Source organism: Salmo salar, chromosome 10, assembly GCF_965601325.2.
Source record: "Salmo salar chromosome 10, fSalSal1, whole genome shotgun sequence".
Classification (NCBI taxonomy): domain Eukaryota; kingdom Metazoa; phylum Chordata; class Actinopteri; order Salmoniformes; family Salmonidae; genus Salmo; species Salmo salar.
The window spans coordinates 96343746-96487924 of record NC_138300.1 but is presented as its reverse complement, the minus strand read 5'-3'; the positions used below and the strand labels follow the sequence as shown (position 1 = coordinate 96487924).

Genomic DNA, 144179 nt, shown 5'->3' with positions numbered 1-144179 from the left:
CTGTTTAAAATGTAGGGGGAAAAGCATTTTCAGTGAGAGACTTATTTCTGGAGAGATTAATTTTAAAAATTAGAAGCTCGAACTGTTTGGGCATAGACCTGGAAAGTATGACAGAACTTTGCAGGCTATCTCTGCAGTAGATTGCAACTCCTCCCCCTTTGGCAGTTCTGTCTTGATGGAAAATGTTGTAGTTGGGGATGAAAATCTCAGAATTGTTGGTGGTCTTCCTAAGCCAGGATTCAAACATGGCAAGGACATCAGGGTTGGCAGAGTGTGCTAAAGCAGTGAGTAAAACAAACTTAAGGAGGAGGCTTCTGATGTTAACAAGCATGAAACCAAGGCTTTTACGGTTACTGAAGTCAACAAATGAGAGCGCCTGGGGACACACAGGGCCTGGGTTAACCTCCACATCACCCAAGGGACAGGAGGAGTAGGATGAGGGTACGGCTAAAGGCTATCAAAATGGTCGTCTAGTGCGTTGGGGACAGAATAAAAGGAGCAGATTTCTGGGTGTGGTAGAGGTAAACCCAGGCATTGAGTGACGATGAGAGAGGTTGCATCTCTGGAGGCACTAGTTATGCTAGGTGAGGTCAGCGCATGTGTGGGATGTGGGACAAAAGAGGTATCTAAGGCATGTTGAGTGGGGCTAGGGGCTCCGCAGGTAACTAAAACAATGATAACTATCCTAAACAACAGTATACAAGGCATATTGACATTAGAGAGAGGCATAAAGCAATCACAGGGGTTGATTGGGAGAGCTAGCTAAGACAACAACGGGTAAGACGACAGATAAAATGGCGATGAATGGGCAGAGAGGGTCAGTTAACTACACACAGGGCCTGAGTTCAAGGCTGGGGCTGACAGATAAACAAAATGGAGTACCGTGATTAAAGAAGAGTCCAGCAGGCATCAGCTATGTAGCCAGGTGATCATAGGCAGGGGCGGAAATCCCGGGGGGGACACGACCCCCCCATCCTGGGAAAAATATGATTTGTCCCCCCCAATATATCACTGAAACATAACTATGTAATTTAAATAATATTAATAATACGCAATGAAAGCAATTGTGCTGATTATAGACACTTAATAGCGCGTTAAGTTTCAAAAGATTGCGACCCCCCCCACCCTTTGCCTCACAATGGTTTGATCCACTGCCAGTTCCTTAGCTTGCTAGGTAACAGAGAGGTCGTATCTACTGTCTGAAAGGCACTCAATGCACGTAACTGACATGAGGTTAATCCAGTCAATCGCGCACATACACTAGCTGAATATGCAGAGCTAGCGCGCAAATATTAACTATTAAGCTAGCTAGTATCTATTCCATTTATGTGGCGTCGTCAAAGATGGAATCTTTGCTATCGTCAATTTATTCCAAGATCAGCATGCAGATGATGTAAGTTAGTGCTTCAAAGTCCCTGTGATAAGGTTAGCGATAAACTGAAATCCAAACTGAACAGAACTACACAGTCTTCTACCATTGTCTTAAATATATTTAATGGTCTCGTTGCAAAAGCTAAATTGTCGCAAGGGAACTTTTATTTATTTATTTATTTTATTTCACCTTTATTTAACCCGGGTAGCAAAGATTATAGCAAACACCACTGAAACTGTATTGGTGCTCGCTAGCTTTGCAAATTCAGCTATTGTTGGAAGCCAGCCAATATGAAACAAACTATTAAAATTACAAAAGGTTGCAGCATACGTTGTGTAAATGGTGAACTCATACAGCTGTCAACTCTTGTCATTTTAATCTGTTTCACATTTGCTAGCTACCTTTTAGATCGAAGCCCAAATAGAATGATTGAAGATGATAGAAGCCCATCTCCGACTGTAAATAACCTACACACTGTGTGTGTAGCCAGCCAGCCAGGTAGAAAAATGACAGAAAAATAAAAGACGGACATCAGAGTATTTTTCAATACACCAAAACGCATAGTAAGAACCCTAGTAGCCTAATATCTCAAAGACAAGTTGATAAAATGTTCATAAGAAAGAAATGAAATTCTAATGGAAATGTTTCACAATGATATCATTAGGCAGAGCAGGCAACAGATGGCACACAGACAGCAGAGTTGGGGACAGATATGCAGGGACAGACTGGCAGAGACAGGGAGTCGCAGGTAAGTTTGTTGAGTCTTTGTTTGGCAACATTATGAAAGGTTTTCAATTTTTTTGACTTGTAAAATAGGAACATAATTGGAAAATGCCATGGATACCCCCACTCTCAACTTAAACTGGTGACTGAACTAAGATTTGTTAAAGGCAATGGTATTGCTGTTGTGATTTAGTTGTGTAGTTTTGGGTACCGGTAGTTAGGAGTACGGCAAACACCTTATTTCTTTGGTTCCTCAATATACATTTACCATATTACAATGTAGGCTATGTGTTACAGCACTACTTTTGGTGTCCCCCTCAGGAATTGCTCTTGAGAAAATTTCATGTAATTGTCCCCTCCAAAGTTGATATCAGATTTTCACCCCTGATCATAGGGTCCAGTGAACAGCAATAGATGAAACTGGGAAGCCGTTAGGTAGTCGTTACTACACTAACAATGCCAGAGACACAGCGTACATAAAGATAGCAGGCCGGGGCTAGCAGAAGCGTCTTCATCGACGTCCGGCAAAGGCCGGTTGAGGGCACAACGGACGGAATTACATCGGCAGACCAGTCGTGATGGATCGGCGGGGCTCCGTGTCGACAAAGGGTCCAGGCCAATTGGCAAAAGAGGTATTGTAGCTGGAGTAATTTTGTTTGCTATCCGGGACATGCACCTGGCTCAAGGCTAACTGGTGCTAGCTTCGGGACAAGGGCATTAGCCACTCGGTAGCAGCTAGCTAGCTGCGATGATCCAATGCAAAGGTCCAGAGCTTACGGCAGGAATCCGGTGATGTAGTAGCTTCGAGTCGTGTTAGTGAAGAGTCCGGGAGGCATCAGCTGTGTATCTGAGTGATCATAGGGTCCACTGAGCAGACCGGGAGATGGGCCTGGCTTAAGGCTAGCTTCGGGCCTGGGCCACTCGGTAGCAGCTAGCTAGCTGCGATGATATGGAGTAATGGTCCAGAGCTTATGGCAGGAATCTGGTGATGTAGTGGAGAAGAGCAATCCGGTATGCTCAGGGTTGATATCATGCTGTGCAGACTGGCGGGTATTATCTAGGCTAAAAGCGGCTGGTGTCTGAGGTAAAGGCCACTAGCAGTGGCTAACAATGACTAAATAGCTAGTAGCTGGTTAGCATCTGATGGCTAGCTTCTGATAGAGGTTCTAGCTATAAGGTCTAAAAGTAGCAGATCCATATCACATTGGGTGAGGCGGGTTGCCGGTAGGTCAATTTAATTTAAAAATGGAAAAAGAGATTGAAATATATACAGTGAGGGAAAAAAGTATTTTATCCCCTGCTGATTTTGTACGTTTGCCCACTGACAAAGAAATGATCAGTCTATCATTTTAATGGTAGGTTTATTTGAACAGTGAGAGACAAAATAACAACAAAAAAATCCAGAAAAACGCATGTCAAAAATGTTCTAAAATGATTTGCATTTTCATGAGGGAAATAAGTATTTAAATTAGGTTCATGAAATCAATAACTTGCTAACATCAGATAACATTCATATATTAGCCATTTCTGAGGCTCACCTAGATAATTAATGTGATGATACAGCAGTAGCAATACAAGGATACAACATCTATAGAAGAGACAAAAATGCTTATGGGGGAGGTTTTGCTATATACTGTATATTCAGAGCCATATTCCTGCAATGTTTAGGGAAGATCTTATGTCAAGTGTTATTGAAGTATTGCGGTTGCAGGTTCACCTTGCACATCTAAAGCCTTTTCTTTTGGGGTGTTGCTATAGGCCGCCAAGTGCTAACAGTCAGTTTCTAAATAATATGTGTGAAATGCTTGATAGTGTATGTGACGTAAACAGGGAGGCCTACTTTCTTGGGGACCGGAATATTGACTGGTTTTCATCAAGCTGTCTGCTCAAGAGGAAGCTTCTCACTGTAACCAGTGCCTGTAATCTGTTTCAGGTTATTAATCAACCTATCAGGGTGTTTACAAACACTACAAGAACCTGAACATCCACATGTATTGATCACATTTTTAATAATACTGTAGAACTTTGTTCTAAAGCTGTATCCGTACCCATTGGATGCAGTGATCACAATATAGTGGCTATATCGAGGAAAGCCGACATTCCAAAAGATGGACCTAAAATTAGTGTATAAGCGATCAAACAAAATCTTTTGCTCTGATTAAAATATTTGTTGGTGTGATTAATAAAATCATCTAGACTCTGCACTTGATGAATTTATGAAATTGCTTATGAAAATGCACCTGTTAAGAAACTGATTGCTAGAACTTTTAAGGCTCAATGGATTGATGAGGAATTGAAAAACTGTATGGTTGAAAGAGATGGGGCAAAAGGAGTGGCTAATAAATCTGGCTGCACATCTGACTGGCTGATTTACTGCAAATTGAGAAATGATGTGACTAAACTCAGCAAAAAGAAGAAGAAACTATTATGAAGCCAAGATCAATTATATAAACAATGATGAAAAATAAAAACTTTGGAGTACTTTAAATTAAATTATGGGAAGAAAGACATTTTCAACTCCATCTTTCATTGAATCAATTGGCTTATTCATCACAAAACCATTTGATGTTGGCAATTATTTTTATGATTACTTCAATGACAAAGTGCGCAAACTTGGGCAGTAAATGCCAACAATGAACAGTGAGCCATTGTACTCATGCATAAAAAAAACGAATAATGAAAGAAATGCATTGTAATTTTGTAAAGTGTGGGAGAGGTGGAAAAATTGTTATTGATCAATAATGACAAACCTCCTGGCGTTGACAACTTAGATGGAAAGCTACTGAGGATGGTAGCTGAGTATATAACCACTCCTATCTGTCATATTTTTAATCTGTGTCTAAAGTCTTTGTCCTCAGGCCTGGAGGGAAGCCAAAGTCATTCCTCTAACCAAGAGCGGTAAAACAGCCTTGACTGTTTCTAACAGCAGACCTATCAGGTTGCTGCCAGCTCTTAGCAAACTGTTGGAAAAACTGGTGTTTGACCAAATACAATACTATTTCTCTGTAAACAAATTAACAACACTTTCAGCATGCTTATAGAGAAGGACACACAACACTGATACAAATAACTTATGATTGGTTGAAAGAAATGGATAATAAGAAGATTGTGGGAGCTGTACTGTTAGATGTCAGTGCAGCATTTGATATTATTGACCAAAACCTGTTGTTGAGAAAACGTACATGTTATGGCTTTTCAACCTCTGCCATATCATGGATTCAGAGCTATCTATCTAATAGAACTCAGAGGGTTTTCTTTAATGGAAGCTTCTCTATTCTCAAACATGTAAAGTGTGGTGTACCGCAGGGCAGCTCTCTAGGCCCTCTACGCTTTTCTATTTTTACCAATGACCTGTCACTGCCGTTAAACAAAGCATGTGTGTCCATGTATGCTGATGATTATTGACCATATCCTGTTGTTGAGAAAACATATATGTTATGGCTTTTCAACCTCTGCCATATATTATACAATGGCGCCGGATCAATTGTGCTATTGTGTTTTTTTTTTCATGTTATTTTTTACTTATTTTGCCACTGTCTCTTATGACCGAAAAGAGCTTCTGGATATCAGGACAGCGATTACTGACCTCGTACTGGACAAAGATTTTTTCTTTAACGAGTTGGACGCCAAGGATTTACTTCAGACACCGGACAAGGTCCAAATCCCCGTCATTCGCATGAAGAAGAGAGAGAGATATCGGGGATGTAAACTCAGCAAAAAAAGAAACGTACTCTCGCTGTCAACTGCGTTTATTTTCAGCAAACTTAACACGTGTAAATATTTGTATGAACATAAAATTCAACAACTGAGACATAAAGTGAACAAGTTCCACAGACATGTGACTAACAGAAATTGAATAATGTGTCCCTGAACAAAGGGTGGGTCAAAATCACAAGTAACAGTCAGTATCTGGTGTGGCCACCAGCTGCATTAACTACTGCAGTGCATCTCCTCCTCATGGATTGCACCATATTTGCCAGTTCTTGCTGTGAGATGTTACCCCACTCTTCCACCAAGGCACCTGCAAGTTCCCGGACATTTCAGCGGGGGAATGGCTCTAGTCCTCCCCCTCCGATCCAACAGGTCCCAGACGTGCTCAATGGGATTGAGATCCGGGCTCTTCGCTGGCCATGGCAGAACATTTACATTCCTGTCTTGCAGCAAATCACGCACAGAACGAGCAGTATGGCTGATGGCATTGTCATGCTGGAGGATCATGTCAGGATGAGCCTGCAGGAAGGGTACCACATGAGGGAGGAGGATGTCTTCCCTGTAACGCACAGCGTTGAGATTGCCTGCAATGGCAACAAGCTCAGTCCGATGATGCTGTGACACACCGCCCCAGACTATGACAGACCCTCCACCTCCAAATCGATCCCGCTTCAGAGTACAGGCCTCGGTGTAACGCTTATTCCTTCGACGACAAACAGTTGCCTCCGGTAAGACAAGGGGTAGCGGTCTGTGTCTATTTGTCAATAACAGCTGGTGCATGAAATGTAATATTAAGGAAGTCTCAAGCTTTTGCTCCCCTGAGGTAGAGTATCTCATGATAAGCTGTAGACCACACTATTTACCAAGACAGTTGTCATCGATATTTTTCATAGCTGTCTATTTTCCACCACAAACCGATGCTGGCACTAAGACCGCACTCAACGAGCTGTATAAGGCCATAAGAAAACAAGAAAATGCTCATCCAGAGGCGACACTCCTAGTGGCCAGAGACATTAATGTAGGGAAACTTAAATCCGTTTTACCACAATTCTACCAGCATGTTACATGTGCAACCAGAGGGGAAAAGACTCTAGACCACATTTACTCCACACACAGAGATGTGCAAAAAGCTCTCCCTCGCCCTCCATTTGGCAAATCTGACCATAACTCTATCCTCCTGATTCCCGATTACAAGCAAAAACTAAAGCAGGAAGTACCAGTGACTCACTCAATATGGAAGTGGTCAGATGACCCAGATGCTAAGATGCAGGACTGTTTTGCTAACACAGACTGGAATATGTTCCGGGATTCTTCCGATGGCATTGAGGAGTACACCACATCAGTCACTGGCTTCATCAATAAGTGCATCGATGACGTCGCCCCCACAGTGACCGTACGTACCCCAACCAGAAGCCATGGATTACAGGCAACATCCGCACTGAGCTAAAGGGTAGAGCTGCCGCTTTCATGGAGTGGGACTCTAACCCGGACACTTATTAGAAATCCCGTTATGCCCTCTGACGAACCATCAAACAGGCAAAGCGTCAATACAGGACTATAATCGGATCGTACTACACTGGATCCAATGGTCGTTGGATGTGGCAGGGCTTGCAAACTATTATGGACTACAAAGGGAAGCCGCGAGCTGCCAAGTGACACGAGCCTACCAGATGAGCTAAATTACTTCAATGTGAGCTTTGAGGCAAGCAACACTGAAGCGTGCATGAGAGCACCAGCTGTTCCGGACGACTGTGTGATCACGCGCTCCATATCCAATGTGAGTAAGACCATTAAACAGGTCAACATTCACAAGGCTGCAGGGCCAGATGGATTACCAGGACGTGTGCTCTGAGTATGCGCTGACCAACTGGCAAGTGTCTTCACTGACATTTTCAACCTGACCCTGACTGAGTCTGTAATACCAACATGTTCCAACATATCTGTCTACATGTGATTCATGTTCTTCTGACAGACGTTCACTATGGTGCATTATGTTTGTTGGAACCTTTCCAGCACGCTGGCAATAAACAGTGATTAATTTAAGATTGACTTCGAGTGTCCCTGTGTAAAAATTTCCACAACCGGGTGGTGAATTTTCACACCAAATGTGATATGTTTAATATATATACTATATACCATGTTATGATGATGTTCTTGTTGTTGTATGTTTATTGAAAATCTGTGGTCAAATTTCCCAAAGGTCATGTATACTGTAGGTCAGGCCTGGGCAACTTCAGTCCTCGGGGGCCTGATTGGTGTCACATGTTTGCCCCAGCTAACACACCTGACTTAAATAATCAGCTAAACATGATCTTTAGTTAAAATGCAATTAGTTTAAATCAGCTGTGTTTGCTAGGGATGGGGGAAAAGTGTGACACCAATCAGGCCCCCAAGGACTGGAATTGCCCAGGCCTGCTGTAGATTATCTATGTTCTCCATAAAGACTTTAGGTCGTTCCACGAGTAGAGTGCCTTTTGCATCCCTTAGACATTTTAAGTAGAAATTGTGCTCCAATATTGAATTTTTAAAGCCTGTTGTATTAAATGAAGTGCCCTTTAATATAGACCTCATGGGAAATTCAATACATCTTATTTTGAATAAATCATGTTATTTGTCACATGCACAGAGTACAACAGGCTGTGAAATGCTTACTTACAAGCCCTTAACCAACAACACAGTTAAAGAAAAAAAATACCTAGAAAATAAAAGATTAAAAAATAAAAGTAGCAAATAATTTGGTTAGAGCGTTGGGCCAGTAACCGAAAGGTTGCTGGATCAAATCCCTGAGCTGACAAGGTAAAAATCTGTTGTTCTGCCCCTGAACAAGACAGTTAACCCACTGTTCCCAGGTAGGCGTCATTGTAAATAAGAATTTGTTCTTAACTGACTTGCCTTGTTAAATAAAAGTTACATTTAAAAATCATGTACTTCATTGTGTGCATGCCATTCCAAACCCACCCACAGGATGGTGGCAGTTTCCTACTGTAGTACAAAGGCACCAATTCTATTGTAGCTATCGCACTAATCCAGTGTCAAATGTATACACCATTGCAGATCTATGCACCGAGTGAGTGAGTGTAAATGTATAAAGGGTTTAATGGATATGTTAGTTCTGTTCTTTCAGTGGAACTGCCACTGTTGATCTTATAAAAGTGAACTGCTACAGCCTTAGCCAGTCACAGCCTTGTTATAAACGTCTGATAAAAGTTTTACTGTTGTTCTTTGGTCGGTCCAGAAGCGTGTGTGCATGCTTGTGTGTGCATCTGAGCCAGACAGACAGACAGATGGACGGAGACCTCAGCCAGACAGAACACAAGCTCGGCCTGAGGTGGTAAATTAAGATACATTCTATCTGACTTCATTACTGAAATGCAACTCCTCCATGTTGTACTGAAATTTAGGAGATCAGAGAGATGGGAAAGATACACAGACTCAGACAATTACTTGCACGCACACACAGACCCACACACAGTAGTCTGTACTAAAAGCAGACTGAAGGTGTGCTAATGCACATATTGGACGGTGATGGGGCTCACTGAGTTAAGAGCAGAGCTAAGAAGGTATTACTGTAGACTGCTGAGTCACACACACACACACACACACACACACACACACCACACACACACACACACACACACACACACACACACACACACACACACACACACACACACACACACACACACACACACACACACACACACGAGACACACACACACACAGAGACAAAGCATTCTTTTAATCAGGGCCAGACACTGATCCTCTAATCTCTTCACACCGTATCACTCCATCTTTCCTCCAACCATATCTTATCCCAACATATCTCTCATATCTCTCCTCTCCATCTCTCAACTTCTCCTGACTTCATACCGGTCTAGTTTTTCTTTCGGTTCTTGAGTGAAAGCAGCCAACCTTTCTCTTTCATTCTGTCTCCACCCTCACTACAGAGAACCCGGCCCTGAGCTGTGTCCACATCCCTCCACCCTGACATGATGCCAAAGACAGCCTGGCCTACAAATCCAGGGCTACAATCTAGGCCAAGAGGTTGCCTTTTCTTCCTGGTAGTCTATTGATTGATTAATGTCATTGTTTGGCCAGACAGTCCAGTCACCTGCTGTCTCAGATCTGAATCCGTCTGAATAGAGGGAAAAATTGGAAACCAGCAGTACTGCAAACCTGCAGATCTGGATTCATGAACAGGGGATTTTAGGCTGTTGCATAATGTTGTGAGGCACTGTGATAAATCTCTGTGTGGGAAATCAGACCCAGTTGATGATGGTAAGGCCATTAACATACTGTACTGTAGTTTACATGTCAACTATTGTGGTTTGGTTATGGTTTACCGCCACTGTCTCTGTGGTCTGCTCAGCTCTTCTGGATCACCATCAGGATTTTCCCAGATCTTTTGTCCCATATGTTCCCAGTTTCGCTCGGACTGGATTGGGAATGCCCTGGCACTGGCCGACACTGTCAACTAACAGCTCCACACAGTTTATAGGGTGGATTGCACCAACATGGTTTAAATAATAATGATGAATACCAAAATGAGTTTTGAACAATACACAAACATTATTACATTACATTTATATTCAGTAAATTCATAATGTTTATACTTATATCATTAACACTTAGCTCTAAGTATAAGCAAAAGCAAGCAAACAACCTGCGACGAGGTAGGCCTATTCGTTCAGCATTTTCCAAATGGACAGACAGATGATAGTTCAGATAAATTCACCAAGATGAGGCCTTAACTTTACTCTTCTTCAAGTCACCAGACAGACAGACAGACAGACAGACTCGGTTAACCGACCATTTGAAGTATTTTATTAGGCCTATGTGGTCTAAAAAGGAAGGAGAATACAATCATGAGGATCCACTTTAAATCCAATTTACCGATGCACAGACAGCGCATGGCGCAAACAAAACCCTGGCAATATCAACTGGAATTACATGTCTCTATAGCTGAACTTTTTTTTGAAACAAATATTTTAATGTTTGACTGTCACTGGCAAACATGGTTAAAGACCCAACAACATTATATAGTATCTCATCCTCGTCAAGAAAAGCACATGAGCTAATTATAATACACAAAGTAAGCAAAACAATGAAATCATTCCAACATTACCAAAAATGATGAATAAGATACTAATGACAATTGAGATGTACAAACTATGGCATAAGGAAACGATCAGCGTATAAGAAGCAATCCGTAATTTCGATTAAAATGCTACAATAATGAGCGAGCTTAGGACGTTGTCAAAATAACTATTTGTTTAGTACTTTGAAATGTAATAAGGGTGAGGCACATGAGCTACTAACTTACTACACAACATACACTTAGTATTACTTTCTTAGCTTCAGTATACATATCCCTGGCATATTACATAATTTATGTAATATATAAGTCCGTGGGGATGTAGATGCGGTCCAGAGGGCAGGTGGCAGGAGCGGGTTTGCTCTCCAGAGCCTGCTGGATGTCCACATCTACATCCCAAAACACAGGGCCAACAATACAGGAGGACCGATTGATGGGCTGGTGGACACTCAAGGCCCTCCACCGATATGGAACCACAGGGTGTGGGAAAGCACATTTGGCCCCTACGTCCATGGGTTCAGGCTTTGACTCAGAACGGTCAACGAAGGAGGTACAGAGGCGATTGCGGTGCCTACGCTCCCGAAGAAGGATTGTCTTCTTGGCACGCCAACTCCGTCTGGACCTCTTAGCTTAATCCTCTTCTGAATAGGGCGCAGAGCGCGGCTCATTCCATCCGCTGGATGCTGCCACTGTCCAAAAGGTGAGCGCATACTCCGCCGTGGTCTGACACTCTTGCCGTAGTTGAAGTGGTCGTAGACGCCCCTGAACAGAGACATGAGCCCCTCATAGGAACCCAGCTCCTCCTCTCCTCTCTACCACACGGCCGTAGCCCACTCCAATGCCCGTCCGGTCAGAAGGGAAATAACCGTGGCAACCTTGGACCTCTCGGTGGTAGGGGCTCCCATCTGATGAGTGAAATAGAAGGTGCACTGGAGTAGGAAGCCACAGCATTTGGATAGAGACCTGTCACAACGGGCATCGCTGACCTGGGCAGATTGTTGGCAAGGCTGGGGTGCTGGTTTGCTGGGTCGACTTGTGGTAGAGAATCCTCCGCTTGTTGTAGGTGACACCCCTCGGGAAATTTTGAACGCAGAGGACCTCATCCATATGTTAAGATAATGGACATAATGTCAACCCAGAGATCGCGCTAGTGGGGCACCTATCGAGGATATATAAACAGGTGCATTATCAGTGTCTGATTAGGATGTTGTGACCTGTAACATGTTATACCTGAGTAAAGGACCATGTTTGAACTTTACCTAACTCTTCGACGTTATTTATTCGCATACAAATAAAAACACATTGCCGTCTCCAGTTGTTCTAGCTGGTCGCGGTGTTGGCGAAGTAGGTATCCCTGTTTGCTGACCATCTGGGAGATGTCCTGATTAACTGCTGCTTCCATTTGTTGAGGTAGTATTCTGTAATGTTGACGTGGGGAGTCAGGAAGTAGGTGCAGTTAGTGAGCTTAATAATAACGAACATAGAACGATACAGAACAAGAGAAACGTCTGACAAGGAAACTGAACTGATAACAAAAGAGTGCTATATAAAGGGTAAGTAATCAGGGAGTAATGAAGTCCAGGTGTGACTGATAATGAGACGCAGCTGTGCGTAAAGATGGGTTGCCAGGACCGGTGGTTAGTAGACCGGCAACATCGAGCACCGGAGAGGGGGAGCAGGAGTAGACGTAACAGCAGTGCCTGGATATTGTACCAGCCATGGCACCAGCAGCAAAAACACCAGAGAGGCCAAGCAAACACCTCAGAACTGACATGAACCAAGCTCATATTGGTGTTTTGGAGAGAGCTGGAGTGAGAGAAACATTTTAGGTCCTAAATTTACAAAAATAGCTACTGCAATTTCAGAAACAGAAACTTCTTCAGGGAAACAAATGCCCACTGTGTAAAGAATGCTGATCTTTTTAGTTATTTAAACAATTATTTATTAAAACTATGCTTTCCAAGCAATTTGGTGTCCTCCAGTCTTGTCCCCACTCTTGTGTTCTGGTGCTTCCAGTTCCACCCTGTATGGTATTGAGAATAACAATGTCGTAATAATACATTTTAATACAGACAGCCTAATTAGGAATTGTACTTGTCTATTAAAATATACACCTTAGGCTGCAAAATGGTTCTCAATCAAGGTTCTCCTTACAGAATTCCAGTTGCATTGGCAGCATGTTGCCATCTTCTCCATTCTCTTCAGGTAGGTCCTCCTCAGCCCACTCGGGTAACTCATCTCCTTGTCTCTTGCAAATGTTATACAAAACTGCCACTACAATAATGATTGTCAGTGTAGTGCCCATCTTCGTTGCGGAGCCCCTGCTGTAGGCACAGGAATCTTTTTTTCCACACTCCAAAAACTCTCTATGATACCTCTTTCCAAGAATGTGCAAAGCTGTCAACAAGGCAAAGGGTGGTTACTTTGAAGAATCTCAAATATAAAATATTAGAGAAAGGATTTAGAGAAAGGATTTACTTTAACTAGGATTCATTTAAAACTAGGTTTAAAGTTTGGTACAACAAATCCCTGTTTCCACTGACACTTAAAATTTTTGCCAAATTAGGGTCAAATTCAAGGTGGCTCGAATGTATTTCCAAATTCGAACCTGGGTTGACTTCAAAGTACTAATGGAAACAGGGCTTAAGATTAATAGATAAACCTTGATTTAACCCAGTTTAACAGTTAATCCATGTTGATGCTACCCATCCACAGTCTTTAGTCAGAGTGTGTGAATGGGGTATCTTATCATTATGTGATATCATACTGAAGTCATATATCACTGTAGGCTCTAAGACTAACAGGTGTGACTGCCTGGGTTTGAACTTGGGTCAACTGTGTGTTTCAGGCAAGGTTACTCATCACGTAAGTGTAGTTCACTAAATCAACGCCATCACAGAGGTTTTGTTACTAAAGCTTTAAATGGGCATGGTGACACTGGACTAGGAGCCACACTCCTTTATTTCTGTACCTCACAATAAACGTTTTTTAATAAATGTCACATTTTGCAGCTTGTTTTACTGAATGTCAGCAGGCCAGGTTCTGGTTTAAAAAGGCCAGAGAGGTGATTGGAGGAACAGAATGCACTGAGAGTCCCGCTGACCAATAGAGACAGCCCAGAGTGACCACTGAGACAGGCCTGTAAAACAAGACTTTTTACTGTCTGTGGGGTGACCCATCTCACATCCAGTATATCTCTAATCTCTCTAATATCAATCTCTATATCATCATAGAGAATTAACACATTAGACATTTCCAACACTTAAAAAATTATGCTGTACACTCTGGATCTCTAACCATTTATAGCAGCTCATAGCTCCTTTACAACGGCCTTTATACAGTGGGCATGAGTTAATACAGAATGTATGGGGGCCTATAAAAACATTTCGAGTGCTTTCCAGTTCCCACACAGCTAGAAGTCTGAAAAAAACAGTCCAGGGCTCTATTCTATCTGTATTGCTGAAGCGTTACAGATTGCGCGATAGAAATGTATAGGCAATTTCCTATTGACTCAGCTGACTTTGTCAGAGTTTAACGTGAACACAGTTTCCACTAACACAGGAACTTTGCTTTTAAAGCCCCCATGCAGTCTTTGTAATATTTTTTTTTATCATCACTATGTCTAATAAATCACTGTGTGTGTTTATTTAATCTTTTTTTTTTTTACTCAAAAATATATATTTTTTACCATTTATTTCCCTGAGCCTCCTTTGGTACTTGAAATGCTCAGAACTGAATTTGTGGGCATTAGGAAACACATTTGAAGATATTTACATACACAGCCCTGATTGGCTGATAAGATGGTCTAGAGCCCACCCCCTTACCCAGATGAACAGACATTGGTCTAGTATAATCAGATCACAGCTCACTGACCATTTTACTTACCCTATTGAAATGGATACTTGCATAGTGTATAGTCTTTTGTTAAGAGATGTAGCTAGCTAGCTAAACAATGAACCATAATCCCAACTCATGAAGTTACAACCCTGCATGAATCTGCAGGTAGCTAACAAATCAGGTTCAACGTTAGCTAGCTAACATTAGGCTATAACTAGCAAAGCAAATGGCTCTGAGATACATATAATATTACTACACAGATCACACACGTAACATTAGCTAGCAAGCCAGCCAGCTAACGTTAGCTAGCTAGCTAATAGTACACTTTAACTTGAAACGAAAACAACTTTCTGTCAAAATTAGAAATGTGTAATAACTGAAAATGTAGCTAGCTAGTCGATCTTACTCATATAGATGGAATGGATGCTTCTCCCTGTGACGGATGCCACGGTTGCCCTTACTTAGTTTGAAGATGTAATCCGGAGACAGGTTTTTTCTCCATCTCTTTAGCTATCATACTCTAATTCTACTGATTTCAAAACTTGGTCCTCCAGAAAGTGGAGAGCAACACTTATGCAGTTCAACTACACAATATATATACTGCTCAAAAAAATAAAGGGAACACTTAAACAACACAATGTAACTCCAAGTCAATCACACTTCTGTGAAATCAAACTGTCCACTTAGGAAGCAACACTGATTGACAATAAATTTCACATGCTGTTGTGCAAATGGAATAGACAACAGGTGGAAATTATAGGCAATTAGCAAGACACCCCCAATAAAGGAGTGGTTCTGCAGGTGGTGACCACAGACCACTTCTCAGTTCCTATGCTTCCTGGCTGATGTTTTGGTCACTTTTGAATGCTGGCGGTGCTTTCACTCTAGTGGTAGCATGAGACAGAGTTTACAACCCACACAAGTGGCTGAGGTAGTGCAGCTCATCCAGGATGGCACATCAATCCGAGCTGTGGCAAGAAGGTTTGCTGTGTCTGTCAGCGTAGTGTCCAGAGCATGGAGGCGCTACCAGGAGACAGGCCAGTACATCAGGAGATGTGGAGGAGGCCGTAGGAGGGCAACAACCCAGCAGCAGGACCGCTACCTCCACCTTTGTGCAAGGAGGAGCAGGAGAAGCACTGCCAGAGCCCTGCAAAATGACCTCCAGCAGGCCACAAATGTGCATGTGTCTGCTCAAACGGTCAGAAACAGACTCCATGAGGGTGGTATGGGCCCGACGTCCACAGGTGGGGGTTGTGCTTACAGCCCAACACCATGCAGGACGTTTGGCATTTGCCAGAGAACACCAAGATTGGCAAATTCGCCACTGGCGCCCTGTGCTCTTCACAGATGAAAGCAGGTTCACACTGAGCACGTGACAGACGTGACAGAGTTTGGAGACGCCGTGGAGAACATTCTGCTGCCTGCAACATCCTCCAGCATGACCGGTTTGGCGGTGGGTCAGTCATGGTGTGGGGTGGCATTTCTTTGGGGGGCCGCACAGCCCTCCATGTGCTCGCCAGAGGTAGCCTGACTGCCATTAGGTACCGAGATGAGATCCTCAGACCCCTTGTGAGACCATATGCTGGTGCGGTTGGCCCTGGGTTCCTCCTAATGCAAGACAATGCTAGACCTCATGTGGCTGGAGTGTGTCAGCAGTTCCTGCAAGAGGAAGGCATTGATGCTATGGACTGGCCCGCCCGTTCCCCAGACCTGAATCCAATTGAGCACATCTGGGACATCATGTCTCGCTCCATCCACCAACGCCACGTTGCACCACAGACTGTCCAGGAGTTGGCGGATGCTTTAGTCCAAGTCTGGGAGGAGATCCCTCAGGAGACCATCCGCCACCTCATCAGGAGCATGCCCAGGCGTTGTAGGGAGGTCATACAGGCACGTGGAGGCCACACACACTACTGAGCCTCATTTTGACTTGTTTTAAGGACATTACATCAAAGTTGGATCAGCCTGTAGTGTGGTTTTCCACTTTAATTTTGAGTGTGACTCCAAATACAGACCTCCATGGGTTGATAAATTGGATTTCCATTGATTATTTTTGTGTGATTTTGTTGTCAGCACATTCAACTATGTAAAGAAAAAAGTATTTAATAAGATTATTTCATTCATTCAGATCTAGGATGTCTTATTTTAGTGTTCCCTTTATTTTTTTGAGCAGTGTATTTAAGTATCAAAAGTAAATGTAGTTGCTAAAATATACTTAAGTATCAAAAGTAAAAGTACGAATAAAAAAAGAAATCCTTATATTAAGCAAACCAGATGGCACAATTTTCACACGCCAACACTCAGACATAATTTAAAAACAAAGCACTTATGTTTAGTGAGTCCGCCAGATCAGAGGCAGTAGGAATGACCAGGGATGTTGTCTTGATAAGTGTGCAAATTAGACCATTTTCTGTCCTGCTAAGTATTCAAAATGTAACGAGTACTTTTGGGTGTCAGGGAAAATGTATGGAGTAAAAAGTACATTATTTTCTTTAGGAATATAGTGAAGTAAAAGTAAAAGTTGTCAAAAATATAAATAGTGAACTACATATACCCCAAAAAACGACTTAAATAGTACTTTAAAGTATTTTTACTTAAGTAATTTACACAACTGGAAATAGCCTATAAAAAAATCAGGAAAATTATGTTTTATCTCCAATGCTCCTTTAAGGTCTAGCCTGGTGATAACTAACACCCTGATGTTTTGGCGATGTTGGAGGTGTAAATGCGTTGGAGCTGTCAAAAATGGGAGAAGCTGACCATGTGCTCATTGTCATGTAGTCACACCCATCCCACTCATTCTGAACTACGTCAAGTTCAGAACGAGAAAGTGTAGGCTATATAGAAATAATTGAAAATGTATGTTCGAACTTGTAAACAAGGCTGCATGTAATTTCTCTTAATGCAGCTCCGTGCAGCTAATGGCAATGTTGGCTTTAGGCAGTGGTGTAAAGTACTTAAGTAAAAATACTTTTAAGTAGCACTTAAGTGATTTTTTTTTGGGGGGGGGGGGTATCTGTACTTTACTACAGTGGCTTGTGAAAGTATTCACCCCCTTGGCATTTTTCCTATTTTGTTGCCCCGGAGGGGGTTTGTATCATTTGATTTACACAACATGCCTACCACTTTGAAGATGCGAAATATTTTTTTTGTTGTGAAACAAACAAGAAATAAGACAAAAAAACGGAAAACTTGAGCGTGCATAACTATTCTAACCCCCCGCCCTAATCTATGGATTTCATATGGCTGGGAACACAGATATGCCTCTGTTGGCCACAGATACCTTAAAAAAAAGTAGGAGTGTGGATCAGAAAACCAGTCAGTATCTGGTGTTACTGTCTGCCATCATGCAGTGCGACACATCTCCTTCGCATAGAGTTGATCAGGCTGTTGATTGTGGCCTGTGGAATGTTGACCCACTCCTCTTTAATGGTTTTGCGAAGTTGCTGGATATTTACATTTACATTTAAGTCATTTAGCAGAGGCTCTTATCCAGAGCGACTTACAAATTGGTGCATTCACCTTGATGGGAACTGGAATACCCTGTCACATACGTCGATTCCCGAGCGTTCCAAACATGGGTGGTGAGTATGCAGGCCATGGAAGAACTGAGACATTTTCAGCTTCCAGGAATTTTGTACAGATCCTTGCGACATGGGGCTGTGCATTATCGTGCTGAAACATGAGGTGATGACAGCGGATGAATGGCATGACAATGGGCCTCAGGATTTTGTCACAGTATCCATGTGCATTCAAATTGCCAATGTTAAAACGCAATTGAGTTCGTTGTTTGTAGCTTATGCATGCCCATACTATAACCCCACCACCACCGCGGGGCACTCTGTTTACAAAGTTGACATCAGCAAACCGTTCTCCCACACACGCCATACACGCTGTCTACCATCTGACATGTACAGTTGAAACTGGGATTCATCCATGAAGAGCACACTTCTCCAGCGTGCCAGAGGCCATTGAAGGTGCGCATTTGCACTGAAGTTGGTTATGACGGAGATCTTCAGTTAGGTCAAGACCCTGGTGAGGACAACGAGCACGCAGATGAGCTTCCCTGAGACGGTTTCTCTAAAATCACGTTGGAGGTGGCTAATCGTAGATAATTCAAGATTATATTCTCTGTTAACTTCTCTAGGGCCAGTGGGACGATTTCGTCCCACCTACTCAACAGCCAGTTGAATCCCGTGGCGCGTTATTCAAATACCTTAGAAATGCTATTACTTCAATTTCTCAAACATATAACTATTTTACACCATTTTAAAGACAAGACTCTCGTTAATCTAACCACACTGTCCGATTTCAAAAAGGCTTTACAACGAAAGCAAAACATTAGATTATGTCAGCAGAGTACCCAGCCAGAAATAATCAGACACCCATTTTTCAAGCTAGCATATAATGTCACAAAAACCCAGAAGACAGCTAAATGCAGCACTAACCTTTGATGATCTTCATCAGATGACACACCTAGGACATTATGTTATACAATACATGCATGTTTTGTTCAATCAAGTTCATATTTATATCAAAAACCAGCTTTTTACATTAGCATGTGACGTTCAGAACTAGCATACCCCCCGCAAACTTCCGGTGAATTTACAAAAAATTTACTAAATTACTCACGATAAACGTTCACAAAAAGCATAACAATTATTTTAAGAATTATAGATACAGAACTCCTCTATGCACTCGATATGTCCGATTTTAAAATAGCTTTTCGGTGAAAGCACATTTTGCAATATTCTCAGTAGATAGCCCGGCATCACAGGGCTAGCTATTTAGACACCCAGCAAGTTTAGCACTCACCAAAGTCAGATTTACTATAAGAAAAATGTTATTACCTTTGTTGTCTTCGTCAGAATGCACTCCCAGGACTTCTACTTCAATAACAAATGTTGGTTTGGTCCCAAATAATCCATTGTTATATCCAAATAGCGGCGTTTTGTTCGTGCGTTCAAGACACTATCCGAAAGGGTAAATAAGGGTGACGAGCATGGTGCATTTCGTGACAAAAAAATTCTAAATATTCCATTACCGTACTTCGAAGCATGTCAACCGCTGTTTAAAATCAATTTTTATGCCATTTTTCTCGTAAAAAAGCGATAATATTCCGACCGGGAATCTGCATTTAGGTAAACAGACGAAAGAAAATAAAGCATGGGGTCGACTCGGGCACGCGCCTAAGCCCATTGTCCTCTGATCGGCCACTTGCCAAAAGCGTAAATGTGTTTCAGCCTGGGGCTGCCTCGATATCATTCAGCTTTTTCCCGGGCTCTGAGAGCCTATGGGAGCCGTAGGAAGTGTCACGTTACAGCAAAGATCCTCAGTCTTCAATAAAAAGAGCCAAGATGAACAACAACTTGTCAGACAGGCCACTTCCTGTTCAGAATCCTCTCAGGTTTTTGCCTGCCATATGAGTTCTGTTATACTCACAGACACCATTCAAACAGTTTTAGAAACTTTAGGGTGTTTTCTATCCAAAGCCAATAATTATATGCATATTCTAGTTACTGTGCAGGAGTAGTAACCAGATTAAATCGGGTACGTTTTTTATCTGACCGTGTCAATACTGCCCCCTACCCCCAACAGGTTAACAGCTCTGGTGGACATTCCTGCAGTCAGCATGCCAATTTCACGCTCCCTCAAAACTTGAGACATTTGTGGCATTTTGTTGTGTGACAAAAATGCACATTTAAGAGTGGCCTTTTATTGTCCCCAATCAAAGCAGGGTCCCCCCACTTCCTCTCCTCCCACAGCTGATGATTAGCAGCAGCAGGCTATCTACACTCATTGAAAGCGGGCTCCTGTGGTTGGCGGTTGCAGTAAAACATTTTTTTTCAAAATGTTTCTCTACCTCAAGGGCCCCTTACGGGCTGGGGTGCCGGGGCTTCAGCCCTTTAAGCCCCTGCATTAATCAGGCCCTGCTCCCGAACTATAAAGGCGCGCCATGCCAGCGCACTATCTCCAGAGTTCTGTCTGAACCCGCAAGACGCAACCGAGACTACACTGATAATTATTAACACCAAACTAGGTTAGTAGCCTACTAGGACTGTTAATATAATCTTGTTTAGGTGATTTTCAATCAGGAAAGCGATATTCTAAATAATTTAAACAGTTGAAAAGTTGATTTAAATGTTTTTGTCATGAAATCTTGACGCATTGTTTTGCCATTGAATTTCGCAAAATTGCTGCTATTTTGTCACGCAATTAGTTTACAACTAAATACCTTAGTTATGATATACTGATAGTTACTTAATTTAAGGAATTCCAAGTATGTTTCTTCTAGACTTCAACAGGTGCGCTGACTAAACTCAGTGAGGGGAGATTCTGCCTTTGCCTGAGAACAGTGGAGTTTTTCTTCAGTTGAGCTTTTCTGTCCTGTTCTAACCTGTACCCGAGGGTTGTGACTCCCGCTTGCCGCCATGCCCTCACTGTTCCCGGCATGGCTCTGCTGCCTTAGCCTGCTAACCGTGGAGACACACACCCTGGCCCTGCCGCGGCCAGCCCGGACACAGCCACACAGGTAAGGCCACTTCACACTATCACTGTGACTGATATAACATCGTTTTGCTACAAACCTCTAGACTACTGTAGTAAATCAATCAAATTACAGTATGCTAGTCCTAGGTTTTAGGAGGTGAGGGTGCAAGGCAAAATAAGGTGTCTACATTATTATTATTTTGAAGGATGGAGATCAAGCAGTCCATAATGCAACATATTTAAGAAGAGACAGTATGAACTAATGATATTGATTCAGACAGAGCTGTGGGCCAACCTCTGTGTTCATTGTTTGGTTCATCATATCTGTCTTTGCGATGTGTGTGTCTGCTTCAGTGTATTAGGTGGAAGGGAGAGATGGAACATAAATTATACCCCCCCCCCCCCCCCCCCCCCCCCTCTTTATTTTACACACACACACACACCCTGCCCCTAACCTCTCTCTCTGTCTGGCCATTGCAGTGGCAGTAAGTTATGTGTGAAAAGGTTACAACAACAGAATGAGGTAATTCCTCTAAAAGCCCCCGGTAGAATGACCCTGTATAATGAATGAGGGAGGTGGAGGGCTGTGCGGGTGTGTGCGTGTGTGTTTGTTTCCGTTGTGATTTAATAAGGATTGGGAAAACGGATACACAATATTAACACCTCAGTTTGTGAGGGAAGGTTGAGGGGCAGTGTGTTGCTTACTGTTGTGTGGACAGTTGTGTTGGTGTGTGTTTATAGTAGGAAGTAAATTGCTTTATCAGAGACCAACTGTAGTGACCAGTATCTCTCTGGAAGCTGTGTTTTGAATGCTAACTAATGAAGCAGGTTCTAGTTATGGTATCTTACCACAGTGTTTCTCCAGTCCTCCACCCAACATTACACATGTTTATTATAACCTGTCACATGTGGATATGTGCGTGTGGTGGGTGTCTTACAGTGATAAAGGTCCTGTGTGGCTCAGTTGGTAGAGCATTACGCTTTCAACGCCAGCATGGTGGGTTTGATTCCCACGGGGAACCAATCACTCTAGATAAGAGTGTCTGCTAAATGACTAAAATGTAAAATAAATGAGACATGTAAAGAGTTGAAAAGGACAGGCGGAGGAGAGGAAGGAGAAGTAGGGAAGTAGTGTTTCTCTCATCTGAAGTGGTTGGTGTGTGAAAGATGGTTGGTGTGTGCTTCTCTTTGGTTCAGGGCTCATGCTGGGGTCTAACCTGGGAGGAATGCAAGAGTAGCTCTTTATTCACACAAATGGACGTACGCACACGCACACACACAGCCCCTCCGTATTCAGAGGTAGTGATCTGGTACAGTAGTCTGATGCTAGAATCAGTATTTCATCAGATCTCTGCAGACTTTATCATTTGATCAGACACAGTAGCTGTTTCTCATTCTCTCCACCCAACCTTTATCTTTATTTCCACACCAGTCAATCGTTGTTAGTCACATAGAGGGGGCCATCACCACCTCTCTCTTGTTCTCTCTCTCAATCACTCTCTCTCTCTTTCACCTAATAGATATGAGAGTTTATCAAAATTATATTTGTTTTCAAATTCTTTGTGGGTCTGTGTAATCTGAGGGAATCATATGTCACACACACACACAAGTAGCGGATGGTGGTTGGTCAGTGGCCTACATTTTGGTGCCAAGTGCCTTTTTCTTCCGGAGACGACCTTGTTCTGACACGATCCCCAGGTGGTCCTGGCGCTCCAAACCGGTAGAGAGGTGTGTGTGTCTGTGTGTCTTAATGGTGCATAGAGCATAAGAAAACACTATAACTGCCAGGAAGTCAGGTGTAGGGTGCACGTGTTTGTCCTACTAATGCACAGCTAACGTTTAACATTTCACTGATGTCCAGTGGGTCTGGAAACAGAGAGAATGTGTGTGTCTCTGTGACCTTTGACCTGTGTGGTTTAATATGGCAGCCATTTTCCACGGGGTCATGATGTCCCTTCAGAGAATAACACACTGGATTACTGGATATTAAAGATAGGCCTACATTACCTCACATACACTATAGTTTGGGCAGATGGTGTTGAAAATGGTTTGAGCTCATAACAAAAGCTTGTTTTTCTAGAGTGTGACAGTAAAAGTAAACAATAACAGTGAAATCTTCATTTTGTCAACTAATGCCATAAAATAACAGCTACAGTACACATGCAAATGGCATAGAGAGTAATGAGAACATGGACTGTTTGTAATCCCTCCATGAGTTGATATAGCTTATGCACACTCGTCACATTAGAATGACGGCATCTGGAGGAAGACAATTGAAGGATGGAAGGGTGCTAACTAGGTAGGGTTGGCTAGCCCATCATACAGTGGAGTCACCTGATCCGAGACCTGAATTAGTGTCACCCTCCTCTAACTAAGTCTTTCTAAAACCTACCATCGTTTCTGAGGAGACGCTGATTGGACCATTTATTTTCTGCAGTATTCAAAATGGCCTTCTATTAGTGGAACTGAATCAGTGAAGTGAAATAGTAGTGAAACAGAGAGACATTCAGGATTCCAGGCTAGGTCTCTTTTACATAGGACTAAACCATGGATTTTCATGTTACCAGTCAGAGTTGCTTTTACTTTTGTTTGGCGTGTGTGTGTGTGTAGGTTGTCAGATGAAAGAGATGAATGAGACTCTGAAGCAGACACTGTGTCTCCTGTTATCAACACGCACACTCGCAGGCCATTACCCATTCACGGACTAATATTTTTTTGTGTGTAAAAGGGTTCAGGTAACATAAACACTAATGTTGCAACGCGCTGTGTGATCCCCGCACGCACATACAAACATAGGCTGACAGAGGGATAGACACAGAAAAGGACTGTTTTAGCAGTACAGTCAAAGTGAATTATATCATGACATTTGGAGGGACCTCTGTTTTCTTCACGGGACCTCCTATGTGTGGACACATTTGCATGTGCACCCATTTTTTTATGGACCTAATAAAAACGGCAATTTAACTGTAAAAATGTAGTAACTTTTAATGTGGCATGAACGCAACCAGTCATGATGTTTTCATGTGATTGTCAAACAAATTCCTTCAAAAAGTAGGCTACTTGCGCACATTCGTCCACTGCAAAATAATTCCAGCATCCAAACAGTACACTGTGCACTCGCCGTTTGATGAATGGAAAGACACAGCTGTTACACAACACCATAAAGTGTAATGACATTCAACGATTGTAACCTGAATTAATTGATGCGTCTTTTTTGTAAAAAGGAAAGTCGGGAAACATGAAAAGTGGCTGAATTACAGTTTAAACCATGACAGAGAGAGGTGGGGGTTTTCGTTCAATTTAGAATACGTTTTTATTTTCATATTTACCACTGTAGCAGTACAAAATTGCATTTAAATCAAATGGTTAAATTAGCATTATTTAGAGACACCGACCCAAAGTTTAACTTTTGTTGCCTTTATGGGAGCTCATGGCTCATGCAGGGTAATTCGTACACCGAGTACAGCGTGTCTTTAGTGTGTGGGTGGGTAGGTGGCTGGCTGTGTGTCTGTGTGTTGCATAATCGCTCAGGCAGGTCACACAACTCATCAGACAGCCTCTTACTGCCACTCAGACTGCTGGATAAAGGAGGGAGGGAATGAAGACAGAGTGGGGTGAAAATGAGGGGAGAGGCCATTGTAGTAGAGTGAGAGACAAGAAAGGAGGGGAGGGAGGGAGGTGAAAAGCCTAAGTATAAAAGATGAAGCATTAAAATAGAGAAGAGGAGTAGAGGCTCTTGACTGAGTAGGTCTCAGGAAGTCTCTCCCCCTCTTTCTCACTCTCTCTCTGGTGTGTGTTGTTTAGACATTTCTTAAGACTTAAAAAATAAAGAGGTGTTGTTGATTAACTGTAAATACATTACTAATCATATGAGACTGCAATCATTGACTGAATACCTAGAAATGTCTCGTAAGGCTTTAACTTAAATATAGAAACATTAATAAGCATGGCACTCATTTCTGTATGAGTTGTATAACTGGACATTTTCTCCTATACAGTATATTAAAAAAGCCAAGTTAATTTGTGTCTGGAATATGAGGTTCTTGCACAGCATATTTCTGGAGCGAGGTCTCTCGCTCTCTGCCTCTCTCAGCTCTCCTCAGGACACCTGTTCCGAGTGTGTCTGAAACATTCCTCCTCGTCTCAATGCTCAAATTACACTCAGAAATCCAAGTAGTAATTGCTGTACCTGACTGCTGTACCTGACTGGTGTGTGTGTGCGTGTGTGTGTGTGTGTGTGTGTGTGTGTGTGTACGTGTTTTTGCGGCATGTATGTGACTGTCTCTCTCTTTCTCTCTTAGGTTTATATTATCCAGAACCTCCTGGACACCTGGGTCGTCTTCGTCTCTCACTATGGCGACGGTTGTCAGCCCGACTGTTGCCCTGGACGACAGCGTTGCCCTTAGAAACAGATGGGCCGTCTGGAGGGCCCTGCTCCCTAAAGGACCCCCGAGGCAGTCTAACCTAATGCCTGACCATGAAGGCCCACTGGCCAAGCCATCCAGTCCACTGCCTGACCAGAACTACCACCTCTCTAGAGAGGGGACGTCACGGGGTCGCCGTCATGCCAACGGTAGCGGTGGGCGTGGCCAGGGTCAGCTGATGAGGGTGGGGTGTGTCCTGGGAACCTGTCAAGTTCAGAACCTCAGTCACCGACTCTACCAGCTGATTGGACAGAGTGGGAGACAAGACTCCTCCCCCATCAACCCCCGTAGCCCGCACAGCTACGGCTGAATAACTTTATCGGCAACCAACAAACAAACAGACAGCTACAGCTGAATAACGTAATCAACAAGCAACACACAGGCAGAGCCACATCTGAATACATTTATCAACAAGACAACCTATACACAGCTAACAGCAGAATGTGGGTCAGATGCAAGGTAGTGGAAGAAACTTAAGAGTTTTAAGTGCTGACTGTGGGTAGGGTGGAAGGAGGTCTGTAATACCTTGTTGTTCTGAGTTAGAGTCATTACTCCTGTCCCCAATGAGCTGAGCTGATCTACAATCCCCTCTCCGTGATCATCCCTATATTCTTGTGTGTCTCTAAACTCTCAATTTCAATTATCTCTCTCGCTCTCACATTCACTCTTTCACTCTCTCTCTCGCTCAAAAGTTTAGGATGTATGTCCTGAGCAAGACACACCACACCACCTTTTCTACAGGCTCTAACCAGTCACAGCCCCCCATAGTCCCAAACAGCCTTAAGAAGCTTCACAGTCCCATATTGCCCTATAAAGCTTCCTAATCTCATGTTGTCCCATGAAGTCTGATATGTAGCTCCTATTTCCTATGTTAGATGTGTGTCTAGTGAGCTACTAGGTCAAGTATATTAGAAACCCGTAAAGCACTTTTAAAGTAAATACTGTTTTATGTTTGCTATGACTTGAACATTTAAATATGTTTAAATTTATTCAAGTTTATTTGTTGTAAATTTTTCACTGACTAAACCAGTGAAACGAATGTGGCCGAAACAAATGTACATTGTCTGTTTTATTCATCTTAGTCTATCTTTGTATAAGCTGTCATATTTAATAAAGAGTATGTGTTTAAATGTGTCTTGTGAGTGTGTTGTGTCTGTGTGACAGAGAACCAGCCACCACTTTCCATGTCCACAATAACACTTCCTGCACAAGCTAATCAATGACTACTGTAGATACAGAACACACACACTGCTGTCAAGGTCAAAGGTCAGTGTGACAGGAGGTGACCTCGCTCCTCTTGCGTGATCTAGTTCACCATGACTCATTATTGGGGTCATCACGGCTGCATCGCTGTAGGTCACTTTCTCAATCTCCAATCACCATTAGTGTATGAAGTGGTCCAGGGCTGCATGGAAACAAGCCTCACACACTGTGGCCTCTAGTCTGTGTGCGTGCGTACGTCCAGTATCCTTCTTTCTCAGTCTCTGATAAAATACTGCTGACAGATCAATACCACAGAGATAAAGATACTGTCTACACCATCAGCTTTCATTCCAGACCAGCACTACCACATGTCAACTGATGCCGCTATTAAATGAAGGTGTTGGAGCAGGACAGGAGCAGAAGCTTCTCTGGGGACAGAACTGAAGACCACAATCACAATTCGGCAAGAAATGACTTAAATATGATATCATCGACTTCTCATATGCTATTTTTATTATTCATGGAACCTACGGCCCAGACAATTTGTCAATCGAAGGAAATGACACCAATTTACCTCAAATCTAGTGATCACTTCATCTCATTATACGTGGACAGTGTTTTGCTAGACAATGTATCTCAATCGCTTCCAAACGCATTGAAGATGATAGAGAAATTAATCTTAATCTCAAATTATAAAATGAATCTAACCAAATCAGCCTACTGCCTCAAGACCCCAACGGAGGGCTCCATCTCTATTTATGGAATCCCAATCGTTTCCCCTTTAAAATATTTGGGAGTATATATACTTCCTTCCTTAGATAAAACCATTGGCAGAAACTTTTACAAAATACTCAAATCAACTCAATCCGACCTCAGTAGATGGACTAACATCCCAGGTGCTTTAACCGTCAGAATACCTATTGTCAAAATGAATATATTGGGCTCGTTTGAGTGGTAAGGGGTGGCAGGTAGCCTATTGGTTAGAGCGTTGGGCCAGTAACCGAAAGGTTGCTAGATCAAATCCCCGAGCTGACAAGGTAAAAATCTGTTGTTCTGCCCCTGAACAAGGCAGTTAACCCACTGTTCTTAGGCTGTCACTGTAAATAAGAATTTGTTCTTAACTGACTTGCCTAGCTAAATAAAAAAAATTATGCTGGTGAGTTACCACCACTCTGATATCCAAAAGCTATTTCTGGCTGTATGTAATGACACAGAAAATGTTCTGGGCTAATAATGTAAGAAATAACACACAAAAAAAACGAAATACTGCAAAGTTGCAAAAAGTGTTATCGTGTAAATGTTCTTAGCTGCACTTTGCGTGTTCTTGATCTGAATGCCATGTCTTTAGTCAGCTGTTACACAACATTCTAAATGTAGTTAGTTTTATCTCTGATCTAGGATGGTCAACTCCAATCAATCAAATGTATTTATAAAGGCCTTCTTACATCAGCTGATGTCACAAAGTGCTGTACAGAAACCCAGCCTAAAACCCCAAACAGCAAGCAATGCAGGTGTAGAAACACGGTGGCTCTGAAAAACTCCCTAGAAAGGCCGGAACCTAGGAAGAAACCTAGAGCGGAACCAGGCTACAAGGGGTGGCCCTTGTCCTCTTCTGGCTGTGCCGGGTGGAGATTACAACAGAACATGGCCAAGATGTTCAAATGTTCATACATGACCAGCAGGGTCAAATAATAATAACCACAGTGGTTGTAGAGGGTGCAACAGGTCGGTACCTCAGGAGTAAATGTCAGTTGGCTTTTCATAGCCGATCATTCAGAGTATCTCTACCGCTCCTGCTGTGTCTAGAGAGTTGAAAACAGCAGGTCTGGGACACGTTAGCACGTCCGGTGAACAGGTCAGGGTTCCATAGCCGCAGGCAGAACAGTTAAAACTGGAGCAGCAGCACGACCAGGTGGACTGGAGACAGCAAGGAGTCATCAGGCCAGATAGTCCTGAGGCATGGTCCTAGGGCTCAGGTCCTCCTCCTCCGAGAGAGAGAATTAGAGAGAGAGAGAGAGCGAGAAAAAGAGAGAGAAAAAAAGAGAGAATTACAGAGAGCATACTTAAATTCACACAGGACACTGGATAAGACAGGAGAAATACTCCAGATATAGCAGACTGACCCTAGCCCCCCAACACATAAACTATTGCAGCATAAATACTGGAGGCTGAGACAGGAGGGGTCGGGAGACACTTTGGCCCCGTCCGACGATACCCCCGGACAGGGCCAAACAGACAGGATATAACCCCACCCACTTTGCCAAAGCACAGGCCCCACACCATTACAGGGATATCTTCAACCACCAACTTACTAACCCGAGACAAGTCCGAGTATATAGCCCACAAACATCTCCCCCACGCAACGAACCCAAGGGGGGGCACCAACCAGGACAGGAAGATCACGTCAGTGACTCAACCCACTCAAGTGACGCACCCCTCCTAGGCACAGCATGGAAGAGCATCAGTAAGCCAGTGACTCAGTCCCCGTAATAGGGTTAGAGGCAGAGAATCCCAGTGGAGATTGGGGAACCGGCCAGGCAGAGACAGCAAGGGCGGTTCGTTGCTCCAGTGCCTTTCCGTTTACCTTCACACTCCTGTGCCAGACTACACTCAATCATAGGACCTACTGAAGAGATGAGTCTTCAATAAAAACTTAAAGGTCGAGACCGAGTCTACGTCTCTCACATGGATAGGCAGACCATTCCATAAAAATGGAGCTCTATAGGAGAAAGCCCTGCCTCCAGCCGTTTGCTTAGAAATTCTAGGGACAATTAGGAGGCCTGCGTCTTGTGACTGTAGCGTACGTGTAGGTATGTATGGCAGGACCAAATCGGAAAGATAGGTAGGAGCAAGCCCATGTAATGCTTTGTAGGTTAGCAATAAAACATTGAAATCAAAAGCAGCACTAAGGTCTAGGAGCACGAGGACAGATGCAGAGCCTTGGTCTGACGCCATTAAAAGGTAGTTTGCCACATTCACAAGTGCAGTCTTAGTGCTATGATGGGGTCTAAAACCAGACTGAAGCGTTTCGTATACATTGTCTCCAGGAAGGCAGTGAGTTGCTGCGTAACAGCTCTAACATTTTTGAGAGGAATGGGAGATTCGATATAGGCCAATAGTTTTTTATATTTTCTGGGTCAAGGTTTGGCTTTTTCAAGAGAGGCTTTATTATTGCCCCTTTTAGTGAGTTTGGTACACATCCGGGGGATAGAGAGACGTTTATTATGTTCAACATAGGAGGTCTAAGCACAGGATAAAGTTATTTTAGTAGTTTAGTTGGAATAGGGTCCGGTATGCAGCTTGAAGGTTTAGAGGCCATGATTATTTTCATCAATGTGTCAAGAGATATAGTACTAAAACACTTGAGTGTCTCCCTTGATCCTAGGTTCTGGCAGTGTTGTGCAGACTCAGGACAACTGAGCTTTGGAGGAATACGCAGATTTAAAGAGGAGTCCGTAATTTGCTTTCTAATGATCATGATCTTTCGTCAAAGAAGTTCATGAATTTATCACTGCTGAAGTGAAAGCCATCCTCTCTTGGGGAATGCTGCTTTTAGTTAACCTCTCTAGGGGAGGTGGAACGAAATCGTCCCACACTATTCAACAGCCAGTGACAAATCAGAGCGCCAAATTTAAAACCACAAAATATCATAATTCAAAGTTCTCAAACATAGGATTATTTTACATCATTTTATAGATACACTTCTCCTGAATCGAACCACATTGTCCGATTTCCAAAAAGCTTTACAGCGAAAGCAAAACATTAGATTATGTTAGGAGAGTACATAGACACAAAAACCCACATATTTTCAAGCAACTAGCATGCATCACAAATACCCAAAACACAGCTAAATGCAGCACTAACCTTTGATGATCTTCATCAGATGACACTCCTAGGACATTATGTTATACAATACATGCATGTTTTGTTCAATCATATTTATATCAAAAAACAGCTTTTTACATTAGCATGTGATGTTCAGAACTAGCATACCCACCGAAAACTTCCGGTGAATTTACTAAATTACTCACGATAAACGTTGACAAAATACATAACAATTATTTTAAGAATTATAGATACAGAACTCCTTTATGCAATCGCTATGTCCGATTTTAAAATAGCTTTTCGGCTAAAGCACATTTTGAAATATTCTCAGTACATAGCTCGGCCATCACGGCTAGCTAATTTGACACCCACCAAGTTTGGGACAACCTAAACTCAGAATTACTATTAGAAAAATTGGATTACCTTTGCTGTTGTTTGTCAGAATGCACTCCCAGGACTTCTACTTCAACAACAAATGTTGTTTTGGTTCCAAATAATCCATAGTTATATCCAAATACCGCCGTTTTGTTCGTGCATTCAGGTCACTATCCGAAGGGTAACGCGCGAGCGCATTTCGTGACAAAAAAATTCAAAATATTCCATTACCGTACTTAGAAGCATGTCAAACGCTGTTTAAAATCAATTTTTATGCTACTTTTCTAGTAAAATAGCGATAATATTCCAACCGGGCAATGTTGTATTCATTCAGAGAGAGAAAGAAAAACATGGAGAAGTCTCGTGAACACACATCTCAGTCTCACTGTCCCCAGGCTGACCACTCACAAACAGAGCTACTGTACTTTGCCCAGAGACAACAGACACCTCATTCCACTTTCCGGCGGCTTTAAAGAGCCAATGGAAGCCTTAGAAAGTGTCACGTTACAGCACAGATGCTGTATTTTCGATAGAGATGCAACAGAAGGACAACAAATTGTCAGACAGGGCACTTCCTGTATGGAATCTTCTCAGGTTTTAGCCTGCCATATGACTTCTGTTATACTCACAGACACCATTCAAACCGTTTTAGAAACTTTGGAGTGTTTTCTATCCAAATCTACTAAATATATGCATGTTCTAGTTTCTAGGCAGGAGTAGTAACCAGATTAAATCGGGTACGTTTTTGATCCGTCCAGGTTAACTATGCGACAGTATAAAAAATACATTTTTGATTGTTAATTTCCTCAATTAAGTTGGAAAAACAGGATGATCGAGCAGCAGTGAGGGCTCTTCGATACTGCAAGGTACTGTCTTTCCAAGCTAGTCGGAAGACTTCCAGTTTGGTGTAGCGCCATTTCCGTTCCAATTTTTTGGAAGCTTGCTTCAGAGCTGGGGTATTTTCTGTATTTCAGGGAGCTGTTTTTAGGGCTGCATCTAGGGTATTACGCAAGGTTAAATTGAGTTCCTCAGTTAGGTGGTTAACTGATTTTTGTACTCTAACGTCCTTGAGTAGGTGGAGGGAGTCTGGAAGGGCATCTTGGAATCTTTGGGTTGTCCAAGAATTTATAGCAGGCTTTTGATGATCCTTGGTTGGGGTGTGAGTAGATTATTTGTTGCGATTGCAAACGTAATAAAATGGTGGTCCAATAGTCCAGGATTATGAGGAAAAACATTATGATCCACAATATTTATTCCACAGAAAAAACTAGGTCCAGAGTATGACTGTGGCAGTGAGTAGGTCCGGAGACATGTTGGACAAAACCCACTGAGTCGACGATGGCTCCAAAAGCCTTTTGGAGTGGGTCTGTGACTTTTCCATGTGAATATTAAAGTCACCAAAAATGTGAATATTATCTGCCATGACTACAAGGGCTGAAAGGAATTCAGGGAAATCAGTGAGGAACGCCGTATATGGCCCAGGAGGCACATGTAAACAGTAGCTATAAAAAAGTGATTGAGTAGGCTGCATAGATTACATGACTAGAAGCTCAAAAGACAAAAATGCAGTCGTATTTTATTTTGTAAATGTTAATTTGCTGTCGTGAATGTTAGCAACACCTCCGCCTTTGCGGGATGCCTGGGGGATATGGTCACTAGTGTAACCAGGAGGTAAGGCCTCTGTCAGAAGCGTCGTAGTGAAGAGACCAAGGCACAGCGTGGATAGTGCTCATTCTTAATTTATTTTATGAGAACACTTAAACAGCAAAATAACACCGACCAACCGTTCCGTCAGGTAAAACAACTAAACGGAAAATAACCACCCACAAAACCTAAAGGAAAACAGGCTGCCTAAGTATGGCTTCCAATCAGAGACAACGAAAGACACCTGCCTCTGATTGGAAACCATACTTGGCCAAACCTGGAAAACGAAGCATAGAAAATGAAAACTAGAACAAATTCCCCTTGAACCAAAAAACCCCCAAACACACAAAACAACCCCCCTGCCACGCCCTGATCGATTCTACTATGGCAAATGACCCTTTTCACTGGTCAGGACGTGACAGCCTCATTTAACACAGTAAATTCATCAGGCTTAAGCCATGTTTCAGTCAGGCCAATCACATCAAGATTATGATCAGTGATTAGTTCATTGACTATAACTGCCTTGGAAGTGAGGGATCTAACATTAAGTAGCCCTATTTTGAGATGTGAGATATCAATATCTCTTTCAATAATGACATGAATGGAGGAGGTCTTTATTCCAGTGAGATTGCTCAGGCCAAACACCGCCATGTTTTGTTTTGCCCAACCAAGATCGAACCACAGACACTGTCCCAATGCTGATATCTGAGCTGACTACACTGACTGTGCTAGTGGCAGACTCCACTAAGCTGTAGACTGGCTAACAGCATGCTGCCTGGTGTGAACCCTATCTCATAGGGTAGTTAAAGCCCTGTGTATGTTCGTAGATAAGACGAGAACACCCCTCCAGCTAGGATGGAGTCCGTCACTCCTCAGCAGGCCAGTCTTGGTCCTGTTTGTGGGTGAGTCCCAGAAAGAGGGCCAATTATCTACAAATTCTATCTTTTGGGAGGGGCAGAAAACAGTTTTAAACCAGCGATTGAGTTGTGAGACTCTGCTGTAGAGCTCATCACTCCCCCTAACTGGGAGGGGGCCAGAGACTATTACTCGATGCCGACACATCTTTCTAGCTGATTTACACGCTGAAGCTATGTTGCGCTTGGTGACCTCTGACTGTTTCATGCTAACATCGTTGTTGCCGACGTGGATAACAGTATCCCTATACTCTCTACACTCACCAGTTTTAGCCTTCGCCAGCACCAGCTTCAGAATAGCCTTAACATCGGTAGCCCTGCACCCTGGTAAATAGTGTATGATCGCTGGATGATTCGTTTTAAGTCTAATATTGCGGGTAATGGAGTCATCAATGACTTGGGTTTTCAACTTGTCAGAGCTAATGGTGGGAGGCTTCAGCGTCTCAGACACCGTAACTGGAGGAGGAGAGACCAGAGAAGGCTCTGCCTCTGATCCGTTGCTTAAGGGGGAGAACCGGTTGAAAGTTTCTGTCGGCTTTCCTACAGCATTTCCTTCCAGAAGCCATGAGAAAATTGTCCGGCTGCGGGGACTGTGCGAGGGGATTTATACTAACGTTACTATCTGTACTTACTGGTGGCACAGACGCTGTTTCATCCTTTCCTACACTTAAATTACCCTTGCCTAACGATTGCGTCTGAAGCTGGGCTTGCAGCACAGCTATCCTCGCCATAAGGCGATCGTTCTCCTGTATTATGAGTACAGTGACTGCAATTAGAGGGCATAATATTAATGTTACTACTTAGCTTCGGGCTAGTGGAGGTCCTGACGAACCACGTCCAGATAAAGCGTCCGGGGTGAAAAAGTTGAATGAAAAAAGTTGAGCGAGGGAAAAAATGTAAATATAAATCCATAATTAAAATGTAAAAAACATAAAGTTGGCAGGTAGCAAAGTAAGGTTAGCAACAAATCGCACAGCAGCACGTAAACAAGTCTACAAGTTGTGACCAGTCCTCGGGGGCTTGATTGGTGACACACTTTTGCCCCAGCTAGCTTGACTCCAATAATCAACTTTTCATGGTCTTCGGTTTAGAATGCAATTAGTTTAATAAGGTGTGACAGTTATAGGGCTGGTGGAAAGTGTGATACCAATCAGGCCCCCGAGGACTGGAGTAGGCCTACCCTGATCTAGGTCTTCATCTGAGCTGGAGACATTCCAGAATAACATACTCATGTAGACAGTTTGCTTTACCTCCTCCAGTCTGAGGCTGGTACCCTACTGGCAGCACTTGACTACAGCCTTTGTAACCATCATCCAACCTTGGAGAACGCATAGGGCAACATGATGTAAGTGTTAGTTGTCCTCTAGATTGTGAAAAGTATTTGTATGATGTAAAACTAAAACAATTACATTTACTAGAACTCATTACAATATAATACATGTTATCGCTGTTATATTTTCATTAGGTGCAATGCACACTACATTTCTGCACTGATAGTAATACAATTCTATAGACAAAATAATCACCAAATATTGTTATATCTTTCAGCTAAAGAAGACTCTACAATAGCAAGCTTCGAAGGTGAAGTGTCTACGCATTGAAAACTACAAAGGACTACATTGACATCCCAGAGCTTCAGAGAGAAGTGTTGAGAAGACTGGGCTCTCAATTGGGGCTACCAAGGAGAATGATCCTGTGATCAGATGACCCAAGACTCCCTGAAGTGCCACACCAACAATGGCTGAGCTGCTACAACTTCGAGAAGTCACCACGCAACACAGGGTGCAGTAAGCTGGGAAGGACTGGAGATTTCCTTGCTGTCAGATTTGGTGGTTCCCGGGAGGTGTGAAAATATACAGAGTACTCAGAATTGTTGTTAAAAGTGGTGGGCCTACAACCAAACATATAAATCAAATAAATCAGGGAAGTTTGTGGTGGCAAGCTAAGCTATCCTGGATAAAAATTAACACATTTACAAAAAGGGAACTTCCTAGGTGGACTATCCGTACCAAACGATAAATTGTATTTCCAGGCACTAGCATTTTGCCCCATCCTAAATTGGTTTAGACATGATTCTTCCGTCCCCTTGGCTGAGTATAGAGAGACATATGGTATCTCCTTTTGCCCTGGAAGAGATGGCCTTCACTGATATATCCCTTTAACAATGTAAACTACACTTTGGTCCTAATATTGTTCACCAATAATAACACTATGTATTCAGGACAAAAGTTAATTGCTTTGCCACAATTTTTGCAGTATTACTTTAATGCCTTGTTGCAAACAGGATGCATGTTTTGGAATGTTTTTATTCTGTACAGGCTTCCTGTACAGAGTAACTACAGTGTTGTTGATCCATCTTCAGTTTTCTCCTATCACAGCCATTAAACTCTAACTGTTTTAAGGTCACCATCAGCCTTTTTTTTAACCAATTTACCAATAGGTGCCCTTCATTGCGAGGCATTGGAAAACCTCTCTGGTCTTTCTGGTTGAATCTGTGTTTGAAATTCACTACTACACTGAGGGACCATACAGTTCATTTTATGTGTGGGATACATGTTAATTAAACACCATTATTGCACACAAAGTCCATGCAAATTATTATGTGACTTGTTAAGCACATTTTTACTCCTGAACTTATTTAGGCTTGCCATAACAAAGGGGTTGAATACTTGACTTAAGACATTTCAGCTATCCATTTTTAACTAATTTGTAAAAATGTCTAAAAACACAATTCCACTTTGACATTATGGGGTATTGTGTGTAGACCAAAGACACAAAATCAATTTTAAATGTATGTGGAAAAAGTCAAGGGGTGTGAATACTTTCTGAAGGCACTGTATATCTACACACAATACCCCATGATGATGAAGGGAAAACAGGTTTTTAGAAATTTTTGCAAATGTATTACAAATAAAAAACAGAAATAACTTATTTACATAAGTATTCAGACCCTTTCCTATGAGACTTGAAATTGAGCTCAGGTGCATCCTGTTTCCATTGATCATCCTTGAGATGTTTCTACAACTTGATTGGAGTCCACCTGTGGAAAATTCAATTGAAAAGGCACAAGATTTGGAAAGGCACACACCTGTCTATATAAGGTCCCACAGTTGACAGTGCATGTCTGAGCAAAAACCAAGACATGAGGTCGAAGGAATTGTCCGTAGAGCTCCGAGACAGGATTGTTTTGAGGCACAGATCTGGGGAAGGGTACCAAAAAATGTCTGCAGCATTGAAGGTCCCCAAGAACACAGTGGCCTCCATCATTCTTAAATGGAAGAAGTTTGGAATCATCAAGACTCTTCCGAGAGCTGGCCGCCCGGCCAAACTGAGCAATCGGGGAGAAGGGCATTGGTCAGGGAGGTGACCAAGAACCTGAAGGTCACTCTGAGATAGCTCTAGAGTTCCTCTGTGGAGATGAGAGAACCTTCCAGAAGGACAACCATCTCTGCAGCACTCCACCAATCAGGCCTTTATGGTAGATTGGCCAGACGGAAGCCACTCCTCAGTAAAAGGCACATGACAGCCAGTTTGGAATTTACCAAAAGGCACCTAAAGACTCTCAGACCATGAGAAACAAGATTATCTGGTCTGATGAAACCAAGATTGAACTCTTTGGCCTGATTGCCAAGCGTCACGTCTGGAGGAAATCTGGCATCATCCCTATGTTGAAGCATGGTGGTGGCAGAATCATGCTGTGGGGATGTTTTTCAGTGGCAGGGACTGGGAGACTAGTCAGGATCGAGGCAAAGATGAACAGAGCAAAGTACAGAGCGATCCTTGATGAAAACCTGCAGAGCTCTCAGGACCTCAGACTGGGGCGAAGGTTCACATTCCAACAGGACAACGACCCCAAACACACAGCCAAGACTACGCAGAAGTGGCTTCGGGAGTTTCTGAATATCCTTGAGTAGCCCAGCCAGACTTAAACCTGATCAAACATCTATTTTTTTATTTAATCCAGGCTGTAACGTAACAAAATGTTGAAAAAATCCAGGGGTCTGAATTTTTTCCAAACACACGGTGCATACTTATTTTCATATATTTTTTAAACTTTCTTTGCTTTTAGGCCCACAGGGAAGGGGTGGTATGGTTAGGACTTTCTCTGGTTGCCGTGGAGGGGGGGTGGGAGGGTGTATGAAAAAGTATCCTCGGTTGACAAGGAACCTTTAATGTTTATGGGGGTGGGGGGGACTGACAGTCATCCTGTGTTAGGGACTTGTGTGGTCTACATTACACCTCCACAGTAAATCACACATCATAGTAACGGGTAACCCCCCCCCCCCCCCCACCCCCACACAAAAACACATAAAATCACTACCTACTGGTTCCTTAGTAAACACACAGCAGCCCTCACAAATCACAAGAGTTAATTTGTTGGCCGTTCTCACGCACTCTCGCACACACCATCACTTAAACATCTAAAAACGCCACCAGTATTTAAAGATTTCAAGGCCTCCTGGTCTTCACTTCGCCAGTCTCTCAGAGAGTAGGAAGTGTTATATCCCAGACGGACAGACAGACCAGGCATGCAGTCACACACACACACACAGCACAGGAGGTTGGTGGCACCTCAATTGGGGAGGACGGGCTCGTGGTAATGGCTGGAGCGGAATCCATCGAATGGTATCAAATACATCAAACATGTTTTCCATGTGTTTGATGCCATTCCATTCGCTCCGTTCCAGCCAATATTATGAGCTGTCCTCCCCTCAGCAACCTCCACTGACACACACCTCACCAGGGTCTCAAAAAGGAGGAAGTGTTATATCCAGTGGAGGCTGCTGTGGGGAGATAGCTGAAACAGAGCCGAAAACAACAGAATACAACCGTGAAATGCTTACTTACAAGCCCTTAACCAACAATGCAGTTTTAAGAAATAGAGTTAAGAAATAACCGAAAGTAGAAAATATATATTTTTTAAGAAGTAACACAATAAAATAACAATAATGAGGCTATATACAGGGGGTACCGGTAATTTGCCAGTAATTTGTATATGTAGGTAGAAGTAAAGTAACTATGCATAGATGATAAACAGCCAGTAGCAGCAGTGTAAAAACAAAGATGAGGGGGGGTTCAATGCAAAACATTTTTTTAAATTAATTGTTCAGCAGTCTTATGGCTTGGGCGTTGAAGCTGTTAAAGAGCCTTAAGGACCAAGACTTGGCACTCCGGTACCACTTGCCGTGCGCCAGCAGAAAGAACAGTCTATGACTTGGGTGACGAGTCTTTGACAATATTGTGGGCCTTCCTCTGACACGCCTAGTATATAGGTCCTGGAAGGCAGGAAGCTTGGCCCCAGCGATGTACTGGGCTGTACGCACTACCCTCTGTAGCACCTTGTGGTCGAATGCCTAACAGTTGCCATACCAGGCGGTGATGCAACCAGTCAAGATGCTGTCAATGGTGTAGCTGTAGAACTTTTTGAAGATCTGGGGACCCATGTGTTTGATATATTTGATGCCCTTCCATCCATTCTGCTCCAGCCATCACCACGAGCCCGTCCTCCCCAATTAAGGTGCCACCAACCTCCTTTGGTTATATCCCTGTTAAACAGACATGTTGATGAGCACTGGGTTTGACCACTGGGGATCAGGTTACTGTCAGGGTCAGAGGTCAACAACTGATTTATTATGGGCGCAACAAGGTCACCATCTGAGATGTTGGCTGTGTATGTGCATGTAGTGGGCCAGTCTCCACATAACCTCTACAAAAGTGATCTCATGTACCAATGCCCATACACAGGCTAAACCAAGTCTCACACTGGAAGACCAGAAGAACGAGGGGGCCCTCTGGGGGTCACTAGTCTGAAATGCATTAATGGTAATGGACTGGCCTATTGTTTTATAAGGATTGGATTGTTATTTTAAAATGACATTTTCTCCAACTCTAAAAGTGCTCTACATTATACAGAGGTAACCCATCCATCACCATATCCATACACATATGGCTACAACAGAGCAACAAGTTGCCCTGCCAGACTCAATCTCAATACCATACTTGATGATAGGGATATGTATTTAGCTAATTATAAGGACCCCCCCTATGGTGGGTGACCGTATAGATGTGTACAGTGATAGACTTATGTATGCTACTGAGCCACCTAGTTGCTTTTGACTGCTGTACAATAATGTCAAACTACTTCAACTGTAGTGACTCTCTAGCCTCATACAACCCTCCTGAAATCTTGTGAGGTTACATTCTGTTTCGCTACACGAGAGCACAGTGGTCAGGATGGTCTTGGATCAGGCTAGTTTAGCTATCATTCCCCTCATTTCCACTGCTGTCATGCTAAACGTCTCAGACTGAAAAATCAATGAATGTGAGCTTTGAAGTACAGATTGTTTGCTCAGTCTCCATCTGACACAGTAATACAGATATGGTACGTCACAAGCCCCTCCACACACACACAAACACACATTTACAAACAAGATTTGGGTGTAAAGAGGGGTCAGGGGGTTGGTGTGGACAAGGGCAGACAAACTGATACAGTATATACAGGCACTAGCCTTTTGGGGGCCCTAAGCGTGATTTCGTTGAGGACCCCTCCCACCTCGCAGCAAAACATTTTAGTGTCCCTCCTCTTTATGGCGAATAACATTCTTTAAATTAAAGTTCCTTTTCTTCAGTTTTATACATTTTGTCATGGTGCAGAGAGAAAATGTGGCAATTTGATAACAAAAGTAATGCAATTCGACTCACTTTGCCATTGAGCAGAGGAAAAATTTGTAGTTTTAAAGCTAATTTCCACAAATTCTACACATTTTGTAATGACTTATGTCATGTTACTGTATCTGAACGAGAATGACTAACGAAATCAATGAGGGCCCCCTGGAGGTCAGCTGGCTAGACTAAAAAACAATCAAAAAATGTGCCACAATCATGGCTAATTGTCAGCTAATTGATTGACTGGTATAAAAAGAGAAACAATTCTGATGCACAACCAAATTCGAAATTGCACCTGGAGTATTCTACTATTCTTACTTTCAACAGTAAGTTGAGACCCTGACTTGAGTTCCTTTTTGGGGTCCCTAAGCGACCTTATGTTGCTTATGCCCTGTGTATACAGATGTACAGTAAATGTAGACAGACTTAGGGGGTAATGAACTACATGTTGTTCAACTAGCAATTTAACTACGGTACCAGTCAAAAGTTGACACACCTACTCATTCAATGGGTTTTCTTTATTTGTACTATTTTCTACATTGTAGTATAATAGTGAAGACATCAAAACTATGAAATAACACATATGGAAACATGTAGTAACCAAAAAAGTGTTAAACAAATTAAAATATATTTTATATTTGAGATTCTTCAAAGTTGCCACCCTTTGCCTTGATCACAGCTGTACACACTCTTGGCATTCACTCAACCAGCTTCATGAGGAATGCTTTTCCAAACAGTCTTGAAGGAGTTCCCACATATGTGACTCACCACCTGGATTCAGTCGTATCCTTTTACGGCTGGGGGTTCCGCTAGCGGAACGTTTCCACAACATCCGGTGAAATTGCAGAGTGCGAAATTTAATATAAATTATTAGAAATATTTTACTTTCATACAATCAGAAGTGCAATACACAAAATACAGCTTAACTTCTTGTTAATCCAGCCACCATCTCGGATTTCACAAAGGCTTTACAGCGAAAGCAAACCATGCAATTATCTGAGGACAGCACCCTATCAAACAAACACATGACAATCATATTTCAACCCGCCAGGCGCGACACAAAACTCAGAAATAACGATATAATTCATGCCTTACCTTTGAAGATCTTCTTCTGTTGGCACTCCAATATGTCCCATAAACATCACAAATGGTCCTTTTGTTTGATTAATGCCGTCGTTATATCCCCAAAATGTCCATTTATTTGGCGCGTTTGATTCAGAAAAACACCGGTTCCAACTCGCCCAACATGACTACCATTTATTTAATAAATTACCTGTAATCTTGGTCCAAACATTTCAAACAACTTTCCTAATCCAACTTTAGGTATTTTAAAACGTAAATAATCGATACGATTTAAGACGGAATACACTGTGTTCAATTGCGGCTTAAATGCAAGTGGAGCGAGCTTCAGGTCGTGCGCCCCAAACAAGGGGTACACTAGGCTGGACCCTCGTTCTGAATAGCCGTACTTCTTCATTTCTCTAAAGAAAAACATCAACCAGTTTCTAAAGACAGTTGACATCTAGTGGAAGCAATAGGAGCTGCAACCAAGTGCCACAGAAATCTAAGTTCCCATAGAAAACCAATTGAAAACACAGTGAACTCAACAACAAAATAATTCCTGGATGGTTTGTCCTCGGGGTTTCGCCTGCCAAATAAGTTATGTTATTCTCACAGACATTATTTTAACAGTTTTAGAAACTTTGGAGTGTTTTCTATCCAAATCTACCAATTAAATGCATTTTCTAGCTTCTGGGCCGTTTACTTTGGGCACGCTTTTCATCCGGACGTGAAAATACTGCCCCCTGTCCCAAACAGGAGTTATGTGTAAAAATTTGAAATTGTGTTTTTCACATTGGATAAAAGTAGAGACTCAGAGCTACAAAATGGTATATCATACACTGCATTTGAGGAACAATGGGAATGTAATTCTGCTTCGAAAATCACCTTTGAATGTTTTGGTATCTAGTGAAGAGCTCTCTTTGTCTACACCCATTCAGCATCGTTCACATCCTCTTAAGCTTTAGCCCCACCCATCTCGTTTCGCTCTCGGACCGCACACTTGACACTCTGGCTGATGATTTGTTTACCTCTGGATAACATAAAAACAACCTAACCAGCTCTGCTGGCAACAATTTCATTACGCTTTTTTGCAGACGTTTACTGACATAGGCCATATTCAACGGGTGTTGTACACACGTCATGTACCGTTAGCTAACGAGCCAGCCAGCTAACATTAGCTAGTTAAACAACAATGAACAAAGTGCCAACAATGCCTAATATTAGGCTCTAACTAGAAAAGCAAACAGCTCTGGGAAACGAATAATAATGCCAGCTAGGGAGCCAGCCAGCTAATGTTTGCTAGCTAGTTAACAGTACACTTTTAGCTTGAAATGAAACCACTTTCTGTCAAAATTAGAAACGTGTAATATCTGAAATTGTAGCTAGCTAACGCTAGACTATCTTAAATGTATACATCCTCATGCATGATGGACGCGTCAACCTGTCAGGAATTCCATACCATGGTTGCCCTTAGTTTGAAGATGTAATCGGGAGAAAGGTTGTTTTCTCCATCTCTTTAGCTATCATACTCTAATTCCACTTAATTCAAAACTTCATCCTCCAGAAAGTGGAGAGCAACACTTATGCAGCTCCACTACACAATAAACGTTTTAAAAAGCTGCATTCTACAGGATTACCAACACAGACTGAAGAGCTCACATAGACAGCAGCCTTCAATATGGCAGACCAATCAGAACTCCTCTCTCGGCATATCCAGCCCACTCATTATCTCAGCCAATCATGGCTAGTGGGAAGGTTGCTAACTTTTTCTGTGGCTTAACCAGCAAGGCTCGTAATTTAACAATTTTATTCGTATTTACAGATTAAGGCATATGAAAGTTGACATGTTCGAGAAGGCATTTCTGGCAAAAAATGCATTTTTAAATTCAAACGGCTCTCCTGTTAAGTCATGACTTGCGACATATGCCTAGTTTCCTGAATTGGGCTACATATGCTGAGCACTTGTTGGCTGCTTTTCCTTCATCCTGCGGTCCAACTCATCCCAAACCATCTTAATTGGGTTGAGGTCAGGTGATTGTGGAGGCCAGGTCATCTGATGCAGCACTCCATCACTCTCCTTGGTCAAATAGCCTTTACACAGCCTGGAGGTGTCGTTTGGGTCATTGTCCTGTTGAAAAACAAATGATAGCCCCACTAAGTGCAAACCAGATGGGATGGCGTATCGCTGCAGAATGCTGTGGTAGCCATGCTGTTTAAGTGTGCCTTGAATTCTAAATAAATCACCGACAGTGTCACCAGCAAAGCACCCCCACACCACAACACCTCCTTCATGCTTCACGGTGGGAACCACACATGCGGCGATCATCTGTTCACCTACTCTGCGTCTCACAAATGCCCTGGAACCAAAAATCTCAAATTTGGATTCATCTGACCAAAGGACAGATTTCCACCAGTCTGCTGTCCATTGTTCGTGTTTCTTGGCCCAAGCAAGTCTCTTCTTCTTGTCGGTGCCCTTTAGTAGTGGTTTCTTTGCAGCAATTCGACCATGACGGCTTGATTCACACAGTCTCTTCTGAACAGTTGATGTTGAGATGTGTCTGTTACTTGAACTCTGTGAAGCATTTATTTGGGTTGCAATCTGAGGTGCAGTTAACTCTAATGAATTTGTCCTCTGCAGCTGAGGTAACTCTGGGTCTTCCTTTCCTGTGGCGGTCCTCATGAGAGCCAGTTTCATCATAGCACTTGATGGTTTTTGCCACTGCACTTGAAGAAACTTTAAAAGTTATTGAAATTGATGATGCAAAATACTGATGTGGCAACTGAAAATATGCTATTTGAAAGTCTTATATCTTGAAAACTTGATTGCTGACATACAGAACATTTTGGGACTGTATTAACAGTGGACTAATTAAATAAATACCAAAAGATAGCTTTTGAGTAGATTTTTCCTTTAACTTTTGACTCCAGAGTGAACTGTTCTTGCAATGTGTAGTCCATGACATTTCAGATTTAGATATGATCATTTTTCACTAAGTAGTGTCGTGACTTTACCTTCATTAATCAGATTACTGTTATTCATCTAATCCACAAACTATGTTTAATTGTTACCTGATTAAATTAGTAATGTAACAATTAACTCTTTAAAGAACCGCTCTTGTGGTTATTAAACTCAAATTAAACTCTAAAGGTCTTTACCTATTATATCCATAAACAGTCAACTCATTAATCATAACCTCGTATCATATTATCATTCTGAACAGGAGCAACCTCCTGCATCTGCAAAACCCCCACCCCTACTTATGATTCAGTACTACACAAATTGGTGAAATTATTTATTTACTAGCTAACTAAATGGTAACACAGGATAAACATACACTCTTAATATATTAGAAAAAGGTCCCTAGCGGACTGACAAAATATGTCAGCTTGTTACAAAAGAGATGGAGAGGGGGGAGAGAGACACAATACTTTGGTACATTTAGAAACGACTCTCACAGTAACCATCTACTTTGCACACAAACCGCTGTCCATTTGGAGTAAGAAATGATGAATGTATTTACATGTAAATGTCTTGTTTCGTCTTGTCCTGAACAGAACTAGAGTGGATTTTCTTCCATTTGCTCCTGAAGCTGCCGCTTTGAAGATAGGCTAGCCAGCCGTGTAGATGGTTCACATTTGGGTGATGAGAGTAGTAGAATATGATGGTTTGAAGAGAGTAGTAGAATGGTCCCACTTAAATGAGCTTTTCTAGATACTTTACTTAGGACTGCTAATCCGCCGTACCAGTGATTGTCCGGGAGTTGGCGTTATTGTCTCTACCTCGTGTTGAGATTTCAGTGTTCAAACCACTTTGGAGAAGAGCAGCAGCTAAACGTCTCTCTGGTCTAATATGTTCATTCTTAACCCTTCATTTGATACAGTTCTTCAAAAGGGGCAGTTCGTCAGGCTGACACGCTCTCTGACCTCACTCAAGAGGGCGGTGACTACTCACTTGTACAAAGTTATAGAAACAATTTCCACTTATAGTTTGTAAGATCACATCCCTCTCTTAACAAAATTATTTTCATAATCTTTCATATTTCATACACAATGTAGAGGATGGACACTTTACACATATAGTGTATAACTCTTCAAGTTAGTGTATTTCCTTTACAACATTTTTAATGACATCACAAAATATCAACCCAAATGACAGTGTTATTTTAGGTCACCTCTGCCCATTCCCAGATACCATGTTAGAAATGTTGTTCCATTATTCGCTTTAAAACGTGTTAGAGTTTCGGCTAGAAAACGTCTGTGAAACAAAGGCACATTCCTGTGTGAATTTGGAGAGGGAGATAGATGAAAGGTCTAATCCTTGATTTACAACAGGGTGTGAACTGTCAACCCCCACCAGCTCCCACCTCCCCCCTCTGTGGGTGAGAGAGGGTCTGGCCGAAGTCATCCACTGCAAAGCTGATCAGATGCACCTGGATCCTCACAGGACAGTCATGACAGTAGTGAACTACTTTTCAAAGTAACTTTAGTTAAATAAACTATCTTTAAAAAAAAAAAAAATTGTATTATTTTTTATGTCAGCCCAGAAAATCTTAAGTGTTATTACATACAGTTGGGAAGAACTATTGGATATAAGAGCAACGTCAGCTTACCAACATTACAACCAGGAATACGACTTTCCCGAAGTGGATCCTTTGTTCGGACCACCACCCAAGACATTGGGTCTAATCCCAGAGGCTGAGCCAAAACAACGTCGCCGCAGAAGTGGTAGACGGAGCGGCCTCCTGGTCAGACTTCGATGGCGTGTACACCACCCACCGCTTCTGAGTATATTACTTGCCAATGTCCAGTCTCTAGACAACAAGGTGGATGAAATTAGGGCAAGGGTTGCCTTCCAGAGAGACATCAGAGATTGTAACATTCTCTGTTTCACGGAAACTTGGCTCTCTCGGGATATGTTGTCGGAGTCGGTACACCCACCGGGTATCTTCATGAGTCGCGCCGACAGAAGAAGGGCGGGGGTGTATGGGAAGAAGAAGGGCGGGGGTGTATGCTTCATGATTAACGACTCATGGTGTAATCATAACAACATACAGGAACTCAAGTCCTTTTGTTCACCTGACCTAGAATTCCTTACAATCAAATGCCGACCATATTATCTCCCAAGAGAATTCTCGTGAGTTATCATCACAGCTGTGTATATCCACCCTCAAGCAGATACCACGACGGCCCTCAAGGAACTTCACTGGACTCTATGTAAACTGGAAACCATATATCCTGAGGCTGCATTTATTGTAGCTGGGGATTTTAACCAAGCAAATCTGAGAACAAGGCTACCTAAATTCTATCAACATATCTATTGCAGCACTCACGTGGGCAATACACTGAACCACTGCTACTCTAAATTCTGCGATGCATACAAGGCCCTCCCCCGCCCTCCCTTCGGCAAATCTGACCATGACTCCATTTTGCTCCTGCCGTCCTACAGGCAGAAACAAACAGGATGTACCCGTGACTAGAACCATTCAATGCTGGTCTGACCAATCGGGAATCCACCCTTCCAGATTGTTTTGATCACGCGGACTGGGAAATGTTCCGGGCAGCCTCAGAGAATAACATTGATTAATACGCTGACTCGGTGAGTGAGTTTATAAGGAAGTGCAGTGGAGATGTTGTACCCACTGTGACTAATAAAACCTACGCTAAGCAGAAACCGTGGAAGGATGGTGGCATTCGCACAAACTGAAAGCGCGAACCACCGCATTTAACCATGGAAAGATGACTGGGAATATGGCCGAATATAAACAGTGTAGTCATTCCCTCCTTAAGGCAATCAAACAAGCAAAATGTCGGTATAGGGACAAAGTGGAGTCGCAATTCAACGGCTCAGACATGAGACGTATGAGGCAGGGTCTACAGGCAATTACGGACTACAAAAAGAAACCCAGCCACATCACAGACACCGACATCTTGCTTCCAGACAAACTAAACACCTTTGCCTGCTTTGAGGATAATACAGCGCCACCGACGCGGCCCGCTACCAAGGGCTGCGGGCCCCCCCTCTCCTTCTCCGTAGCCGACGTGAGTAAGACATTTAAATGTGTTAACCCTCGCAAGGCTGCTGGCCCAGATGGCATCCCTAGCCACGTCCTCAGAGCATGTACAGACCAGCTGGCTGGTGTGTTTATGGATATATTCAATCGCTCCCTATCCCAGTCTGCTGTCCCCACATGCTTCAAGATGGCCACCCTTTTTCCTGTACCCAAGAAGGCAAAGATAACTGTACTAAATGACTATCGCCCCGTAGCACTCACTTCTGTCATCATGAAGTGCTTTGAGAGGCTAGTCAAGGATCATTACACCTCCACCTTACCTGCCACCCTAGACCCACTTCAGTTTGCATACCGCCCCAACAGGCCCATAGACGATGCAAACGCCATCACACTGCCCTATCCTATCTGGACAAGAGGAATACATTCAGTATGTAAGAATGCTGTTCATTGACTAAAGCTCAGCATTCAACACCATAGTACCTTCCAAGCTCATCATTAAGCTTGAGGCCCTGGGTCTCAACTCCGCCCTGTGCAATTGGGTCCTGGACTTTCTGACGGGCCGCCGTCAGGTGGTGAAGATAGGAAACAACATCTCCACTTCGCTGATCCTCAACACTGGAGCCACACAAGGGTGCGGGCTCAGCCACCTCTTGTACTCCCTGTTCACACATGACTGTGTGGCCATGCACGCCTCCAACTCAATCATCAAGTTTGCAGATGACAACAGTAGTGGGCTTGATTACCAACAACGACAAGACAGCCTACAGAGAGGAGGTGAGGGCACTCGGAGTGTGGTGTCAGGAAAACAACCTCTCACTCAACGTCAACAAAACAAAGGAGATGATCGTTGATGTCAGGAAACAGCAGAGGGAGCCCCCCCCCCCTATCCACAGGACAGTAGTGGATAAGGTGGAAAGTTTTAATTTCCTTGGCGTACACATCACAGACAAACTGAAATGGTCCACACAGACAGTATGGTGAAGAAGGCGCAACAGCGCCTCTTCAACCTCAGGAGACTGAAGAATGTTTTTTTTTTTTAAGGGGTGGATCAGCGTAATATTGCGGAAAGATTGTTGCTTCCATCAATGTAATTGTCTGCATCATATCCAATCCCCCTTTTTTTTTTTGGGTAAATATATACATCCATATACACATATGCATACATATACACATACATATATAGATATACATACTTTTTATTTTATTTTTAAATACATGTATTATTCCCCACAAACCCTACCACCCTTCCCCCAATTGGAGTAAAGTAATAAACAATAACACTTAGGCTTCTACATCTTCTACACAATTACAGACACAATCTATTTTACAATAGTTATATTTTGTTTGTTTTTAGTCCTTCCTCTAGTTCTGATGTTCTATTTGTAACTGCTATTTCACAACATTTCTGACCCTATATATACATTTTACAGACCCCGTATGTTTTACATTGGTTATTTTGTTATTAGTACCACCCTTTAGCTCCATTCAACCCCTCCCATCTCTCAACACCATCCATTTTGGATTTCTATTTGCCATATATTTTCAACTGTGCTGTGATGCTTCACAAAAGTACTGAACCTTTCTATTCTCATAGCTTCTACAGATTGTAAATTAAAAATGAAAAATGTTGCTAAAATAATTATTATATTATTGATTGATTGACTGCAGCTTTTCAAATCACCCAGTATTGCAATCTGCAGTGTTAGTTCTAGGCAAATGTTGCAATTCTTCAGCCATTCCTGGACCTGTGACCAAAAACGAGCTACATATGGACAATAGCAAAATAAATTATCTAATGACACTGCTTCCTCACAGAAAAATCTGCAGAACTGGGAAGATTGTATCCACCATATACATAACATTCTATTGGTTGCAAGAATTTTGTATAGAAATTTAAGTAGAAAAATTAGAATTTTGAATCCGGCGTTGTTTTGCATATCAATTCATAAACCATGTGCCATGGAATGGGTACATCGAAAATCTCTTCCCAACTATTTTGCAATTTATATGGCACAGCTGTCAGTTTTTTTGTCCTTAAATGAAATTGGTATACGTTTTTATTTATCACACTTTTCTTTAACCATTTATGTTCTTTAATACAGGGCCGACATACAAGTTCCCTGCCTTTTCCCCCCCATCTACTTGCCTCTTCCATTTTTGTGGTAATGCTGCAATTAGTTGGTTGTAATTTTGGGTAGAGCAAAAATTTTAAAAACTAAACAAATTACGCCCTCAACCGCAAGGCTCTCCAGAGGGTGGTGCGGTCTGTACAACGCATCACCGGGGGACAAACTACCTGCCCTCCAGGACACCTACAGCACCCGATGTAACAGGAAGGCCAAAAAGATCATCAAGGACAACAACCCGAGCCCCTGCCTGTTCACCCTGCTAACATCCAGAAGGTGAGGTCAGTACAGGTGCATCAAAGCTGCGACCGACTGAAAAACAGATTCTATCTCAAGGCCATCAGACTGTTAAACAGAAATCACTAACTCAGAGAGGCTGCTTCCTACATACAGACTCAAATCATTGGCCACTTTAATAAATGGATCACTTTAGTCACTTTAAATAATACCCCTTTAACAATGTTTACATATCTTACATTACTCATCTCATATATATATATATATATATAGTATCTTATACCATCTACTGCATTTTGCCTATGTCGATCGGCCATCAATCATCTATATATTTACATGTACATACATATTCTTATTCCATCCCTTTAGATTTTGTGTACTAGGTAGTTGTTGTGGAATTGTTAGATTACTTGTTAGATATTACGGCACTGTCAAAACTAGAAGCACAAGCATTGATTTGGCTTGATTTGGTAACCTCACGTTACCTGGGGTAATACAGTTCAAACAGGCATTCACTGTCTCCTCGCATGATGTTCACCTCTGGTGATCTCTCTCCGTTCTTCTTTTTCAAGCATCAACTATGGATGTTTTTATTCTATTTGTTTTGTTGTTTGTTATGTTGGAAAAAAGCCAGACATTCCACCACTCAACAGGGGCTCCCGAGTGGTGCAGCGGTCTAAGGCACTGCACCTCAGTGCTAGAGGCGTCACTACAGACCCTTGTTCGATTCCAGTCTGTATCACAACCGGCCATGATTGGCAGTCCCATAGGGCGTTTTGAATTTGTTCTTAACTGACGTGCCTAGTTAAATAAAGGTAAAGAAAATGATAATATATAACACAGAGACAAACACAAAACTCTCAAGACCAGCCCAAACCAGATACCTGCTGATCATGGTTAAAGACTCACTGTTCTCTCGAGGAAAACAAACACGCTCGCACACACGTACACACAGAGTAGTCCAGCCAGATGAACCCCGTTAGTCGTTGTTATCTCAGTGGGGGCTGAGTTAAACTATCACTACCTGTATGCTGTGAGGGTGTATGACATAAGTATTAAACCAGAGGGGTATATACAGGACAGGGTCTGGGGCTGCACTTTAGAGGAGCTAGCAGACCCATACTTACTCATACCCGGACGGACTGACGGACTGACCTCACCATGAGGGTCGTCAATATTGTACGTATGACTGTAGAAAAGTAGAACAAATATATTTAGCTATTACAGATGTAGGATCTTCACTTTGATCAGCCTGTTGCAGGAAAACTTTCCTGTAATGCAGGAAATGTAAAGGTTTAAAAAGGCTTCTGAAGTTTTTAATTTACACTGACACTTCAGACTTGATTTTCCCTTAAGAAAAATACATCAAGGCCTACAACATTAATATAATATAATTAATATAACCCACACATTGCCTGTTTCTGCAGGATTGTTGTAGCAAATGTGTCTGTCTAATGTGTCTGTCTGTATGTGTAAGTTTAACTTGGTGTTATCATGCATCTGATAATCAAATAAGATTTTGTGTGATCTACTGCTACAGGTTAAATCTTTGTAGATGTCTAATATTTCAATTTGAAACGTATGGTGTTTTCTATCACATTCGCCATGTTAAGATGTGTACTTTACCTTCTTTCTGTCCCTCTGTCTATCGGTTTCAGGGTCCAGACCCATCTCTGGCATACCGTCCCATCTTAGACCTGGAGCAGAAAGACAAGGACAAGACAGAATACAGGAATTTTGAGGTCAGTAAAGCAGTATGATTTTTTACCATGGTTGTAAGGCTGGTAATCACAATACATCTGTAATGTGTGTATGTGTGTGCGTAACAGAGCGGGAGTCTGATTGATCGTGTGTATAACACATACAAGCTGATGCACACCAACCAGACCCTGGACTTTGTAAAGCAGAAGGTGAGTCTGTCAAGACAGGTTCAGCGCAAATGCAAACAACTGTGTGTGTGTGTGTGTGTGTCAGGAGAGCAGGCTAAACCAACCTGTAATGTTTAACAAGGAGTGGAACTGTGACTGTTAACATGTAAGATGTTTTGTAATATCGTCTAATGTTGCAGATAACATGAACATACTACTCATTAACCTTCCCCACTCCTCCTCTCCTCTGCAGCACTCTGAGTGGTCAGGTTGTGGGCATGCCCAGATGGAGGTGATGGAAGCCGTCATATCTCTGGACCAGCTGGTTGATGAGTCCGACCCTGACGTCGACTTCCCCAACTCATACCACGCCTTCCAGACCGCTGAGGGCATCCGCAGGGAACACCCCCACAAAGGCAAACACACGCACACACACAAGTACGCATACACACATGGTTCACAACTCCTATCCTTATCTCTCCTCCCTCTCCAGACTGGTTCCAGTTGGTGGGGCTGATCCATGACATTGGGAAGATCATGGCTCTGTCAGGGGAACCCCAGGTGAATACCTCTCAATGTTACCCTGATACAGGTTGTGATGTTAGGCAACGCTAGGCTAACTGCACTGTGTCCCTGTCCTGCAGTGGGCTGTAGTGGGGGACACATTCCCAGTGGGGTGCAGGTTCCAGAATGGCATTGTGTTTCGAGGCAGTACCTTCGTGGACAACCCCGATGACAAAAACCCTGCTTACAAGTACTGTTACACTTCTCTTTTTACCAATCTAATCAAAAAGTCTAATCAAACCCCATCATTCACTGCACAACATGCCGGCTACAAGCCAGCCTGGAGAAGTGTTTACATTATGCCATTTATCAGACATGTATATACAAAAAGTGAATGTGCCATCTTACATACATCATTTAGATGGTAACCTCTTATTCACCTCATCACCTCTCTTCCTTCTCCCCCGCTCTAGTTCTGAGTGTGGGATCTATAAGCCAAACTGTGGGCTGGACAATGTGCTCATGTCCTGGGGCCATGATGGTGAGTAACACAGACATACACACAGTCACCACTGTAAGGCACATGGGCCTGCAGAGTAACACTACTGAACTGCTGTCTGTGTTGTTTGTTCCAGAGTATATCTACAGGGTCATGAAGTTCAACAAGTGTTATCTGTGTTTGTTCCAGAGTATCTCTACAGGGTCATGAAGTTCAACAAGTGTTATCTGTGTTTGTTCCAGAGTATCTCTACAGGGTCATGAAGTTCAACAAGTGTTATCTGTGTTTGTTCCAGAGTATCTCTACAGGGTCATGAAGTTCAACAAGTGCACCATCCCAGAAGAGGTGAGAATGGGGGTCTATGGTTCTACATTAGCAAAGAGAATACAGGTTTACAAAAACCCTGCTGCTCAGAGTGTTAACTCCTCTGCTGTCCCGCGCCAGGGTCTGTATATGATCCGGTTCCATTCCTTCTACCCCTGGCACTCCCATGGAGACTACATGCACCTCTGTGATGACAAGGACATGAGCATGATTCCCTGGGTTCGCGAGTTCAAGTACGTCTCACACACACACAAATAGATTTTCCTCTACCCTCTCCGCAGTCAGTTTGACCTCGAACATTTGACCCCTACAGTAAGTTTGATCTCTACACCAAGACCACTGAGCTGCCTGACATAAAGAAGTTGAAGCCATACTACCAGTCTCTCATCGACAAGTACTGTCCTGGGGTACTGAAGTGGTGACACACAGACAGATGGGGCAGCCACACACACCTACTCCCACCTCAAATGTTTCATAAACCAATTAAGTATCACAATCCATTTCTTTCCCGCCCTCTCTCACACCTTCATAGAGATCATATCCAGCAGCAACACCAGCCCATCTCCTCAGATATGGGGAACACTATTAGCTTTATCTTCAACAGACCTGGATAGCCTTTACCATGTTGTTGTCATCTGTAAGTCAACTACATTATATTCTAATGACAGAACATTCTAAAAGTGTTTGTTGCTTAGAATGCTGATTACAATTCATATGGTTTACAATTGTCAGATCACTTTGAATTTGTCTAATAATGAAGAACCAAATGGATACATTTCCTATCTTTATTATAAATGATACAAAAACATGAACATTTTCCATTCATGGATGTGATGTTTTTTTCAAATGTGGAAAGACACTTGGCGGGAAAGTGCAGCATTGGTGATTCAGTACATTATATCTGGCAGCAAAGCAAAGGACCACAGTGGCAAACCAAACACCCTTTAACACACACACACACACACACACACACACACACACACACAATTAAAAGGACACTGACAAAAAAGTTCTTTTCTCTCGATTGTAATAATACTATAGATAATTGAAAAACTGTCTATTCATTTCAAATAAAGTGATTGTCAAATGTAGAACAAAGCATCAACGAAATTCTTTGGTTAGAAGGTTATTGTTAGGGAAAGGCAGACAGGTAGTCAAGACAGGAAGCTTTCTCCTGAGCACTAGGACACCGAGACAGAGTGAGTGGAAGGGAGGGCTACCAAATCCCATGTTCAGGGGTCAGGAGGAAACTCTTTACTTCTTGAGACTGTCAGTCAACACTCCCCTCTTCTTCTTCTCCATCCTCTTCTTCTTCCACTTCATCTCTTACATCGTTCTCTTCAATTTCACTCTCCTCGTCTTCCCCTCTTCGCTCATCCTCTTCTGCATCAACCTCCTCCTCCTCCTCCTCCTCCTGCTGCTGCTCCTCCTCCTCCTCCCGCCCCTCCTCCTGTCTTTGTCCTAGACCATATTTGTCGTTGGAATTGGCCTCCTTAGCATCAGGGTGGTGGGGTGTAGCTGTGGGTTTTGGTTCAGCCTTGGCTGCAGTAGGTTTGGTCTTGAGTGTAATTTCCAGCTGCAGTCCCCGGAGCAGACAGAGGGCGACACTGCAGAAGAGGAGGCTCCAGAGCAGCAGGGGGGCAGACACACCCCTCACCTGAGAGCGCACCCACTTCACCACCTGGGGCACAGCTGCCTCAGACACATGCCGAGGGAGGGACTTATCCTACACACACACACACACCCCCCCGGACATACAGGACTCACACACTTAGTGCTTGCTGAGAACTATGGGTAGTTAGTTACAGTGCATTCGTAAAGTATTAACTTTTTGCAAATTTTGTTACGTTTATTCTAAAATTGATTAAATAAATAAAAATCCTTAATCTACACACAATACAACATAATAACAAAGCGAAAACAGGTTTTTAGAGAATAAAAACTGAAACACCTTATTTACATGAGTATTCAGACTCTTTGCTATGAGATTAAACAATGTGCTCAGGTGCCTCCTGTTTCCATTGATCACCCTTAAGATGTTTCTACAACTTGATTGAAGTCCACCGGTGGTAAATTCAATTGATTGGATAATTTGGAAAGGTACAGAACTGAAATTCTGGTTGAGACTGAACAAATGAACAAAACAGCACAGCAAGTAAGTGAAAGAAATAGGTTTTGATTTTTACTGGTAATGGGGACATACGTAAATGTCAACAAAATAACCTTTTGGTCAGTGTGTGTGTGTGTGTTTAAACTATTTAACTGTACTAAAATGCTTAAAAGGCCGCTAACATTTTTAATAATCGGTATAGTTTTTTGGGGGAAGGAAAATATCAGATATCGTTATCGGTCAAAAATGTCATATCGGTGCAACACTAGCTGTAACGTAACAAAATGTGGAAAAAGTAAAGGGGTCTGAGTACTTTCCAAATGCACTGTACCTTGAGTCCATGCTGGCTAAGCATGCTCTCCAGGAAAGTGTCGCCCAGATACACTGTGGGATAGAACTCCTCCATGTACACCCTCCTCCACCAGCGCTGAGGATACGACCTACAACACACATAAAATGTCAGCTGTGACACTGACTCGCACGTTAACTGATGATTTCTGCATTTCCTCAAAAGATGTCGACATTCAGATTATTGCTGCGCAACTTGAATCAACTACCTCATCACCCATCGGTTCTCTGTGTGTATGTGTGAGAGAGAGAATGTACTAACCCATCAGCTAGTGATTTAGTGAACCAGTATTTGTAGCGGTGAGCTCTGAGGTACATGGGAGGCTGCTGGTGGAACGGGTACTGAGACACATCTGACTGGATGAGCTCAATCACTGGAGAGAGAGAGAGGGGCAAACGTTAAGATATTTTAAAAATACAGTAAATACAATACAGTTTGTGTTAATGTGGCTGTATTGGCAGTAATGCACTGCCATTAACCTCAAAAAGAAGAAGTGTGTACACCCTACCGTCCGTCTTGCCCTGCAGCAGTCTGTACATTAGGCTGGTGAACCAGGGAGAGTGTGCATGTGTTCCCAGGGCTGCAAACCACATCTGCCAGTCCAGCCGTGGCTGATGAGGGGTGATGACCGAGGGAGGGGCACTGAGGTTCCCTGGCTTATACATAAATTCTATCTCCTAGAGGAGGGAGGAGGAGAGAGAGAGAGAGAGCGAGAGAGAGAGAGAGAGGGTAGGACAACGGAGACAATTAAAGTTGGATTTTTTTTTTTAAATGCCTTGGTTAACTTCAGCTTTTAAACAGATTACTACTGATAACAGAAATATTACAAACGGGCAAAAAAAACACCTCTCCATATACCTCTCCCACACAAACACACCCCTACCGTCCAGGTGACTTTATCCATGGATCCTTCGATGACCACCTCGGGCCGCCCCCCCACCCCAGTCATGCGTCTGAACAGGCCGTAGGAGTTGACTAGCTGGTAACGACTGACAGCATCATAACCCTGACGCACCCCCGGCCACACACTGGCATTACTGTCATACTCTATGAAGGTGAATGGGACCTGGACAAACACACACACTGCTGTTAGAATCATATTCTATACAGGTGAACAAGAACATGCTGGAACACACAAAGTATGACATGCCTTACCTGAGAGCAGGTACCATTATTCTAGATCAGTGGTTCCCAACCAGGGGTACTAGGAACCCTGGGGTACTTGGCCTATCAACCAGGGGTACTAGGAACCCTGGGGGTACTTGGCCTATCAACCAGGGGTACTAGGAACCCTGGGGGTACTTGGCCTATCAACCAGGGGTTCTAGGAACCATGGGGGTACTTGGCCTATCAACCAGGGGTTCTAGGAACCCTGGGGTACTTGGCCTATCAACCAGGGGTACTAGGAACCCTGGGGGTACTTGGCCTATCAACCAGGGGTACTAGGAACCCTGGGGGTACTTGGCCTATCAACCAGGGGTACTAGGAACCCTGGGGGTACTTGGCCTATTCATAGGGAGTACTTCAGAAGACTCATGAGATGAGTCACACATGAAGGGGTACTTCAGGGATACTCCAGGCAGAGCTAAATTCAGTTGGTACAGTAAATGAAAAGGGTTGGGAACCACTGTTCTAGAGTGTTCTACTCACCAGACTGATGGCAAACATAGAGACAGCAGCAGCACCAAACACTGTCCACTGGACTGTACCCAAAAACCTCTTGAAGAACCCTTCCACACACGCACACCTACAGAACACACACAGACACACATGTAAATACACACACAGCAGTATCCCAAAGCCTCCTGAAGAAACACTCGACACACACCAAGACAACACACAGAACAGACCACTTTCCCAGAGAGGTGTGTGTGTGTGCGCTACCTGAACATGGCAGAGACTAGTTCCCAGGTGAGAGACAGTACTCCCAGCCAGACCGAGGGGAAGGTGACAGTCTTCAGGAACTGGTTAAACTGGTGGAAGGTAAACACTGAGGAGATAACCAGCAATAACAGTCAAAACAATGATTATCTACTACAGCTGATAACTGACACGCACACACACACCTGTCCTGGAGGAGACAGTCCCCTCGTCCCAGTTGATCTGCAGGTCAAACCATGTGACCGTTCCCAAGCCAATTAGAGCCCAGACTGCGATCTCCACCACAAACCCTGCCCACCGCAACGAGGAACCTGATTGGAGCAGAGACAGAAACAGGGAGTACACGTCACATCCTGCCTACAGTAACTGACTGACTGTCCTCAATGCAAGTTACCTACACAGTGTGTATGTGTCAGAGTGTGTGTACCTTGGTTAGGGTTAGGAGTGTATTTCTTGCGTAGCCAGAAGTATATATGCTCGTCGTCCAGCAGAGACAGACACATTGTCAGAGTCAGGAGGTTGAAGAAGTTATAGTTTCCAGACAGGATGATCAGCACTTGCAGTAACACCTAAACACCACAGGGGTGACAGAAAACACTGCACTTCACCTACCTGCCAGAGGGGGGAGACAGACCAAGTCCCCAAACTGTTGATGACAAAATGCTACAACATACAGAGTTAATCTGACCTGCATGTAGAAGGCCCCGAGGCGAAGTCGTCGTAGAGGGCTGAGGAAGAGGAATGGAGCAGCGATCTCAATGGCGAAGGTGGCTACCACAGACAGCTTATGCCACCAGACAGGCAGCTGGTGGGCAAACCAGGCCAAGGGTGTAGGGATACACTGGGTCTCATAGTGATATGTCAGTGCTAGAGACACACACCACCACATGTTAGAGGCTCATATCAACAGGCTAGGGGTGTAGCTACACTGGGCCTCAATGATATGTGAGGGCTAGAGAGATATACACATTACACACACACAGGCCAGAGACGGTGCGATACACTGGGTCTCTGTGGTACATCAGGGGGAGAGGAAAACACTCAGAAACGCGTCGGGGCAGTAACATGTCTGATGAGTTAGGTGACCTGCCTGAGCAATTATGCAACACACACAGCTACCTGTGAGGCCCCACCAGGTAGGGCAGCGGGAGGTGAGTTTGACCACTCCGGAGGCGAACATCAGTCTGAACAGCAGCCAACGGACCAACCAGAAGGTCACAGGGTCGTGCTCCCTGCCCGCTCGCCACCCCCGCAAAGACGTCACCGGGGCGATGAGCACACAGAGGAACCCAGTCTCCAGGAGAAGAGAGTCCCTGGATGCCGTCGCAGAGAAAGGGAAAGGAGAAGGAGAATAAGCAAGGTGGAGAGAGTGTTAGAACCCAGAGACTGAGCATGCCCAGACAGGGCTGCTGTTGTAGTGTTTTCATCATGATGCTACTATGGTGATGTTGTTATCAATGTGTTATAGTGTTTATAATCTGGCACCTGACAGATGCAGTTGCACAGCAGTAGGAGCACCAATCACACATACACATCAGCTTACTGCCAAGACTACTCAGTCTCATACACACACTAACAGCAGTACTGGGGTGTTAATTAACATGCAACCTCAGGGTGGCATTCACTCTCTGGGCGTGGCACACACACAACTCACCACTGGAAGTAGAGGAAGACCTGTCCCACCTGGAACAACAGGCAGAGTCAGAGATCAGGCGTACTGTATACGGGCTCCCGCTACAGAAGTGTGTGTATGTGTGTGTGTGGTATAACTGACCTGGTACATTGACAGGTATATGATCCAGAGAAATAGAAACACCATGCTGTCTCTGAGTGATTCCAGTACTGTAGCAGCCAGGCTCAGTGCTGCCCCCAGCAGGCAGAGCAGCTCCATGGCAGTCTGGGTGTCAAGACCTAGAATACAGTTTAGAGTCTAAGAGTCTATTCGATTTATGATTCAAATGATTAGTTAGTCACAACACATTGCTAAAATGTTGATTAGGAACTCACCCAGACGTGGCGCGAGCCACAGTAAGGTGGGAGAGGAGAGGAGCTGCTCCCAGAGAGCCTTACCACTGTACCGCAGTTGCCACCGCGCTGGTAACAGGCCATCATTTCCATACAGGCCTGGAAAACACACAACTTGTCAACAGGGAGAAGAAGTAACATGTAATGGAGGTTTACTTTAGGATGTAGTTCCATAGGAGGAAAACCCCTACTAGCCTAAGGTGAACACCTAGATAAAATTTGTTTTATATAGGACATTTGGTTCTCTCTCCTCAATAGCTATTGAACCAAGTATGCCATGACTATGAAGATAGTACACTACATGGCCAAAAGTATGTGGACACCTGCTCGTCCCCCCTTTGCTGCTATAACAGCCCCCACTCTTCTGGGAAGGCTTTCCACTAGATATTGTAACATTGCTGCAGGGACTTGATTCAATTCAGCCACAATAGCATTAGTGAGGTCGGGCATTGCTGTTGGGCGATCAGGCCTGGCTTGCAGTCGGCGTTCCAATTCATCCCAAAGGTGTTCAATAGGGTTGATGTCAGGGCTTAAAACTTATTTTGGATCTGGGGGCAGTATTGAGTAGCATGGATGAATAAGGTGCCCAGAGTAAACTGCCTGCTACTCAGGCCCAAAAGCTAGAATATGCATATTATTAGTAGATTTGGATAGAAAACACTTAAGTTTCTAAAACTGTTTGAATGATGTCTGAGTATAACAGAACTCATATGGCAGGCAAAAACCTGAGACAAAATCCAACCAGGAAGTGGGAAATCTGAGGTTTGTGGTTTTTCAAGTGATTGCCTATCCAATATACAGTGTAAATGGGGTCAGATTGCACTTCCTAAGGCTTCCACTAGATTTACATTCGTCATTTTTACATTCGTCATTTATCAGACGCTCTTATCCAGCGCGACTTACAGTAGTGAATGCATACATTTCATACATTTTAATTTTTTTTAGTTATTTTTTTTTTTTTTTTTTCTTCCACTAGATGTCAACAGTCTTTAGAACGTTGCTTCAGGCTTCTACTGTGAAGGGGGAGAGAATAAGAGCTGTTGGAATCAGGGGTCTGGCAGAATGCAATGAGCTAAGTCACGAGTGCGGCCGTGAGCTGCGTTCCCTTTCCTTTCTAAATACAAAGGAATTGTCCGGTTGGAATATTATTGAAGATTTATGATAAAAACATCCTAAAGATTGATTCTATACATCATTTGACATGTTTCTACAAACTGTAATGCAACTTTTTCAACTTTTCGTCTGGACTTAGTGCATGCGCTTTGTGCATTTGGAATAGTGAACTGAACGCTCAAACAAAAAGGAGGTATTTGGACATAAATATGGACTTTATCGAACAAAAACATTTAATTGTGGAACTGGGATTCCTGGGAGTGCATTCCGATGAAGATCAAAGGTAAGTGAATATTTATAATGCTATTTCTGACTTTTGTTGACTCCACAACATGGCGGGTATCTGTATGGCTTGTTTTGGTGGCTGAGCGCTGTACTCAGATTATCGCATGGTGTGCACTTTTGACGTAAAGCTTTTTTGAAATCTGACACAGCGGTTGCATTAAGGAGAAGTGTCTCTTTAATTCTATGTAAAACACTTGTATCTTATATCAACGTTTATGATGAGTATTTCTGTAAACTGATGTGGCTCCCTGCAAAATTACTGGATGTTTTGGAGGCAAAACATTACTGAACATAACGCGCCAAAGTAAACTGATTTTTGGATATAAATATGAACTTTATCGAACAAAATATACATGTATTGTGTAACATGTCATATGAGTGCCATCTGATGAAGATCAAAGGTTAGTGATTCATTTTCTCTCTATTTCTGCTTTTTGTGACTCCTCTCTTTGGCTGGAAAATGGCTGTATGTTTTTTTGTGACTAGGCGCTGACCTAACATAATCGTATGGTGTGCTTTCACCATAAAGTCTTTTTGAAATCAGACACTGTGGCTAGATTAACAAGAAGTGTATCTTTAAAATGGTGTATAATACTTGTATGTTTGAGGAATTTTAATTACGAGATTTCTGTTGTTTTGAATTTGGCGCCCTGCAATTTCACTGGCTGTTGTCGAGGTGGGACCCATATATCCCAGAGAGGTTAACCCCATCGAACACACCAATCTTGACAAACCATTTTTGCATGGACCTCACTTTGTGCACAGAGGCATTGTCATGCTGAAAAAGAAAAGGACCTTCCCCAAACTGTTGTCACAAAGTTGGAAGCACAGAATTGTCTAGAATGTAATTTTATGCTGTAGCTAGGGTTGCAAAGGGTCGGAATTCTTCCGGAAATTTTCCATGGGAAGTTTGATGAATTTTGCTTAAATTCATCCAAAAAAAAGTTAGCTTATGACAGTGAAGCTTTTTTTGTGGGATACACAAGACAATTCTAAGTCTTGTGCAATATTTTGGTTAAACTATCCCCAATTCAATAGATTTGCAACCCTCTGCATGCACAGTGCATTCTTCCATCACATGTACAGCTGATTCTCATGATCTTGCACACTAATGAGATGCTATTGAGCCCACACTACTACTGTCTGAGCCAAGGACAACATGCTTTCTGGTAAGTTTTGATTACAATACTGGGAGGGGTGAATATATTTGATATGACATGATTTTTTGTTATCTAGTAAATAGTAGCCTACAGCAAAGTGTGTTTAAATCATTTCTAACTTAATAATTTCTGCTAGTTAGTTTTGGCTACCATGTGGGTTTTAGCTTGCTTGAGCCTGCTAACTGAGAAGTGTTCATTCACCTGTTTCCATACATGTTTCTTTTTCAAACTTCTTACAAAGGAGTTGTTTAATCTAACTGCTTAACTATTTATCTGTACATGGAATTGTATTTGGTTTTTTTTTACTCATTTTTTTCTAATCTTTACAGAAAAATGCCACGGGCACTATCTGGTGTGTGGAGACCTTTCACTGCAGCTAATTAGAAGGGAAAGCTGTGTACATTTGCAAATACTGTGCCAAATCATATGTGAAGAATGCAAATCTTTGCAGAATCATCTGGCCAAATGCATAAAGTTCCCTCAGCGCTCACAACAAGCAACCTCTGACAAAAGTCCCTCTACTTCTATTCATGGTGAAAATGATGAATCAGACACTTTATTGATAGCAACATCTCATGGTCCTCCTGGAATCTGAAGTGTTTTTGACTTAATGGAGGAACGTAGTCAGAGAAATGCTGATTAATGTCTTGCTCGAGCTGTGTATGGTTCACCTCTGATGCTCACAGGCAATGTGTATTGGAAGAGATTTCTGAATGTTCTTCTCCCTGCATACACCCCTCCAACCAGACATGCTTGATCTACTAATTTGCTGGATGCAGAGTTCAACAGAGTTCAAGTCAAGGTCAAGCAAATCATAGAGAAAGCAGACTGGATTGCAATCATCTCTGATGGGTGGTTGAATGTTCGTGGGCAAGGAATAATTAACTACTTCTCCACCCCTCAACCAGTATTCTACAAGAACACAGACACAAGGGACAACAGACACACCGGTCTCTACATTGCAGATGAGCTGAAGGCAGTCATCAATGACTTGGACCACAGAAGGTATTTGCACTGGTGACAAACAATGCTGCGACCATGAAAGCTGCTTGGTCTAAAGTGGAGGAGCCCTACCCTCACATCACACCCATTGGCTGTGCTGCTCATGCATTGAATCTGCTCCTCAAGGACATCATGGCACTGAAAACAATGGATACACTCTACAAGAGAGCCAAGGAAATGGTTAGGCATGTGAAGGGTCATCAAGTTATAGCAGCAATCTACCTCACCAAGCAAAGTGAGAAGAATAAGACCACCACATTGAAGCTGCCCAGCAACACCCGTTGGGGTGGTGTTGTCATCATGTTTGACAGTCTCCTGGAGGGGAAGGAGTCTCTCCAAGAAACGGCCATATCACAGTCTGCCGATATGGACAGCCCCATCAAGAGGATCCTCCTGGATGATGTATTTTGGGATAGAGAGGTAAGCAGCCTGAAACTCCTGAAACCTAAAGCAGTAGCCATTGCACGGATTGAGGGAGACAATGCCATCCTGTCTGATGTTCAGACTCTGCTTGCAGATATAAGAGAAGAAATCCGTACTGCCCTGCCCACTTCACTGCTGCTCCAAGCAGAGGAAACTGCAGTTCTGAAATACATCAAAATGCGTGAAGACTTCTGCCTGAAGCCCATACACGCCACAGCGTACATGTGGGACCCCAAGTACGCTGGCAAGAGCATCCTGTCTGGTGCAGAGATCAACAAGGCCTATGGTGTCATCACTACCATGTCTCTCCACCTTGGCCTGGATGAGGGCAAGGTTCTTGGCAGTCTGGCGAAGTACACTTCCAAGCAAGGGCTTTGGGATGGAGATGCAATATGGCAGTTGTGCCAACATATCTCATCAGCCACCTGGTGGAAGGGACTGAGGTTCTTTCCCCTGTTGCCTCCATCATCTTCCAAATCCTACCAACATCAGCCGCATCAGAGCGCAACTGGTCCTTGTTTGGGAACACACACACCTTAGGCACGCAATAGGCTGACCAATACAGGGGTTGAAAAATTGGTGTCCATCTGGGCAAATTTGAGGCTTTTTGAGCCTGACAACGAGCCATCCTCAACAAGGTTGGAAAGTGACAGTGAAGATGAGGTCTCAGTCTGATGTTCTAGAGGTGGACATTGAGGAGGTCCAGGGAGAAGACATGGAAGCCTGAGATGAAGACAACCAAAGCTTTAGTTTCTAGACTATCATTTTACAGATGTATGGTGAAAATGTTTTTGGTAGATGCGATGGATCATTGGGGATCATTCAATATTCCCTTTCTTTTGTTGTTCAGTGAAATCATCCCATGTGAAGCGTCAACTCATTTAATTGAAGTTCAATTCGTAACTAAATATATTTTTTTCTCTCTCTCTATTGGAAGGATTTAATCATTTGCAATTATGTCTCCATATGATATGGTAAATATATCCAATGCAAAAAAAAAAATCTACATTTAAATGATATTAATATGCATATATTTCCATTAATTCCCTTATATTCCCGTTAATTCCCATGGAAAGTTTCCACCTCCGAATATTCCCCAAAATGTGCAACCCTAGCTGTAGCATTAAGATTTCCCTTCACTGGAACTAAAGGCCAAGCCCGAACCATGAAAAACAGCCCCAGACCACTATTTGTCCTCCAAACTTTACAGTTGGCACAATACATTTAAGCAGGTAGCGTTCTCCTGGCATCAGCCAATTCCAGATTCGACTGCCAGATGGTGAAGCGTGATTCATCACTCCAGAGAACATGTTTCCACTGCTCCAGAGTCCAATGGCGGCGAGCTTTACGCCACTCTGGCCAACACTTGCCATTGAGCATGGTGATCTTAGACTTGTGTGCGGCTGCTCGGCCACAGAAACCCATTTCATGAAGCTCCCGACAAACCGTTCTCGTGCTGACGTTTCTTCCAGAGGCAGTTTGAAACTCGGTAGTGACTGTTGCAACAGTGATTTTTACACGCTACGTGCTTCAGCCTTCGGCGGTCTCGTTCTGTGAGCTTGTGTGGCCTACCACTTCGCGGCTGAGCAGTTGTTGCTCCTAGACGTTTCCACTCCACAATAACAGCACTTACAGTTGACCGGGGCAGCTCCTATGACGGTGCCACAGTCTACTGCCAATGTTCTATGGAGATTGCATGGCTGTGTGCTCGATTTTACACACCTGTCAGCAACTAATTTGAAGTGTTGTTGACATACTTTTGGTTTTTATAATAAGATTTGGAATTTAAATCTTCAATAGCTCTTACAGAAAGCGTGCCATGACTATGAAAATTATATATTCAGAATCAGGGGAGGATGGAGAAAATCCCCCGCTTATTTTTTTTTTAATTTCAGCATTTTTGTTTTCAATCTGCATACTTTCAAGAATGCTAATTACTACTGCAACTTTCAAGCTGGTAGAGCTACCTCACGAAATGTCTATGCCTCTCGTCGTAGGGTACATTCCTCTCATGTATTCGCCGGGGGATTCGCCGGTCCTGTGTGGCTCAGTTGGTAGAGCATGGTGTTTGCAACGCCAGGGTTGTGGGTTTGATTCCCACGGGGGGCCAGTACAGAGAAAAAAAATTATGAAATGTATGCATTCACTACTGTAAGTCGCTCTGGATAAGAGTGTCTGCTAAATGACTAAAATGTAAAATGGATACAGGCAAAATTGATTCTTCCTCTTCTGTGGATGATATACACTGCTCAAAAAAATTAAGGGAACACTTAAACAACACAATGTAACTCCAAGTCAATCACACTTCTGTGAAATCAAACGGTCCACTTAGGAAGCAACACTGATTGACAATAAATGTCACATGCTGTTGTGCAAATGGAATAGACAACAGGTGGAAATTATAGGCAATAAGCAAGACACCCCTAATAAAGGAGTGGTTCAGCAGGTGGTGACCACAGACCACTTCTCAGTTCCTAGGCTTCCTGGCTGATGTTTTGGTCACTTTTGAATGCTGGCGGTGCTTTCACTCTAGTGGTAGCATGAGACAGAGTCTACAACCCACACAAGTGGCTCAGGTAGTGCAGCTCATCCAGGATGGCACATCAATGCGAGCTGTGGCAAGAAGGTTTGCTGTGTCTGTCAGCGTAGTGTCCAGAGCATGTAGGCGCTACCAGGAGACAGGCCAGTACATCAGGAGACATGGAGGAGGCCGTAGGAGGGCAACAACCCAGCAGCAGGACCGCTACCTCCGCCTTTGTGCAAGGAGGAGCACTGCCAGAGCCCTGCAAAATGACCTCCAGCAGGCCACAAATGTGCATGTGTCTGCTCAAACGGTCAGAAACAGACTCCATGAGGGTGGTATGAGGGCCCGACGTCCACAGGTGGGGGTTGTGCTTACAGCCCAACACCGTGCAGGACGTTTGGCATTTGCCAGAGAACACCAAGATTGGCAAATTCGCCACTGGCGCCCTGTGCTCTTCACAGATGAAAGCAGGTTCACACTGAGCACGTGACAGACGTGACAGAGTCTGGAGACGCCGTGGAGAACATTCTGCTGCCTGCAACATCCTCCAGCATGACCGGTTTGGCGGTGGGTCAGTCATGGTGTGGGGTGGCATTTCTTTGGGGGGCCGCACAGCCCTCCATGTGCTCGCCAGAGGTAGCCTGACTGCCATTAGGTACCGAGATGAGATCCTCAGACCCCTTGTGAGACCATATGCTGGTGCGGTTGGCCCTGGGTTCCTCCTAATGCAAGACAATGCTAGACCTCATGTGGCTGGAGTGTGTCAGCAGTTCCTGCAAGAGGAAGGCATTGATGCTATGGACTGGTCCGCCCGTTCCCCAGACCTGAATCCAATTGAGCACATCATGTCTCGTTCCATCCACCAACGCCACGTTGCACCACAGACTGTCCAGGAGTTGGCGGATGCTTTAGTCCAGGTTTGGGAGGAGATCCCTCAGGAGACCATCCGCCACCTCATCAGGAGCATGCCCAGGCGTTGTAGGGAGGTCATACAGGCACGTGGAGGCCACACACACTACTGAGCCTCATTTTGACTTGTTTTAAGGACATTACATCAAAGTTGGATCAGCCTGTAGTGTGGTTTTCCACTTTAATTTTGAGTGTGACTCCAAATCCAGACCTCCATGGGTTGATAAATTGGATTTCCATTGATTATTTTTGTGTGATTTTGTTGTCAGCACATTCAACTGTGTAAAGAAAAAAGTATTTAATAAGATTATTTCTTTCATTCAGATCTAGGATGTGTTGTTTAAGTGTTCCCTTTATTTTTTTGAGCAGTATATTAAGGTTGGAAACAAACTTTAAGGTGGATTACCGCCACCAATTTGACTCAAGTGTGGACCAGAGACAGGGAAGGTGTAAATCCTACTAATTCTTAAAAAATAAATAATAAAAAATACTACATCCCCTTAAGATATCAGCAGTTAATTTAAGCGTTTTAACACCATTACTCCTTAAATCAAATAACAACCTCTCCCCTTCCTTCCCATATTGCTGTCACTGAAATAGAATGTGTTCCACTAAATGATTTAATTACACACAGTTTGAGAGATGTTTGTCCATCTGCCCCAGATTCAGAATATATCATTTCCATAGTCATCCAGAAAAAAACATGTGGATTTTTGTCCATCCACCCCCAATTCAGATTATATCATTTTAGTCATGGAACACTTTGTTAAGAGCTATTTAAGTTCATAATACGTTTTCGGATTTCACTTTTTTTTTTTATCCGCCTTATTCAGAGTATACCATCTTCATAGTCATGGCAAGCTTGGTTCAATAACTATTATGGAGAATATCGAATATCCAATATAAAACTACGTTTTCCTTGGTCAGTAAGGTTAAAAATTACTTGAAGATATGGGGCCCGTGTCTAGAGACAAAAAGAAGTCGGGCTAAGTATAATAAAATATAATGTGTCAACCGTTATCTGGCTAAAAATACTTAGCTAAACTAGCTAGCAACTGCAACAGAGTAACAAGTTGCTTAGTTAGCTAGCTAGCTCGATAACTAGCTACAGGGGAACACGTTCCCAATGCAAAGCTATGCAAAAAAGCAATGAAACTTGAAATATATTTGACTTCAAAGTCGAGTACAATGCTATAGGAGGCTAGCTAGCTGGCTAACAGCTGCTAGCATACCATAACACTCATAACTGTCAAGAAAGCTATCCTAGCTAGCTAAATGGGACAGCGAACTAGATATCTCACCTGGTATCTGCAGGTAGAGGGAAACAAAGGCGACCATGTAAATGAGAGCCATGCACCAAAGGAACAGGCGGCGTGGCAGAATAATGTAGCCCATGTCTGCTGTGTGGAGGCCCTTCCTGGGATCTCTTCTCTATCTGTTTCTGCAGGACGCGACAGTAGTCTACTGTAGTGGAACGGGAAGTCGGTGTGGGATTTTCACATAACCTGGAGACAAGTCCCTATCGGTGGATCAAAATGTTGATATTGGGGTAAAGGCGTGGGCATGGGTTCCCACCAATTATGTTTATATACACTAGACTTCCCGGGAGCGCCGTTTTGAAGCCACTGCACTTCCATCTGATCTTGGCACTTCCACCATTCCAAAAAATATTTTAGAAGCTATAGAAATGCATTTAATGTCTACATTTCTGCCACATGTTTTCTATTACAGACACCTTAGTATACTTACATGACATTATGTGAGCTAAACATAAAAACATTTTTCTCAAAGTATACATTTTTGAAAGCTCTGTTACTGTCCCCACTACACCAACAAATACGTGTAATTCTGTCTTGAAAGATTTAATTGAAATACTGTAGAATTCCATTAATTTCTATAAAGGACTGCTTCTACCGGGGAGTGCCAATATGGCTGATCCAGTGACTTCAAGGTCTCTCATTGCCAAAACATAGCAATTAGCGAACCAGGGTTTATATACATCGTTGTTCCCACTAAATGTGGCCGCAGCGTAGTCAACATTATCTATATCGTCAACATTTATGACAACAAACATTTTTTGGTTATAATTTAGGGTTAATCATTAGGTTCGCAGTGTGTTTAAGGTTAGGGCCAAGATTAAAATGTAATTAGAGAAATAGGCAGGGTTTATGACTTTGCCGGACCGGAGGGGTTGGGGAACCGTGTCAGCATGGCCACTTCAAGCTACACCCACCAAACGTACGTCAGTCTGTTCAATACGTTTTGGGGAAACGTGTCGTTCAGTACACACCGTACCTCAACTTAGCAAACGTTTAAGCGAACTGAACGCACTTCTGTGTAACTTTATCTTTCCTTGTCATGTACAAATTAATCAGTTTGAAAGCAATCTTATCGGCTTTGACATCAAAATGCTTTCGGTAAAAACCATTTATAATAGGAGATAATAGATAGGCACCGAGAGACAGGACCAGCCATTGGCAGGCTGTTTTTCACTGTAGTTCAGTTTATTGTGCAGTACTGTTTATCTCAGGCAACAAGCTGACAGTCATGGCAATAATAGATACATGCTGCTAGACACAAAGCAACACTCTCTATATGTATTTACATTCAAGTCTTACAGAGAAAGAGAAACAGGTTGTATTCATTAACAGTAGAACACATCACATACCCTTACTTCTTACACAATGAATCAAACTTCAAGGACTTCATTAGACATGCAAAATTAGATACCACTAATATACTTTTACTTTATAAAAATACTCAAATCAGATTTTAGAGTACATTAACACAAATAAAAGTTATTGTGGCACCTAGACTATGAACAAAAAGAGGTCATCGCAATAAGTTTATTTTCCAGCATTTACATGATTGTTAAAAACAGGAGAGTTCAGTAGTATGGACACCGTTGAGGCCGCAGTCAGGACAGCCAGGAGTGTGGCAGGAGGCTATCCACAGGGTGTGTGTATGTTTGTGTGCATGTTTGCCAAAAACATTGTCATACAGTGACAGACAATTAAACTCAATTTAGTTCTCTCTACCATGGCCATCTTCAGTAGTGGCTACCCTGTACTGCAGGGGCCCCCAATTACTAAGTCGTGGGCCTACTTTTCCTTGAGCAGATGGTTGGGGGTCCGGAAAATAGTTATAAATAATTAGTACCATGCAAATTGACCGCAAGAATCCCAAACAGATATAGTATTTCACAAAAACAATCATTTCACACCTTGATTAAATTGGGATACGATCACATATGCCTATAGCTATGCGTGAGAATACTTGGAAACAGATTTCCTAAATTAAAATCACTTTGAGCTAATTTCCTGGTGATTTTACAGTCTTATGTCAAAGAACAAAAATGATATAAAACCATGTTTTTTGCTCCGAAATCTTGGGTGGGCAAAATAAAACCACACACGGGTCGAATTTGGCCCACGGGCTGCCTATTGGGAAACCCTGCTGTACTGACTATGGTACTCTTTACCATGGCTGTCTACTAATGACTACCCTGTACGCTTTAGAATGGCCAGCTAGTGACTGCTGAGTCTGGATGGAGAGGAATCATTCTTTAAGCTGCCTAAAACTTCACCATGTATTGGAATGTCTATTATATCACCAACAGACAGATAGAGACAGACATGACATAATGCCTCTAAATGGCTTATGTAGAGTGCCTTAATGGACAATTTCTCCATCAACTAGTCTGTTTATGGCAGACATAAATCACAATTATTTGGATGGCTAGACTCAAGTGTGTGTGTGTGTGTGTGTGTGTGTGTGTGTGTGTGTGTGTGTGTGTGTGTGTGTGTGTGCGTGCATGAGTGTCATGTGGTCCCGTCAGCCCCGGTGGTGCTGGTCTGTCCGCTCGTAATCAGAGGGGGTATGGCCTCCTGGTCTGATTCTCTGACAAAGATGACAGCATCACCACTAACATTAATCAGACACTGAGCCTGGAGAGACAGAGAGGGAGAGAAATTGGAAAGAGAGAGAGAGAGAGAAGGGCGAGATAGAAAGAGAAGACAGACATGAGGGTCTGTAGCCCTTTCCACTCACAGGCCGTCATCCCGTACACGGGTTGAAAATGTCAGATTTTGTTATTGATAAGCACCTAAATTGGAACACAGTGGCTGTATAGTAACATGATATACATGACGTCAGTGCTACAGTTCTCCGCTTCACAGCACTGTATTGGTTTTGACTGACAGCCGTTATAAACTTGAGCATCACGTGCAACAACATGCTCCCCATCCCTCCTGCTAACTGGGCTACTTTTGCACATTTGTTCTCTGAGTGAGGGACATGCTGTAAATCGAGAGGAGTTGATGTGTTCTAAAAGATGAGATGTTGAGGAATATAATAAATACCACTGATGTCATGCAAACTAACCACACACCCATGCACCTCACATTTCCTTTTTGAAAACTCATTTAAATTTACAGAATCAACCTTTATGATCGCCATGTTTGATCCAATTACAAGGAAAACATGCGTTATACCCTGGGTTGTCCTGAACAGAATGAACCTATGTTTGTTATATTGTGGAGAAAATTTGCCGTGGAACACGCACTTAAATGCACTCATGACTCCATACTATGCTCACTAAAATTACAATCTGTTTGTCTGAAGAGACTTTTGAAAGCCTAACACTGTGAGATCGTATTTTATATCTTAGCTAGCCATGTTGGCAATAGAATAAGCTATCAAATGATGCCCACCTGACCCAGATTGCAATTTATAACGGAACATTTTTGGATTGCATAAACATCAAAAGTAATTGTGTGATGGTGAGGACGCAGTGCTGTGTTCCAAACAAAAAACTACAAGTGTGCTTGCTTCAGTTCCTCAACGTCAATGCTAGGAGAGCTAAAAAAAGCACCTTATAGTTGAACTCTTTCCTTGTGTCATAAAAGTGCATTGAAATTACTTAGGAACTGTGTACAGTTTGGAGAGGTGTGCGGCCACTTCAAGACAACCTCTCACTCAAACCCTTGAAATCTTGTTTTCTTATCTTGCACCTACTCCAACATTTCAATGAATATTCTTATTGTTACTGAATAAATCCAGAGTATTTTCAGATTTCGTTATTGAGAAATGCAATGAAAAGTACAGTAAATATAAAAAGCACATCAAAATCAACAGTGTAATGTTTGGAGTCTGATCATTTACCCATAACCTTTAATGTGTTCTCTTTCAATTGCTACCATGGTCATACCAATGCTTATTATAGTTAATTTAAATTTGGCCCTAACCACATAGGTCAAGTTCCACGAGTGTAAGGGGTTAACCTGGTGGTTCTTTGAGAAAATATTGTAGTTCAAACAGAACAATACTATAGGCCTCCAGTTCTTTAACTAACAGCAAATTAACAGCGTGTGTGTGTACCTGGTTCTTGTTGGGGTTTTCCATGAAGACACACTCCTTCATGCTGTATGACACTACGGCGTTGCCCCCCAGAGCTGCTACATGGGCACGGACCATTGCAAACACCTCCGCTATGAAGGAATGCAGGAACCCACTTACACCCCCCTCCTAACACACACACACAGGTAAATATGTTAACCTTTGCGAAACCACTGCAATGAGCTAGCAGAGGAACAGACTACGCACACCACAGAAAGACATGTAATCATTTCCTACTCATCTCTGATGACACCTGCAGAAATCTACTTCACAAACGTGTGTGTGCGTGTACCTCTCGTAGTGACGTGGTCTCTCTAATGAAGAACATGTTGATGATTCCCAAGTATTTGACGATGCGCGTCCTGGGGAGAAAGGACAGAGGAGTCATCTTCACCACGGTAACAGGGGCACCGCATGGCAACGACCTGGTGGAGCGTAGGGACCGGGACCGCACCTCTGGGAGAGGACTGCAGCGCTCTGAGGACGAGACTGGAGGAGGGGGAGAGAAAGGGAGCGAGCGAGAAAAAGAGGGAGAGATGGAGATAACAGACTCAGCCTTTAGATGGTGCTACAAAGAATAGCAGATATGATGAGCTATGAGCTGGAGGAAATGGATATAGAGTGTGTGTGTGAGTGTGTGTGGAGTTTGAATGCAAACTACAAACAGGTTAAATTTAGGCAGGATTCAAATGAGACGCGGTAACTTTGGAAATGCACATTTTGAATTAGGGATATCTAATGAATTTATTTTGTCCACATTTCTTTTTCCTCAGCCAACAACATGAGTAAGCAACAGCAAAATCAGACAACCCCATAGTAGAATAGTTTATTTATTAAATTGGTCAGCTTATCGCATTCTAGATGAGAAAATAATATTTCTCTCAAGAGTAAGGAGCACTCAAATTTCTGCACAGGGAGAGAAAAATGCATGCCCAGTCATTGTACAGCATTCTTAACGCAGTGGCGGGAAAACACACTTTTGAAAGCAGTTTTGAAAAGAGGAGGATCTTTTACTATGCTCATTTCCAACTCCTAAAAATGTGTGAACTGCACCATTTTAAGCGGCTAGGTTTATGCACATCTAGCACTAGCCAATAGTGTTGAATGCATGGGGAGACCAGGGCTAAATGTAGCACGTGTCAGTTGTAACTGGTAGGCCTACATTATATTCACTATACATGGTCCTTTGATGAGTGCCAGTGGTACATTTTTTGGGACTTTCAAGCCATCAATATGTTGCTAACTGGCAACAAGATCATTTTTAGAGTTTGGTTTAGCTAATGATCAAGCCAATGGGGTAAATACAGATGGGAAACCCTATGCTTCAGCCCATTTATTTATTGCCACTATACTGCATCATTTGGGCTACAGCCTGACGATATGGAGAAATATGTTATTGGGCTCATTTCTGGAGGGGGAAATTATATATTTGATTAATTTGAGTAAAGTGTCCATTTAAAAAGTCGCCATAACTTACCTTACAGTCATTCTACCAAAAAATGTGCAGGTCCCGCCGCGACCTGTAGTATTCTGTAATAGGTGTCTTAGTCAGTATATATTGTTAAGGCGCGCCCACAAACTAGGGACCCCACACCTCCCAAATCCCAATTGAACCACTAAGCTGTGAGTTTGTTTGTTTGTTTGTGTGTGTGTGTGAGAATGCGCAGCAGTGTAGCATGATGACAGTATAAGCGTGAGCTGCCATGCACCATTCAGTGACAGACAGGCAAACAACCATACAGCCTCTGCAAACAGACAGACAGACGTACATACAGACAGACTGGCCAGGCCTTTTGTGTGTGTGTCTGTGCGTGTGTATGTGTGCATGCATTTACCTGTTTATGTGTGTGTGTTAGAGTCCCTATGTGCGCTTGTTTAAATTAGCGTGTGTGTGTACGATCGATACAAAACAGAAACAAATTAGGCAGTCTGCTAAGCAGAATGATTGAATCAAGCCAGAGTGTGAAAGATGTTCCATCTCGTAACATAGTGAATGATGCTTCAATCCGACCTGGAACCTTCGAGCCAATTTGAATAACATTAAGTCTGCATCTCAAATCCCTCCCCACTCCCTAGTTAGAGCATTACACAGGGATCTGCCATATGGCTCTGGTCCAAAGTAGTGCATTAAAGGGAATAGGGTGTGATTTGAGATGTGTCCTGTCATTTAATCCCAGTTAATTATGCCCAGTTATCATCACAGTTTATGACAAAGTTAATTTACGTAGCATCAAACTGCAATTCCCCCAAGTCGCCAGCTTTAGTGAGATATGTTTTTAGCGTGTTTTAAGATCCTCTTTCATGTTTACTTCCTCCATGTCTGTCACTATGGCGACAGGGTCAGAGGTTATACGCTGGTTGTTGGTTGGTTATTCCTCTGAGGGGCGGGGCTTCAACTTTCACACTCTAGTTAATCAGCTGGTGCATGATCTGTGACGCTCCGCCCCCCAGCGGCAATTGGGGAGGGATGTGTATGTTTGTGTGTGTACCAGAGTTTGCTAGCGACTGTGTCCTCCTACTTGTCTTAACTGATCCTCGTCTTATGGTGTGAGCTTTCAGCCTAAGCAGCTCTAGCCAGGTGCTGCATCTGTCTGCAAAGGAACCGTAATCAACCGAGGAAACTGGAGAAACATACACACACTCTGCATACATGCGCGCGCACACACACGTGCACAAGCTCGCACACACACACACACACACACACAACTCCACACCGCATACATGCACGTGCATACACACACCACACACACGAACCGACAACCGCATACACCCATGACATAAAACATAATATAGATACATAAAGAAAAAGAATATAGAGAAAATAAAGGAGGTTGGGGCGGAGCAGGAGAACAAAAGGATGAGAACTTAAAACAGGGCCGTGGTAGCCATGGCAGCAAGGGGGGGGGGGGGGGGGGGCGGCTTACCTCGAGACGAGGAGTGGGTCATGGCACTCTCTGGAACACCTGTCGACACACACACACACCATGATGCACTGCCACACACAACCACAGATGTTGACTCTTCAGGCCTCAGCAAAATAGTATCTCAATACCTTACAGACACTTCCTTATACCTGGTCCTATATCCACATCTTGTTCCCTAGTCCTAAATCCTATCTCCTAGGTCTAGCTCCTAGTCCTGGCTGATGTGGAGGAGGTGAAGGGCGGCCATTTTGGTTTAAGAAGGGCGGCCATTTTGGTTTAACCCCAGCTCTCTCTCCAGATCAGTGAAGAGCAGGATTGTTTTTCTTATAGTCATCACAGTGCTACTCCACATAGCTCCACACACACACACACACACACACACACACACAGCACACACACACACACACACACACACACACACACACACACACACACACACACGGCTGCAGGTCTAAAATACCTGACAGAGGATGTACCTGGTTATACAGTTACATTATTTACCTGGTCATACAGTCACAGGCGGTAAAGTCATGTTTAACACAACTACTACAGAACATATTGAAATAGAGGACAGAGAATACAACACTATGGTTAAGGGAGCTTCAAGGAGTGAGAGGTTCCAGGCGGTTAGAGGATTTCTCATGTTTTGTCTGCTGAGGGATGGCTATTGGAGGTTAAAGGTTAGGCAGTTGTTAGTGATCCGGGGTAATAAGGTGTAAGGTGTGGTGGTGTACCAGAAGGTTTGGCTGTAGGCTGGTTGTTGGAGGACGTTGACTCTCCACACAGCTCCATAGAAAACTGTAGCTGCTCTTCATTCTCACCACTCCCTGGAAAACAAACAAACACACACAGAGTTGAATCTGTTTCACTCCTCAACCCACCCAAGTGCACTAACTCAAGTCTCAAGTGTCTCGTCCCCTTCAGCTCTCCATAACTCCAGACTCCATCCCTTTATCTCTAACCGCTGACCTACAGCTTTTGAGAATACTAACCCTTGTTAAGAGACTTGTCTGCTGCCAGCTGAGTCTCCTTGTCAAAACTCATGGCTACAGCCGTCACCGCCACCTGGAGAGGACAGGGGGAGAGGGTATGTGAGAAAATGAGAGAGAATGAAACTATCATTACCTTGTTGCTATCATTTATTGACACAAATGTCAGGTAAAGTGATAGGGGGAAAATTGTATAGTTACATATCTCAGTATTATTTTGGGATATTATATAGATATTTGACTGAAAAGTATCGACTTCTTAAAAAGGTAGCTTTAGCTGGCGCCAGTCGGCTGTACAAGCACTAAAACCCATCCTATAGCCCAGGTAAGGCTGGGTGATATGGCCTTAAAATCTTATCTCGATTTTTAAAAACATATAGGCGTTTCACGATATAAATCTACATTTTTAAAATGTTTTTTTTACTTAATACGCATTGTTGTACAATTAAAGGTAAAATACACTGCATTTCAAATAGTCAGCAATAATCTAATGAATTCAGGGCTTGTGAAGTTAAATATAAGGCTAAATATAAGCCTTCCACAACCATAAGACCCACTAATCATTTAAGAATGTTATCAACATAGTTTAAACTGCTTTTTTGCAATAATCACTGATCTGGCTTTCAAGTCTATGAAAATGCCCTTTTTTGTTACAAATCTAACTAGAACCATGCATAATGCACATTCACTAATAATGACTAACATCTTGTAGAAGCCATTAGACTCCACCATTTTTTAAACACAGGTCTCATCAACAATCTCTCAAGCCCACGTGTTAGTGATGAGTCAGTGAATCTTTATGTTTCAAGTTTAGCCAACTTGGGATCTATTTTCTAGCTAACAAGGTTGAACAGTTGAATTGTTATAAACACACCATTCGGTCCATCTCCAACTATTTGAAAAGAACGTTAGCCTGACCACATGTTGAAATCAAGCGGCCTACCTCATTTCTCGGAATGGAAACAAGTTGCACAATTATATAATTGTGTTTTATGTTTATTGCACATTTATAAAACACAGACTAGTTAACAGTCTTTGGCTAAAATGCTGCTACAAACAGAATTCCGCGTGCGACAAACAGAATTCATTTTCCAGAATCAATGTTCATTGATACTCTCGTTTTAGTAGTGTCTGCTCTGCACGCCATTTGGGTAGTTGAGACATAAAATGGTATCGTTAGAAAAGTTAACTTCTCCTCTATTACAGTAAAATAATGTCTCACTTTGTTTTTTGGTGTCCATATGACCGATTTTGTTGGACCAAATCTCAAATAGCGATCTGAAACCGCTTGTCAGAAAGGAAGATGTGATCTCAACTATGTTGGCGTATGGAGGCAGGGGGGGGGGGGCTTGGTGTGTGTGTAAACCATAGAGGAAGAGGCGAAGTTGAAAGCAAAGATTTTTATAACTAAACCAAGATAGACCACAGTCTGTCGTTTCCAATGAGAACAAATGAGTAATAGTGGGCAAAACAAGCAAGGGGGTGGGCAGACCAAGCACGAGCTAGCGAGATCCTATTTGACTGTTCTAGCATGCATCTGCATATTTCCGTTAGGGAACGCCTACTCTGTGAAGCGCGTGTACAATAACTCAATTCGCCTTTGCACTCCTTCTAAACGATGCGATTTTTAAAAACTGTAACAAAGGGCAAAGTTTACTCTACCTAGTCCCCTCTGTTCAAAACAGATTCTAGTTTTGGGAACAGAAAACTGTATTGAGATCAAATGTTTAATCGATGAGAAAATTAACAGAATGTCGGCCAAAATCCATCTCCTTTCACTGCTGGCCACTGGGCTTCCTCTCACTAGTGGAAACGCCGGCCAGATGCTTCATATTTATACATCCAGTGAAATATCTGTCTCATTGTTCTGTGGCGAAAGGTTTCACTCTCGCTAAAATCTTGTCCAAAATAAGGCCAATGCAGGACACATGCATTTCATCATTATATACAGATATCTAGTGTAAATGGGAAGGTGCACACAACACAAGAGGAGTGAATGAGACGAAACCAAAAACACAACATGAGAACAAGCGGACATAAATGCTAAAAAACCCCGGAAAATAACAAAACCTTGATTCTTGCGATACAGGCATTTGGAATATTGCACACAAACTTACATTCGAATTAATTCGATATATTGCCCAGCCCTAAATCCAGGATTATTCAACTCTGACCCTACAAGGTCTGGAGCCTGCTGGTTTTCTGTTCTACCTGATAATTAATTGCACCCACCTGGTGTCCCAGGTTGAAATCAGTCCAGGATTAGAGGGGAACAATTAAAAAACGCAGTGAAACTAGCTTCGAGGCCCAGCGTTGAGTTAGAGGAATATAGCTTATTCTCCATCTTCTTTTTAAATAGTGAGCCAACATGTTTTCAGCACTCATTTCCCTGACTGATCAAAACTCATTTTCTCATGCTCTCTCGTCTCTCTGCAGCAGACGCATAGTGAGCAATATGTTGGAACATCAAATCAATAAAACACCATTATCGAAACGCAATACATATAAAATCGTGAGAATCGCAATACATATCGTATCAGCACCTTAGTATCGTGATAATATCGTATCGTGAGGTCCCTGGCAATTCCCAGCTCTAATACTGACCAAAATGTTTTTAGGAAAGCCTTCTCACCTGTATGAGTTCTTCCTCTGGTACAGCTACAGTGAAGTTGAGATGGCATAGACAGCAGGGGATCATGGAACGCAGCTTAAAGTATAGACTCTACACACACAAATAAAAAGCAGACAGTTCAATTAATACAGAAGTTAAACATTACGTAGATTAAGTAAGAGGAACACCAATGCTTGGGCTTGACCAGCGTATCCCCATTGTGTGTGTGTGGTCTTACCTTGAGTAAATTCTCACAGAGGTCAGTGAAGATCTTGTTGAGGCCCTGGTTGGTCAGGTTGGCATTATTGAGTCTGTAGACCCTGACAGATGTAAACATCTGGGGGCGGGGTTGGCAAAGAACAAAATATCAACATATAATCTCTCAATAACCTGTAGAACAGTAGTAGCAATAGCCAAGTAGTAGTAGTACACTCGTACAGCATTAGTAGTAATACAGTAGTAGTACACTAGTAGCAATAGAATAAGTAGTACAGTAGTAGAAGTAAAGTAGTAGAAGTAGCACAGTAGAAGTAGAACAGTAGTAGTAGTAGTTGTGCAGTAGTAGTAGAAGTTGTGTAGTAGTAGAACAATAGTAGTTGTATAGTAGTAGAACAGTAGTAGTAGTAGAAGTAGTACAGTAGTAGAAAAGTAGTAGTAGTAGTAGTACAGTAGTAGTAAAAGTTGTACAGTAGGAGTAGAACAGTAGTAGTAGTAGTAGAAGTAGTACAATAGTAGAAGGAGTAGTACTAGTAGTAGTAGAACAGTAGTTGTAGTAGAACAGTAGTAGAATAATAATAGTAGTAGTAGTAGTAGTAGTAGTAGTAGTAGTAGTAGTAGTAGTAGTAGTAGTAGAACTAGTATGTAGTAGTAGTACAACAGTAGTAGTAGTAGTAGAAGTAATACAGTAGTAGAATAATAGTAGTAGTAGTAGTAGTAGTAGAACTAGTATGTAGTAGTAGTACAGTAGTACAACAGTAGTAGTAGTAGTAGTAGTAGTAGAACTAGTATTGTAGTAGTAGTAGTAGAATAGTAGTAGAACTAGTATTGTAGTAGTAGTAGAATAGTAGTAGTAGTAGTAGTAGTAGTAGTAGCAGCAGAAGAAGAAAAAAAAGTTTACACATTTTTTTTAATGAAATGTATGCATTCACTACTGTAAGTCACTCTGGATAAGAGCGTCTGCTAAATGACTAAAATGTAAATGTAAAATGTAGAACTAGTACAGTAGTAGCAGTAGAAGAAGTAGTACAGTAGTAGTAGTACAACAGTAGTTGTACAATAGTAGAAGTAGTACAGTAGTAGTAGTAGAATAATAGTAGTAGTAGAACTAGTATAGTAGTAGTAGTATAACAGTAGTAGTAGTAGTAGTAGTAGTAGTAGTAGTAGTAGTAGTAGTAGTACAACAGTAGTAGTAGTAGTAGTAGTAGTAGTAGTAGTAGTAGTACAGTAGTAGTAGTAGTAGTAGTAGTAGTACTAGTAGTACAACAGTAGTAGTAGTACAGTAGTAGAAGAAGTACAATAGTAGAAGGAGTACAGTAGTAGTAGTAGTAGAATAATAGTAGTAGTAGAACTAGTATAGTAGTAGTAGTAGTAGTAGAACTAGTACAGTAGTAGTAGAACAGTAGTAGTAGTAGTAGTAGAAGTAGGACAGTAGTAGTAGTAGTAGTAGTAGTAGTAGTAGTAGTAGGACAGTAGTAGTACAGTAGTAGTAGTAGTAGTAGTAGAACAGTACTAGTAGTAGAACAGTACTAGTAGTAGAACAGTACTAGTAGTAGAAGTAGTACAGTAGTAGAAGTAGTAGAACAGTAGAAGTAGTAGAACAGTAGTAGTACAGTAGTAGTAGTAGAACAGTAGTAGTAGAAGTAAAACAGTAGTAGTAGTAGTACAACAGTAGTAGTACAACAGTAGTAGTAGTACAGTAGTAGAAGGAGTACAATAGTAGAAGGAGTACAGTAGTAGTAGAAGAATAATAGTAGTAGTAGAACTAGTATAGTAGTAGTAGAACTAGTACAGTAGTAGTAGAACAGTAGTAGTAGTAGAAGTAGTAGAGTAGTAGTAGAAGAGTAGTAGTAGTAGTAGTAGTAGTAGTAGTAGTAGAACAGTACTAGTAGTAGAAGTAGTACAGTAGTAGAAGTAGTAGAACAGTAGTAGTAGTAGTAGAACAGTAGTAGTAGTAGTAGAACAGTAGTAGTAGTAGTAGAACAGTAGTAGTAGTAGAACAGTAGTAGAAGTAGAACAGTAGTAGAACAGTAGTAGTAGAACAGTAGAACTAGTACAGTAGTAGCAGTAGAACAGTAGTAGTAGAAGTAGTACAGTAGTAGTAGTAGAACAGTATAAGTAGTACAGTAGTAGTAGTAGAACAGTAGTAGTAGTAGTAGTAGTAGTAGTAGTAGTAGAAGAAGGAGAACAGTAGTAGTAGTAGTAGTAGTAGAAGTAAAACAGTAGTAGTAGTAGTAGTAGAAGTAGTAGAACAGTAGTAGTAGAACAGCAGTAGTAGTAGTAGAACAGTAGTAGTAGTAGAACAGTAGTAGTAGTAGACGTAGAACAGTAGTAGTAGACGTAGTAGTAGTAGTAGTAGTAGTAGAACCTTAGTAGTAGTAGTAGTAGAACAGTAGTAGTAGTAGAACAGTAGTAGTAGTAGAACAGTAGTAGAACAGTAGTAGTAGTAGTAGTAGTACACTCGTACAGCATTATTAGTAATACAGCAGTAGTACACTAGTAGCAATAGAAGTAGTACAGTACTAGTAGAAGTAAAGTAGTAGAAGGAGCAAAGTAGAAGTAGAACAGTATAAGTAGTAGTAGTAGTAGTAGTAGTAGTAAAGTAGTTGTACAGTAGGAGTAGAACAGTAGTAGTAGTAGTAGTAGTAGTAGTAGTAGTACAATAGTAGAAGGAGTAGTACTAGTAGAACAGTAGTAGTAGTTGAACAGTAGTAGAATAATAGTAGTAGTAGTAGTAGAACTAGTATGTAGTAGTAGTACAGTAGTAGTAGTACAACAGTAGTAGAAGTAATACAGTAGTAGTACAACAGTAGTAGTAGTACAACAGTAGTAGTAGAACTAGTACAGTAGTAGAAGTAGTACAGTAGTAGAATAATAGTAGTAGTAGTAGTAGAACTAGTATTGTAGTAGTAGAATAGTAGTAGAACTAGTATTGTAGTAGTAGTAGTAGTAGTAGTAGTAGTAGCAGCAGAAGAAGAAAAAAAAGTTTACAAAAAAAAATGTATGAAATGTATGCATTCACTACTGTAAGTCACTCTGGATAAGAGCGTCTGCTAAATGACTAAAATGTAAATGTAAAAAGTAGAACAAGTACAGTAGTAGCAGTAGAATAAGTAGTACAGTAGTAGTAATAGAACAGTAGTAGTAGTAGTAGTACAATAGTAGAAGTAGTACAGTAGTAGTAGTAGAATAATAGTAGTAGTAGTAGAACTAGTATAGTAGTAGTAGTATAACAGTAGTAGTAGTAGTACAACAGTAGTAGTAGTAGTAGTAGTAGTAGTAGAAGTAGTACAGTAGTAGTAGTAGTACAACAGTAGTAGTACAACAGTAGTAGTAGTAGTAGTAGTAGTAGTAGTACAACAGTAGTAGTAGTACAGTAGTAGAAGTAGTACAATAGTAGAAGGAGTACAGTAGTAGTAGTAGAATAATAGTAGTAGTAGAACTAGTATAGTAGTAGTAGTAGTAGTAGTAGTAGAACTAGTACAGTAGTAGTAGAACAGTAGTAGTAGTAGAAGTAGGACAGTAGTAGTAGTAGTAGTAGGACAGTAGTAGTAGAATAAGTAATACAGTAGTAGTAGAACAGTAGTAGTAGTAGAAGTAGTACAGTAGTAGTAGTAGTACAGTAGTAGAAGAACAGTACTAGTAGTAGTAGAAGTAGTAAGGTAGTTGTACAGTAGGAGTAGAACAGTAGTAGTAGTAGTAGTAGAAGTAGTACAATAGTAGAAGGAGTAGTACTAGTAGTAGTAGAACAGTAGTTGTAGTAGAACAGTAGTAGAATAATAGTAGTAGTAGTAGTAGAACTAGTATGTAGTAGTAGTACAGTAGTAGTAGTACAACAGTAGTAGTAGTAGAAGTAATACAGTAGTAGTACAGTAGTAGTAGTAGAACAGTAGTAGTAGAAGAACAGTAGTAGTAGAAGAACAGTAGTAGTAGTACAACAGTAGTAGTACAGTAGTAGTAGAAGTACAACAGTAGTAGTAGTAGTACAACAGTAGTAGTAGTAGTACAACAGTAGTAGTAGTAGTACAGTAGTAGAAGGAGTACAATAGTAGAAGGAGTACAGTAGTAGTAGTAGTAGAACTAGTATAGTAGTAGTAGTAGTAGAACTAGTACAGTAGTAGTAGAACAGTAGTAGTAGTAGTAGAAGTAGGACAGTAGTAGTAGTAGAATAATAGTAGTAGTAGAACTAGTATAGTGGTAGTAGTAGTAGTAGTAGTAGAACTAGTACAGTAGTAGTAGAACAGTAGTAGTAGTAGAAGTAGTAGAGTAGTAGTAGAAGTAGTAGAGTAGTAGTAGTAGAACAGTACTAGTAGTAGAAGTAGTACAGTAGTAGAAGTAGTAGAACAGTAGAAGTAGTAGAACAGTAGAAGTAGTAGAACAGTAGTAGTACAGTAGTAGTAGTAGTAGAACAGTAGTAGTAGTAGAACAGTAGTAGAAGTAGTACAGTAGTAGTAGTACAGTAGTAGAACAGTAGTAGTAGAACAGTAGAACTAGTACAGTAGTAGCAGTAGAACAGTAGTAGTATAAGTAGTACAGTAGTAGTAGTAGAGGTAGAGTAGTAGTAGTACAATAGCAGTATAAGTAGTACAGTAGTAGTAGTAGTAGTAGTAGTAGAAGGAGAACAGTAGTAGTAGTAGTAGTAGTAGAAGTAAAACAGTAGTAGTAGTAGTAGAAGTAGTAGAACAGTAGTAGTAGAACAGCAGTAGTAGTAGTAGAACAGTAGTAGTAGTAGTAGTAGTAGTAGTAGTATAACAGTAGTAGTAGTAGAACAGTAGTAGTAGTAGTAGTAGTAGACGTAGAACAGTAGTAGACGTAGAACAGTAGTAGTAGTAGAACAGTAGTAGTAGTAGTAGTAGAACAGTAGTAGTAGAACAGTAGTAGTAGTAGTAGAACAGTAGTAGTAGAACAGTAGTAGTAGTAGAACAGTAGTAGAACAGTAGTAGTAGTAGTACACTCGTACAGCATTATTAGTAATACAGTAGTACTACACTAGTAGCAATAGAAGTAGTACAGTAGTAGTAGAAGTAAAGTAGTAGAAGTAGCAAAGTAGAACAGTATAAGTAGTAGTAGTAGTAGTAGTAGAAGTAGTAAAGTAGTTGTACAGTAGGAGTAGAACAGTAGTAGTAGTAGTAGTAGAAGTAGTACAATAGTAGAAGGAGTAGTACTAGTAGTAGTAGAACAGTAGTAGAATAATAGTAGTAGTAGTAGTAGTAGTAGAACTAGTATGTAGTAGTAGTACAGTAGTACAACAGTAGTAGTAGAAGTAATACAGTAGTAGTACAACAGTAGTAGTAGTACAACAGTAGTAGTAGAAGTAGTACAGTAGTAGAAGTAGTACAGTAGTAGAATAATAGTAGTAGTAGTAGTAGAACTAGTATTGTAGTAGTAGTAGTAGAATAGTAGTAGAACTAGTATTGTAGTAGTAGTAGTAGAATAGTAGTAGTAGTAGTAGTAGTAGCAGCAGAAGAAGAAAAAAAAGTTTACAAAAAAAAATGTATGAAATGTATGCATTCACTACTGTAAGTCACTCTGGATAAGAGCTTCTGCTAAATGACTAAAATGTAAATGTAAAATGTAGAACTAGTACAGTAGTAGCAGTAGAAGAAGTAGAACAGTAGTAGTAGTAGTACAATAGTAGAAGTAGTACAGTAGTAGTAGTAGAATAATAGTAGTAGTAGTAGTAGAACTAGTATAGTAGTAGTAGTATAACAGTAGTAGTAGTAGTAGTAGTACAACAGTAGTAGTAGTAGTAGTAGAAGTAGTACAGTAGTAGTAGTAGTACAACAGTAGTAGTACAACAGTAGTAGTAGTAGTACAACAGTAGTAGTAGTACAGTAGTAGAAGTAGTACAATAGTAGAAGGAGTACAGTAGTAGTAGTAGAATAATAGTAGTAGTAGAACTAGTATAGTAGTAGTAGTAGTAGTAGTAGAACTAGTACAGTAGTAGTAGAACAGTAGTAGTAGTAGAAGTAGGACAGTAGTAGTAGTAGTAGGACAGTAGTAGTAGAATAAGTAATACAGTAGTAGTAGAACAGTAGTAGTAGTAGTAGAAGTAGTACAGTAGTAGTAGTAGAACAGTACTAGTAGTAGTAGAAGTAGTAAAGTAGTTGTACAGTAGGAGTAGAACAGTAGTAGTAGTAGTAGTAGTAGTAGAAGTAGTACAATAGTAGAAGGAGTAGTACTAGTAGTAGTAGAACAGTAGTAGTAGTAGAACAGTAGTAGAATAATAGTAGTAGTAGTAGTAGTAGAACTAGTATGTAGTAGTAGTACAGTACTAGTAGTACAACAGTAGTAGTAGTAGAAGTAATACAGTAGTAGTACAACAGTAGTAGTAGTACAACAGTAGTAGTAGAACTAGTACAGTAGTAGAAGTAGTACAGTAGTAGAACTAGTATTGTAGTAGTAGTAGTAGAATAGTAGTAGAACTAGTATTGTAGTAGTAGTAGAATAGTAGTAGTAGTAGTAGTAGCAGCAGAAGAAGAAAAAAAAGTTTACAAAAAAAAATGTATGAAATGTATGCAGTCACTACTGTAAGTCACTCTGGATAAGAGCTTCTGCTAAATGACTAAAATGTAAATGTAAAATGTAGAACTAGTACAGTAGTAGCAGTAGAAGAAGTAGTACAGTAGTAGTAGTAGAACAGTAGTAGTAGTAGTACAATAGTAGAAGTAGTACAGTAGTAGTAGTAAAATAATAGTAGTAGTAGTAGAACTAGTATAGTAGTAGTAGTATAACAGTAGTAGTAGTAGTAGTAGTAGTAGTAGTACAACAGTAGTAGTAGTAGTAGAAGTAGTACAGTAGTAGTAGTAGTACAACAGTAGTAGTACAACAGTAGTAGTAGTAGTAGTAGTAGTAGTAGTAGTACAACAGTAGTAGTAGTACAGTAGTAGAAGTAGTACAATAGTAGAAGGAGTACAGTAGTAGTAGTAGAATAATAGTAGTAGTAGAACTAGTATAGTAGTAGTAGTAGTAGTAGTAGTAGTAGAACTAGTACAGTAGTAGTAGAACAGTAGTAGTAGTAGTAGTAGAAGTAGGACAGTAGTAGTAGTAGTAGTAGGACAGTAGTAGTAGAATAAGTAATACAGTAGTAGTAGTAGAAGTAGTACAGTAGTAGTAGTAGTACAGTAGTAGTAGTAAAACAGCACTAGTAGTAGAACAGTACTAGTAGTAGAACAGTACTAGTAGTAGTAGTAGGCCAGTAGTAGTAGAATAAGTAATACAGTAGTAGTAGAACAGTAGTAGTAGTAGAAGTAGTACAGTAGTAGTAGTAGAACAGTACTAGTAGTAGTAGAAGTAGTAAAGTAGTTGTACAGTAGGAGTAGAACAGTAGTAGTAGTAGTAGTAGTAGTAGAAGTAGTACAATAGTAGAAGGAGTAGTACTAGTAGTAGTAGAACAGTAGTAGTAGTAGAACAGTAGTAGAATAATAGTAGTAGTAGTAGTAGAACTAGTATGTAGTAGTAGTACAGTAGTAGTAGTAGTAGAAGTAGTACAGTAGTAGTAGTAGAACAGTACTAGTAGTAGTAGAAGTAGTAAAGTAGTTGTACAGTAGGAGTAGAACAGTAGTAGTAGTAGTAGTAGTAGAAGTAGTACAATAGTAGAAGGAGTAGTACTAGTAGTAGAATAAGTAATACAGTAGTAGTAGAACAGTAGTAGTAGTAGAAGTAGTACAGTAGTAGTAGTAGAACAGTACTAGTAGTAGTAGAAGTAGTAAAGTAGTTGTACAGTAGGAGTAGAACAGTAGTAGTAGTAGTAGTAGAAGTAGTACAATAGTAGAAGGAGTAGTACTAGTAGTAGTAGAACAGTAGTAGTAGTAGAACAGTAGTAGAATAATAGTAGTAGTAGTAGTAGAACTAGTATGTAGTAGTAGTACAGTAGTAGTAGTAGTAGTAGAAGTAGTACAGTAGTAGTAGTAGTACAACAGTAGTAGTACAACAGTAGTAGTAGTAGTAGTAGTAGTAGTACAACAGTAGTAGTAGTACAGTAGTAGAAGTAGTACAATAGTAGAAGGAGTACAGTAGTAGTAGTAGAATAATAGTAGTAGTAGAACTAGTATAGTAGTAGTAGTAGTAGTAGTAGTAGTAGTAGAACTAGTACAGTAGTAGTAGAACAGTAGTAGTAGTAGAAGTAGTACAGTAGTAGTACAGTAGTAGTAGTAGAACAGCACTAGTAGTAGAACAGTACTAGTAGTAGAACAGTACTAGTAGTAGAAGTAGTACAGTAGTAGAAGTAGTAGAACAGTAGTAGTAGTAGAACAGTAGAAGTAGTAGAACAGTAGTAGTAGAAGAACAGTAGTAGTAGAAGAACAGTAGAAGTAGTAGAACAGTAGTAGTACAGTAGTAGTAGTAGAACAGTAGTAGTAGAAGTACAACAGTAGTAGTAGTAGTACAACAGTAGTAGTAGTAGTAGTAGTAGTAGTAGTACAACAGTAGTAGTAGTACAGTAGTAGAAGGAGTACAATAGTAGAAGGAGTACAGTAGTAGTAGTAGAATAATAGTAGTAGTAGAACTAGTATAGTAGTAGTAGTAGTAGTAGTAGAACTAGTACAGTAGTAGTAGAACAGTAGTAGTAGTAGTAGAAGTAGGACAGTAGTAGTAGTAGAAGTAGGACAGTAGTAGTAGTAGAATAATAGTAGTAGTAGAACTAGTACAGTAGTAGTAGTAGTAGTAGAACTAGTACAGTAGTAGTAGAACAGTAGTAGTAGAAGTAGTAGAGTAGTAGTAGAAGAACAGTACTAGTAGTAGAAGTAGTACAGTAGTAGAAGTAGTAGAACAGTAGAAGTAGTAGAACAGTAGAAGTAGTAGAACAGTAGTAGTACAGCAGTAGTAGTAGTAGAACAGTAGTAGTAGTAGAACAGTAGTAGTAGTAGTACAGTAGTAGTAGTACAGTAGTAGAACAGTAGTAGTAGAACAGTAGAACTAGTACAGTAGTAGCAGTAGAACAGTAGTAGTAGAAGTAGTACAGTAGTAGAGGTAGAGTAGTAGTAGTACAATAGCAGTATAAGTAGTACAGTAGTAGAACAGTAGTAGTAGAACAGTAGTAGTAGTAGTAGTAGTAGTAGTAGTAGAAGGAGAACAGTAGTAGTAGTAGTAGTAGTAGTAGTAGTAGTAGTAGTAAAACAGCAGCAGTAGTAGTAGAACAGCAGTAGTAGACGTAGAACAGTAGTAGTAGTAGTAGTAGACGTAGAACAGTAGTAGTAGTAGAACAGTAGTAGTAGTAGTAGTAGAACAGTAGTAGTAGTAGTAGAACAGTAGTAGTAGTAGTAGTAGTAGTAGTAGTAGTAGAACAGTAGTAGTAGTAGTAGTAGTAGAACAGTAGTAGTAGTAGAACAGTAGTAGAACAGTAGTAGTAGTAGTACACTCGTACAGCATTATTAGTAATACAGTAGTAGTACACTAGTAGCAATAGAAGTAGTACAGTAGTAGTAGAAGTAAAGTAGTAGAAGTAGCAAAGTAGAAGTAGAACAGTATAAGTAGTAGTAGTAGTAGTAGTAGTAGTAGTAGTAGTAGTAGTAGTAGTAAAGTAGTTGTACAGTAGGAGTAGAACAGTAGTAGTAGTAGAACAGTAGTAGAATAATAGTAGTAGTAGTAGTAGTAGTAGAACTAGTATGTAGTAGTAGTACAGTAGTACAACAGTAGTAGTAGAAGTAATACAGTAGTAGTACAACAGTAGTAGTAGAAGTAGTACAGTAGTAGTAGTAGTAGAATAATAGTAGTAGTAGTAGTAGTAGTAGAACTAGTATTGTAGTAGTAGTAGTAGAACTAGTATGTAGTAGTAGTAGAATAGTAGTAGTAGTAGTAGAATAGTAGTAGTAGTAGTAGTAGCAGCAGAAGAAGAAAAGAAAGTTTACAAAAACAAATGTATGAAATGTATGCATTCACTACTGTAAGTCACTCTGGATAAGAGCGTCTGCTAAATGACTAAAATGTAAATGTAAAATGTAGAACTAGTACAGTAGTAGCAGTAGAAGAAGTAGTACAGTAGTAGTAGTAGAACAGTAGTGGTAGTAGTACAATAGTAGAAGTAGTACAGTAGTAGTAGTAGAATAATAGTAGTAGTAGTAGTAGTACAACAGTAGTAGTAGTAGTAGTAGTACAACAGTAGTAGTAGTAGTAGTAGAAGTAGTACAGTAGTAGTAGTAGTACAACAGTAGTAGTACAACAGTAGTAGTAGTAGTAGTAGTAGTAGTAGTAGTAGTAGTAGTACAACAGTAGTAGTAGTACAGTAGTAGAAGTAGTACAATAGTAGGAGTACAGTAGTAGTAGTAGAATAATAGTAGTAGTAGAACTAGTATAGTAGTAGTAGTAGTAGTAGTAGTAGTAGTAGTAGAACTAGTACAGTAGTAGTAGTACAGTCGTAGAAGTAGTACAATAGTAGGAGTACAGTAGTAGTAGTAGAATAATAGTAGTAGTAGAACTAGTATAGTAGAATAAGTAATACAGTAGTAGTAGAACAGTAGTAGTAGAAGTAGTACAGTAGTAGTAGTAGTAGAACAGTACTAGTAGTAGAACAGTACTAGTAGTAGAACAGTACTAGTAGTAGAAGTAGTACAGTAGTAGAAGTAGTAGAACAGTAGTAGTAGAAGTAGTACAGTAGTAGTAGTAGTAGAACAGTACTAGTAGTAGAACAGTACTAGTAGTAGAACAGTACTAGTAGTAGAAGTAGTACAGTAGTAGAAGTAGTAGAACAGTAGTAGTAGTAGAACAGTAGTAGTAGTAGTAGTACAGTAGTAGTAGTAGTACAGTAGTAGTAGTAGAACAGTAGTAGTAGAAGTAGAACAGTAGTAGTAGTAGTAGTACAACAGTAGTAGTACAACAGTAGTAGTAGTAGTAGTACAGTAGTAGAAGTAGTACAATAGTAGAAGGAGTACAGTAGTAGTAGTAGAATAATAGTAGTAGTATAACTAGTATAGTAGTAGTAGTAGTAGTAGTAGTAGAACTAGTACAGTAGTAGTAGAACAGTAGTAGAAGTAGGACAGTAGTAGTAGTAGAAGTAGGACAGTAGTAGAAGAAGAGTAGTAGTAGTAGAAGTAGTACAGTAGTAGAACAGTACTAGTAGTAGTACTAGTAGTAGAACAGTACTAGTAGTAGTACTAGTAGTAGAACAGTACTAGTAGTAGTACTAGTAGTAGAACAGTACTAGTAGTAGAACAGTACTAGTAGTAGAAGTAGTACAGTAGTAGAAGTAGTAGAACAGTAGAAGTAGTAGAACAGTAGTAGTACTAGAACAGTAGTAGTAGTAGTAGTAGTAGTAGTAGTAGTACAGTAGTAGTAGTAGAACAGTAGTAGAAGTAGAACAGTAGTAGTAGTACAGTAGTAGAACAGTAGTAGAAGAACAGTAGAACTAGTACAGTAGTAGCAGTAGAACAGTAGTAGTAGAAGTAGTACAGTAGTAGTAGTAGAAGTAGAGTAGTAGTAGTACAATAGCAGTATAAGTAGTACAGTAGTAGTAGTAGTAGTAGAACAGTAGTAGTAGTAGTAGTAGTAGTAGTAGAAGGAGAACAGTAGTAGTAGTAGTAGTAGTAGTAGTATAAGTAAAACAGTAGTAGGAGTAGTAGTAGTAGTAGTAGAAGTAAAACAGTAGTAGTAGTAGTAGTAGAAGTAAAACAGTAGTAGTAGTAGAAGTAGTAGAACAGTAGTAGTAGAACAGCAGTAGTAGTAGTAGAACAGTAGTAGTAGTAGACGTAGAACAGTAGTAGTAGTAGTAGTAGTAGAAGAACAGTAGTAGTAGTAGTAGTAGAAGAACAGTAGTAGTAGTAGTAGTAGAACAGTAGTACTAGTACAGTAGTAGAAGTAGAACAGTAGTAGTAGAAGTAGTACAGTAGTAGTAGTAGAACAGTAGTAGTAGTAGTACAATAGTAGTATAAGTAGTACAGTAGTAGTAGTAGTAGTAGAACAGTAGTAGTAGTAGAAGGAGAACAGTAGTAGTAGTAGAACAGTAGTAGTAGTAGAAGGAGAACAGTAGTAGTAGTAGTAGTAGTAGTAGTAGTAGAAGTAAAACAGTAGTAGTAGTAGTAGTAGTAGTAGTAGTAGAAGTAAAACAGTAGTAGTAGTAGTAGTAGTAGTAGTAGTAGTAGAAGTAGTAGAACAGTAGTAGTAGAACAGCAGTAGTAGTAGTAGAACAGTAGTAGTAGTAGTAGTACAACAGTAGTAGTAGTAGTAGTACAACAGTAGTAGTAGTAGTAGAGTAGTAGAAGTAGTACAATAGTAGAAGGAGTACAGTAGTAGTAGTAGAATAATAGTAGTAGTAGAACTAGTATAGTAGTAGTAGTAGTAGAACTAGTACAGTAGTAGTATAACAGTAGTAGAAGTAGGACAGTAGTAGTAGTAGAAGAAGAGTAGTAGTAGTAGAAGAAGAGTAGTAGTAGTAGAAGTAGTACAGTAGTAGTAGAACAGTACTAGTAGTAGAACAGTACTAGTAGTAGAACAGTACTAGTAGTAGAACAGTACTAGTAGTAGAACAGTACTAGTAGTAGAACACTACTAGTAGTAGAAGTAGTAGAACAGTAGTAGTACTAGAACAGTAGTAGTACTAGAACAGTAGTAGTACAGTAGTAGTAGTAGTAGTAGTACAGTAGTAGTAGTAGAACAGTAGTAGTAGTAGTACAGTAGTAGTAGTACAGTAGTAGAACAGTAGTAGAAGAACAGTAGAACTAGTACAGTAGTAGCAGTAGAACAGTAGTAGTAGAAGTAGTACAGTAGTAGTAGTAGTAGTAGTAGTAGTAGTAGTAGTAGAACTAGTACAGTAGTAGTAGAACAGTAGTAGAAGTAGGACAGTAGTAGTAGTAGAAGTAGGACAGTAGTAGAAGAAGAGTAGTAGTAGTAGAAGTAGTACAGTAGTAGAACAGTACTAGTAGTAGTACTAGTAGTAGAACAGTACTAGTAGTAGTACTAGTAGTAGAACAGTACTAGTAGTAGAACAGTACTAGTAGTAGAACAGTACTAGTAGTAGAAGTAGTAGAACAGTAGAAGTAGTAGAACAGTAGTAGTACTAGAACAGTAGTAGTAGTAGTAGTAGTAGTAGTAGTAGTACAGTAGTAGTAGTAGAACAGTAGAAGTAGAACAGTAGTAGTAGTACAGTAGTAGAACAGTAGTAGAAGAACAGTAGAACTAGTACAGTAGTAGCAGTAGAACAGTAGTAGTAGAAGTAGTACAGTAGTAGTAGTAGAAGTAGAGTAGTAGTAGTACAATAGCAGTATAAGTAGTACAGTAGTAGTAGTAGTAGTAGAACAGTAGTAGTAGTAGTAGTAGTAGTAGAAGGAGAACAGTAGTAGTAGTAGTAGTAGTAGAAGTAAAACAGTAGTAGTAGTAGTAGTAGTAGTAGTAGAAGTAAAACAGTAGTAGTAGTAGTAGTAGTAGAAGTAAAACAGTAGTAGTAGTAGTAGTAGTAGTAGTAGTAGTAGTAGAAGTAAAACAGTAGTAGTAGTAGAAGTAGTAGAACAGTAGTAGTAGAACAGCAGTAGTAGTAGTAGAACAGTAGTAGTAGTAGTAGTACAACAGTAGTAGTAGTAGTAGTACAACAGTAGTAGTAGTAGTAGAGTAGTAGAAGTAGTACAATAGTAGAAGGAGTACAGTAGTAGTAGTAGAATAATAGTAGTAGTAGAACTAGTATAGTAGTAGTAGTAGTAGTAGTAGAACTAGTACAGTAGTAGTATAACAGTAGTAGAAGTAGGACAGTAGTAGTAGTAGTAGAAGAAGAGTAGTAGTAGTAGAAGAAGAGTAGTAGTAGTAGTACAGTAGTAGTAGTAGTACTAGTAGTAGAACAGTACTAGTAGTAGAACAGTACTAGTAGTAGAACAGTACTAGTAGTAGAAGTAGTAGAACAGTAGTAGTACTAGAACAGTAGTAGTACTAGAACAGTAGTAGTACAGTAGTAGTAGTAGTAGTAGTAGTACAGTAGTAGTAGTAGAACAGTAGTAGAAGTAGAACAGTAGTAGTAGTACAGTAGTAGAACAGTAGTAGAAGAACAGTAGAACTAGTACAGTAGTAGCAGTAGAACAGTAGTAGTAGAAGTAGAGTAGTAGTAGTACAATAGCAGTATAAGTAGTACAGTAGTAGTAGTAGAACAGTAGTAGTAGTAGAACAGTAGTAGTAGTAGAACAGTAGTAGTAGTAGTAGTAGTAGTAGTAGTAGTAGTAGAAGTAAAACAGTAGTAGTAGTAGTAGTAGTAGAAGTAAAACAGTAGTAGTATTAGTAGTAGTAGTAGTAGTAGTAGTAGAAGTAAAACAGTAGTAGTAGAAGTAGTAGAACAGTAGTAGTAGTAGAACAGCAGTAGTAGTAGTAGAAGTAGTAGTAGAACAGTAGTAGTAGTAGACGTAGAACAGTAGTAGTAGTAGTAGTAGTAGTAGAAGAACAGTAGTAGTAGAAGAACAGTAGTAGTAGTAGGCGTAGTAGTAGTAGTAGTAGTAGTAGAAGAACAGTAGTACTAGTACAGTAGTAGCAGTAGAACAGTAGTAGTAGAAGTAGTACAGTAGTAGTAGTAGTAGTAGAAGTAGAGTAGTAGTAGTACAATAGCAGTATAAGTAGTACAGTAGTAGTAGTAGAACAGTAGTAGAAGGAGAACAGTAGTAGTAGTAGTAGTAGTAGTAGTAGTAGTAGAAGTAAAACAGTAGTAGTAGTAGTAGTAGTAGTAGTAGAAGCAAAACAGTAGTAGTAGTAGTAGTAGTAGTAGAAGTAAAACAGTAGTAGTAGTAGACGTAGAACAGTAGTAGTCGTAGAACAGTAGTAGTAGTAGTAGTAGAACAGTAGTAGTAGTAGAAGAACAGTAGTAGTAGTAGAAGAACAGTAGTAGTAGTAGTAGTAGTAGTAGTAGTAGTAGAAGAACAGTAGTAGTAGTAGTAGTAGAACAGTAGTAGTAGTAGTAGAACAGTAGTAGTAGTAGTAGAACAGTAGTAGTAGTAGTAGAACAGTAGTAGTAGTAGTAGAACAGTAGTAGTAGTAGAACAGTAGTAGTAGTAGAACAGTAGTAGTAGTACACTCGTACAGCATTATTAGTAATACAGTAGTAGTACACTAGTAGCAATAGAAGTAGTACAGTAGTAGTAGAAGTAAAGTAGTAGAAGTAGCAAAGTAGAAGTAGAACAGTATAAGTAGTAGTAGAAGTAGTAAAGTAGTAGTACAGTAGTACTAGTAGTAGTAGTACAGTAATTTAAGAACAAATTCTTATTTATAATGACGGCCTAACGGGGCCAAACCCGGATGACGCTGGGCCAATTGTGCGGACCAGTAGTAGTAGTAGTAGTAGTAGTAGTAGTACAGTAGTAGTGGTAGTAGTAGCAGTGTTTCAGTGTGTGAGTCTGACCTGTAGCCCTGAAGTCCAGTTGTAAATCCCAGGCATGACCTCTGTGTTACAGCTGTAGAACCCTGAAGAGAGACAGGTAGATGGACGGACATCGTAAAACATTTCTAGTAGAACAGTGTGTGTGTGTGTGTGTGTGTGTGTGTGTGTGTGTGTGTGTGTGTGTGTACCTGCAGGCATGGGGGCATCAGTGAGTAGGGATTGGATGTCCTCTACTGCATCAGTGTCATCAATCTAAAGACATGAGAAGAAAAGCATGAACACACAGATTTGATGTGATTTATTAGGATCTCCATTAGCCAACGCCAATGGTACAGCTAGTCTTACTGGGGTCCAACACATAACCAAAAATACATTATGACAAAAGACTTTACAATTTCCATACATTTAAAAACATGAACATGTAGTGTGTGTGTGCAGCTATCAGTTACACATACATGTCAGTACATACACACAACAAGTAGGTCACATGGTGGATAGGTGTTGTGCCGTGAGGTGTTACTTTATTTGTTTTTTGAGATCCTATACAGATCATAGTACAATTACACATCCAACATAACACACACCCCTACAGCACAGTACACACAGCCAACCGTACCTCCAGTACGAAGGCGTCCTTCTTGCCGTGGGACAGGTCTAGTTCAGACAGCTCATCTGAACTCTCAGAGGTAGACCTGAACAGTCTGGACCGCTGTCTGTCAGGGATAGGAGACCCCACCACCTCCTCTATACACTCCTACAACAACAATAACAACAACTCAACAATATGTGTGTGTGTCTGACCATCCCTGTCCGCGTTGTGAGCCGCTGAGTTAGTTGCAGTCCCATAGAAACACCATCAGTCCAAACCTCACACTAAGTAGAAGTAGGTCATTCCTTATCACACCCAATTCTACCCACACCCAATATTGTGCAATCATCAGAGTACGTTTCTATATTAGTGATAATCACACACACATTTTAATGTGTGTGTGATAGTGTCCTCCAGAGCTGTGAATCTAGACTGTGCTTAGACAGAGCTGTGAATCTAGACTATCCTAGAGCTGTGAATCTAGACTATCCTAGAGCTGTGAATCTAGACTATCCTAGAGCTGTGAATCTAGACTATCCTAGAGCTGTGAATCTAGACTATCCTAGAGCTGTGAATCTAGACTATCCTAGAGCTGTGAATCTAGACTATCCTAGAGCTGTGAATCTAGACTGTGCTTAGACAGAGCTGTGAATCTCGACTATCATAGAGCTGTGAATCTCGACTATCATAGAGCTGTGAATCTAGACTATCATAGAGCTGTGAATCTAGACTATCATAGAACTGTGAATCTAGACTGTACTTAGACAGAGCTGTGATTTTAGAGTGTACACATTTACTGTCAAGCTGTGATACTCATACAGCTGTAATTGTAGGACTACTCATATATTGTGATTCTAGAGTGGGTGTACTGAGATAGAGCTGTGATTTTAGAGGGTGAGGTACTCATATAAAGCTGTGATTAATAGAGGCTAATGTGCATGCTAGTACTGTATTCAGGCGGTGAACGCCTCAGGGTCCAACGTAAATAACTTCTTAATAACCAGAGAAAGACACAGAGAGGAATGAACTATGATGTTCCACACAGACTGGTGTGTGTGTTTGTCTCTCTCTCACCGGGGGGTGTCTCTCTCTCACCGGGGGGTGTATGTTGTAGAGCTCCTTGTTCATGGCGATGGTGTCGTTGATGCGTTTATGCATGGTTGAAATGTGTTGGTCGTAGCTCAGGTCACTGGGGGTCTTACCAGCTATCTGGATACCACCTGGAGCTGGCAGAGCTGACAGGTACACACCCGTTGCAGACTGGACACACACACACACACACACACACACACACACACACACACACACACACACACACACACACACACACACACACACACACACACACACACACACACACACACACACACACACACACACGTCAGAAACACACCTTGTAGCAGACATGAGGAGAGGGTCACACAGACGCACACACTCAAACACAGGACTTACAGCTAGTCCTAGGAGCATGTTTTCTCCCACACTGATCTGAATGCGGAGCCCAAACAGAGCATTCATGCAGCGCAGCTTCAGTTTGTTCATCAGCTGGGTGTGGAGCTCATACTCCATGAAGGGGAGTAAGTTAGAGATAGCTGTGGCATTCACCTCCCCTTGAGCCTTCTTCTTGGTACGACACAACCTGCAATATAACACAACATTACACACACACCTCCCTGGGCCACCTTCTTCATAGGAAACAGTTTAGAGGAACAACACAGACACAAAGACAGGATATATGGTTGTAGTGGTAGTGTGTGCGTTACCTGGCCTGTATGAGGCAGCCCTTCCCAGTAACAGCAGCCTCAGCAGGTAGGTCTATGGTAGTAAAGAGCACGTCAGGGACCTTCTGTCTCCTACAGTGGTAGCAGTATGTGAGCTGAGCTGGGAACGGCATGTTGAACTCATCATATGGGATGTGACAAAATCCGCAGCTAGGGGGTGACGCATCATCAAACCTGGAATACACACACACTGCTCAGAAAGTATGCTAAAAAGCTATGAAGTTCATTCATTCATTAACATTTTACATTAAGTCATTTAGCAGATGCTCTTATCCAGAGCGACAGGAGCAATTAGGGTTAAGTGCCTTGCTCAAGGACACATCGGCAATATTTCCACTTAGTCAGCTTGGTGAACCGGCGACCTTTCGGTTACTGGCCCAACGCTCTTAACGGCTAGGCTACTTGCTGCCTCATTACACCACTGTCCATTTAGAAGCAACCCATGACTAGGTTAATTAGTCCAAAACCCTCCTGGCCACTCAAGTTCTCTCACCCCTACACTAACACCCATCCAACACAGTGTGTGTGTATGTGTGTGTTCCTACCCCAGCCAAGCTGAGCTAGCGTCCCCCTCTCCCCTCTCCGACCCAACCATGCCGAGGGGTGGTTGCCGTGACAACCTGTGGTCGCTGCCGCCGGCGTCCAAACAGCCCTCGCGCATGAACCTGGGATTCAACATGGCCGCCGTGCCCGATGCAGACAGGATACACACCTCCTCACTGTGGGCAGGGGGGAGGGGAGAAGAGGGTGATATAGGGATGTTAAAATTAGCATACAACACTTTCTTTGCCCATCAAACAGACTTTGAAATAGAGCTTTGGTCTAAGTATTGTGTGAGTATAAGTATGGTGTGTGTAATGTACCAGATGGTGGTACTCTCGCTGTATCCCACCACAGCGTGGCAACCCAGGGCTTTGGCATGAGACTTGATCTCCTGACGAATCTCCTCCCACCACGCGTCCCTCGTCTCTGGCTCGTCTGCAACACACACACACACACACACACACACACACACACACACACACACACACACACACACACACACACACACACACACACACACACACACACACACACACACACACACACACACACACACACACCGTCATACACAGATACACACAGTCACACATACATAGCGGCACACACGCACAGGCTGGCTACCTGACTGACTGTATGTCTACCAGAATCTAGCGACTGTCAGAAATTAGCTGACCATCAGAAACTAGCACCTATTAGAAACTGCCAACTTTCAAAAATGTACTGACTATCGCAAACAAACTTTTAGAAGAAACTATCAGAAATTAGTGACGGAAACTAGCTACTAACAGAAACTAGCTACTAACAGAAACTAGCTACTATCGGAAACAACTGACTATTAGAAACTAGAGACTATCAGCAAATAGATCTGTCTGTCTGACCAACAGAGAATCAACTGACACATTTAGCTGATTGGGCTAAAAGGTGCATCATAGCAAGCAGATACCACTTAGCCAACTATCAGTTTGTAACACAGTGAACATGATGTTGATGACAAATATGAAGACAATGAAGGTGTTTAGTTAGTGTCTGGGCTGTTCTCATCTCCTATAGCATTATCTCCAGGCCAGCCAATCACAGGAAGACAGGGATCTAGTGGGTGGAGTAATGGGGTGGCGTCCCAAGTCCCCTGCATCTCCTTACCTTCATGCCCATAACGGGAGGGGTTCAGTAGGGCACACCAAAGCTAAACATTTTGAAAATGGAAAACGAATAAGAGTATTCTTACTGGACAAGTTCAGGAAGTGCCTTCCTGTTTCAAAACGTTATCTCCAGGTTCTGTGCCCCCTGAACACAACCCTGGCTTCACATAAGGCCAGGAAAGGAGGAGGAGAGGAGACCATCTCAGAGCATTCATCATATTTAAATGAGGGACACCTGGTGGAGGCTGAACCATGGTCCTTAATAACCATTGGTCCACGCCATACCTCCTGGGACAGGCCACATGCCCACACACACAGAGAGAGAGCGAGAGAGCGAGAGAGAGAGAATGGGAGGAAGGAGGGAGAGAGAAAGAGAAAAACAGAGAACGGGAGGAAGATGGATGGATCAGGCGTAACAGAACCAGAGCAGCGTCCTCTCCAAAAGAAGCAGCATGTCTCATAGGGACGCTCACATAACGTGCACGCGCATGGGCGAGCTCATGAACATGTGCACGCTCATGAGCAGAGGAGGGCCATATTCATTCATCACAGAGTCTAAACTACCTCAGCCCTGTCTTTATCTCACTACACTACTCTCCGTTGCACTCCCTCCCTCCATTCCTGTACCCCCCTCCATTCTCTTGTCTCTTCCCCCCTCCCTGTATGAATACGGCCCAGTGGAAGCCAGGGATGATATGCACATGCCCAGTCTATCTTTGTGTGAACCTGGACAGGTTTGTCCACAATGCAGATGCTTTGCTGGGTTAGGGGAGCATTAGGGATGCATTGCGTTACAGACTGCCGTAGCAGGAGCAGCCTGGTAGTGTGGGCTAGCCAGGCGGGGGAGGGGGGGTAGCACATGCTCAGCACACACACACAAAGACAAGAGAGAGATGGCAGCTCAGTGAAAGATTGGCTAGTGACTACTGCACCAAAACACTGACAGAGATTTAGCCTGGAGGTTTAACAAGATGTTTGCACACCCATAGTTGTGTGTGTGAGTGTGTGTGTGTGTGTGTGTGTGTGTCAGTGAGCTGCCATGTCTCCAGTGTGTGAAACCAGTAGGAGGAGGGAGGTACCTGCAGCAACACTATTCCAGTCTAGCAGTTTGTAAGAGCGTGTGTTACCCAACACTGGGCCAGAACAACACACACCATTAGTACAGAAAGAGAGAGAAAAAGAGAAGATACAAACTACAACACAAGACAACAGCACCACAGTCATTGCAAAGACAGACCACTGAGTCAATACCAGAGCCTAGCAGAGAGAGGGAGAGAAAAGCAGATAGGGTGAGAAGAAGAATGATCCAAGAGAGATGCTGTGGAATTAGAGGAGGGAGAGAGGTATAGCCTAAAGAGGTGAGAACGAGAAGAGGCATGCACTAGCAGATCCACTGCTTTCATAAAGTATTCACACCCCTAGACTTTATCCACATTTTGTTGTGTTACAGCCTACAAATTGATTCAATTTCGATTTTTTTTGTCACTGGCCAACACACAAAAAATCCTTGAAGGGAAACATGGTTTAGTCTGCTTGCTAACAGACACTGGGACAATAAACTCAAACACAAGGCCGCATCTACACTGGAGTTGCTTACCAAGACAGTGAATGTTCCTGAATGGCCGAGTTACAGTTCTGACTTAAATCTACTTGAACATCTATGGCAAGACCTGAAAATGGTTGACGAGCAATGATCCTCAACCAATTTGACAGAGCTTGAAGAATTATGAAAAGAATAATAGGCAACTGTTGCACACTCCAGGTGTGGAAAGCTTAGAGATTTACCCAGAAAGACTCGTTGAGCCAATTAGTTGTGTTGTGACAAGGGAGGGTTGGTATACAGAAGATGGTCTTTTACAAATAGGGCTAAGTCCATATTATGGCAAAACCAGCTCAAATAAGCAAAGACAAACGAGAGTCTGACAGACAACTTCTCTTCCACTGCACTTCACCTCTTGTTCCAAAGCCACATCTACTGCTCCCACAATACTCAATAGTGTTTTCACGATGCCAGAATTTTTACGTTGATACCAATACCAGGTTTAGTATCACAGTGTTTGTTACCATCATAATACTCAATACCACTGCAAAAAAAGAAGGCATATTAGCCAAAGTCACAGAACGAACAACTCAGCCTCTGCTCTGGGCAACTTTTGAGTTCAATATCATTATATTGAAAACATTTTGCATCAACATTTTTCAAAGACAGCCATGTATTCATTAATGAGTCACAATTTGACTTTTTTTTTACTAACCTAACTACATAATCATTTATTTTAACGATAAATCAAAACTGGGTAAATCAAGACGTAGCCTAGGCCTATCCACAATACAGGTGAATACATATTCAATAGGAGTGTGTGCATGCATTGAGTTATTGAGCTTGGCTGAACGCGATATACACCATCCGTGATTAGCATTTAGCCACGCTAGCAAGGTGTTGGAAAATGGTTTTTCATAAGTACGCATATTTTCCCCATTTTTGTCCTGCCTTCTCACCATGAAATCAATTTAAGGAGGATATCGAAGCCTATGCAGCCTTAATGGAAAATGTTTAAGGTCTGAAATGAGAGATTAGAGAGTTTAATAGTCACATGTACAGGGTTGCAGATGTAATTACAGGGTTTGGTGAAAATCTTGAACTCCAACAACGAAGGACAAAATTAAGTAAACCAAAAATAATAATATATACATATTAACAACTGTGGCAACGATAAATGTCCATTGGGGTGGGGGCAGGGTAAAAATGTCAGTTGAGGTGGGGGCGAGAAACAAACCGGTCCACCAGGGATATGAATGTATTGCCGGCTGCATACAATGCGTTTGGACGGTAAGATTAAACGACACAATATCGCCATCTGCCGGACTTTAGGCTACCTACAAAGCTGGAAGCTACCGGTATCTTCTTCCATTTTAAAGTGTTCTAGCCTGTATGGACATTGTTTTGTGAACAGTAGTTAACAGTTTCAACATTTCTACATGCCGTGTCGCATTATTCAAGTGTGCTAACTTATGTGTAGCATGAATGGGGAGCTAACATGATGTAGCCGGTGAGCACTATAATAAAGGGTCGGCTGAGCTGATAGACAGGCTTGATCTGTGAGACAGGCTTGATCCGTGAGATACAATTGACAGAAGTACCAAAAATAATTCTAGTATCAAACTGTTTTTCATGATCTAGTATCGAAAAAGTACAGAGGTTTCGGTATACTGGGCAACACTAGTACTCAGACAAACAAGGCCCTAAAAGGCTCATCATGGGGCGCCCGATGATGCATTGGGCTGATTGCACCACCCTCTGGAGAGCCCTGCAGTTGTGGACGGTGCAATTGCCATACCCTTCAACGATACCGTTGAAGAAGTCCCATGGTCTGTGTGAAGGGACCACTTCAGGTAGTCAGTGATGTGCACGCTTTTGACCCTCTCCACTGTAGCCCCGTCGATGTGGTGGGGGTGCGCACTCTCTGCTGTCTCCTGTAGTCCACGATCAACTCCTTTGTTTTGTTGAAGTTGAAGGAGAAGTTATTTTTTCAGTGTGTGTGTTTGTGATTAGGGCTGTTGCGGTTACTGTATTACCGCTACACCGGCGGTGACAAGTCAGGAAGGCAGTCAAATTCCACGTGACCGTTTAGTCACGGTAATAAGGCTTCTCCTAGCGCTGATGCTGCTGATGGTCATTAGTAGCCTACCAAACTTTCTAACTGCCTGGTACTCAACACTATTGTCCGTCTAATCACTGACATCAATGTAAATGTAATCAAACACTTCATGAGAGCCCATGAACTCATGTTGCGCAACCTTTCAATAGGCTATGCAATTGCGCAAGAAAACAGAGTAATGGTCTCTAGTAAAAAGAGGAGGATCAGCTTCCTATAGGCTAGGCCTACAATATTTATTTCTCAACTTTCTTAATATTAACTTCTTTGGGATAGGGGGCAGTATTTATCACATCCGGATGAAAAGCTGGGCACGAGTTTACCTCTGAGTTCTGTTATATCCAAATCTACTAATAATATGCATATATTAGCTTCTGGGCCTGCTACTCAGGCCCAGAAGCTAATATATGCATATTATTAGTAGATTTGGATAGAAAACACTCTGAAGTTTCTAAAACTGTTTGAATTATGTCTGTGAGTATAACAGAACTCATATGGCAGGCGAAAACCTGAGAAAAATCCAACCAGGAAGTGGGAAATCTGAGGTTTGTAGTTTTTCAAGTGATTGCCTATCCAATATACAGTGTAAATGGGGTCAGATTGCACTTCCTAAGGCTTCCACTAGATGTCAACAGTCTTTAGAATGTTGTTTCAGGTTTCTACTGTGAAAGGGGAGCGAATAAGAGCTGTTTGAACCAGGGGTCTGGCTGAAAGCCTTGAGTTGTTGATCGCGCACAAGCTCCGTTCCCTTTCCTTTCTAAAGACAAAGGAATTGTCCGGTTGGAATATTATTGAAGATTTATGATAAAAAAACATCCTAAAGATTTATTATATACATCATTTGACATGTTTCTACGAACTGTAATGGAACTTTTTTGACTTTTCGTCTGGACTTAGTGCTCGCGCCTTGTGCATTTGGATTGGTGAAATAAACGCGCGAACAAAAAGGAGGTATTTGGACATAAATATGGACTTTATCGAACAAAACGAACATTTATTGTGGAACTGGGATTCCTGGGAGTGCATTCCGATGAAGATCATCAAAGGTAAGTGAATATTTATAATACTATTTCTGACTTTTGTTGACTCCACAACATGGCGGGTATCTGTATGACTTGTTTTGGTGGCTGAGCGCTGTACTCAGATAATCGCATCGTGTGCTTTTGCCGTAAAGCTTTTTTTAAATCTGACACAGCGGTTGCATTAACCTGTTAGGGCTAGGGGGCAGTATTGACACGGCCGGATAAAAAAAAACGTACCCGATTTAATCTGGTTACTACTCCTGCCCAGTAACTAGAATATGCATATAATTATTGGCTTTGGTTAGAAAACACCCTAAAGTTTCTAAAACTGTTTGAATGGTGTCTGTGAGTATAACAGAACTCATATGGCAGGCCAAAACCTGAGAAGATTCCATGCAGGAAGTGGCCTGTCTGACAAGTTGTGTTTCATCTTGGCTCTTTTTATTGAAGACTGAGGATCTTTGCTATAACGTGACACTTCCTACGGCTCCCATAGGCTCTCAGAGCCCGGGAAAAAGCTGAACGATATCGAGGCAGCCTCTGGCTGAAACACTTTATCGCGTTTGGCAAGTGGCCGATCAGTGTACTATGGGCTTAGGCGCGTGCCCGAGTCGACCCCATGCTTTATTTTCTTTTGTCTGTTTACCTAAACGCAGATTCCCGGTCGGAATATTATCGCTTTTTTATGAGAAAAATGGCATAAAAATGGATTTTAAACAGCGGTTGACATGCTTCGAAGTACGGTAATGGAATATTTAGAAAATTTATGTCACGAAATGCGCCATGCTCGTCACCCTTATTTACCCTTTCGGATAGTGTCTTGAACGCACGAACAAAACGGCGCTATTTGGATATAACGATGGATTATTTTGGACCAAACCAACATTTGTTATTGAAGTAGAAGTCCTGGGAGTGCATTCTGACGAAGACAGCAAAGGTAATAACATTTTTCTTATAGTAAATCTGACTTTGGTGAGTGCCAAACTTGCTGGGTGTCTAAATAGCTAGCCCTGTGATGCCGGGCTATCTACTCAGAATATTGCAAAATGTGCTTTCACCGAAAAGCTATTTTAAAATCGGACATAGCGATTGCATAAAGGAGTTCTGTATCTATAATTCTTAAAATAATTATGTTTTTTGTGAACGTTTATCGTGAGTAATTTAGTAAATTCACCGGAAGTGTTCGGTGGGTATGCTAGTTCTGAATGTCACATGCTAATGTAAAAAGCTGGTTTTTGATATAAATATGAACTTGATTGAACAAAACATGCATGTATTGTATAACATAATGTCCTAGGAGTGTCATCTGATGAAGATCATCAAAGGTTAGTGCTGCATTTAGCTGTGGTTTTGGTTTTTGTGACATTATATGCTAGCTTGAAAAATGGGTGTCTGATTATTTCTGGCTGGGTACTCTCCTGACATAATCTAATGTTTTGCTTTCGTTGTGAAGCCTTTTTGAAATCGGACAATGTGGTTAGATAAAGGAGAGTCTTGTCTTTAAAATGGTGTAAAATAGTCATATGTTTGAAAAATTGAAGTTTGGGGATTTTTGAGGAGTTTGTAATTCGCGCCACATCATTGGATATTGGAGCGGTGTTCCGCTAGCGGAACATCTAGATGTAAGAGGTTAACCTGTTGGGGCTAGGGGGCAGTATTTGCACGGCCGGATTAAAAACGTACCCGATTTAAACTGGTTACTACTCTTGCCCAGAAACGAGAATATGCATATAATTAGTAGATTTGGATAGAAAACACTCTAAAGTTTCTAAAACTGTTTGAATGGTGTATAACAGAACTCATATGGCAGGCCAAAACCTGAGAAGATTCCATACAGGAAGTGCCCTGTCTGACAATTTGTTCTCCTTCTGTGGCATCTCTATCGAAAATACAGCATCTCTCCTGTAACGTGACATTTTCTAAGGCTTCCATTGGCTCTCAGAACATTTACATTTAAGTCATTTAGCAGACGCTCTTATCCAGAGCGACTTACAAATTGGTGCATTCACCTTATAATATCCAGTGGAACAACCACTTTACAATAGTTCATCAAAATCTTTTAAGGGGGGGGGGGTGAAGAAGGGGTGACAGAAGGCGCCAGAAAGTGGAATGACGTCTCTCCTGTCTCTGGGCGAAAAACAGCAGGAGATTTTAAAGGTTAGTGCAGGAGATTTCAAAGGTTAGTGCTGCATTTAGCTGTGGTTTTGGTTTTTGTGACATATGCTTGCTTTGAACATGGCTGTGTGATTATTTTTGGCAGGGTACTCTCATGACATAATCTAATGTTTTGCTTTCGCTGTAAAGCCTTTTTGAAATCGGACAATGTGGTTAGATTAACGAGAGTCTTGTCTTTAAAATGGTGTAAAATAGTCATATGTTTGAGAAATTGAAGTTATAGCATTTTTGAGGTATTTGTATTTTGCACCACGCGATTCCACTGGCTGTTGCCCAGGGAGGTTAACATGAGTCTTCAATATTCCCAGGTAAGAAGTTTTAGGTTGTAGTTATTATAGGACTATTTCTCTCTATACGATTTGTATTTCATATACCTTTGACTATTGGATGTTCTTATAGGCACTTTAGTATTGCCAGTGTAACAGTATAGCTTCCGTCCCTCTCCTCGCTCCTACCTGGGCTCGAACCAGGAACACATCAACAACAGCCACCCTCGAAGCAGCGATACCCATGCAGAGCAAAGGGAACAACTACTCCAAGTCTCAGAGCGAGTGACGTTTGAAACGCTATTAGCACGCACCCCGCTAACTAGTTAGCCATTTCACATCGGTTACACCAGCCTAATCTCGGGAGTTGATAGGCTTGACGTCATAAACAGCGCACTGCTTGAAGCACAGCGAAGAGCAGCTGGCAAAACGCACAAAAGTGCTGTTTGAATGAGTGCTTACGAGCCTGCTGGTGCCTACCATCGCTCAGTCAGGCTGCTCTATAAAATCAGACTTAATTATAACATAATAACACACAGAAATACGAGCCTTAGGTCATTAATATGGTCGAATCTGGAAACTATCATCTCGAAAACAAAACGTTTATTCTTTCAGTGTAATACGGAACCGTTCCGTATTTTATCTAACGGGTGGCACCCATAAGTCTAAATATTCCTGTTACATTGCACAACCTTCAATGTTATGTCATAATTACGTAAAATTCTGGCAAATTAATTCGCAACGAGCCTGGCGGCCCAAAATGTTGCATATACCCTGACTCTGCTTGCAATGAACGCAAGAGAAGTGACACAATTTCACCTGGTTAATATTGCCTGCTAACCTGGATTTCTTTAGCTAAATATGCAAGTTTAAAAATGTATACTTCTGTGTATTGATTTTAAGAAAGGCATTGATTTTTATGGTTAGGTACAGTCGTGCAACGATTGTGCTTTTTTCGCAAATGTGCTTTTGTTAAATCATCCCCCGTTTGGCGAAGTTGGCTGTCTTTGTTAGGAAGAAAGTCTTCACACAGTTCGCAACGAGCCAGGTGGCCCAAACTGCTGCATATACCCTGACTCTGTTGCACAGAACGCTAGAGAAGTGACACAATTTCCCAAGAAACTCATGTTAGCAGGCAATATTAACTAAATATGCAGGTTTAAAAATATATACTTGTGTATTGATTTTAAGAAAGGCATTAATGTTTATGGTTAGGTACACGTTGGAGCAACGACAGTCCTTTTTCGCGAATGCGCACCGCATCGATTATATGCAACGAAGGACACGCTAGATAAACTAGTAATATCATCAACCATGTGTAGTTAACTAGTGATTATGATTGATGGATTGTTTTTTATAAGATATGTTTAATGCTAGCTAGCAACTTACCTTGGCTTCTTACTGCATTCACGTAACAGGCAGGCTCCTCATGGAGTGCAATGGAAGGCAGGTGGTTAGAGCGTTCGACTAGTTAAACATAAGGTTGCAAGATTCAATCCCCGAGTAAAGGTAAAAATCTATTGTTCTGCCCCTGAACAAGGCAGTTAACCCACCGTTCCTAGGCCGTCATTGAAAATAAGAATGTTTTTAACTGACTTGCCTAGTTTAAATAAAGGTGTTTAAAAAAAATATACAAAATTAAATCGGCCAAATCGGTGTCCAAAAATAGCGATTTCCGATTGTTATGAAAACTTGAAATTGGCCCTAATTAATCGGCCATTCCGATTAATCGGTCGACCTCTAGTTTATACCATATACTGGGGTATTTCAAAATAACGACGGTATGATTGTCAATACCATTTAAAAAATATATATAATATTAATATTTTGTTTTTTCCCCGTGCTACGTCACTGCTTATAACTAACTATAAGTTAAGTAAAGCTATAAGAAACCTAAGATGTGTCAAATAAATGATATCCTGCGCAGTGCTCCAGCTATGCATTTGGTTTGCTAACTTTCTAGCTAAGTGGCTAGATGTCAAGATCAAGCTTCTTGGTTACAGCAGAGACATTCAATCCCCTCCTGGATGAAGATCCCTGTTGCCTAAATCGTTTTGTGCATCTCCCAAAAAATGTATAGTGCCCCTTGTGTGCACTTCAGGTTATACCGTATACTCCGGTATGGTACAGAAACGGTATGACGGTTATGAACATCAGGATACAGCCCATCCCTACTAGCTAGAGTCAAAGAGAGCCACGGACCCTCTTGCTTGGTAAACTACTCTGGCTCTCCAAGCCCCATAGTGGATATACACTACACAAGGTGGACTTCCTCTCTATGTGGAACGCAACGTCTATGTGGACAAAAGTGCGTGCTGCCCATAAAAAAACCTGCCTCCGCCCCCTTGCACATGCATGCACATCCATCGACGGAGTGAAGCTTGTAGCCACCTTTAGGCTTTGGAGTACAGACCACATCAGGCCAGAGCCTCCTTCAGCCCAAAAGACCAACACACGACACAGCCAAGCCACAGCACACCTCAGCCATGCACTACCAAACCTCAATACCAGGGGGCAGCAAACACCACACACAGCACAGAGAGGAAGTTATTACACACACACACACACAACTAGCAGATCCAGGTTGAAGTCCCCGTAACCACAGATCTAGGATCCGATTAACCCACCCATAATCCTAACCATTAGGAGGATGAAAACATAATCCGACCCAGTATCAGTGACCTGGGCGGCAGGTATAAGTGACCCGGGCGTCGTGCCATTAACCGAAAGGTCGCTGGTTCAAATCCCTGAGCTGGTAAGGTGAAAAAAATCTGCCGTTCTGCCTTTGAGCAAGGCAGTTAACCCAGAACAAGAACTGCTCCCTGGGCACTGACGACGTGAACGTCGATTAAGGTAGCCCCCCGCTGATTCAGAGGGTTTGGGTTAAATGTGGAAGACATATTTCGGTGGAATGCATTCAGTTGTGCAACTGACTAGGTATTCCCTTTCCTTTCTCAGTTGTTAGAGCTTAGCAGTTCCCTACAGGGCAGGATAGGGCTGAAGGCCTAATGTGAACCTCCCTTTCTCTCTCTCTCTGGAACATGGTGAGACAGGCTTTAGGAAGCAACTGTAGAAGGATTCACCTGCTGTAAACATGGGCTGTAGGCTATTCCCATTCTCCACCCTTCGGGAGAAGTAGTACACACTTGGGGAGAAGGGTGTAGAATCGGGTGGGGGGGGTAATGGACCAATGTATATAAATCATTTCTGCTAGCACACACAGAATAGGATCAACACACTGATCCCACTATGTGTGTTACCCCTCTAGCCATTTATTGATCCTTAATACAGATGATCCCATTGAGTTTAAACATCTCTTTAACAAGAGTGATCGGTCATGTCAATCATAATCTAACTAGCCTGGAAACACAAGCTACACTGCAACATGGATTACAACCTGTAACACATGTTGCTGTGTTCTATAGCTGGGACCGTGCAGTTGTAGGGAACTCACCAGGGTTGTGTATGCGGTCAAGCAGCTTGACCGAGCGGGCGCTGACCACTCCCCCGATGTGAACCAGGAAGCCGGGGGGAAAACAAGTCAACGTGAAGAAGGGGAACTCCTGAAATTACACAGGGTCAGAAAAGTCTGGTTAGGGGTCAAACCTGTCTCCGTGAACTTTGGTTACCATGGAAACAGTAGAATTAAGGATTGCGCGCTCAACCCTATCCTCATCATACAAAAAAGATGCAGGGTTGTAAGGGCATAAGACAGAAGATAAAAACCCACACTGACTGAAAGTAGTATTAACATATGTCATTCATTTAGTAGCAGCAACAGAGTAATCTGCTAAATGAGGTAGTGTTGGTTCATCTCTTCTACCTCAGATACACAACTTGACAGATGACAGGCAGACAGAGTATACAACAGGCCTCAAGTCAAGGTCTGGAGGTCTGCAGTACTGCTGGTTGGCTTTTTGTCCCTGCTAGTTAGTTCAGTTAATTGATTATCACCGAGGTCTGAATCAGTCCCTGATTAGAAGGGGTAGGATGAAAACCAACAGTACTGACTTCGAGGTCTGGATTTGAATAACCCTGATATACCGTTTATACAATAACAGCATACCAGTAATACAATGCAGAGTTTAATTGAAAATGGCATTGTGTGACAGTCAGTCTCCTGCTGTGACGGTCAATAGTCAACCCAGGTGTGAAAAGTGTGATCCAGGACAGGTGTCATCCAGATGAGGGGGTAGTGAGTGGGACGGCACCTCCCCATGCAGAGTGAGGCTGTGTGTTTCAGCCATGCCAATGATATGCATACGAGGAACTGCTACAGCATACTGGTCTAGACCAGCAATTTCCCAACCTGAGTGATTGTGATATCGCCATGGTAATGGAGTGGAGCGTGCTTGTTACCATCGATCAGGGGACTAAGGCTGCATCTCAACTATCTACCTTTCTTCTCTCCTCTATCTGCACTGGTGACAAATGACAGAACTGGACAGGTAAAAGCATATTGCTAGTAGGTATCCTCCATGTTGCTTCTTCCCGTCCTGTGTTAACAGATCAGTGCAGATGGAGAAGATGAAGTCACTGTAGAATTTTGAGAAACAGCCCAACTCAAGAGTAGAAGCCCTGAGCAGAACCCAGACAGGTAAGACAGGTTTGATAGAAGCTTCCAGAAGAGTGAGTGTGTGTGAAAGAGACATACCCTGGTGTTTACAAATATACCAGAGGATGAGGCTCCCTGAGAGGAAGGAGTGGTCAAGAGGATGGAGAAAGGGAACATTATTCACTCTTACATAATCATACTTCACCCTCACACACACTTCACAATTACCCTTTCACACAGCACAATGCCGTACGGTGTGTGTGTGCGTACCCTCTGCTCCAATGCTGATTGGGCCTGCTGTCTGAGGAGGGTCTTCAGCGGCCCTGCCTCTTTCCCAACGCTGATCCCACTCCCCATCCCTGATAGGATTAGAGAACACCACTTCACCAATCACATCACTTCATTACAGACAGCAGGCATTCCTCAAAAACCATAGGAAGTAAGTAAGTACACTTGCCATGCCTTGGCTTGTGTGAGCCAGAACGCCTCGACAACCATGCAAATCCCATATTAATCGTATCCCTTAGACTACTAGGCTAAAATCTATCCTGAACAAAAATATGAACGCAACATGCTAAGTGTTGGTCCCATGTTTCATACGCTGAAATAAAAGATCCCATTAATGTTCCATATGCACAAAAAGCTTATTTCTCTCAAATTTTGTGCACAAATTTATGTACATTCCTGTTTAGTGAGCATTTCTCCTTTGCCAAGATAATCCATCCACCTGACAGGTATGGCATATCAAGAACCTGATTTAACAGCATGATCATTACACAGGTGCACCTCATGCTAGGGACAATAAAAGGCCACTACAATGTGCAGTTTTGTCAAACAATGCCACAAGTTTTGAGGGAGTGTGCAATTGGCATGCTGACTGCAGGAATGTCCAACAGAGCTGTTGCCAGAGAATTGAATGTTAATTTCTCTACCACAAGCCTCCAATGTTTTAGAGAATTTGGCAGTACATCTAACCGGCCTCACAACAGCAGACCACGCCATCCCAGGACCTCCACATTCTGCTTCTTCACCTGTGGGATCGTCAAACCAGCCACCCGGATAGCTGGTGAAACTGTGGGTTTGCGCAAACGAAGAATTTCTGCACAAACTGTCAGAAATGGTCACAGGGATGCTCATCTGTGTGCTCGTTGTCCTCACCAGGGTCTTGGCGTCATAACTGACTTCAGTGGGCAAATGCTCACCTTCTATGGCCACTGGCACGCTGGAGAAGTGTGCTCTTCACGGATGAATCCCGGTTTCAACTGTGTGGCCGAGCATTTTGCTGATGTCAATGTGAACAGAGTGCCCCATGGTGGCAGTGGAGTTATGGTATGGGCAGGCATAAGCTACGGACAACGAATACAATAGAATTTTATCGATGTCAATTTGAATGCACAGAGATACCGTGATAAGATCCGGAGGCCCATTGTCGTGCCATTCATCCACCGTCATCACCTCGTTTCAGCATGATAATGCACAGCCCCATGTCACAAGGATCTGTACACAATTCCTGGAAGCTGAAATGTCCCAGTACTTCCATGGCCTGCATACTCACCAGACATGTCACCTATCCATTGAGCATGTTTGGGATGCTCACACCAGATACGGACAGGTTTTCTGATCCACTCCCCTATTTTCTTTTTTTAAAGGTATCTATATTCCCAGTCATGTGAAATCCATAGATTAGGGCCCAATTAATTTATTTCAATTGACTGATTTCCTTATATGAACTGTAACTCAGTAAAATCTTTGAAATTGTTGCATTTATATTTTTGTTCAGTGTACATTGTAATTACCACATCTTTGTTAATGACAACATTCCCATAGATCTACCTGTGAGGATGGAGTCCAAATAGCTGCTTTATTGTCCCCTCTGTACACTACTCTACCTGCCACTGGCCTGGCCTGGGAGGCTGCAGACTATGCCACCTTATAGACTCATAAAACAGGGGTGGGGGTCTGGACATGCCATAAACCACACAGAGGTGGAAAAATGGGTAGGGGAAGGTGGTCGTCCAAGGCAGTCAATATGAGGCCCAAATGCCAGCAGGGATGGACAGTTTATCCAAGGTTAAGTGGGGTAAGGTCAAGTAGGGCTAAGGTGGTTTGGAAAACGTGTGCAAATATAGTGCTTTCAGAAAGTATTAAGACCCCTTGACTTTTTTCACATTTTTAAATTACAGCTTTACTCTATAATGGATTAAAAAAAATGTTTTTTACCCACATCAATCTATACACACTACCCCATAATGACAAAGCAAAAACAGGTGTTTAGAAATGTTTGTAAATATATAGAAAAATAAAATAAACTGATATTACATTTACATAAGTATTCAGATACCAGAAAAGATTATCTAGTGATTCTGTCTCTTCACAGCAAAATCTACAGAGCTGACATTGTTGTATGCCCCATATTATATATTTACATTTTAGTCATTTAGCAGACGCTCTTATCCAGAGCGACTTACAGTAGTGAATGCATACATTTCATGTTTTTTTTGTACTGGCCCCCCGTGGGAATCGAACCCACAACCCTGGCGTTGCAAACACCATGCTCTACCAACTGAGCCAGGCACCGGACACACGGACACACACACCCGGACACACACGGACACACACACACACCCCCCCCCCCCTTTATATAATCATTTAAATTGAAAAACGAAGTGTTGAATCAACTGTTGTTTTTTGTACCAGTTCATAAACCATGTGCCATGGAATCGGTACATCGAAAATATCTTCCCATTTATTTTGCAACCTGTATGATGCTATTTTTGTCCTCAAATTAATCTGGTATATTTTTCTATTTATGCCAATTTGTATCTTTAATATACGGCAGGCAAAAAAATCCCTACGTTCTCCCTTTTCCACTTGCCTCCTCCATTTTTGTGGTAATGCTGCAATCAGCTGGTTGTAAATTTGGATTTAGCTGATATTCCCATAGATTTTCGATAGCTGTATATGTGACATAACTCCTCCGTTTCTATTCATAATATCATTAATAAACATAATACCTTTATTTTCATCCATAAAGATTTTTTATTTTTTATTAAATCAGTATATTTTAGTTTAACCATAACATTTGTTCTGTCTTTTCTGGAGGATAAAACAGAAATTGTAATCAGCGTTGCATTGCCTGTTTAAGAAAGGGCTATATTTTAAACAAAATTTCATTTTCAATCAGTCGTTAATGAGAAGTTGTAATCTGTATTAAGGCAAAAAGGCAAATTTTGAACAATGGATTAGCCTTTCTTAAAAATCTACTGGAGAACCGTTTTGGGTTTAACTATAACTTATGTATGAGTGCTTTTAGTGAGAGGTTTAAACCTTTAATATTTAATAGTTTTAGCCCCCCCAAACTCAAATTCATTATATAAATAGACACGTTTAATTTTGTCTGACTTAGCATTCCAAAAAAATTGAAATATTTTTTGTTCATATGATTTAAAAAACAAGTCATCTGGAGTAGGCAGTGCCATTAGTAAGTACAGTTGAAGTCGGAATTTTACATACACTTAGGTTGGAGCCATTAACTCGTTTTTCAAGCACTCCACAAATTTCTTGTTAAACTATAGTTTTGGCAAGTCGGTTAGGACATCTACTTTGTGCATGACACAACTAATTTTCCCAACAATTGTTTACAGACAGATTATTACAAGTTGACTGTGCCTTTAAACAGCTTGGAAAATTTCAGAAAAGGATGTAATGGCTTTAGAAGCTTCTGACATAATTTGAGTCAATTGGAGGTGTACCTGTGGATGTATTTCAAGTCCTACCTTCAAACTCAGTGCCTCTTTGCTTGACATCATGGAAAAATCTAAAGAAATCAGCCAAGACCTCAGAAAAACAAATTGTAGACCTCCACAAGTCTGGTTCATCCTTGGGAGCAATTTCCAAACGCCTGAAGGTTCATCTGTACAAACAATAGTACGCAAGTATAAACACCATGGGACCACGCAGCCGTCACACCACTCAGGAAGGAGACGCCTTCTGTCCCCTAGAGATGAACGTACTTTGGTGCGAAAAGTGCAAATCAATCCCTGAACAACAGCAAAGGACCTTGTGAAGATGCTGGAGGAAACGGGTACAAAAGTATCTATATCCACAGTAAAACGAGTCCTATATCGACATAACCTGAAAGGCCGCTCAGCAAGGAAGAGGCCACTGCTCCAAAACCGCCATAAAAAAGCCAGACTACGGTTTGCAACTGCACATGGGGACAAAGATCGTACTTTTGGAGAAGTGTCCTCTGGTCTGATGAAACAAAAAACAGAACTGTTTGGCCATAATGACCATCGTTATGTTTGGAGGAGAAAGGGGGGAGGCTTACAAGCTGAAGAACACCATCCCAACCGTGAAGCACGGGAGTGGCAGCATCATGTTGTGGGGGTGCTTTGCTTGAGAATGTGCCCAAATTCACCCAACTTATTGTGGGAAGCTTGTGGAAAGCTACCCGACACGTTTGACTCAAGTTAAACAATTTAAAGGCAATGCTATGAAATACTAATTGAGTGTATGTAAACTTCTGACCCACTGGGAATGTGATTTAAGAAATAAAAGTAAAAATAAATCACTACTATTATTCTGACATTAAACATTCTTAAAATAAAGTCCTAACTGACCTAAGACAGGACATTTTTATTAGGATTAAATGTCAGGAATTGTGAAACTGAGTTTAAATGCATTTGGCTAAGGTGTATGTAAGCTTCCGACTTCATGAATAGACAAGTATTTACCTATTTTTGCTAACTTTCTATTGAAATTGATTTTGGTAAGTGAATTTATAGTTTTTGAGATGTGAATACCAAGTATAGCTACTTGACCATCCGCCCATTTTATTGGTAAACTACAAGGTAGTGTAAACACGAGTTTTTTTTTTAACGATCCAATACGTAATATGGTACACTTGTCATAATTAGGTTTTAGTCCAGAGAGGCTAGAAAAGTCATCAAGATCTTCAATGAGACTGTGCAGGGATCAGCATACATTGACACTTTTGTTTTAATCCCCAGAATATCTAACCGTTAATGTTCTTGTTGGATCTAATTTTAATAGCTAACATTTCAATGACCATAATAAATAGATATGGAGACAAAGGACAGCCTTGTTTTACTCCTCTTAAAAGCTCAATACTTTCTGAGAAGTAACCAATATTTACTATTTTACATCTGGGGTTGCTGTACATAACTTTAACCCATTGAATAAGAGATTCACCAAAATTAATGTAATCCAGGCATTTATATATAAATTCTAGTCGTACTTTATCAAACGCCTTTCCAAAATCTGCTATGAAGACCAGGACTGGTATCCTTGATGTTTCATAATGTTCAATTGTAGTTGTCATAGTATCTCCAATATATAATGTAAAAAAAACCTGTCTGATTAGGATGAACAATACCTGGTAAAACCTTTTATTTTATGCGCTATGCATTTCACCACAACACTGAAGTGTAAGAGGCCTCCAGATTTTTGGACTGTATCTTTATACTTACCACCAGGGTCCTGTTTTAGTAGTAATTAAATCAATCCTTCTTGTTGAGTACCTGATAGTCTCTAATTTAAACATGCTAATAATGGATCTTGGGTTCATCAAAAAAAGGTATGATATACCTGTACTGGTATACCATCAAGCCCTGGTGTTTTTCCAGACTGAAAAGATTTTGCCTCAAAGGTTCCTCTTCTATAACTTGGCCTTCATACAGGTCTTTCTGTAAATTTGTTAATTTTACATTATTATTAGGAAATACAGTTGACATCATTCCGTGGAAATGGAGGAGACTGAAAAGAAAACATATGCTTAAAATATTTTGCTTCCTCTTTCAAAATATAATTTGGTGAATCATGGATGACTCCATTTGTAACGGGTTTCTGTAAATCATTTTTGCTAGCATTTCTATGTTGAAGATCCAATAAAAAGTGTGCATTTTTCACAATTTTCCGTCCAATTCGCTTTATTTTTGTAATACATTACACTTGATCGTTCTTTAATAAGTACTTCCATGTCTTTTTGTTTTTCCTATAACTTATTTTGTGCCTCTATAGTACAGTTTCCATTACCATCAACCTGCGCTGTTACTTCCCCTATTTCCTTTATTAGTCTAATCTCTTTCGACTTAAATTGCTTTTGTTTTAATGAGTATTGTATTGAATGGCCTGTAAAAGTACATTTAAAAGTGTCCCATACAATAAGGGGATCTGCTGTACCTATGTTGAGCAGAAAAAAAGTTAATTATGAATTATTTTTCCTTTTAACTTCTTTGGGATAGGGGGCGGTATTTTGACATCCGGATGAAAAGCGTGCCCAAAGTAAACTGCCTGCTACTCAGGCCCAGAAACTAGGATATGCATATAATTGGTAAATTTGGATAGGAAACACTAAAGTTTCTAAAACTGTTAAAATAATGTCTGTGAGTATAACAGAACTGAAATGGCAGGCGAAACCCCGAGGACAAACCAACCCCCCCCCCCCCCAAAAAAAAAATCATCCTACCACTGATTTCAATGGCTGGCACTTTTATAATAGGGTGAAATTGTGCCCGATTGCAGTTCCTAGGGCTTCCACTAAATGTCAACAGTCTTTAGAAAGTGTTTCAGGTTGTTTTTTGGAAAAATTAGCCAGAAATTGTTTTTCTAGGTGGCTACCATTTTGGCTGTAGTGTTTCCAAGCGCGTGAATGAGAGAGTGTTCTTTGGTATTTTTCTCCGGTAAAGACTAACGATTCTCCGTCTTTAAATTGTATCGTTTATTTGCGTATTAGGGTACCTAAGGTTTGATTATAAACGTTGATTGACTTGTTTGGATAAGTTTATTGGTAACGTTTGGGATTCATTTTGTATGCACTTTGAAGGAGGGAAACCGAGTGGATTATTGACTGAAGCGCACCAGCTAAACTGAGTTTTTATGGATATAAAGAAGGACATTATCGAACAAAAGGACCATTTAATGTAACTGGGACCTTTTGGAGTGCCAACAGAAGATGATATTCAAAGGTAAGGCATATAGTATATAGCTATTTTTGACTTTCGTGTCGCAACTCCCTGGTTGAAAATGATTTGTTATGCATTTGTGTGCTTGGCGCTGTCCTCAGATAATCGCATGGTTTACTTTCGCCGTAAAGCCTTTTTGAAATCTGACGCGGCGGCTGGATTAACAACAATTTAAGCTTTATTCTGATGTATTGCACTTGTGATTTCATGAAAGTTTGATATTTATAGTAATTTAATTTGAATTTGGAGCTCTGCAATTTCACCGGAAGTTTTCAAAATGGGACGCTAGCATCCCACTGATCCGCAAGACATTTTAAGAACAAAATGTCAACCAATAGGCTTTGATTAAATTTACAATATCCCCATCCACGTGAAAATTCTGTAAGAGTTATAAGGAGGCCAAATAGATGGTGGGCCGATCGCATTTGGTCTCCCATTTATACTTTTTTAAAACTTTTGATGCCAGCAAGAATGAGACTAGGAAGAAATTAAGACGGCTAGCTTGATTAAGCCTGCTCCATGTATATTTCACAAGGTCAGGGTTTTTTAGCCTCCATATACCCACTAGTTCTAATGATGTATCCGTGATCTTCTTATGTCCTTAAGTGCTTGAGTGTGATAGTTTTGTAGTGCGATTTCCTTTACAATCCATTGAGGTACACTACCGTTAAAAAGTTTGGGGTCACTTAGAAAAGTTCTTGTTTTTGAAAAAAATACTTTTTTTGTCCATCAAATTAATCAGAAATACAGTGTAGACATTGTTAATGTTGTAAATGACTATTGTAGCTGGAAACAGGTGATATTTAATGGAATATCTACATAGGCGTACAGAGGCCCATTATCAGCAACCGTCACTCCTGTGTTCCAATGGCACGTTGGTTTAGCTAATCCAAGTTTTATCACTTTAAAAGGCTAATTGATCATTAGAGAACCCTTTTGCAATTATGTTAGCACAGCTGAAAACTTGTTCTGATTATAGAAGCAATAAAACTGGCCGCCTTTAGAGTAGTTGAGTATCTGGAGCATCAGCATTTGTGGGTTCGATTACAGGCTCAAAATTGACAGAAACAACGACCTTTCTTCTGAAACTCATCAGTCTATTCTTGTTCTGAGAAATGAAAGCTATTCCATGCAAGAAATTTCCAAGAAACGAATGATCTCGTGCAACGCTGTGTACTACTCCCTTCACAGAACAGCTCAAACTGGCTCTAACCAGAATAGAAAGAGTGGGAGTCCCCGGTGCACAACTGAGCAAGAGGACAAGTACATTAGAGTATCTAGCTGGAGAAACAGACGCCTCACAAGTCCTCAACTGGCAGCTTCATTAAATAGTACCCGAAAAACACTAGTCTCAACGTCAACAGTGAAGAGGCGACTCCGGGATGCTGGCCTTCTAGGCAGAGTTGCAAAGAAAAACCCATCTCTCAGACTGGACAATAAAAAGAAAAGATTAAGATGGGCAAAAGAACACAGACAATGGACAGAGGAACAATGTCTACACTATTTCTGATCAATTTGATGTTATTTTAATGGCCAAAAAAATTTGCTTTTCTTTCAAAAACAAGAACATTTCTAAGTGACCCCAAACTTTTGACCGGTAGTGTACTTAAAACTGTAATATAATCTCTCACCATAATAATAGATTAATTCGTAGCTTGTGAGCTCAATAGATTATTATATATTTTTTGGCCCACATAGATTAATTAGCCAGATCTGTTTTTGGTCCAATTTAAAATAAACTTAAAAAAAAAAAAATCCATCTTCCTTGAGGATCTGTTTAGACAGTTTGAACAATCGGATCAACATTTGTATTAATTAGTATAATCACCCATTTTGAATTTCTTTGCCCATGACAAAAAAATATATTTCTCACTCCAAGTCCTTTTTCCACCCAACCTCATCTCTCTTTGCTCTGTTCCATCTTGCCCTGTCTCTCGGTCCCTTCCGCTGAAAAACATCCAAAGCATGATGCTGCCACCACCATGCTTCACCGAAGGGATGGTGCCAGGTTTCCTCCAGACGTGACACTTGGTATTCAGGCCAAAGAGTTCAATCTAAGTTTCATCATATCAGAGAATCTTGTTTCTCATGGTCTGAGAGTCCTTTAGGTGCCGGAACTCCAAGTGGGCTGTCAACTGCCTTTTACTGAGGAGTGGCTTCTGTCTGGCCACTCTACCATAAAGGCATGATTAGTGGAGTGCTGCAGAGATGGAAGAACTTTCCAGAAGGACAACCATCTCCACAGAGACACTCTGGAGCTCTGTCAGAGTGACCATCTTGATCTTGATCACCTCCCTGACCAATGCCCTTCTCCCCCGACTGCTCAGTTTGGCCGGGCGGCCAGCTCTAGGAAGAGACTTGGTGGTTCCAAACTTCTTCCATTTAAGAATGATGGAGGCCACTGTGTTCTTGGGGACCTTCAATGCTGCAGAAACTTGTTGGTACCCTTCCCCAGATCTGTGCCTCGACGCAGTCCTGTCACGTAGTTATACGGACAATTCTTTCAACCTCACGGAGTGGTTTTTGATCTGACATGCACTGTCAACTGTGGGACATAATATAGACAGGTGTGTGCCTTTCCAAATCATGTCTAATCAATTGAATTTACCACAGGTGGACTCCAATCAAGTTGTAGAAACATCAAGGATGATCAATGGAAACAGGATGCACCTGAGCTCAATTTCAAGTCTCATAGCAAGGGTCTGAATACTTATGTAAATAAGGTATTTCTTTCTTTACAAAAATTTCCAAAAACCTGTTATTGCTTTGTCATTATGGGGTATTGTGTATAGATTGATGATGCAAAACATTTATTTAATCAATTTTAGAATAAGGCAGTAACGTGAAAAAAAGGAAGGGGGTCTGAATACTTTCCGAACGCACTGTATACGGCTGTTATAGAGGTTTCTGAGGGGTGGTTATAGAGGTTTCTGAGGGGTGGCTATAGAGGATTCTGAGGGGTGGCTATAGAGGTTTCTGAGGGGTGGTTATAGAGGTTTCTGAGGGGTGGCTATAGAGGTTTCTGAGGGGTGGTTATAGAGGTTTCTGAGGGGTGGCTATAGAGGTTTCTGAGGGGTGGCTATAGAGGTTTCTGAGGGGTGGCTATAGAGGTTTCTGAGGGGTGGCTATAGAGGTTTCTGAGGGGTGGCTATAGAGGTTTCTGAGGGGTGGCTATAGAGGGAGTTTGTAAAAGGTGTTTTAGACATTCATGACTTTTGCACTCTGTGCCCTACCTGAGACTATAATAAACGACTATTTAACTATTTTAGTGTAACAGGTGTTATACAGGATGTTGTTGGGCTTCGTGACTCCTGCAAGCTGTTATAGTGTTACGAAAAGAGTGTTGTCAGGACTGTTATAGAGCTTCATGACTCTCCTACCCAAAGGCTGCCTGCCATCAGCTCTTCACTGTATGTTACTCTTTCTCAAGACATACCCCTCTGATTGGACAGAGGGGAGAGGGGGCAGGGTGTTGGCTTGGGGGCATACACAAGGCTGCACAGGATTGGCCCAGAGGGAGGAAGGGGCTGGGAGTCAGAGGAGAGGGCTGGGGAACTGGGACAGAGGAAGATCCTAGGACGGGAGACAAACCTCTCTTGGGAGGTGGTCACTGTTGGGCAGAGAAAAAGGTGAGGAAAGCGAGAGAGAGAGGAGAGGAGAAGAGAGCGACAGAGAGGCAGGTGGGGAGAGGAGAGGTGAGCCAGAAAACAGGAGAAAACAAGACATCAAGAAAAGCAGAGAAGAAAGGGACAGCGGAGGAAAGTCACAAGATTTTAAACCTGACAGGAAAACACAAGGAAGGAAAATACAAATCCTTTAGGAAGAAGGGAGTAGAGAGGAAGGAAAGGGGGTTCCTAGGGTGTATTTCCACCAGTAGGGGGAACCATGTCCTGCCCTAGGGGGTGTGCGGGTTATTACTTGGTCAACACCAGAAATCTATGGTCCACAGCTGCTGTGTGTGTGTTTCTAACACAATGACTTGAAATAAATCAATTAAACAAGGAAATGGGATGGAAAAATTAAATACAGTCAGGCTCAGAGTGGGGTGTGAGGAAGGGTGATGGGGTCTTACCCATCTTGGGCGTCAGACTGAGGTCTGTGTCTGAGGAGGAGGACTGGCGACTGCAAGGCTTGGATGGAGAGAAGGGAGGAGGAGAGGAGGAGGAAGGAAGTGTTCTGAGAGGGGTGGGAGGGACGGAGAGGGGGTGGGTTGGGTCCTCACTGAACACGGGCCTGCCAGGAGAACACACACACACACATCAGTCACCTCACCTCACCGTGTGTGTGTGTATATGTGTGAAAGAGGTGTGTGGAGTGCAAATGACTGGGCTGCGGAACTAAAAAGCCAAGCACATGAAGCGTAAACAGAAGCACACAGATCTATCGAACTGAGGAGGAAAGCATGGCAGAAACACACAACACAACATGGGCCAACCCAACACAACACTAAAGGGATGAGTAGTTTCTTGAGTTGGAATTTAAATTCACTTCCAACATAAACTGAATTGAAAAGGAATTGAGCCCAACAGACTCCTGGGTGACTGCCCCTTGGAGACAAATATAGTTGATTGAACTGAACTAAGAGGGATTGCTTGGGGCCCTAAAAAATCTGCATTGCGGACAAAATTTCAGAATCCAGACATTAAAACGGAATATAATGAATATTCAAAAATGTATTGAACTTACTAGAAAATGCATTAATTTGCCCAAGTTAATCATAAGACATGAATGAAATGCATCAGTGATTCGTATTTCCCAGAAACTTTCTGAAATGGCACAGGAATGCACGTCTGTTATGTCTGTGTGCGGTGCATGTCTACACTTCGTGTAGCCGTTGGCGATGAAGCTAATGATAACAATCTTCAGGTCGAGATGGAAAGGCTTTCCCAAAAACCTATTCAATTAAATGTTAACTACAAAAGTAGCCTATGCCTATCAGACAGAATGATATCATGATCATTTAAATCAATCCAGTGGCCATTTGTTTTGCAAACTCTGCAATCACATGAGCGCTACAGAAACACCACTCACCAAACAACGGTCTCTTCCTGGTTCGCACTTGCATTAAAGGATAACTACACACACAAAAAAAAATGTTTTCATTTTTCCCAGACCTCAAAAGTGGTCTCCTGTTGTGGTGTAAACATTTTTGTGGACTTAGAACATCCAATGTTGTTTTTGTGAGCGGAACGGATTTTGGGAATAAACTACACGGAATCAGGCAAAATTAGGACAGGTGAAAGGGATGGATCTGCTTGGGTAGGGGCTCAATGATTGGCTGCGGGGGACACAGGAAGAGGAAGTGTTTGGGGCTGGTGATGTCACAATCTTCTCATCCAATGGCAAGAAAGAATGGGCTCCGAGGTTGACTTTTTGGGGGGGAGAGAGACTGGTAACTATCTCACCGATGGCTATCCATTAGTTCCTCTGTCTCATGCTCTATTGCTCTGGCTCTCCCTTTCCCCCCAGTTTACCTCGCTCTTCTATGTCTGTTTCCTTATTTCTCTTTTATAATCTCTCCCTTTCTATGTACAAGTGAAGACCCATGTATGAACACAGAGATTCTGGGACTCCCTCCCTCCCTCCCTCCCTCCCTCCCAGGGAAGAGCCTTCCCGCTCTCCCTCCCTCCCTCCCTCCCTCCCTCCCTCCCTCCCTCCCTCCCTCCCTCCCTCCCTCCCAGGGAAGAGCCTTCCCGCTCTCCCTCCCTCCCTCCCTCCCTCTCGCTATTTTTCTCTGTCCGTACCAGTAAAGACCAGAGTAGGGACAGAGACAGAGAAGTTCTGGGAGTGGGACAGTCTCTGAGAGCTGCAGGCTGAGTGGACAGGGCTGTTGTGGCTGGAGCGACATCCGTGGGCCAGAGGAGACCTGAATCAATCACCATGTAGAGACGGACAGTGGACCAATCCAAACGCATACAGCAAGAGAAGAGCCAATCCATGTGCAGCAGAGGCAGAGAAGAAGAGAAACACAACACACCACACCACAACATTGCAGCAAAGAAAAATAGAGCACAAGAAAAGACAAGAAAAAATAAAGAGAGGTTGTCTACCCCCTCCTTTTGCATTATAACACCCACCTACATGCTGCAGCTAAAGAAAATGCTTGCACCGGCACCCACCCTACCTTCTTTTATCTCTCCATTCATCCACCCGCACCTTCCTCCAACCATACTAGCAGGAACAAGCTCATGCACAGCCCTCAGACACACACACACAGTCAAATGAGAGAGAGAGCAGCACTTACATGCAAATGCACAGAGTAGAGCCATTAGAAAACAGACAGACAGACACAGGGGAAGGGGGCTGTGTGTGTGTGTGTGTGTGTGTGTGTGTGTGTGCCATGTGCATATCTCAGATATGGCATATACTATAGCTTTGTCACATGATATAACACACACAGACACACACACCCCAAGTGTGACAGGACGTCTCATAGGGGGCGTTTGACGCTAGTTCCTACCTCACAGTAGGGCTGTTTGAAAAAATACATATACATTTTTTGGGGGGACAGAAATGCCTTCTTGGACATGTGAACGTTCATGTGCCTTAATTACAAACTTGTATGGGATCCGTAAATATGACTAAAATGTAAACTCATTAAACTAGTTTAGCCAAGGAGAAAGCACTGAGCTATATAGGGAGAAAGACAAGATCTTTCCTGGCTAGCCATGATTGTTCCGGGATATGTTCCGGGATTCATCGGATGGCATTGAGGAGTTTACCACATCAAGTCACCGGCTTCATTAATAAGCGCATCAACGACGTCATCCCCACAGTGACCGTACGCATGTACGTATCCTAATCAGAAGCCATGGATTACAGGCAACATCCACACTGAGCTAAAGGCTAGAGCTCCCACTTTCAGGGAGTGGGACACTAACCCAGATGCTTTTTATAAATCCCGGTACACCCTCCGACAAACCACCAAACAGAAAAAACATCAATACAGCACTAAGATCCAACCCTACTACACCAGCTCTGACACTCGTCGGATGTGGCAGGGCTTGCAAACTATCACGGATTACAAAGGGAAACTCACCCACTAGCTGCCCAGTGACACGAGCCTACCAGACAAGCTAAATGCCTTCTATGCTCGCTTCGAGGTAAGCAACACTGAACCATGCGTGAGAGCACCAGCTGTTCTGGACAACTGTGTAATCATGCTACCGTAGCCGATGTGAGTAAGACCTTTAAACAAGTTAACACTCAAAAGGTGGATTACCAGGACGCATACTCAGAGCATGCGCTGACCAGCTGGCAAGTGTCTTCACTGAAATGTTCAACTTCTCCCTGACCCAATCTGTAATACCTACATGTTTTAAGCAGACCACCACAGTCCCTGTACCCAATAATGTCAAGGTAAGCTGTCTAAATGATTATCACCCCGTAGCACTCACACCTGTAGCTATGAAATGTTTTTAAAGGCAGGTTATGGCTCACATTAACCCCATCATCCCAGACACACTGCACATCACATACCGCCACTACAGATGATGCACTCTCTATTGCACTCCACACTGCCCTTTCCCACTTGGCCAAAAGGAACACCTATGTGAAAATGCTGTTCATTGACTACAGCTCAGCATTCAACATCATAGTGCCCTCGAAGCTCATCACTAAGCCAAGGTCACTGGGACTGAACACCTCCCTCTGCAACTGGATCCTGGGCTTCATGAGGGTAGGCAACAACACATTTGCCACACTGACCCTCAACACAGGGGTATGTGCTTAGTTCCCTCCTGTACTCCCTGTTCACTCACGACTGCGTAGCTGCTCACGACTCCAACACCATCATTAAGTTTGCCAACGACATGGCGGTGGTAAGACTGATCACCGACAACGATGAGAGCCTATAGGGAGGTCAGAAACCTGGCAGTGTGGTGCCAGGACAACAACCTCTCCTTCAACGTGAGTAAGACAAAGGAGCTGATTATGGACAACAGGAAACGGAGGGCCAATCACCCCCCATGCACATCGACGGGGCTATAGTGGAGTGGGTCAAGAGTTTCAAGTACTTCGGTGTCCACGCTACTAAGGCTCTATCATGGTCCAAACACACCGACACAGTCGTGAAGAGGGCACGACAATGCCTCTTCCCCCTCAGGACGCTGAGAAGATTTGGCATTGGTCCAGATCCTCAAAAAGTTATACAGCTGCACCATCAAGAGCATCTTGGCTGGCTGCATCACTGCTTGGTACGGCAACTGCTTGGCATCCGACCGCAAGGCGCTACAGAGTGTAATGTGTTTGGCCCAGTACATCACTGGGGCCGAGCTTCCTGCCATCCAGAACCTCTATACCAGGCGGTGTCACATTTTTCTCTGAGACTTCTGCCACCTAAGCAACAGACTGTTCTCTCAGATACCGCACGGCAAGCGGTACCAATGCAGTCTGGAACCAACAAGACCCTGAACAGCTTCTACCCCCAAGCCATAAGACTTCTAAACAAGACTGCTAAATGGCTAATCAAATGGCTACCCGGACTACATGCATTGACCCTTTTTTGCACTGACTATGCACACACACTGGACTCTACCCACACACATCCTTACACTGACACCCCAACACACATACATAACATGCACACACATATGCATACTGACACCACACAATTACGCACTGTATTTTAATTCGGCATTTACTGTGGATTTATTTGTCATCTTTAACTCTGCATTTATTTTGTATTTACCCGCAAGTAAGCAAGTGTGTACTAAGCATGTGACAATTACAATAATACAATAAGATCATGTCAATTTGACATAAGCCCTCAGAGAAATCTGGTCACAAATGTAGAGAAAGGCAGAAATACTGAGACACACAGGAGTCAGTCCAAAGGCAGGGAACAAACACATACACTCTCTCCCTCTCTCACACACACACACACACCATGCTCATGCATTCGTTCAATACTCACTCTTTGCTTTCCTTAGAGGGGGAGTTGCAGGCATTGGATGCCGGGGCGGTGTTGGGGTGTGTGTTGGTGTGTGTGACATTGTTGGAAGCAGTCCCAGGGATGAGTTTGTCCAGAGTGCAGGCGGTGCCGATGGCTCGGACCACCAGACCCGACTCTCCCTCCAGATCAAAGCATTGCAGGTAGCCCACCACCGCATTACCACCCATCTCCAATACCTTCAGACCAATCTTCCTCTGCAGCTCACCTACACACACATGCCTCGTTAGAAGCCCTGGGAGTTCTGATGTAATATACTCTAAAACTATAGAATAGTTCTATAGTGTAATATATATACAGTTGAAGTCGGAAGTTTACATACACTTAGGTTGGAGTCATTAAAACTCGTTTTTCAACCACTCCACAAATTTCTTGTTAACAAACTATAGTTTTGGCAAGTCGGTTAGGACATCTACTTTGTGCATGACACAAGTCATTTTTCCAACAATTGTTTAGACAGATTATTTCACTTATAATTCACTGTATCACAATTCCAGTGGGTCAGAAGATTACATACACTGAGTTGATTGTGCCTTTAAACAGGTTGGAAAATTCCAGAAAATTATATCACGGCTTTAGAAGCTTTTGATAGGCTAATTGACATAATTTGAGTCAATTGGAGGCGTACCTGTGGATGTATTTCAAGGCCTACCTTCAAACTCAGTGCTTCTTTGCTTGACATCATGGGAAAATCAAAAGAAATCAGCCAAGACCTCAGAAAAACTATTGTAGACCTCCACAAGTCTGGTTCATCCTTGGGAGCAATTTACAAACGCCTGAAGGTACCACGTTCATCTGTACAAACAATAGTACGCAAGTATAAACACCATGGGACCACGCAGCCGTTATACCGCTCAGGAAGGAGACTCGTTCTGTCTCCTAAAGATGGACGTTCTTTGGTGCGAACAGTGCAAATCAATCCCAGAACAACAGCAAAGGACCTTGTGAAGATGCTGGAGGAAACAGGTACACAAGTATCTATATCCACAGTAAAACGAGTCCTGTATCGACATAATCTGAAAGGCCACTCAGCAAGGAACAAGCAACTGCTCCAAAACTGCCATAAAAAAAGCCAGACTACGGTTGCAACTGCACATGGGGACAAAGATTGTACTTTTTGGAGAAATGTCCTCTGGTCTGATGAGACAAAAATAGAACTGTTTGGCCATAATGACCATCGTTATGTTTGGAGGAGAAAGGGGACGCTTACAAGCTGAAGAACACCATCCCAACCGTGAAGCACGAGGGTGGCAGCATCATGTTGTGGGGGTGCTTTGCTGCAGGAGGGACTGGTGCACTTCACAAAATAGATGGTATCATGTGGAAGAAAGATTATGTGGATATATTGAAGCAACATCAAGACATCAGTCGGGAAGTTAAGTCGCTCTGGATAAGAGCGTCTGCTAAATGACGTAAATGTAATGTAAATGTTAAAGCTTGGTCGCAAATGGGTCTTCCAAATGGACAATGACCCCCAAGCATACTTCCAAAGTTGTGGCAAAATGGCTTAAGGACAACAAAGTCAAGGTATTGGAATGGCCATCACAAAGCCCTGACCTCAATCCTATAGAAAATTTGTGGGCAGAACTGAAAAAGTGTGTGTGAGCACGGAGGCCTACAACACTGACTCAGTTACACCAGCTCTGACAGGAGGAATGGGCCCAAATGCACCCAACTTATTGTGGGAAGCTTGTGGAACGCTACCCAAAACATTTGACCCAAATTAAACAATTTAAAGGCAATGCTACCAAATACTAATTGAGTGTACGTAAACTTCTGACCCACTGGGAATGTGATGAAAGAAATAGAAGCTGAAATAAATCATTCTCTACTATTATTCTGACATTTCACATTATTAAAATAAAGTGCTGATGCTAACTGACCTAAGACAGGGAATTTTCACTAGGATAAAATGTGAGGTATTGTGAAAAACTGAGTTTAAATGTATTTGGTTAAGGTGTATGTAAACTTCCGACTTCAACTATATATACACATACACACTGCGGCGAGCGTTAGATAGCTGGGTTATGTACCAGACATGAGGGAGATGAGTCGCTGGCGGGCCTCGTTAGAAGCCCTGGGGGTTCTGATGCGGTCGATCCACTGGTACTCCGGGTCCTCGTTCACCACCAGCTCCTCAACAAAACCATGGACCAGCGCCGCGCGGTAACACCTCGGGATGGATGTTGCTAACACACGCATAAACACCTTATCATCATCATTCATTATCATCATCAGCCATTTCTTGTGACTAGATCTCTCTACTATAGTACATCCCCATAGGGGACCAGGACTCACTGCAGAAGAACTTGACCCCACAGGAGGACTGTCTGAAGCGGTTTAGGTCATTGAAGAGGTCCACCTTTACCAGAACATTAATCTCCCCTCTGATACCTGTAGGAGAGGACAGAATGAACAGAAACATTACTACCAGACAAAAACACCACCTAACCCTAGAAAACCCAACTCTTCACAAACACACTCCTCTCCCCTCTCAAACCAGGAAGACAGGCGCTACATCATCATCATTACTAGATAGATACCGTTAAATAACAGCTTTTAGTAAGGCAGTGTTTACAGCAGAGAGGAACAACATGCATTTACAGGCTGTTACACAGAGAACACTGTGTATTTCTTTAGAGGCCTGGCTATGTATCTGAAAAGTACCACTGTGGCCATGCACCGTTGATGGGTAAGTATATAACTTGTGTCATAGATAGTGGAAGTATATAACTGTGTATAGTGTGGTAGATGGGGAATTGCACTGAACAAAAATATAAAACAACATGTAAAGTGTTGGCCCCATGTTTCATGAGCTGAAATAAAAGATTCCAGAAATTTTCCAGACGCACAAAAAGCTTATTTCTCTCAAATTATGTGCAAATTTGTTTACACCCCTGTTAGTGAGCATTCTCCTTTGCCAAGATAATCCATCCACCTGACAGGTGTGGCATATCAAGAATCTGATTAAACAGCATGATCATTACACAGGTGCACATTGTGCTGGGTACAATAAAAGGCCACTCTAAAATGTGCAGTTTTGTCACACAACACAATGCCACATGTCTCAAGTTGATAGAGCACGCAATTGGAATGTTGACTGCAGGAATGTCCACCAGAGATGTTGCCAGAGAATGTAATGTTAATTTCTCTACCATAAGCCGCCTGCAACGTCGTTTTTGAGAATTTGGTAGCATGTCCAACCAGCCTCACAACCGCAGACTGCGTGTATGGCGTCACATAGGCGAGCTGTTTGCTGATGTCAACGTAGTGAACAGAGTACCCCATTGTGGTGGTGGGGTTATGGTATAGGCAGGCATAAGCTACAGACAGTGAACACAAGTGCATTTTATCAATGGCTATTTGAATGCAGAGATACCATTACGAGATCCTGAGGCCCATTGTGAAGCCCATTTTCTTTAAGGTATCTGCGACCAACAAATGTATATCTGTATTCCCAGTCATGTGAAATCCAAAGATTAGAGCCTAATTAATTAATTTAAATTGACTGATTTCCTTAAATTATGTTTAACTCAGTAAAATCTTTGAAATTATTGCATGTTGCGTTGATATTTTTGTTCAGTATCTATAAGAAACGCACCGTGTATAGTGTCGTAGATGGGGAACCATCCAGAGATGACAGTAGCAGCCTCGCTGGACAGCAGAGGGTCGATGTCAATGTAGACCTTCCCTATTGCGTCGTTGGCACTGTAAGTGTCATGGTCCAACACTGTGATCTGTAACGGCTCATCCTGCAAATCCTCATCATCCACCTAGAGGGGGGACAAAGTTGGGGAAACAAGAATACAGGACAATCATGTTGGCTCTATCGGGTTCGCCCCAGGATTTTTTAACAAGGTGGTGCTGCTGAGTACGGCCGGGGGATGCCCGGAGGGGGGCAAAGATTTTAGCATTTTGTTAACACATGTAACTGACATTTCCTGCAATCTAGAGCAAAAATGGCAAATAGAGTTGTTTTTTTAGATTGTGGCGCAGCCAGTCCACAAAGTGGCGAAGCGCCCCTCTTACATTCTTTGTGGAGAACCCTGCTCCAGCTTCTTCACTCTGTAATCCTATGCCATTCACAAACACCTTCCTTCACAGAGAAATAAGTCAAGAAGTCATATTCACACATTTTACCTCAAATTTGAACCACTCTGAGTTCCACTGTGGGTTAAGGGACTTGGGGTAGACATCCGTTTTGAAAGTTGTGTTGCCAAACTTGACCTGTAAGACACAACATCAATGAAGAACACCACAAGGCTAGTACTGCATCACTGTAACGAAGTATATGTGTTGAAAGGGTTGTAAGATCACGTTGACCTGATGTTTTTTTCAGGGTAAACTGAGAATGGCCCACGCTCACCTCTACGAAGGCATCAGTGAGGTCGCTGGCTCTGTCCATGACTGGTAAGTGACGCCCCGCCACAATCTTAGCTTTCAATTTACCCGGCATGATTCAGCTTTGTCATCACCTTCAGATCAAAGAATTACAGGTAAATCATTTTATTACTACAATACCAATATTGTGTATTTTACCTGTATTCACCAGATCATGATAAAACCTGGCCAGCAGCATACCACTCTGCATCCCACTGCTGGCTTGCTTCTGAAGCTAAGCAGGGTTGGTCCTGGTTTGTCCCTGGATGGGAGACTAGATGCTGCTGGAAGTGGTGTTTGGAGGGCCAGTAGGAAGCACCCTTTCCTCTGGTCTAAAAAAAATATCCCTAGGGCAGTGATTGGGCCATTGCCCTGTGTTAGGTGCCATCTTTCGGAAGGGATGTTAAACGGGTGTCCTGACTCTGTGGTCACTAAAGATCCCATGGCACTTATTGTAAGAGAAAGGGTGTTAACCCTGGTGTCCTGGCTAAATTCCCAATCTGGTCCTCATACGGTTACCTAATCATCCCCAGCTTACAATTGTCTCATTCATCTCCCCTGTAACTAGTCCCCAGGTTGTTGCTGTAAATGAGAATGTGTTCAGTCAACTTACCTGGTCAAATAAAATAAAGATGAATTGATTCATGAGCTACCAGATCTAAAGGTCACACTGCAATTGTGGCTACTGAGTAGTAGAAGGCTGATACTAGTCCTGCTTGGCCCTGACATGGTCAGGTGACATATGTTGGTGACAGTTGACAGAGATTGACATGTACCAGAAAAGCAACATATTCTGGCCATGTAGCTAGCTAATGCTCTACCTTATTACTTGTTTCACTGACGTTACTGTAATATGTAAGATAGGTTAGCTAACTGGTTTATAGAACTAGGTTACTTGGATGACAGACTTAGTTAGTCAACTACTGATTCTGCTAATCAGCCAGTTAACTAATTGAGAGTTTATTACAACAGTTAGCTTAGCTAGACGTAAGCTGGCGTTACTGCATAGCAGTTGACTGACATGCATGCATTACGTTAGCTAGATAACGTTACCTCCTGTATTTCTGTGCGACCGGGTCGCCACACATAATGAAATCTAGTTATGTTACATACAGTATAACAAACTGGCTGTTATTAGACGTCATTGAGTGTCCTTACCAGGACTATGTCATACGAGAGAGTTGGGGAAACAGCAGCGTTTTTTCAGCCGGACTTTGTTGACAGCCCGCGCGCCAGACCTCCGCATCTCTCCCAAACATAACGAGATCTTCTCTCAAAAGCCCGGTAGATGTGGCTAATATTTACTCTAACGACGCTTTATGGCAATTGACTGCTTAAAAATATATAAGCTAATTCATATTTCAAATTCACTGCACACACATTGCAGTTAGCATCCCCGGCCAGCTCAACGAATGGAAAATGCTAGCCAGCGCTGTCTTCTCTTCCGGTGGAAAGGTGGTCACTAAATCTTGTTCACGAGATGTACAACTGTAACACCGGCTTCAAGTCAGGCGTTCTCATACTTAGCCCAACTGAACACATGATGCCGCTATTATTCCATTTACGTCGTTTGTAATCTTACTTTACGCTTTACTGTGGCCAGCCAGCAATACACTTGTTTCCCAAATGGACCGGATGGTCCGTAAAACATCCTCCACTCAGGCTGCACATGTGTCCGTAACCTCTTTAGCTCGATTTAATGGCTTGTTGGTGAAAAAAACGGGGGACATATGCATACTGTCTTAATAAAACAACATTTTCAACCACCATGCTAGAGTGGCTAATGCTAAAGCTACTTGCTGATGTTGCCCACCATGTTCAACCAGGGGTAAACAACAGGCGCAAGAGGTGTGCAACATCCAGAAGTTGTCCGAAAGTCCAAAAAACAAAAACACGATTTTTTTTCACATACAGTTGAGTAAATCAACTCTTTTGCACCCTGAATGGAGGATGTTTCATTTACAAGCCGGTCCATGGGGGCCAGTCATTTTTTACCGGCTGGCCACATTAGTCAGACAACGACATAAAAGGAATAATAGCGCCATCTTGCGGCCGGTTGGGCTGTCCCATACACAATGAGGTTACGTGTGTACAGTATTAATATAACAGTAGATGTAATATGCACTAAAATAGATACATATGCATCAGATTTTGCCATATCACTTATGCCCTTCAAAATTATCCACAATGAGGGAGAGATAGAGTGTGCATGTGATGTTAGTGTGGCTGTAAGTGTGCACATGTGGACGTGTTTAACTATAGTTGTGGGGACCAGAAGTCCCCTCAAGAATAGTAAACAAACAGCAATTTAACCAGCTGGGGAGGTCAAATGCTATTTCTAAGGGGTTTACGGTTAAGGTTAGAATTAGTGTTAAGGTTAGAATTAGTGTTAGGGTTAGAATTAGTGTTAAGGTTAGAATTAGTTAAGGTTAGAATTAGTGTTAAGGTTAGAATTAGTGTTAAGGTTAGAATTAGTGTTAAGGTTAGAATTAGGGTTAGGGTTAGAATTAGTGTTAAGGTTAGAATTAGGGTTAGAATTAGTGTTAAGGTTAGAATTAGTGTTAAGGTTAGAATTAGTGTTAGGGTTAGTTTTAGTGTTAGGGTTAGTTTTAGTGTTAAGGTTCGAATTAGTGTTAGGGTTAGAATTAGTGTTAAGGTTAGAATTAGTGTAGGGTTAGAATTAGTGTTAGGGTTAGAATTAGGGTTAGGTCGTTGTTTGGTGGAGCAAACAAAGAGACATACACGCACGCAGGAGAGAGAAGCTATGAACAGTAGACTAAAACGTGATTGTGGGCTTTGTTCCAAGCGGAATATCGTGCGGATAGACCGACATTTCAAGTCTGTCCATGCACTTAAGCCTGCTACTACAGAATGGAAGCGTGCTATGCAATCTAGCCGGCGTTCAACTGAGAGACAGCAGCCCGAATCATGGCAGTGTATGCAGCCTAACAACGGTGTTGCACCGCAGCTGGAGCCCTGGGAGAACCCTGGGTATTTCCAGTGTGTTGAAAGTGAGTTGTCCGTGGAGCAGCAGCTGGTAGACAAGGGTGAGCAGTCCGCGGTGGTGGATCAGCAGCTGTGGGACGAGAGTGAGCAGGCGGCGGCGACTGCGCCGGTGCAGTCAACCAGTCAGATCGGTGGTGAACCATGCTCGGAACCGAGGGAGCAAGGCTGCGTCATGGTGACTTCCACGGAGAGCGAGAGTGATGAAGGCGGCGGTGTGTCCTCCAGAATTGAAGGTTGGAGGAATGGAATTTTGACTGAATATGAACACTTTGCTATTGGTAAAAACCCTTCAGTTAAACGAATTGACAATAGTCGCACCAGTCTATCCAGAGTACGACAATTCCTCCGCTATATGTCAGAGGGCAAGGCCGATGAAGGACTGTGTTCTCTGGATAACTACAGACGTGTGTATGAGTGGTATGGTGAATGTGAAGACCGTTGTTTGGCACCATCCACGTTAAAAATGTACCGAGCTGATGTTCGAAGTTTCCTGAATTATCTTATTCAGTTCCGGCCAAAAGGTCTGCAGGCTAAAGCCAGTGGAATTCGAAAGTTGTTACTCTGCTTGGCAAAGATGGACAGGGATTCGCGGCAGAGCCAGGCAACACACAGGGCAAAATTCCGCAAACGGTGCAGGGACGAGGTGCTCAGCGCTGCGGAGTTAAGCCGGTTTGTTGAGCTAAGTAATCAAGCTATTCCTTCGGTTCTCAGTAGGCTGGAGGTCCGAGCCACCTGCGCTGATAGACGTAGGTTTGCGGCTCTCATGTCCAGCCGGTTGGCCATCTTTAATGGCACTCGACGATCCCCAGTCACCACCTTCAGTGAGAGGGAATTTACTGAAGTAACCCCGGAAAGTGGGGGTTATCAGATGTGCATTTCAAGCCACAAAACGAACTATAGCTTCGGTGAGTGCAGAGTTGTTCTATCTGAGCAGGAATACACTTGGCTTAAACGATTCCATCAGATCAGGCCTAATCTGAGTGGAATCACCTCAGACACAACACTCTTCTTTTTCACGTCCTGCGGTCAACCGTACGGCAATCTCTGTGAGTATGTGGGCCAGATATTTGCAGAGTTTGGCATTGGAAGTAAAGTCACCTTCGGTACAATTCGACGAAGCGTTGCTACATTGAACTTTAATCAAGGCTCGGTTACAGACCGGGGAACTGTGGCTGACCATATGTGTCATTCTCTGGAAACGCAGGCACGGTACTACCGGTACCATGATTTGCCTCGTAACGCCAGCCGAGCGCGGTCACTAATTGAGGGACAAATCAACCCATGATTCACTGATAAATAAAGAACATTTATTTGAAATTCACCCATGTCTTTGTGTGTCATTTGGTCACGGTTGAGAATGTATGGAGGCCTGAGGGTCTGAAATACCAGGGTGTTATGGGGTACCAGGTGCACTGAGCTGAAGAGACAGGCCGAGATAGAGGGCAGGCAGGTGGGCAGGCAGGGTAGAGAGAGTAAGCCTTGGTAACCAGTTCAATCACCAGGTACACATGCTGGACTTAGTGCAATGAGAGAGAAGTATGACTCTGTCATTGAATTGTATTGGGTTACCAGGTGACCTTGGTGGGGGGTGTGGGTCCCCCCTATGGGGTCTCCCTAACCCCCCTATGGTGGTCTCAGAGTGGGCATGTAGGTCTGTATACCCTTTAAAAATGTCACCCCTCCATAAATTGATCTATGGCGCCATCAAGCGACTTTTTAAATGTACTTATCCCACTGACATGGGTCAGCAGTGGGGTGCTGAAACATGTGTCCTGGGGGTGGTGATGGCCTTTAAAAGTATTTAAAACCTTTTTAAAAAATTGGTCCTGGTAACCCAAACATAAAACATAGTGCAATTTCTGAGAGGTGAAACATAGCCGTTTTTGTGAGACTTTTGGACTTAGTAATTTTTCAGAGAATTATTTGAAAGCTCCATAAATTGATCTATGGCGCCATCAAGCGACTTTTTAAATGTACTTATCCCACTGACATGGGACAGCAGTGGGGTGCTGAAACAGGTGTCCTGGGGGTGGTGATGGCCTTTAAAAGTATTTAAAACCTTTTTAAAAAATTGGTCCTGGTAACCCAGAATAAAACCAGGTGCCCGTTTGGACTTAGTGCAATTTCTGAGAAGAAAAACATAGTCATTTTTCTGAAGATTTTTTGAAAAGCTATATAATTCCCTCTTGCTGTATCTCATTGAGTTGGGCCCTTAGGATGGTGCTCTAAGGGTGGGTATGGAGGTCCATATACCCTCTATAAGTATTTAAAACCGTTTTTCAAAAATTGTCCTGGTAACCCAGAATAAAACCAGGTGCACGTTTGGACTTAGTCTCTGAAGCGAACTGAAAAGTTGGCACTTTGTAACTTTTTTGACCAAAATCTGAAATTTTCAAATAATGATTAAAAATACTTCCTGAGGGGCTAGAGGTCCCAAATTTTGGCTCATACCCTCTCTCGTGATGGGCAACAATTAGCCCCGGGTTAGAAAATTTCGCTTCCATAGGAACCTATTTTTTCGGTAAACGGAACTTTTTTCCGCAAACTTAAAACTCGATTTTCTATTATAAATTGTTATGGAAAAACGGTTTAAATTAGATGGAAATGTTCGTCTACGTGTGCCCTTTCGTGCAAAAAAAACCCCATCCTGATTGGAGTTGTACTTTTCGATTTATTCAAGTTTAAAGTGTCCTACCGTGACATCGGGAATAGCCTTGAAACTGTGTGAGTGACAGTTATTTTTACACACTCGTGACCGTGTGGGGCAGACAGGTACCGGCGCGATTTGAGAAACCTGGTTTTTGACAACTGGAGAACCACATTCCGTCGGCGACCCATAGGTGGTTGCTACTCTGGCCGAATAGGGAGTGCTTTATGGACATTTTTGAGGGTTGCTTGTCCCTCATAACCATGGTTCCTTTGGTTCATATCCCTTCTGCGCCTGATTGGTCGTTACTACTCAGGCCGAATAGGGAGTGCTTTATGGACACTTTTGAGGGTTACAAGCCCCTCAGAACCGTGGGTACTTTGGAACATATCCCTCCGGCGTCCGATTGGTCCTAAGTATTGATCCGATTTTCCCAGCTTGGTGGTGGGAGGATATTGAGCTCTGTCCTGGACAGGTGCTCTATCCCAGCTATCACCTTGTGGGTTTGGGTCCTCCATGACCATGGTTCTTGTCCCATGAATGTGTCCGTCCCTAGCTTCCAACACGTTGCGTATCCATGGTTGTCCTCTGTTGTCGAGCCTGTTTTACATCTTCTGACCGATTTGCAATCTGTTTCCACCTGGGAGGGCCCCTGTCGGCCGGCCATTGGTCGGTGTTCAGACGGACGGTTCCTCCCGCCCCACGTGGAATTGCCTCTATCGGGGGAGCCCCTGTCGGAGACGGTTATCCCCGTCTTAATGTCAAGCTTCAGCCGCGCTCCGTTCGTGCGAGATCTAGCCGGCCCGTCTGTCTCAGTGGCCCTACATTGGTGGGGAGTGGACTACCCAGGTAGCGATGCCTGCGGATGACGTTCACCCATACCGTACCGGCGCCAGAAACACATGTATTTCTCAAACCCTGTCTTTTATCCACGTTGATGGCGTTCCGAATTAACCCTCCAGCTAAGACAAGATACCTGATTAAGCGGTGCCCCGGCACCTGTGGCTCCGGCCACGGGCAGTTCAGGGCCTCCCGCTGGGCGCACGGTGGATTGACCTAGGGCCTCCTCCCCTCACGGGATAGGAGTGGTCCCTGGCTGTTCTCCGCTTAGTGTGCCCGGGTACAACCTCTATGTTGTGAGTGGCTACCTGGTTGATCCTGCCAGTAGCATATGCTTGTCTCAAAGATTAAGCCATGCAAGTCTAAGTACACACGGCCGGTACAGTGAAACTGCGAATTGGCTCATTAAATCAGTTATGGGTTCGATTCCGGAGAGGGATCCTGAGAAATGGCTACCACATCCAAGGAAGGCAGCAGGGGTGCAAATTACCCACTCCCGACACAAACCAAACTCTGCTGTGGGTCGGGTAGGGTAGGGGGCTCACGCCTCCCGCCTCTCCCTTCCCTCGGCGCGGGTGAACTGGTCCTAGCCCGGTTCCCCGCAGTTCCTTTTTGCCTGGGATGCGCCCGACTGGCTCCATCCCCTTTCCCCGTTAGGCACGGCTAGATGACGCACCGATGGGTGGGTGTGTAGGCCGCTACCGAGGGGGACTGGGGGTGTCCGGTGAACCGGGACTTCCCGAAATGGTCTCACATTTTTAAGCGGCTTGAGTATCACCCAGTATCCTCGCGCGGCACTGGGAACCCAGTCAACCGCTCTGCGCCCCGGCGCAGGCGGGGGTTTAATGTCTCCCCGGCCCCACCGGCGCTTCGGCGACGGCGGCAGAGGAGCACCCGGAGGCCCCCATAAAGTTAAACCTACCTGTCTTTGAACTATGACCTCTCGCTCTGGCGAAGGGCGGAGGAAAGGAGGGCAACCTCCCCAACTCCCAACCCTTGAAACACGGACCAAGGAGACTAACGCACGCGCAAGTCAGAGTGTTTTCTCCGACACACCCCGTGGCGCAATGAAAGTGAGGGCCGGCGCGCGCTGGCTGAGGTGGGATCCCGGCCCTACGGGGTTGGGCGCACCACCGGCCCGTCTCGCCCGCTCTGTCGGGGAGGTGGAGCGTGAGCGTGTGCGATAGGACCCGAAAGATGATGAACTATGCCTGGGCGGTCCTGACGTGCAAATCGGTTGTCCGATCACCGCGGTGAGCACGGAAGCTGGGCGGGAAACCCGAGAGAGGGGCCCAAGCCCTGGAAAGAGTTGCAGTTCCGGCGGCGTCCGGTGAGCTCTTGCTGGCCCTTGAAAATCCGTAAGAGAGGGTGTAAATCTCACGTCGGGCCGTACCCATATCCGCAGCAGGTCTCCAAGGGCAACATCCTCTGGCATGTTAGAACAATGCATGTTAAGGAAAGTTGATGAGTCAGATCCGTAACTTCGGGGTAAAGATTGGTTCTAAGGGCAGGGCTGGGTAGGTCGGGCTAGGGTGTGAAATGAGGCTGGGCTCGATTCATGCCGATCTCCCCAGAAAGATGCTCGTCGGCCCCAGTAACAAGGGGTAAGGGATCTCCGGCGGGTATGTAGCCTTCGAACCAAGCTTTTTTGGGACGGAAGGCGTCTTCCTCCACCTCCCCCGTTATTTCTAACTGGTTACCAGGTGCACAGAGAAGGGCCAGGAGGCAGAGTCCGGAGGCCCAGAGAGAGAGTGGGCAAGCAGACTAAAGAAGGTGGGTACCCGGGTGCAAAGTACCACCAGCACCTGGTAATCCTGGTGTGGACTTAGTCTCTGAGTGGTAAGCTGCAGGGTGACCAGGTGCACGAAGGCCGTTTTGGATCACCAGGTGCACGCGGTTCGTAACAGCGGGGCTATATGCTTTAGTGTCCGAGGAAGGGTGCTTAAGAGTGGGTGCCCTGGTTCGGATGGTGGTGGGTGCCCTGGTTCGGATGGTGGTGGGTGCCCTGGTTCGGATGGTGGTGGGTGCCCTGGTTCGGATGGTGGTGGGTGCCCTGGTTCGGATGGTGGTGGGTGCCCTGGTTCGGATGGTGGTGGGTGCCCTGGTTCGGATGGTGGTGGGTGCCCTGGTTCGGATGGTGGTGGGTGCCCTGGTTCGGATGGTGGTGGGTGCCCTGGTTCGGATGGTGTAAGAGCTTGTGGTGGGGGGTATCCCCCACTGGAGGTCATGCCCATAGAGAGGGGTGTTCCCCGGAGAGTGGGTGAAGGCTATCACTACCTGGTAACCCAAAATAATACCAGGCCCACAGCTGGACATAGTGCAATTTCTGAGAATTTTTGGACTTAGTCATTTTTCAAGAAAGCTCTGTCACTAACTTACATTGATGTTTAAAATGTCCAGTGGCGCCCTCTTGTGGAACATCCCGGGTGGGGGGTGTGTGAGAGGGGGGTATGGGACCGCCTATAGGGTGCTCCCTATCCGGGCATAGTAGTTTGAGGGAGTAAGCTCTACTCTCATGCCCGGAGAGATGGGTGTTCCCCGGATAGTGAGTGAAGGCCTAGAGGCCTGGAGGTCCGTAGTTCCACTGTCCTTAAGGGGGGCAGAGCAGTCAGCCTCTCTGGAGGTTGGCTGCTCTGTCCCCCTTTTTTTTTGGCCTAGTAACCCACAATTATACCAGGCCCACAGATCTGGCCAATGCCCAAACACACATAAAAACACTCATAAATCAGAAATGCTTTATCCCAGTGACATGGGGCTTCAGTATGTATCTCACATAGATAGATATGTTATGTGTGTACCATTTAAAAGTATTTAAAACCATTCTGAAGACTTTTGACCCCAAAATAACACAAGGCCCACAGCTGTGGCCAATGCCCAAACACACATAAAAACACTCATAAATCAGAAATGCTTTATCCCAGTGACATGGGGCTTCAGTATGTATCTCACATAGATAGATATGTTATGTGTGTACCATTTAAAAGTATTTAAAACCATTCTGAATGATTTTGACCTCAAAATAATACAATCACATGATTTGGCCTGGTAACTTAAAAACACATGAAAACCCTCATAAATCAGAAATGCTTTATCCCAGTGACATGGGGCTTCAGTATGTATCTCACATAGATAGATATGTTATGTGTGTACCATTTAAAAGTATTTAAAACCATTCTGAAGACTTTTGACCCCAAAATAACACAAGGCCCACAGCTGTGGCCAATGCCCAAACACACATAAAAACACTCATAAATCAGAAATGCTTTATCCCAGTGACATGGGGCTTCAGTATGTATCTCACATAGATAGATATGTTATGTGTGTACCATTTAAAAGTATTTAAAACCATTCTGAATGATTTTGACCTCAAAATAATACCATCACATGATTTGGCCTGGTAACCTAAAAACACATGAAAACCCTCATAAATCAGAAATGCTTTATCCCAGTGACATGGGGCTTCAGTATGTATCTCACATAGATAGATATGTTATGTGTGTACCATTTAAAAGTATTTAAAACCATTCTGAATGATTTTGACCTTATTTGAAAGCTCCATAAATTGATCTATGGCGCCATCAAGCGACTTTTTAAATGTACTTATCCCACTGACATGGGACAGCAGTGGGCTGCTGAAACAGGTGTCCTGGGGGTGGTGATGGCCTTTAAAAGTATTTAAAACCTTTTTAAAAAATGGTCCTGGTAACCCAGAATAAAACCAGGTGCCCGTTTGGACTTAGTGCAATTTCTGAGAAGAAAAACATAGTCATTTTTCTGAAGATTTTTTGAAAAGCTATATAATTCCCTCTTGCTGTATCTCATTGAGTTGGGCCATTAGGATGGTGCTCTAAGGGTGGGTATGGAGGTCCATATACCCTCTATAAGTATTTAAAACCGTTTTTCAAAAATTGTCCTGGTAACCCAGAATAAAACCAGGTGCACGTTTGGACTTAGTCTCTGAAGCGAACTGAAAAGTTGGCACTTTGTAACTTTTTTGACCAAAATCTGAAATTTTCAAATAATGATTAAAAATACTTCCCGGGGGGCTAGAGGTCCCAGACTTCGGCTCATACCCTCTCTCGTGATGGGCAACAATTAGCCCCGGGTTAGAAAATGTCGCTTCTATAGGAACCTATTTTTTCGGTAAACGGAACTTTTTTTCGCAAACTTAAAACTCGATTTTCTATTATAAATTGTTATGGAAAAACGGTTTAAATTAGATGGAAATGTTCGTCTACGTGTGCCCTTTCGTGCAAAAAAACCCCATCCTGATTGGAGTTGTACTTTTCGATTTATTCAAGTTTAAAGTGTCCTACCTTGACATCGGAAAAGCCTTGAAACTGTGTGAGTGACAGTTATTTTTACACACTCGTGGCCGTGTGGGGCAGACAGGTACCGGCGCGAAATCATAAACCTGGTTTTTGACAACACGACTTCCATGGCCTAGAAGCTCGGGGATAGTGGCAAACTACTAGTCCGATATAATAAATGCGAAACGGACACTTCTGAGGGTTGCTTGTCCCTCGGAACCATGGTAGTTCGGTCCTTATCCCTTCGGCGACCGATTGATGATTACTACTCATGCCGAATAGGGAGAGCTTTATGGACACTTTTGAGGGTTACAAGCCCCTCAGAACCGTGGGTACTTTGGACCATATCCCTTCCGCGCCTGCCCTGTACACTAATCTCTGAATCCGTATCAGAGTGCCTCTTTTCAGGCATATTGACAAGTGTGTATAGCCCTGGAAGCCTATGAAAGTACCAGGGCATGGCTGTCTGGCCTTGGCATTATGCCCTAAGGATTTGGGCCGTCAAAGGGCATTAGGGCCTATGGGTTTGGGCCTTCAAGGGCAGTACACTAATCTCTGAATCCGTATCAGAGTGCCTCTTTTCAGGCATATTGACAAGTGTGTATAGCCCTGGAAGCCTATGAAAGTACCAGGGCATGGCTGTCTGGCCTTGGCATTATGCCCTAAGGATTTGGGCCGTCAAAGGGCATTAGGGCCTATGGGTTTGGGCCTTCAAGGGCAGTACACTAATCTCTGAATCCGTATCAGAGTGCCTCTTTTCAGGCATATTGACAAGTGTGTATAGCCCTGGAAGCCTATGAAAGTACCAGGGCATGGCTGTCTGGCCTTGGCATTATGCCCTAAGGATTTGGGCCGTCAAAGGGCATTAGGGCCTATGGGTTTGGGCCTTCAAGGGCAGTACACTAATCTCTGAATCCGTATCAGAGTGCCTCTTTTCAGGCATATTGACAAGTGTGTATAGCCCTGGAAGCCTATGAAAGTACCAGGGCATGGCTGTCTGGCCTTGGCATTATGCCCTAAGGATTTGGGCCGTCAAAGGGCATTAGGGCCTATGGGTTTGGGCCTTCAAGGGCAGTACACTAATCTCTGAATCCGTATCAGAGTGCCTCTTTTCAGGCATATTGACAAGTGTGTATAGCCCTGGAAGCCTATGAAAGTACCAGGGCATGGCTGTCTGGCCTTGGCATTATGCCCTAAGGATTTGGGCCGTCAAAGGGCATTAGGGCCTATGGGTTTGGGCCTTCAAGGGCAGTACACTAATCTCTGAATCCGTATCAGAGTGCCTCTTTTCAGGCATATTGACAAGTGTGTATAGCCCTGGAAGCCTATGAAAGTACCAGGGCATGGCTGTCTGGCCTTGGCATTATGCCCTAAGGATTTGGGCCGTCAAAGGGCATTAGGGCCTATGGGTTTGGGCCTTCAAGGGCAGTACACTAATCTCTGAATCCGTATCAGAGTGCCTCTTTTCAGGCATATTGACAAGTGTGTATAGCCCTGGAAGCCTATGAAAGTACCAGGGCATGGCTGTCTGGCCTTGGCATTATGCCCTAAGGATTTGGGCCGTCAAAGGGCATTAGGGCCTTGGGTCTTTAGGTTCCCAGGCTCTCGGTGGAAAAAAACGGTGTGATCCCCAGCGGGGCTCGAACACCGATCGTCAGATCGTAAGCCACAGCCGCTACCCCCATGGCCAACTGGGCTTTGACGAACAAAGAGGCAACGAGGTGATCTTTATGGTCAAATTTCCAATCAGTCCAATTGGTCTGATATTGGCCCACACCTGGGGCTCATTAAGCCCTAGTTAGGGTTAGAATTAGGGTTAGGGTTAGAATTAGGGTTAGAATTAGTGTTAGGGTTAGAATTAGTGTTAGGGTTAGAATTAGGGTTAGAATTAGGGTTAGAAGCTAGGGTTAGTTTTAGGGTTAGGAGCTAGGGTTAGGTTTAGCTTCGGTTTTGGGGTTAAGGTTAGGTTTAGGATAAGGGTTAGTGTTAGGTTAAGGGTTAGCGGTTAGGGAAAATAGGATTTTGAATCGGACTGAATTGTGTGTCCCAAGTTATACAAGACTGTGTGTGTGTGTGTGTGTGTGTGTGTGTGTGTGTGTGTGTGTGTGTGTGTGTGTGTGTGTGTGTGTGTGTGTGTGTGTGTATCCGTGCTGTTTGCTAGGTAGATTTGTCTGAATTAAATTATAAAGCCTTCTTCTTGACACCTGGTTAGTTTGTCCCTGGGGGTGTGTGAGGGGATAGGCTGATATTTTAATCTCCGAGCACACAGATATCCATAGCATCCTTGGAACCTTTTTTCCCCTCTCTGCCAAAGACCCGATGGCCGCTATCAAGGTTACATGGCAGGCTGAGTGGCCAAGCTCATTTCCATTTCAGTCTCTCCTTCCTCTCCTAACCCCCACTCCTAGGGATGGATGGCATTTAGGATACAGCGAATAGACTGCTGTATACGAAAATAGACCCTGGTCATTACACACTAAACATAATATATACATTGCACGTTACCCCTGTCATACACATTGTGCACATCTCATATAGCCACATAATACATATTGCACATTTCCCTTACATTCCCTTACATTTCCCTTGCATCACAGGCTCTCTTACCATTGCCCCTGAAAACCGGAGGCATCTGAGTTCTCCCGACCCCGCTGAGGGTGATGGCGTACTAACACAGTTCAGCTTTACATATTGTTGTTTAGGTATTTAATAGACATAGGAATGAAGCTTACATGTAGGGACCCTATAGTGTCTGCCTGAGGGGAGGCACTTATACATGGAATGAAGTACAAATAATTTTCTGCGCTTGTCTGGTAACGGCCTTTTCAAAAATTGTCTGCAGGGATGGCTGTTGCTTCACACCCATGACCTTCATGGCAGTTTGTTCAGGTAGGCAATTTGAGATTTCAGTTGGACTGATAAATTGCCAAAATAAACTGTGATCCCATATCTCAGGATATTCTCTATAACCACATGATAGAAAAGGAGCATTCCTTTCTGGTCAACTCCAAAAACCTGAGTCTATGTAGGAAATAGAGGCTTTGTTGGACTCTGACACTCTACTTTGACCTTCTAGCTAAGCACATTGTGCATATGTACACCAAGGTACTTGTATGAACTAACCTATGCTATGTTGGCATTGTAGACAACCACAGGCGCGTGTGGTCACCGACAGATATGGGGTCAAACACCATCTCTTTTGTTTTCTTTACATGAAGGATGAAATTGTG

The 144179-nt window shown here is 42.5% G+C and overlaps 4 protein-coding genes across 11 annotated transcripts; 2 read left to right on the top strand and 2 right to left on the bottom strand.

The window, feature by feature from the left end:
- Nucleotides 1–20620: 20620 nt before the first annotated feature.
- On the top strand, nucleotides 20621–26785 carry adm2b (adrenomedullin 2b). 3 transcript variants are annotated; one of them, XM_045688247.2, is made up of 3 exons: nucleotides 20621–20778; nucleotides 21034–21270; nucleotides 25529–26785. In XM_045688247.2, the coding sequence occupies exons 2-3, from the start codon at nucleotides 21170–21172 to the stop codon at nucleotides 25959–25961; spliced, it is 534 nt and encodes a 177-aa protein (XP_045544203.1). In that variant the 5' UTR covers nucleotides 20621–20778; nucleotides 21034–21169; the 3' UTR covers nucleotides 25962–26785. The 3 variants fall into 3 exon arrangements, with proteins under 3 accessions (XP_045544203.1, XP_045544204.1, XP_045544202.1); XM_045688248.2 differs by having other exon boundaries at nucleotides 20623–20778; nucleotides 21020–21270; XM_045688246.2 differs by lacking the exon at nucleotides 20621–20778 and having other exon boundaries at nucleotides 20788–21270.
- A 23951-nt stretch (nucleotides 26786–50736) lies between these two features.
- On the top strand, nucleotides 50737–53721 carry miox (myo-inositol oxygenase). The gene is made up of 10 exons (XM_014124992.3): nucleotides 50737–50893; nucleotides 51373–51456; nucleotides 51544–51624; nucleotides 51836–51998; nucleotides 52076–52143; nucleotides 52227–52336; nucleotides 52560–52627; nucleotides 52881–52930; nucleotides 53030–53142; nucleotides 53223–53721. Exons 1-10 carry the CDS (start codon nucleotides 50876–50878, stop codon nucleotides 53329–53331), a joined length of 864 nt encoding a protein of 287 aa, XP_013980467.1. The 5' UTR covers nucleotides 50737–50875; the 3' UTR covers nucleotides 53332–53721.
- On the bottom strand, nucleotides 53681–68297 carry lmf2a (lipase maturation factor 2a). Its single transcript, XM_014124990.3, has 15 exons — nucleotides 67992–68297; nucleotides 59257–59373; nucleotides 59024–59160; nucleotides 58904–58932; nucleotides 58369–58562; nucleotides 57938–58116; nucleotides 57677–57818; nucleotides 57435–57560; nucleotides 57253–57358; nucleotides 57019–57115; nucleotides 56252–56434; nucleotides 55877–56045; nucleotides 55630–55741; nucleotides 55351–55459; nucleotides 53681–54635 (listed from the first exon to the last, which is right to left on the bottom strand). The coding sequence occupies exons 1-15, from the start codon at nucleotides 68083–68085 to the stop codon at nucleotides 54180–54182; spliced, it is 2250 nt and encodes a 749-aa protein (XP_013980465.3). The 5' UTR covers nucleotides 68086–68297; the 3' UTR covers nucleotides 53681–54179.
- Nucleotides 68298–69173: 876 nt separating this feature from the next.
- Nucleotides 69174–132067, bottom strand: c2cd5 (C2 calcium dependent domain containing 5). 6 transcript variants are annotated; one of them, XM_082957256.1, is made up of 27 exons: nucleotides 131305–132067; nucleotides 130133–130241; nucleotides 129907–129993; nucleotides 129368–129539; nucleotides 128065–128160; nucleotides 127800–127955; nucleotides 125731–125974; nucleotides 120889–121049; nucleotides 110059–110189; nucleotides 108730–108838; nucleotides 97338–97452; nucleotides 97020–97193; nucleotides 96457–96648; nucleotides 96146–96332; nucleotides 95768–95953; nucleotides 94721–94858; nucleotides 94293–94356; nucleotides 94126–94187; nucleotides 78850–78948; nucleotides 78633–78722; nucleotides 76004–76076; nucleotides 75746–75838; nucleotides 75012–75050; nucleotides 74607–74678; nucleotides 72380–72576; nucleotides 72070–72216; nucleotides 69174–70637 (listed from the first exon to the last, which is right to left on the bottom strand). In XM_082957256.1, the coding sequence occupies exons 2-27, from the start codon at nucleotides 130220–130222 to the stop codon at nucleotides 70512–70514; spliced, it is 3300 nt and encodes a 1099-aa protein (XP_082813382.1). In that variant the 5' UTR covers nucleotides 130223–130241; nucleotides 131305–132067; the 3' UTR covers nucleotides 69174–70511. The 6 variants fall into 6 exon arrangements, with proteins under 6 accessions (XP_082813382.1, XP_082813380.1, XP_082813383.1 ...); XM_082957254.1 differs by having other exon boundaries at nucleotides 74577–74678; nucleotides 131305–132064; XM_082957257.1 differs by having other exon boundaries at nucleotides 74577–74678; nucleotides 110101–110189; nucleotides 131305–132060.
- Between the last annotated feature and the right edge of the window lie 12112 nt (nucleotides 132068–144179).

Excerpts from the sequence above, each read along its gene's own strand:
- lmf2a (XM_014124990.3), bottom strand. The coding sequence starts at position 68,085 with ATGGGCTACATTATTCTGCCACGCCGCCTGTTCCTTTGGTGCATGGCT. Across the intron at positions 57,561-57,676 it reads CACTCCTAACCCTAACCAAG|GTTCCTCGTTGCGGTGGGCA; the intron begins GTACACACACTC and ends TGCTCCAATCAG. Across the intron at positions 57,116-57,252 it reads CTAGTCTCTGCCATGTTCAG|GTGTGCGTGTGTGGAAGGGT; the intron begins GTAGCGCACACA and ends TGTGTTCTGTAG.
- c2cd5 (XM_082957254.1), bottom strand. The coding sequence starts at position 130,222 with ATGCCGGGTAAATTGAAAGCTAAGATTGTGGCGGGGCGTCACTTACCA. Across the intron at positions 95,954-96,145 it reads ACATGCTCCTAGGACTAGCT|TCTGCAACGGGTGTGTACCT; the intron begins GTAAGTCCTGTG and ends GTGTGTGTCCAG. Across the intron at positions 70,638-72,069 it reads AAAACCCCAACAAGAACCAG|GCTCAGTGTCTGATTAATGT; the intron begins GTACACACACAC and ends CTGTCTCTCCAG.
- adm2b (XM_045688247.2), top strand. The coding sequence starts at position 21,170 with ATGCCCTCACTGTTCCCGGCATGGCTCTGCTGCCTTAGCCTGCTAACC. Across the intron at positions 21,271-25,528 it reads GCCCGGACACAGCCACACAG|GTTTATATTATCCAGAACCT; the intron begins GTAAGGCCACTT and ends TTTCTCTCTTAG.
- miox (XM_014124992.3), top strand. Across the intron at positions 51,625-51,835 it reads TGGACTTTGTAAAGCAGAAG|CACTCTGAGTGGTCAGGTTG; the intron begins GTGAGTCTGTCA and ends TCTCCTCTGCAG. Across the intron at positions 52,337-52,559 it reads GACAAAAACCCTGCTTACAA|TTCTGAGTGTGGGATCTATA; the intron begins GTACTGTTACAC and ends CCCCCGCTCTAG.